The following is a 144,179-nucleotide window of genomic DNA, read 5'->3' as shown; positions in this document are numbered from 1 at the left end:
CTATAATTGTTGTAAACTACAGCGGTTCAATGTTTTCTAGGAATAGACTAACCTAGTTTATTCAGCTAGCTAACTAGGTGCAGTATTATTCCGTGAAAAACGTCCGGGCACCTCGTCATAAGACGCCACAGCCAGCTAGCATGCCGGTCTCCAGCAGCAGGGTTTAGCGCCAATACTCAGCCACAACAACCACCAGTGTATCAACACACAAGCAGATCGTTTGTGTCCGTGTCTAACGTTGTGGGTTAGTCCCGACAGCTTGAGCGAGTCCGTCGTCAACTTATTCATCCAGTTAGTTAGCTAGAATAGTTAGCAAACTAGCTAGCCATTGCTTTCAGACAAAGAAGAACCCCTCCTTTCACGGCACGAACACACAGAGAGAGCCAAACTAACGTTAACTAGTCACCCATGTCCCGAATTCCTTGAGCGACTCGGGCTATCAATATGTAAAAAACAAAACACAAGTGTAGGTTATGACTTACCCCTAGCAGCTACTGTTAGCTAGCCAAGTGCAAAGCTAGCCACTGAATTGACTCAGCCAGTTCGCGTCTGTTCGCTCGGTCGTTCCAGCTAGTGTTTACAAGTAGCTATCCAGGTTGCAACAAGCTTGCTAATTTTCAAGCACAGTAGCCACTTGCTACCTAACGTTAACGGTTCAGACAATGAGGTTAGAAAACAGCTAAATGGTAGGCAGTTATTGTATGTAACTATTGTAGGCAGCCAGCTGTTGCCTTGTCTGTGTGTTTTGGGTCATCGTCATGCTGGAATACCCATCCACGACCCATTTTCAATGCCCTGGCTGAGGGAAGGAGGTTCTCACCCAAGATTTGACGGTACATGGCCCCGTCCATCGTCCCTTTGATGCGGTGAAGTTGTCCTGTCCCCTTAGCAGAAAAACACCCCCAAAGCATAATGTTTCCACCTCCATGTTTGACGGTGGGGATGTTGTTCTTGGGGTCATAGGCAGCATTCCTCCTCCTCCAAACACGGCGAGTTGAGTTGATGCCAAAGAGCTCCATTTTGGTCTCATCTGACCACAACACTTTCACCCAGTTCTCCTCTGAATCATTCAGATGTTCATTGGCAAACTTCAGACGGGCATGTATATGTGCTTTCTTGAGCAGGGGGAGCTTGCGGGCGCTGCAGGATTTCAGTCGTTCACGGCGTAGTGTGTTACCAATTGTTTTCTTGGTGACTATGGTCCCAGCTGCCTTGAGATCATTGACAAGTTCCTCCCGTGTAGTTCTGGGCTGATTCCTCACCGTTCTCATGATCATTGCAACTCCACAAGGTGAGATCTTGCATGGAGCCCCAGGCCGAGGGAGATTGACAGTTATTTTGTGTTTCTTCCATTTGCGAATAATCGCACCAACTGTTGTCACCTTCTCACCAAGCTGCTTGGCGATGGTCTTGTAGCCCATTCCAGCCTTGTTTAGGTCTACAATCTTGTCCCTGACATCCTTGGAGAGCTCTTTGGTCTTGGCCATGGTGGAGAGTTTGGAATCTGATTGATTGATTGCTTCTGTGGACAGGTGTCTTTTATACAGGTAACAAGTTGAGATTAGGAGCACTCCCTTTAAGAGTGTGCTCCTAACCTCAGCTCGTTACCTGTATAAAAGACACCTGGGAGCCAGAAATCTTTCTGATTGAGAGGGGGTCAAATACTTATTTCCCTCATTAAAATGCAAATCAATTTATAACATTTTTGACATGCGTTTTTCTGGATTTTTTTGATGTTATTCTGTCTCTCACTGTTCAAATTATTCTGTCTCTCACTGTGGTCCTCTGTAGCTCAGCTGGTAGAGCACGGCGCTTGTAACGCCAAGGTAGTGGGTTCGATCCCCGGGACCACCCATACACAAAAATGTATGCACGCACGACTGTAAGTCGCTTTGGATAAAAGTGTCTGCTAAATGGCATATTATTATTATTATTAAATAAACCTACCATTAATTATAGACTGATAATTTCTTTGTCAGTGGGCAAACGTACAAAATCAGCAGGGGATCAAATACTTTTTTTCCCTCACTGTATTACGCTCTAATAAAAATGGAAAAAGCAGTATCCGATTACATATAACCCACTATCCACACAGTGATTTGGATCATTTGTTTTGTTTTGGATCGTAGAGACAGTATGAATGAACACCTCATCTAGACGATAACTCAGACATGGCAGACATTGCTTCCTGTAGCCCAGCTCTGAGGTAGGCCGAAGGCCGGCGGATGACGATATTGAGTCGTTTCATCTCTGAGGCAGACTGCAGTGGTAGCATAGCAGGAGGTATTCTGGCCGGGCCAAGCACATCAGACAGCTGGCTCGGGATGTCAAGAGGCTGAGTTCTCAGGGGGCGCAGTGGTGTGCTCTCACTCTGACTGGCCCTTCGTTCTTCTGTAACCGTATGTGTGCTGAAGGCTACTAGCATGTCGCCGGTATTGCAGTAGCATCACACTCAACAACACTTTAAATAGCACTCTCAGTCTTAGCATTTCTTTTACAGTACCATCACATTCAACAACAGGTTTCAAATGGTCTCAACATGCATCCTTGCTGTTGGGAGGAGCTACTCTTGTTAACCTTCCAGTTCTTTTGTTGTTGCACCAGACCAAATAAAAAAACATAGTCGTTTTACTAGGTCATTGTATATTTTTCTGTTTAATACTGTACATCTTAAATATCTGTTATACATAATTTCAAAGTACATCTATTGGTAACCTCTAGTTACCTTACAACAACAACAAAAAATGCATGTAACACAAATATATAAATATATATTTTCACTCATCATGTACATCATAGAAAATGCATAAAATTGTAGTCCTATGATTTATATAATTTTCTTGCAGTCTATGTTCTTACACAATAATTATGTTTTACACAATTTTCTTAAATCAAATGTTTAAAATGTGTCCTCCAAAAGTTTCTTAAAAAAATACACAAAAAGGAAACCAACAAAAAAACAGAAGAAACAACATAGCCTGTTGCTATGCTACGTCATCAAAGAGCGAAACACTACCAGAGAGGGTAGAAACCTACTATCTCTGATTATACTGCACATTCTTTCTAATCATCGCAGCTTCATCACAACGTGAGAAATACTGTACGTGGGAGAACCTATTCAACTGAATGAGACAAGCCCTTCATGATTGACAGCAGCAGATCCTCCCTAGGTATATTGACTGAAGAGTACTAGCAGACTTCTATGCCGCTTCAGGACGTCTTCAGTACATTTATTCAACCAGCCATACTTCCACTGAACCAACAGTCTCTTTATACACCAGATAGACAATCACGTATCCATTCTAGTGTATTGTAGATCAGGTTTATTAATTGGGCCATATTCCCAGTATCAAATCTGTTAGCTCTACTATCAGGTCTCTCTTGCAAAAGAGATTCTCATCTGAATGAGACAATAATAAATGTTAGATAAAAAATCCATAATTCTTACAATTTAAAGACAACCCCTCCTATCAGGATTTGTTCTTCAGGGTGGGTACGAAAGTATTTTTAGTCTTTGTGGCAGGTTGAGTTGGCTTGGGTTTATGGGCCACAGCCTTTTTAGGCTTTGGCTGTAAAGACTTGAGTCCAAGGATCTCACAGTACTTGTTGCACAGATGCAAGGCTTTGAACTGATCGATGAATGACGTGGCACAGTTTCCCTTGAACCCCTTGTATCTAGAAAACAGAAAACAGAGACATTGCATGTGGTTAGTGAGACACAGTGTACAATACACACTAGAGAATACAGTTCTTATATCATTTGATTTAAACCATCAGGTTTTGTATTGTATTTATTTTTCAATACTCACCCTTTCTTACATGTGGCTATTCCAACATCTGTCAATCTCATGCCAACTCCTGGAATGAAACGAGATAAATCAGATATCAATCAATCAGTCATTCAAGTTATTTATAAAGCTCTTTTTAATAGCAGCAGTTGTCACAAGTGCTTATACAGTAGATATATTATTAATATTTCCATCTCCTACTTTCTTTGAACTGCTGTGAATACAGTAGCTAGGCTGGACCTCGGCGCTCACTGTGCAGATGCAGTGACCTACCTTGCATGTCAGTGACGAGCAGGTTACCCTCAGTCTTGTGGTAGACCCAGTGCTGGAAGGCACAGCACTTCTGTCCTGCCTCTGAGTCTCTCCTCTTTAGGTTGATCTCCTTCCCGTCCCGGACAGAGTACTTGACGAAGTCCCCCATCAGCTCCTCTTCCAGGGTGGCATACGGGACGTCGTTGGACGGACGGTGGACCAGGTATATGGGAATAATCCTGGAAGGGGGGAGGGGGGAGGGGGGGGGGGATTAGAAGAGGAATAACAGGAAGAATCAAGACGGTTAACGTTGCTGTATTGCATATTTCACTGGGGGGAAAAAAAGGATGTCATGTTTTTGCTTGAACAGAGAGATTGGAACACAAGGTGAGCTGGAGTGAAGTTTAGGGGTTAAGTTGGGTGGGACACCAGGACACAACGGTAGGAGAAGAGATGGCATCTAGGATTTGACACTGGGATTTGCAGGCTGATGATGTGACAGCGATGACGTCATACTCACTCTGGAACCTCTCCGAAGGCTTCCTGTGTCTGGGCCACGGCTGTCCAGGCCTTGATGTACTCTCTGGCTGTGTTCTGAACATGGCACTCCTGGAATCACACAATACACACACGTGTTAGATCTGAGCATTTCTGCTGATGGTTACAACCGGGTTCAGGAAGTGACTGAATTGAAATTAAATTGACCCCAACCCTGGGTCACAGTATTACACAATGCCAAATAGTGAGAGTAACTGTTTTTCTAACCCTAAATGTACCCCGACCCTAACCTTAACTCTAACCCTGAGTCTGGTGATATCAAGGTAAATTAACCCTCACCTCCACGGCTAGGTTATAGTTCTTCTGAACCAGTTCCTCATTGTTCTTGGTCCCGTAGCTGATAGCGTTGTGTACCTTGAGCACACAGTGGTGGCCCTGGGTGAAGACAGTCACCATACCGGCCTTGAGCCTGGTCCGGAAGGCCCTCCGGTGCATACCCTCTCCGAAGTGTTCCTTCTCTGTCACCAGGCTGGCTGGCTGGTTCTTATCAAAGTACTGTTCTGACAGGAAGTCATCTTTGAACAGCAGACGGGAACATTTCACATCCTCCTCTTCACCTACTAGCTCAGTGGAAGCAGCTGAGGTAGAGAGAGGAACACAGTCATTTAGAAAGCACCTTTAACATAGCATAACATATTTAGATGCTTACACACTGAATGACCTCTGAACTTACCTAACACCTTGTCTCAGAAGTATACTGTATATCAAACTGAAATTCAACATTAGATCGCTGCTCACCTGTGGTGTTTTTCTGGGGATTAGCCAGGATGACAATCTCACTCAGCACTTTGAAAGAGACAGACAGAAACAGTGAGGGCTATTAACTTCCAAATGATATTTGTATATTGCTGTTTTTATTGTGAGAGCCCTGTTGAGTAAGATTTCCAATCTATTCATTGCACATGGCAAATAAAACCTGAAATTTGAAACTTGGATGTGAGTGTGACGTATTACATGTCTTACCCTCGTAGGTGAGGAGGTAGTCTAAGGTGTCTTACCCTCGTAGGTGAGGAGGTAGTCTAAGGTGTCTTACCCTCATAGGTGAGGAGGTAGTCTAAGGTGTCTTACCCTCATAGGTGAGGAGGTAGTCTAAGGTGTCTTACCCTCGTAGGTGAGGAGGTAGTTTAAGGTGTCTTACCCTCGTAGATGAGGAGGTAGTCTAATGTGTCTTACCCTCCTAGGTGAGGAGGTGTTCTAAGGTGTCTTACCCTCATAGGTGAGGAGCTGGTCTAAGGTGTCTTACCCTCGTAGGTGAGGAGGTAGTCTAAGGTGTCTTACCCTCGTAGGTGAGGAGGTAGTCTAAGGTGTCTTACCATCGTAGGTGAGGAGGTAGTTTAAGGTGTCTTACCCTCGTAGGTGAGGAGGTAGTCTAAGGTGTCTTACCCTCATAGGTGAGAAGGTAGTTTAAGGTGTCTTACCCGCTTAGGTGAGGAGGTAGTCTAATGTGTCTTACCCTCGTAGGGGAGGTGGTAGTCTAAGGTGTCTTACACTCGTAGGTGAGGAGGTAGTCTAAGGTGTCTTACCCTCGTAGGTGAGGAGGTAGTCTAAGGTGTCTTACCCTCGTAGGTGAGAAGGTAGTCTAAGGTGTCTTACCCTCGTAGGTGAGGAGGTAGTCTAAGGTGTCTTACCCTCATAGGTGAGAAGGTAGTTTAAGGTGTCTTACCCACTTAGGTGAGGAGGTAGTCTAATGTGTCTTACCCTCGTAGGGGAGGTGGTAGTCTAAGGTGTCTTACACTCGTAGGTGAGGAGGTAGTCTAAGGTGTCTTACCCTCATAGGTGAGGAGGTAGTCTAAGGTGTCTTACCCTCATAGGTGAGGAGGTAGTCTAAGGTGTCTTACCCTCGTAGGTGAGGAGGTAGTTTAAGGTGTCTTACCCTCGTAGATGAGGAGGTAGTCTAATGTGTCTTACCCTCCTAGGTGAGGAGGTGTTCTAAGGTGTCTTACCCTCATAGGTGAGGAGCTGGTCTAAGGTGTCTTACCCTCGTAGGTGAGGAGGTAGTCTAAGGTGTCTTACCCTCGTAGGTGAGGAGGTAGTCTAAGGTGTCTTACCATCGTAGGTGAGGAGGTAGTTTAAGGTGTCTTACCCTCGTAGGTGAGGAGGTAGTCTAAGGTGTCTTACCCTCATAGGTGAGAAGGTAGTTTAAGGTGTCTTACCCGCTTAGGTGAGGAGGTAGTCTAATGTGTCTTACCCTCGTAGGGGAGGTGGTAGTCTAAGGTGTCTTACACTCGTAGGTGAGGAGGTAGTCTAAGGTGTCTTACCCTCGTAGGTGAGGAGGTAGTCTAAGGTGTCTTACCCTCGTAGGTGAGAAGGTAGTCTAAGGTGTCTTACCCTCGTAGGTGAGGAGGTAGTCTAAGGTGTCTTACCCTCATAGGTGAGAAGGTAGTTTAAGGTGTCTTACCCACTTAGGTGAGGAGGTAGTCTAATGTGTCTTACCCTCGTAGGGGAGGTGGTAGTCTAAGGTGTCTTACACTCGTAGGTGAGGAGGTAGTCTAAGGTGTCTTACCCTCGTAGGTGAGGAGGTAGTCTAAGGTGTCTTACCCTCATAGGTGAGAAGGTAGTCTAAGGTGTCTTACCCTCGTAGGTGAGAAGGTAGTTTAAGGTGTCTTACCTGCGTAGGGGAGGTGGTAGTCTAAGGTGTCTTACCCTCGTAGGTGAGGAGGTAGTCTAAGGTGTCTTACCCTCATAGGTGAGAAGGTAGTCTAAGGTGTCTTACCCTCGTAGGTGAGAAGGTAGTTTAAGGTGTCTTACCTGCGTAGGGGAGGTGGTAGTCTAAGGTGTCTTACACTCGTAGGTGAGGAGGTAGTCTAAGGTGTCTTACCCTCGTAGGTGAGGAGGTAGTCTAAGGTGTCTTACCCGCTTAGGTGAGGAGGTAGTCTAAGGTGTCTTACCCTCGTAGGTGAGAAGGTAGTTTAAGGTGTCTTACCTGCGTAGGTGAGGAGGTAGTCTAGGATGACAGAGCCATGGGAACAGAGGAGACTACATCGGTACTTCCCCAGATCTTTATTGGAGGCGTTGGTGATGGTGAGGGACACTCTGCTCTCATCTCCAGCACTACACAGAGAAGAGAGGAGAGATTAAACCTTTAATCATTATTCTGAATTAACATAATCTATTTCTACTTAGGCTTGTTCTCTGTTCCAGTGTTTCCCATACAGGGGTACCTGGCCTATCCACAGGGGGTACTTGAGAAGACTCATGAGACCATAGGCTTACTGGTCAAATGTACATGAGGGGGTACTTCAGGGGTACTCCGGGCAGAGCAAAATATACTTGGTAGTACATGAACCGAAAAAGGTTGGGAAGCAATGCTCTATTCAACAACCCTGATGAAGGCAGTTTGCTGTCAAAATGAAGATTCATTAATGAATAATGAAAATATTATAGCATTATATTATTATATTACTATATTGAGAGCGATAAGAGTGTGACTGGAGGCTACATTTCTTTTATTTCTCTGTTAAAAACACCTGCCTCAACATACACCTGCCTCAACATACACCTGCCTCAACATACATCTGCCTCAACATACACCTGCCTCAACATACACCTGCCTCAACCTACACCTGCCTCAACCTACACCTGCCTCAACATACACCTGCCTCAACATACACCTGCCTCAACATACAACTGCCTCAACATACACCTGCCTCAACATACACCTGCCTCAACATACACCTGCCTCAACATACACCTGCCTCAACATACACCTGCTTCACCATACACCTGCCTCAACATACACCTGCCTCAACATACACCTGACTCAACATACACCTGCCTCAACATACACCTGCCTCAACATACACCTGCCTCAACATACACCTGCCTCAACCTACACCTGCCTCAACATACACCTGCCTCAATATACACCTGCCTCAACATACACCTGCCTCAATCTACACCTTCCTCAACATACACCTGCCTCAACATACACCTGCCCCAACATACACCTGCCTCAACATACACCTGCTTCACCATACACCTGCCTCAACATACACCTGCCTCAACATACACTTGCCTCAACATACACCTGCCTCAACATACACCTGCCTCAACATACACCTGCCTCAACATACACCTGCCTCAACATACACCTGCTTCACCATACACCTGCCTCAACATACACCTGCCTCAACATACACCTGCCTCAACATACACCTGCTTCACCATACACCTGCTTCAACATACACCTGCCTCAACATACATCTGACTCAACATACACCTGCCTCAACATACACCTGCCTCAACATACATCTGCCTCAACATACACCTTCCTCAACATACACCTGCTTCACCATACACCTGCCTCAACATACACCTGCCTCAACATACACCGCCTCAACATACACCTGCCTCAACATACACCTGCTTCAACATACACCTGACTCAACATACATCTGACTCAACATACACCTGCCTCAACATACACCTGCCTCAACATACACTAGCCTCAACATACACCTGCCTCAATATACATCTGTCTCAACATACATCTGCCTCAACATACACCTGCCTCAACATACATCTGCCTCAACATACACCTGCCTCAACATACACCTGCCTCAACATACACCTGCCTCAACATACACCTGCCTCAACATACATCTGACTCAACATACACCTGCCTCAACATACACCTGCCTCAACATACACAAGCCTCAACATACACCTGCCTCAATATACATCTGTCTCAACATACATCTGCCTCAACATACACCTGCCTCAACATACACCTTCCTCAACATACACTACCGGTCAAAAGTTTTAGAACACCTACTCATTCAAGGGTTTTTCTTTATTTGTACTATTATCTACATTGTAGAATAATAGTGAAGACATCAAAACTATGAAATAACACATATGGAATCATGTAGTAACCAAAAAAGTGTTAAACAAATCATCTGCCTCAACATAAACCTGCCTCAACATACACCTGCCTCAACATACACCTGCCTCAACATACACCTGCCTCAACATACACCTGCTTCAACATACACCTGCCTCGACATACACCTGCCTCAACATACACCTGCCTCAACATACATGTGACTCAACTGACTCATTATATACCTAACTCAACATACATCTGACTCAACTGACTCAACATACACCTGCCTCAACATACATGTGACTCAACTGACTCAACATACACCTGGCTCAACATACATGTGACTCAACTGACTCAACATACACCTGCCTCAACATACATCTGACTCAACATACACCTGCCTCAACATACATGTGACTCAACTGACTCAACATACACCTGCCTCAACATACATGTGACTCAACTGACTCAACATACACCTGCCTCAACATATATGTGACTCAACTGACTCAACATACACCTGCCTCAACATACATCTGACTCAACTGACTCAACATACACCTGCCTCAACATACATGTGACTCAACTGACTCAACATACACCTGCCTCAATATACATCTGACTCAACTGACTCAACATACACCTGCCTCAACATTCATCTGCCTCAACATACACCTGCCTCAACATACATCTGCCTCAACATACACCTGCCTCAACATACATCTGACTCAACATACACCTGCCTCAACATACATGTGACTCACTTTCACTGTTTTGAAAATGTTCAACAATGTTATTCTTAAAGGATGTATTATGTAAGTAGAGACGGATACTCTTACACAATAATCGTGACTGGCCGTATTCCAACTAAGTGGAGATTTATGGAAGAATAACAACGATATAGCATCTGATGCACAGTTGAATCATAGCGTTATATAAAAACGTGACCTTCTTCCCACTCATGGCTGAATCATCATCACACATTGATGGGTTAATATCTGCCAAATATATTCCTACGGTAACTGACACAGAGAGAGAGCCCCACCAAGTGGTAAAATACATATCTTTCAAATAGTGTAGTGTTTCCCTCAGCTGTGATCATTACTACAGTAGCACACAAATTCAACTGGGCCAACTAATCATCAACCCTTTGATTAGTTGGATCAGGTGTAGCTAGTTGGATCAGGTGTAGCTAGTTGGATCAGGTGTAGCTAGTACAGTGAATTGGGAAAGTATTCAGACCCCTTCCCCACATTTTGTTACGTTACAGCCTTATTCTAAAATTGATTAATTAAATAAAAATCTTCATCAATTTACACACAATACCCCATAATGACAAAGTGAAAACAGGTTTTTAGAAATCTTTGCAAATGTATCATAAATGAAAAACAGAAATACCTTATTTACATAAGTATTCAGACCCTTTGCTGTGAGACTCTAAATTGAGCTCAGGTACATCCTGTTTCCATTAATCATCCTTGAGATGTTTCTACAACTTGATTGGAGTCCACCTGTGGTAAATTCAATTGATTGGACATGATTTGGAAAGGCACACACCTGTCTATATAAGGTCCCACAGTTGACAGTGCATGTCAGAGCAAAAACCAAGCCATGAGGTCAAAGGAATTGTCAGATGAGCTCAGAGACAGGATTGTGTCGAGGCACAGATCTGGGGAAGGGTACCAAAACATTTCTGCAGCATTGAAGGTCCCCAAGAACACAGTGGCCTCCATCATTCTTAAATGGAATAAGTTTGGAACCACCAAGACTCTTCCTCGAGCTGGCCGCCTCGCCAAACTGAGCAATCGGGGGAGAAGGGCCTTGGTCAGGGTGGTGACCAAGAACCCGATGGTCACTCTGACAGAGCTCCAGAGTTCCTCTGTGGAGATGGGAGACGGTAAAAGGCACATGACAGTCCACTTGGAGTTTGCCAAAAGGAACCTAAAGGACTCTCAGACCATAAGAAACAAGATTCTCAGGTCTGATGAAACCAAGATTGAAATCTTTGGCCTGAATGCCAAGCGTCACGTCTGGAGGAAACCTGGCACCATCCCTACGGTGAAGCATGGTGGTGGCAGAATCATGCTGTGGGGATGTTTTTCAGTGGCAGGGACTGGGAGACTAGTCAGGATCGAGGGAAAGATGAATGGAGCAAAGTACAGAGATCCTTGATGAAAACCTGCTCCAGAGTGCTCAGGACCTCAGAATGGGGCGAAGGTTCACCTTCCAACAGGACAACGACCCTAAGCACACAGCCAAGACAACGCAGGAGGGGCTTCGGGACAAGTCTCTGAATGTCCTTGAGTGGCCCAGCCACATTTACATTTTAGTCATTTAGCAAACACTCTTATCCAGAGCAACTTACAGTTAGTGAGTGGTCCTCTGTAGCTCAGCTGGTAGAGCACGGCGCTTGTAACGCCAAGGTAGTGGGTTCGATCCCCGGGACCACCCATACACAAAAATGTAAGCACGCATGACTGTAAGTCGCTTTGGATAAAAGCGTCTGCTAAATGGCATATTATTATTTTTATTATTTTTACATATTTTTTTAACATTTTCATACTGGCCCCCCGTGGGAATCGAACCCACAACCCTGAGGTTGCAAACTGAGCTACATCCCTGCCGGCCATTCCTTCCCCTACCCTGGACGACACTGGGCCAATTGTGCGCCGCCCCATGGATCTACCAGTCGCAGCCGGCTACGACAGAGCCTGGATTCGAACCAGGATCTCTAATGGCTTTACACCACTGCGCCACTAGGGAGGTGTATACAGGTGTGCCAAGCTTGTAGCGTCATACCCAAGAAGACTCGAGGCTGTAATCGCTGCCAAAGGCGCTTCAACAAAGTACTGAGTATGTATGCATGTAAATGTGATATTTCCGTCTTTTTTTAAATATACATTTGCAAAAATGTCTAAAAAACTGTTTTGCTTTGTCATTATGGGTTATTGTGTGTAGATTGATGAGGGGGGAAAAAACGATTTAATCCATTTTAGAATAAGGCTGTAATGTAACAAAAAAGTCAAGGGGTCTGAATACTTTACGAATGCACTGTAAGTACTGAAATAGATCAAATAAATGGAATGTCTGGGAGTACTCTAGAAGATATTTGAGAAACACTGAAATATGGTAACAGGTTAGGGTAACTAGCTCTCCCATAGGAATATTTAAGGGCATGGATAGTATAATATACTGTCAAATCAAATCAGGACTTCTACCTTCTCTTGATCTCAGCCAGCACTGCCCCCTCTCTGGTCCAGGTGACGGTGTAGTCAGTAAAGACAGCCGTGAACTGACACCCTAGACTGAGGCTCTGAGGATCGTCACTGACAGGCACTGCCTGGATCCGCTGCACCACTCTGGGCACTGAAACAAAATACACACATATGTCTAAGAATTACACAGAAAATTGATATTATCGTTTATAATCATTTTGGAGTAGTTATCATAACACTAGACATGGGCTCAAATTGTTTTCTTGTTTTCTTTTAAATAGTTAAGCTTCAAAATCGAACCAATGGAATAGTTTCAAGTGCAAATCCTGCCCACTCCAAGTAGGCTCAATCAAACGCTCAAAGTATTTGAAAGAAAACAAATACCATTTGAACCCATGTCTGTGTAATAGTATACTGCAGTGCATTCCCACCTTCTTTTGGTGCATGATGTGTTCTCTGTTTCAGTACTTCGCTGTAGGCCTTCCTACGAGTCGTCTCAACAGCAGCCTTGGTTTCGTGCTTACCAAACTTGTCCTCAGACAGACGGCGTCGCTTGATGACATCATCATTGGGCTGCTGGCCAATGGAGGTGGTAGACTGGAGCAACTTGGATGAAGGGTCACTCACTGTGGCGCCTTGGCTGATGACAGAAGCATCAACCAGAGATTTCACACCAGGTTGTTTCTGAGCGCTATCAGAATGAACACTGTCCTTCTTACAAGACAGAGCTGCTGTAGTCTTATCTTTGGTTTTCCCAGCCTTGGGTCCAAATTTGGCATCGAAGATGTCTATTTTCCCCTTGGCAGTGATCTTCTGTTTAGCCCTGTTCTCCACCTCAACCAGAGGCTCCACCCCTTCGCTCTTCACTGTTGCATTCTGGGAGTGTTTCCCAGAGTGTTTCTTCTTCTTCCCATGGGCGTGGCCTTTGGTGTTAACATTCTCTGTTATGACAATAGTCTCCATGACAGTCACAGATCCATTGTCGCCATCGTCGCATGGTGTTAGGGGGTCACATTTGATGTTAGATCCGAGCGGTAGGTTCTCCTGTGTTCTGAAGGTTGGTGGGGCCAGATGGTGAACCCCAGCTGGCTTGTCTTTCTTGGAGTGTGTTCTGGTTTTATGAGGCATCTTGGAGCCCTTCTTTAGGTCTGCTGTAACATAGTGGTTGGGTTCTTTATTTCTGTCTGACTGTATTTGTTTCAACAAGGACGTTCTGGAGTCTAGAGGGTTATCCTGGTCTAGAGTAACGTATGCAACACGTTCCTTCTCTGAGATCATCAAATGATCACCGGTCACAATGATACAGTTGGAGAGTTCTTTACCGAGGGAGCTGACCTCATGTGGGACTGTGATGTTTTTATTTCTGTCAAGAGACCAAGATGCTGTTGATTCCTCACTTGACGAAGACGATGCTGGAAAGTGTCTGTTCAGATTCCGACCAGAGCAAATGGTCAACTTTCCAACCTTGTCCTCTGATGTTGTGTCTCCAGAACTTATATCCCTCTTTGTTCTCGTCAACAACAGTTTTTCTTCTTTGTTTACCACAGGTGTCTTCTTATCAATGTTCCTTCGGAAACAGGCGGGCAAAACGGGCAGTCGGGGCACATTAGATTGTATAAACGCACAACTCTGACCCTTCTGCTCATTGAGTAGTGCGCTCTTAGGACCGGCTTGGATGGTGTCCCCTTCCAAAGAGCTGTTCATCCGGCAAAAGAGAGATCGGCCCACGCTGAGACTCAGAGGTGCTAAAGGCATAACAGGCATTAAAAACGGTGGATTCCCCCACTGTGGCGTCTTCCCCTCTATCTCTTGGAGGTCCTGCCTGTCCGTGTTGGGGGACACGTGTATGTCCGCCTTAGTGTCCCGGGACGGTGTGTCTCTGTGTGCCGGCACGTGTGTGTTCCTGTTAGAGTCTGTGATGCATTGAAACTCCTTTGTTGACTGTTGATGTCTCTCGTCACCACACACATATTCCACCTGATGTGCCTTGCTACTGGAAGGGTAACCGGAGACGCTCACCGACCCATAACTTCTCTCTTCACCTTCCCCCTCAATGAACAAGCCGCCCAGCTGAGAGACACTGTCGTCTGTCACATTCCGCACTGCATTTCTAAGGTGCTGCATGGGGAGAAATAAACAAAGTTTCAAATGGTTCAATAGTCACCGGAGGTGTAGGCTCGGCAAATGGTCCAGGAACACAAGGAAAGCACAAAGGACAACGCCCAAAGACTAGTCAGCCCCTCCCCCTCTGAGGGGACAACATGTATCTCTCTGTTACAGTATCCAGAGGACTGACTGTTGAATGAGTGATAGAATAATGATTTAGTATCCATGTTTGGTATCTTTCTGAAACTTGTTCTCTGAGGGTAACTCTGATGCTATCTATATGGATGTATGATCTCTGTGGTAACATCTGTCTTATTTACATAGGTCTCATCCCCCACACAAGCTCTTAGATGATGTAACATCCTGTGGAGACTGGGCCTTGGTGGTCAGGTTACACTGTAAACTTGTTATCGTTTGATTGGTCAGTGGTGATTGGTTTTGGGTTGAAAGGTCACACCTTCAGATGTTATAAATGGAATTAAATACCTTTCGTTCTCTCTCTTATCCTGTATCCAGTCCATGGAGGAAGGTTGTATGATCAATTCTCATTTCCTAGGCTTCTAGACCTCTGGCCTAGTAAGCATTGCTTTGTTTATGCTTTGTCTTGTAAATTAACCTCAGGATCTATATGCTTAGAATAATTCCTTGTAATGCTTGTTATTGCTTTGTAACTTAAGCTTTATGCCTTGTATGTGAATCCATTCATTTTACAAAGTTATTAAAAACACTTGTATTTAGAATTCCATTCTCAGACATTTCTTCATAGCCTACTACTGTTACTCAACCATAGTATCTTGCATATTACTATTTATCTTTAGGGACTCAGATAAACATAAACATTTTAATAGGCTAATTGCTTAGTTTTATTACGAATCGCATGCAATGTATATATAATATGCTGTATATATACAGTGGGGAAAAAAAGTATTTAGTCAGCCACCAATTGTGCAAGTTCTCCCACTTAAAAAGATGAGAAAGGCCTGTAATTTTCATCATAGGTACACGTCAACTATGACAGACAAATTGAGAATTTTATTTCCAGAAAATCACATTGTAGGATTTTTTATGAATTTATTTGCAAATTATGGTGGAAAATAAGTATTTGGTCACCTACAAACAAGCAAGATTTCTGGCTCTCACAGACCTGTAACTTCTTCTTTAAGAGGCTCCTCTGTCCTCCACTCGTTACCTGTATTAATGGCACCTGTTTGAACTTGTTATCAGTATAAAAGACACCTGTCCACAGCCTCAAACAGTCACACTCCAAACTCCACTATGGCCAAGACCAAAGAGCTGTCAAAGGACACCAGAAACAAAATTGTAGACCTGCACCAGGCTGGGAAGACTGAATCTGCAATAGGTAAGCAGATTGGTTTGAAGAAATCAACTGTGGGAGCAATTATTAGGAAATGGAAGACTTACAAGACCACTGATAATCTCCCTCGATCTGGGGCTCCACGCAAGATCTCACCCTGTGGGGTCAAAATGATCACAAGAACGGTGAGCAAAAATCCCAGAACCACACGGGGGGACCTAGTGAATGACCTGCAGAGAGCTGGGACCAAAGTAACAAAGCCTACCATCAGTAACACACTACGCCGCCAGGGACTCAAATCCTGCAGTGCCAGACGTGTCCCCCTGCTTAAGCCAGTACATGTCCAGGCCCGTCTGAAGTTTGCTAGAGTGCAATTGGATGATCCAGAAGAGGATTGGGAGAATGTCATATGGTCAGATGAAACCAAAATAGAACTTTTTGGTAAAAACTCAACTCGTCGTGTTTGGAGGACAAAAAATGCTGAGTTGCATCCAAAGAACACCATACCTACTGTGAAGCATGGGGGTGGAAACATCATGCTTTGGGGCTGTTTTTCTGCAAAGGGACCAGGACGACTGATCCTTGTAAAGGAAAGAATGAATGGGGCCATGTATCGTGAGATTTTGAGTGAAAACCTCCTTCCATCAGCAAGGGCATTGAAGATGAAACGTGGCTGGGTCTTTCAGCATGACAATGATCCCAAACACACCGCCCGGGCAACGAAGGAGTGGCTTCGTAAGAAGCATTTCAAGGTCCTGGAGTGGCCTAGCCAGTCTCCAGATCTCAACCCCATAGAACATCTTTGGAGGGAGTTGAAAGTCCGTGTTGCCCAGTGACAGCCCCAAAACATCACTGCTCTAGAGGAGATCTGCATGGAGGAATGGGCCAAAATACCAGCAACAGTGTGTGAAAACCTTGTGAAGACTTACAGAAAACGTTTGACCTGTGTCATTGCCAACAAAGGGTATATAACAAAGTATTGAGAAGCGTATGTTATTGACCAAATACTTATTTTCCACCATAATTTGCAAATAAATTCATTATAAATCCTACAATGTGATTTTCTGGATTTTTTTTTCTCATTTTGTCTGTCATAGTTGACGTGTACCTATGATGAAAATTACAGGCCTCTCTCATCTTGCACAATTGGTGGCTGACTAAATAATTTTTTCCCCACTGTATATATAGTTAGTAGCAGGTTAGTTAATAAAGAAGGGTAAACATTGTTAACTCCCCTTTCCAGAAGACACCTATCTAAATCATACTTATTTCTCATATATTTGTTATCATAGATTCTCGTAAACATATCTTTCTATCTAAAACTTCCATTATGTCGGTCAGAGTCCACTGCCTTAAATATAACCTACTGTAAATGTGGGAGTGGTCTGGTCTATAGACTGTTAAATATAACCTACTGTAAATGTGGGAGTGGTCTGGTCTATAGACTGTTATAGGCAGTGCTCTACTAACTGCGCAGCTCAAAATGTTTAAGCCAATAAAAGTGTCCCTTTATCCTCCCAGGCCTTTAACCCAGTGAGTGAGCTTTGTTAGACTGCTCTGAAGGTGTGTGTGTGTGTGTGTGTGTGTGTGTGTGTGAGAGAGAGAGAGAGAGAGAGAGAGAGAGAGAGAGAGAGAGAGAGAGAGAGAGAGAGAGAGAGAGAGAGAGAGAGAGAGAGAGAGAGAGAGAGAGAGAGAGAGAGAGAGAGAGAGAGAGAGAGAGAGAGAGAGAGAGAGAGAGAGAGAGAGAGAGAGAGAGAGAGAGAGAGAGGGAGAGAGTCTTGTTACACTCCTTAGCTGTGCTTCCATCTCACCCCCTCAACCCAACACTCCTGTGATGCGTGCTATTATCATCAAACACCCACTATAATTAGAGATGCCATTTCTGTTCTGTCTATCTGAGGTTTTTCTAGGCCTCTCGTTTCCTCAGACCACTCCACAGGGCCAGGCCCAGCTGTCAGTCTCAGAGCAAGGCTCCTGGAGCAAGGCTCCTAGAGGTAGGCTCCCAGAGATCCCAGAGCTAGGCTCATAGAGCTAGGCTCCCAAAGCTAGCCTCCCAGAGCTAGCCCAGAGATAGGCTCCCAGAGCTAGGCTCTCAGAGCTAGCCCAGAGATAGGCTCCCAGAGATAGCCCAGAGCTAGGCTCCCAGAGATAGCCCAGAGCTAGGCTCCCAGAGATAGCCCAGAGCTAGGCTCCCAGAGATAGCCCGGAGCTAGGCTCTCATAGATAGTCCAGAGCTAGCCCAGAGCTAGGCTCCCAGAGATAGCCCAGAGCTAGGCTCCCAGAGATAGCCCAGAGCTAGGCTCCCAGATGAGAAATCAAGGAACAGATACTACATAACAACCTCTCCACATCTGACTCAGTCAGGGTGATAGAACCAACATACTGCAGTGACCAGGATGGCTAGGCTGTTTCAGATCACCCTCAGTCCTCAGTCGGACTACGTGCCACTGGCTACAGAATAGTGTTTTGCCCTACAGAATAGTGCTTTGCCCTACAGAATAGTGCTCTGCCCTTCAGAATAGTGCTCTGCCCTACAGAAGAGTTTCCTATACTCTGCTCTCTCTCTCTCTCAGTGCTGGGGTGGCTGTGAAGGTATGGAATCCTGAAAGTTGTGATGATGTTTCAGGTTGCAGTGTAATTGATGTTGTGGACTATTAATAGTATATGATAAAGGTGAGTGTCGCCTCAGGGTTAGTTTCTGACAGACAGAAAGACATAACTCTAGTGAAAGTGTTTGTGTGTGGCAGTACATGCTGCTGTTGCGTGCTTAGGTTAGTAAGTCTAAAAACGTACTTTCCCCGTCTCGAAAAAGAAAATCATTTCACAGAAATAACCAAAGATTTTGTTAAGTGTCAACATGCACCACCATGCAATTGTAAACAAACAAATCCACGTCTGTTGATCAACCACTACAATATCTAAATCAAATAACATAATAAACTTGAAATCTTACCTCTGACTTTTGCAGGGAGGTATTTTGGCTCTCAAATCTGCCAACACTGTCGTCATGTAAATAACTGTCTCTCTTATGGCTAATATCAATGTCTGTCTCCATGTCCAACACATCTCTCCCCACAGGAGCAGCATTTGTGGCCAAGTAACCCGAGGCGGCTGAGGAAAAGGACATGGGCGGAGGAGCCAGCACCGCCTCAGTCGTATTGAACTCCAGCCCGTAGAGTTTGGTGGTGGGAGAGGCCAGTGTGTCAGACGATGAACCCAGGGTTGAGTGGCTATCTGTGGGATAGGCAGAGCAGTCATCCTCGGTGATCACCAGGTCTCCTCCAGGCTCCTGATCTCCCTGCCCTGTTGATGATATCCACTCGCTGTGGGACTCTGTCTGGGTGTCTTCCCCTTCCCTGTCCTGGAGGCTACCCACTACCGGCAGCTCTTCTGGTCCAGTGAGGATGGGGCTCTCTGGGCTGGCTCGGGGCTCCACTGACTGGTGTTGGATGGCCATGGGTGTCTGTGGATATGCTTGTGCCTGTCCCTGTTGCTGTGTGAGTGCAGCGGTTCCTGTAAAGTCTTCAGGCCGCAGTCCTCCTCCAGTGACTATGACAGCCCAGTCGGAGAATGCGCTGTACCAGCTGTCAGTGGACACAGACCTATCAAAAGGTGGCACAGACAACCACTGGTCCGAGTCACAGCCTCCCTGACCAATAGCAGCGTCTGTTCCCAGTAGGAAACCCGACTCCTTTGTGTTGTCCGGACATTCCGTGACACTGCTGCCTCTGATAGGATAAAGGCCCCACTCGTCCCCACCCAAAATAGCCCCTTCCTCCCCCTCCCCGTCCTCAGCTGCCAGGCCCTGGTACTGGCACGCGTCCAGCCACAACTCCTTAGGACTGTCATTGTTTTCCTCTGAGGGCTTTAAACTAGCTCCCTCTGTCCCATCGTGTGTCACACTAGTGATGCTATCACATAAGACCCAATAAGCATCGACAGGTGGTGGTGTCTCATCACGGTGGCCTGGTGCTAGCCCCTCTGACCGGGCCACGTCCTCTTTCTCTGTCCTAACCTGGTGGTGGTGGTGTAGGAGTCCTGTCACCGGATCCTGGGTGACTAGTATTAAGACGTGTGTGTCACAGCGACGGTCAGTCACATTGTCCTCCGCTGTGTCACTTTTATGGGTAATCTGTCGCGTCTCCTGGATTAGGTTAAGTGTGTCAGGGTCGGTGACGCTGGCCTGGGTATTTGAGTGAAGAGGTATAGGTTCCATAGGGCCAACACTGATACCAATACCAACACCATGTATCCTTTTATGACTGGGGCAGGGGCGATGGGGGGCCACTGGCCCCTGGGGGGGGTGGATTAAGACAAGTGTGTCAGGGTCAGTGATGCTGTTCTCTGTCTGGATATTTGGCTTAGGGGATATGGGCTCCATGGAGCCGGAACCTTCCATCCCTCTTGGGCTTGGGCTGGGACCTGGGCAGCAGTGGGGCTCTGGGCCCTGGGAGGTGGGTGCAGGTTTGGGCTGGGTGTCTGGGAGGGGTGGTATGGCCTCCGTAGAACAGAGCCTGTACATCCGTCTGCGGCTAAGGCTGGGGCAGGCTGGTGTCAGGGTGTCTGGCTCTAAGAGGGGTGGTATATCTTCCTCCATTATGCTAATGTATGGGACGTGTGTCGGGCTCACAGTCAACAGGGAATTTCCTATTGGACTAACTGTTAAGAGGTTGGTTTCTCCCGTGGGAGAACCGGGTTCAGATCCCGTCCGCGACACCAACACATTCCATCCCTCTGGGGTTGTGGCAGTTGGAGGCCCCTGAGAGGTGGGTGCAGGCTGGGGTCGAGGCTGGCCACTACACAGGTCTGTGGACAGGAGCTGGTTGTGGTGACACCAGCCTTGTCATATAGATGTTGTCCACCCAGAGCTAGTAACTACAACTTTTCTGTTCGGCTGTTCCTTCATCCATTCTACAGTACTGTCACCCACTCTGAATGGGTTGGTTCAGGAAGATCTGTGGAGTATAATATGTATCTTATTACACAAAATAATACTACAACTTAAGTCTCTTAGGACCAATCCTAATCTCTTACAGCTTGAAAACAAATGATCAGTGGAGAAGATAAGCAATAGAGATCAACAAGATTCAGCAGATATAATATTTGACTAAAATATTTCAAACCTAATCATTTCACTTGGAGCTGATACAGTATACTGGGGGCCGCCAGTTGGGGAACCCTGGCCTACATGGACCTCATAGTATGTGGTCAAGTTCTTGACTGGTCACAAACATCCTTAGCTCCTCCCCCTCCCTCTGATTTATCTGGACATAGGCCCAATAACCCCACTATCTCCCTCTAGCTGTCTCCCTCTAGCTGTTTCCATCTAGCTATCTCCCTCTAGCTTTCTCCCTTTAGCTGTCTCCCTCTAGCTGTCTCCCTCTAGCTTTCTCCCTTTAGCTGTCTCCCTCTAGCTGTCTCCGTCTAGCTGTCTCCCTTTAGCTTTCTCCCTCTAGCTTTCTCCCTTTAGCTTTCTCCCTCTAGCTTTCTCCTTCTAGCTGTCTCCCTCTAGCTTTCTCCCTCGAGCTGTCTCCGTCTAGCTATCTCCCTATAACTATCTCCCTCTAGCTATCTCCCTCTAGCTGTCGATAAACCCAATATCTCCCTCTATCTATCTCCCTCTAGCTGTCAATAAACATAATGTCTCCCTCTAGCTGTCAGTAAACCCATTATCTCCCTCTAGTTAGGTCCCTCTAGCTGTCAATGAACCCACTCTCTCCATCTAGCTGTTAATAAACCCACTTTCTCCCTCTAGCTGTCAAGAAACCCACTATCTCCTTTTCGCTATCTCCCTCTAGCTGTCAATAAACCCACTCTCTCCATCTAGCTGTTAATAAACCCACTTTCTCCCTCTAGCTGTCAAGAAACCCACTATCTCCCTTTCGCTATCTCCCTCTAGCTGTCAATAAACCCACTCTCTCCATCTAGCTGTTAATAAACCCACTTTCTCCCTCTAGCTGTCAAGAAACCCACTATCTCCCTTTCGCTATCTCCCTCTAGCTGTCAATAAACCCACTATCTCCCATTAGCTGTCAATAAACCACTATCTCCCTCTAGCTGTCAATAAACCCACTATCTCCCTCTAGCAGTCAATAGACCCACTGTCTCCCTATAGCTGTCAATAAACTCACTACCTCCCTCTAGCTGTCAATAAACCCCCTATCTCCTCTAGCTAACTTCCGCAAGCCGTCAATAAATCCACTATCTCCCTCTAGCTATCTCCCTCTAGCTGTCAATAAACCCACTATCTCCCTCTAGATAAATCCCTCTAGCTGTCTCCCTCTAGTCATCTCCCTGTATCTATCTCCCTCTAGCTGTCAGTAAACCCACTATCTCCCTCTAGCTGTCAGTAAACCCATTATCTCCCTCTAGTTATGTCCCTCTATTTGTCAATAAATCCACTGACTCCCTCTAGCTGTCAATAAACCCTCTATCTCCCTCTAGCTGTCAGTAAACAGATTATCTCCCTCTAGTTACAGTGAGGGAAAAAAGTATTTGATCCCCTGCTGATTTTGTACGTTTGCCCACTGACAAAGAAATGATCAGTCTATAATTTTAATGGTAGATTTATTTGAACAGTGAGAGACAGAATAACAACAACAAAATCCAGAAAAAACGCATGTCAAAAATGTTATAAATGGATTTGCATTTTAATGAGGGAAATAAGTATTTGACCCCTCTGCAAAACATGACTTAGTACTTGGTGGCAAAACCCTTGTTGGCAATCACAGAGGTCAGACATTTCTTTTAGTTGGCCACCAGGTTTGCACACATCTCAGGAGGGATTTTGTCCCACTCATCTTTGCAGATCTTCTCCAAGTCATTAAGGTTTCGAGGCTGATGTTTGGCAACTCGAACCTTCAGCTCCCTTCACAGATGTTCTATGGGATTAAGGTCTGGAGACTGGTTAGGCCACTCCAGGACCTTAATGTGCTTCTTCTTGAGCCACTCCTTTGTTGCCTTGGCCGTGTGTTTTGGGTCATTGTCATGCTGGAATACCCATCCACGACCCATTTTCAATGCCCTGGCTGAGGGAAGGAGTTTCCCACCCAAGATTTGACGGTACATGGCCCCTTCCATCGTCCCTTTGATGCGGTGAAGTTGTCCTGTCCCCTTAGCAGAAAAACACCCCCAAAGCATAATGTGTCCACCTCCATGTTTGAAGGTGGGGATGGTGTTCTTGGGGTCATAGGCAGCATTCCTCCTCCTCCAAACATGGCGAGTTGAGTTGATGCCAAAGAGCTCCATTTTGGTCTCATCTGACCACAACACTTTCACCCAGTTCTCCTCTGAATCATTCAGATGTTCATTGGCAAACTTCAGACGGGCATGAATATGTGCTTTCTTGAGCAGGGGGACCTTGCTTTCTTGGTGACTATGGTCGCAGCTGCCTTGAGATCATTGACAAGATCCTCCTGTGTAGTTCTGGGCTGATTACGCTCCGTACTCATGATCATTGCAACTCCACAAGGTGAGATCTTGCATGGAGCCCCAGGCCGAGGGAGATTAACAGTTATTTTGTGTTTCTTCCATTTGCGAATAATCGCACCAACTGTTGTCACCTTCTCACCAAGCTGCTTGGCGATGGTCTTGTAGCCCATTCCAGTCTTGTGTAGGTCTACAATCTTGTCCCTGACATCCTTGGAGAGCTCTTTGGTCTTGGCCATGGTGGAGAGTTTGGAATCTGATTGATTGATTGCTTCTGTGGACAGGTGTCTTTTATACAGGTAACAAGCTGAGATTAGGAGCACTCCCTTTAAGAGTGTGCTCCTAATCTCAGCTCGTTACCTGTATAAAAGACACCTGGGAGCCAGAAATCTTTCTGATTGAGAGGGGGTCAAATACTTATTTCCCTCATTAAAATCCAAATCAATTTATAACATTTTTGACATGCTTTTTTCTGGATTTTGTTGTTGTTATTCTGTCTCTCACTGTTCAAATAAACCTACCATTAAAATTATAGACTGATCATTTCTTTGTCAGTGGGCAAACGTACAAAATCAGCAGGAGATCAAATACTTTTTTCCCTCACTGTATGTCCCTCTAGCTGTCAATAAACCCACTGTCTCCCTCAAGCTATCTCCCCTAGCTGTCAATAAACCCACTCTCTCCCTCTAGCTAACTTCTGTTAGCGTCAATAAATCGACTATATCCCTCTAGCTATCTCACTCTAGCTATCTCCCTCTAGCTGTCTCCCTCTAGTCATCTCCCTGTATCTATCTCCCTATAGCTGTCAATAAACCCACTATCTTCATCTACCTGTCAATAAACCCACTATCTCCCTCTTGCTGTCAGTAAACCCATTATCTCCCTCTAGTTATGTCCTTGTATTTGTCAATAAATCCACTGACTCCCTCTAGCTGTCAATAAATCCACAGTCTCCCTCAAGCTATCTCCCTCTAGCTGTCAATAAACCATATATCATCATCTAGCTGTCAATAAACCCACTATCTCCCTCTAGCTGTCAGTAAATATATTTTCTCCCTCTAGTTATGTCCCTCTAGCTGTCAATAAACCCACTGTCTCCCTCAAGCTATCTCACTCTAGCTGTCAATAAACCCTCTATCTCCCTTTAGCTAACTCCTGTTAGCCGTCAATAAATCAACTATATCCCTCTAGCTATCTCCCTCTAGGTGTCAATAAACCCACTATCTCCCTCTAGCTAACTGCCTCTAGCTATCTCCCTCTAGCTGTCTCCCTCATGTTATCTCCCTGTATCTATCTCCCTCTAGCTGTCAATAAACCCACTTCTCCCTCTAGCTGTCAATAAACTCACTATCTCCCTCTAGATGTCAACAAACCCACTCTCTCCCTTTAGCTGTCAATAAATCCACTGTCTCCCTCAAGCTACCTCCCTCTAGCTGTCAATAAACCCACTATCTCCCTGTAGCTGTCAATAACCCACTATCTCCCTCTAGCTGTCAATAAATCCACTATCTCTCATTAGCTGTCAATAAACCAATATCTTCCTCTAGCTATCTCCCTCTAGCTGTCAATAAACCCACTGTCTCACTCTAGCAGTCAATAAAACCACTGTCTCCCTCAAGCTATCTCCCTCTAGCTGTCAATAAAGCAACTTGCTCCCTCTAGCTGTCAATTCACCCACTATCTCCCTCTTGTTATCTCCCTATAGCTGTCAATAAACCCTCTATCTCCCTCTAGCTGTCAATAAACCCACTGTCTCGCTATAGCTGTCAAAAAATACAATTTCTCCCTCTAGCTATAGCTGTCAATAAACCCAATATCTCCCTCTAGCTGTCAATAAATCCACTGTCTCCCTCTAGCAGTCAATAAAACCACTGTCTCCCTCAAGCTATCTCCCTCTAGCTGTCAATAAACCCTCTATCTCCCTCTAGCTGTCAATAAACCCACTATCTCCATCTAGCTAACTCCCGCTAAACGTCAATAAATCAACTATATCCCTCTAGCTACCTCCCTCTAGCTGTCAATAAACCCACTATCTCCCTCTAGATAACTCCCTCTAGCTGTCTCCCTCTAGTCATCTCCCTGTATCTATCTCCTATAGCTGTCAATAAACATACTGTCTCCCCCGAGCTGTCAATAAACCCACTGTCTCCCTATAGCTGTCAAAAAACTCACTATCTCCGTCTAGCTTTCAATAAACTCACTGTCTCCCTCTAGCTGTCAATAAACCCACTATCTCCATCTAGCTGTCAATAAAGCAACTTGCTCCCTCTAGCTGTCAATAAACCCACTATCTCCCTCTAGCTGTCAATTCACCCACTATCTCCCTCTTGTTATCTCCCTATAGCTGTCAATAAACCCACTATCTCCCTCTAGCAGTCAATAAACCCACTGTCTCACTCTAGCTGTCAATAAACCCACTGGCTCGCTATAGCTGTCAATAAACCCACTGTCTCTGGCCTGCTAGCTCCCCTACCTCTACGGAAGCACAGTTCCCGCTCAGCCTAGTCAAAGCTATTCGCTGCTCTGGCACCCCAATGGTGGAACAAGCTCCCCCACGACGCCAGGACAGCGGAGTTACTGACCACCTTCCGGAGACACTTGAAACCCTACCTCTTTAAGGAATACCTGGAATAGTATAACAGTAATCCTTCTACCCCCCCCCCCCCTCCACAACCCCTCATAAAAAAAAAGAAGAAAAAATAAAAGGGGGTGGTTGTCCCACTGGCTATTCTAAGTTGAATGCACCAATTTGTAAATCGCTCTGGATAAGAGCATCTGCTAAATGACTTAAATGTTAATGTTAAAATGTTAATGTTAAATGTCTCCCTATAACTGTCAATAAACCCACTGTCTCCCTCTAGCTATCTCCCTCTAGCTGTCAATAAACCCAATATCTCCCTCTAGCTAACTCCCGCTAAACGTCAATAAATCCACAATATCCCTCTAGCTACCTCCCTCTAGCTGTCTCCCTCTAGTCATCTCCCTGTATCTATCTCCCTCTAGCTGTCAATAAACCCACTGTCTCCCTCTAGCTGTCAATAAACCCACTGTCTCCCTATAGCTGTCAAAAAACTCACTATCTCACTCTAGCTGTCAATAAACCCACTGTTTGTTTGTTTGTTTGTGTCATTTAGCAGACGCTCTTATCCAGAGCGACTTACAGGAGCAATTAGGGTTAAGTGCCTTGCTTAAGGGCACATCGACAGATTTTTCACCTAGTCAGCTCGGGGATTAGAACCAGCAACCTTTCGGTTACTGGCACAACGCTCTTACCCACTAAGCTGCCTGCCACTGTCTCCCTCTAGCTGTCAATAAAACCCACTATCTCCCTTTAGCTGTCATAAAGCTCACTATCTACCTCTAGCTAGTTCCCTCTTGCTGTCTCCCTCTAGCGGTCAATAAACCCACTCTCCCTCAAGCTATCTCCCATTTGCTATCTCCATCTCTCTGTCAATAAACCCACTATCTTCCTCTAGCTATCTCCCCCTAGCTGTCAATAAACCCACTATCTCCCTCTAGCTGTCAATAAACCCACTATCTCCCTCTAGCTAACTCCCAGTAAACGTCAATAAATCCACTATATCCTCTAGCTATCTCCCTCTAGCTGTCAAGAAACCCACTATCTCCCTCTAGCTAACTCCCTATAGCTATCTCCCTCTAGCTGTCTCCCTCTAGTCATATCCCTGTATATACTGTATCTGTCTCAAGCTGTCAATAAACCCACTGTCTCCCTCTAGCTGTCAATAAACTCACTGTCTCCCTATAGCTGTCAATAAACTCACTATCTCCCTCTAGCTGTCAATAAACCCAATATCTCCCATTTGCTGTCAACAAACCACTATCTCCCTCTAGCTATCTCCATCTAGCTCTCAAAAAGCCCACTATCTACCTTTAGTTATCTCCCTCTAGCTATCTCCCTCTAGCTGCCTCCCTCTAGCTGTCGATAAACCCACTACCTACCTCTAACTATCTTCTTCTATCTGTCAATAAACCTACTATCTCCCTCTACCTGTCAATAAACCCACTATCTCCATCTAGCTTTCAATAAACCCACTTTCTCCCTCTAGCTGTCAATAAACCCACTATCTCCCTCTAGCTATCTCCCTCTAGCTGTAAATAAACCCACTTTTCCCCTCTAGCTGTCAATAAACCCACTATCTCCCTCTAGCTATCTCCTTCCAGCTGTCAATAAACCCACTATCTCCCTCTAGCTGTCAATAAACCCACTGTCTCCCTCTAGCAGTCAATAAATCCACTGTCTCCCTCTAGCTAACTCCCACTAGCTGTCAATAAATCCACTATCTCCCTCTAGCTACCTCCCTCTAGCTAACAATAAACACACTATCTCCCTATAGCTAACTCCCTCTAGCTATCTCCCTCTAGCTTTCTACCTCTAGTCATCTCCCTGTATATATCTCCCTCTAGCTGTCAATAAACCCACTGTCTCCCTTTAGCTGTCAATAAACCCACTTTCTCCCTATAGCTGTCAATAAACCCACTATCTTCCTCTAGCTGTCAATAAACACACTGTCTCCCTCTAGCTAGCTCCCTCTAGCTGTCAATAAAACCCACTATCTCCCTTTAGCTGTCAAAAAACCACTATATCCCTCTAGCTATCTCCATCTAGCTGTCAAAAAGCCCACTATCTACCTCTAGCTAGCTCCCTCTAGCTGTCGAAAAACCAACTATCTCCCCCTAGCTATCTCCCTCTAGCTGTCAATAAACATACTGTCCCCCTCTAGCTGTCAATAAACCCACTATCTCCCTCTAGCTATCGCGCTCTTGCTGTCTCCCTCTAATCACCCTCTTGCTGTCTCCCTCTAGCGGTCAATAAACCCACTCTCCCTCAAGCTATCTCCCATTTGCTATTTCCCTGTAGCTATCTCAGTCTAGCTATCTCCCTTTAGCTTTTAATGAACCACATATCTCCTCTAGCTATCTCCCTATAGTTGTCAAAAAACCCACTATCTCCCTCTAGATATCTCCCTTTAGCTATTTCCCTGTAGCTATCTCAGTCTAGCTATCTCCCTCTAGCTGTCAATAAACGTACTATCTCCCTCTAGCTGACTCCCTCTAGCTATCACCCTCTAGCTATCAATAAATCCACTATCTCCCTTTAGCTGTCAATAAACCCACGATCTCCCTCTAGCTAACTCCCTCTATCTGTCTCCCTCTAGCTATCTCCCTGTAGCTATCTCCCTCTAGCTGTCATTAACCCTACTGTTTCCCTCTAGCTGTCAATAACCCACTGTCTCCCTCTAGCTGTCAATAAACCCACTATCTCCCTCTAGCTGTCAATAAACCCACTATCTCCCTATAGCTGTCAATAAACCTACCGTCTCCCTCTAGCTGTCAATAAATCCACTGTCTCCATCTAGCTATCTTCCTTTAGCTGTCAATAAACCCACTATCTCCCTCTAGCTGTGAAGACACTTATAAATTAATAATCTGCTACTCTCCTCTGAAAACATATTTTCTGTCTGCCTGTTGTACTGGATTTTTAGATGACGAATCAGGATTAAAATAAAATCCTTAGTTGTGTTGTCTCTGGTATTGTTGACGATGGCTAAACGGACCTGGGGTGTAATCATTTGTCTAGCCCAAACGGAACGAGAGTTTCTATTGGAGTTTCTATTAAAATACTTTGGGTGTTTGCTTCAGCCTTCCCGGAGTGCCATGTAGACGGGGTTTGCAGTTTTTTAAAAACTTTCTATTGGTCCCATTGCAACAGACAAGCTCAATCAAGCACAGATAAAGTATGTTGACAGTGATATTAGTACTGGAAGGGAGATGGCCCCTCTCTGTCCACCTTACCCTACCCTGCTCTGCAATGCACTGAGCTAAGCTGTCCAGCTGGGTAGGTGTCTGGTGGCAGGGACTGTGGAAAAATACCAGTTCACCCATGTGCTGCATTGGTGTCATTCCAGTTGAGATGAAGGGCACCTTAGCCTGGACCTTAGCACGGTTGTTTACCAAGATATATCCACAGCTATTGACTAACATAACACTTTCCATGATATTCTAAAATAAGATATTCCAATCCTTCCAAACTAATCCCACCTGGCACTATTCAAGCTTTGATAAGATGTAAACAGAGATAAATGATTCAAAATAGCATTGATTAAGCCTTCATTATGCATTGAATCAATGATCAAATCAAATGTTATTTGTCACATGCTTCGTAAACAACAGGTGTTACAGGAGGGGGTCGCAGTTCCGGAGCGACCCACTAGGTGTCATCCTCCGACAACCTTAGGCACCTCCTCACTCACAGTCTGGACTAATTATTATCCTATTGGTGTCACCTGTGTCTACCTGTTCACCTGTGTATTTATGCCCTCACTTCCCTGTGTTCCCTTGCTCTGTTTTCTCTGCTAGTTTCTCGATGCCAAACAGTACTAATCAGTGTCTGATCGCGAGACGTATGTACAGGTACTTGAAAAGTGTTCTCCCTATTTCATTGTTGTTTTCAGTCGTAGGTAGTATTTTGTATGTTTGCTGTCAGCCTGTTTTTGGAGACCAATTTTCTCCTCCTTTATTTTATCGTGACATTTTGTATCCTGGTTTTGGGACCACCAGTAAAGATCCTTGTTTCACCATCTCTGCCTACTGCCTGCTGTCTATCCTGCACCGCACCTGGGTCACACCTCACACCAACCTTTACAAACAGGTGTTGACTAACAGTGAAATGCTTATTTACCGGCCCTATCCAACAATACAGAGAGAAGAAAAATATAAGAAATAGAAAAATAATAGCACAAGGAATAAATACACAATGAGTAATGATACCATGGCTATATACACAGGTTACAAGTACCGAGTTGATGTGCAGGGGTACGAGGTAATTGAGGTAGATATGTACATACAGGTAGGGATAAAGTGACTAGGCAACAGGATAGATAATAAACAGTAACAGCAGCGTATGTGATGAGTCAAAAGAGTTAGTGCAAAAAGGGTCAATGCAGATAGTCCGGGGAGCTATTGGTTAACTATTTAACTAACTGTTTAGCAGTCTTATGGCTTGGGGGTAGAAGCTGTTCAGGGTCCTGTTGGTTCCAGACTTGGTGCATTGGTACCGCTTGCCTTGTGGTAGCAGAGAGAACAGTCTATGACTTAGGTGGCTGAAGTCTTTGACAATTCTTAGGGCCTTCCTCTGACACTGCCTGGTATAGAGGTCCTGGATGGCAGCGAGCTCAGCCCCAGTGATGTACTGGGCCGTACGCAATACCCTCTGTAGCGCCTTGTGGTCGCGTTAATACTCTAAGGAGTTCTGACAGCAAGTTCCAACATTATTGTAAAAAAGGCTGTCCTGCTCCTCTCCTCTATACCTGACTTCCCCCTCACAGTCCCTTCAGTTTCCCTTAAGTCCCGTTAGTTTTCCTGCTCAACCTACCTAAGTTATCCCTCACCCATTGTAGCCCTGCCATTCCCAACCAATCAGAGTGCTTGGAAATGCGCGTCTGGACACTGCACCCGCCCACTCAGGTCAGGAGTGTTATCGCCGTCCGAAGGGAGAAGAAGCATGTTTCTGAGGACTTGTTATTGTCAACAGTAACACGAATGTCTGAATGTTGTGCGTGCATCGTAATGTAAGTTGCAGGGGGGGTTTATTGGGGTTTTTACATGCTGTGTAATAATGGGTAATTACCACTAATGACTTACTGTTACTTTGATAGCTTTCAGACATACGTTCTACTGTACGGCTGTCAAATCAAATCAAATCACATCACATTTTATTTGTCACACACGTGTTTAGTAGTTGTTATTGCGGGTGTAGGTAGCTTAGTGGGTAAGAGCGTTGTGCCAGTAACCGAAAGGTCGCTGGTTCTAATCCCCGAGCCGATCTTGGTAAAAAATCTGTTGATGTGCCCTTAAGCAAGGCACTTAACCCTAATTGCTCCTGTAAGTCGCTCTGGATAAGAGCGTCTGCTAAATGACTAAAAATGTAAAAATGTGTAGCGAAATGCTTGTGCTTATAGCTCCGAAAGTGCAGTAATATCTAACAATTTCACAACATATATCCAATACACACAAATCTAGTAAGGAATGGAATTAAGGAATATATATGGACAAGCAATGACAGAGCGGCATGGATGAAGATACAGTAGAATATTATAGAATAGAATACAGTATATACATATGAGATGAGTAATGCAAGATATGTAAACATTATTAAAGTGACTAGTGTTCCATTTCTTAAAGTGGCCAGTGATTTCAATAGGCAGCAGCAGCCTCTAATGTGCTAGTGATGGCTATTTAACAGTCTGATGGCCTTGAGATAGAAGCTGTTTTTCATTCTCTCTGTCCCAGCTTTGATGCACCTGTACTGACCTCGCCTTCTGGATGATAGCGGGGTGAACAGGCAGTGAACAGGCAGGTGGTTGATATCCTTGATGATCTTTTTGGCCTTCCTGTGACATCTGGTGCTGTAGGTGTCTTGGAGAGCGGGTAGTTTGCCCCTGGTAATGCGTTCGGCAGACCGCACCACCCTCTGGAGAGCCCTGCAGTTGCGGGCGGTGCAGTTGCCGTACCAGGCGGTGATACAGCCCGACAGGATGCTCTCAATTGTGCATCTGTAAAAGTTTGTGAGGGTTTTAGGTGCCAAGCCAAATGTCTTCAGCCTCCTGAGGTTGAAGAGGCTCTGTTGCGCCTTCTTCACCACACTGTCTGCGTGGGTGGACCATTTCAGTTTGTCAGTGATGTGTACGCCCAGGAACTTGAAGCTTTCCACCTTCTCCACTGCGGTCCCTTCGATGTGGAAAGGGGGTTGCACCCTATGCTGTTTCCTGAAGTCCACGATCATCTCCTTTGTTTTGTTGACGTTGAGTGAGAGGTTATTTTCCTGGCACCACACTCCCAGAGCCCTCACCTCCTCCCTGTAGGCGGTCTCGTCATTGTTGGTAATCAAGCCTACTACTGTTGTTACGTGGCTGTTACTATTCCTTAACGTTAGAGTTGCCAATACTGCTTCACCTATTGTTTATTGTATGTAGTATTATTCCGTACTGCCATAAGTACTATTGCATTGGTTGCACAAGTACTTTTGCAGAAGTGGTTTAATTGTTGTATTGGTGAACATAGCTACCACAGCGTTTTCCATAGTGGCCTTTATTAGGGTGTTTTATTGCGCTGCCGTGGGCAAGCTTCTAGAGTCATCCCAGACAGTTCTTGGAGCTTGCTCATGCGCAGAGTAATTTATGACCCTGTGGCGCCATGGCAGATCTGATAAGGACTCAGCCTAGCAGACTCTTACACAAGGCAGGAGAGAGAGGGTGCCATAAATCTTGACCCTTTGTTAATTCAAGTAATTAGTTTCTCTTTCTCTCCAAGAGGTGAATGTTTAAGTTTATGTTGATATCGATGCTGTGTTTAAAGCCCTTTATAGACGTGTTATAAGTATAATGCCATTAGCCATGTATTAATGTACATATATGTATTTTGTATAGTTATAACCCTTAACTAATACTGTTTACATGTGTGCATATCTTTGTCTTATAGAACCACAACAATAACATTCCAAGTCATTCGGATTACCAAAACCATATAAACATCCTCAAATGGAAGCAGCTGTGTCTGTGTGTGTGGTGGTGACTATCAAGAGTACAGTGATGGGCCTCATCATCATGTTCTAACCGGACAGCACTATAGAGGGCAGAACCAAACCAATCAGTTATAAGTATATAGCGGGTGAGGGCATTCACAGCCGACTGCTCAGACGGGTGAGGGCATACCAGCCAACCGCTTTTACGTGGTCATTCTAGCCGGATTTAGTGACTAACAGTTTTTTTTACATGATCCGTAATTTCTCCGGATTTAGCGACCAATAGTTTTTACAATTATAACTGATTTAAATCTATGACATAACAAAGTGAGGCAATTCTGATTGGTTGTGTAAAATTCCAAAAAAAAACAGATTATCCTTTAGAAAGGGATGCTGATGTGATCTGTAGAACAAGATCAGACTTCAGAGAGCTAAAGATGAAAGCTAGGCATGTCTTCAAGCTAATATCCTTCAGGATGTGTCCAAGACTCTGACCAACAGACACAAACAAACACATGACTAGTGCTAAGGGCCAGCTGGAGTCTACATCTAGTTGGTATCTGACCCTCTGGAGTGTGTGTATCAGTGGCGGCTGCTGAGGGGAGAACGGCTCATAATAGTGTCCGGAATGGAGTCAATGGAATGGTATCAAACACACGTTTTGGGGGGGTTTTCATGTGGTTGATACCATTCCACTTACTCCATTCCGGCCATTATTATGAGCTGTACTCCCCTCAGGAGCCTCCACTGGTGTTTATGTGTGTGTGTGTGTGTGTGTGTGTGTGTGTGTGTGTGTGTGTGTGTGTGTGTGTGTGTGTGTGTGGCTGATGTGTGATTAGTCAGAGTCTGGTCTATTCTGGCATAAAGAAACAGTAAAGCTGTCATCATGTAGCTGTAGTGAACCATTGCATCATCATCCATCAGATCACTGTTTTGATTCCAGCTCTACTGTCCACACCAAGCTAGATAGATAGTGTTCCATGTCCTCATTTCAAATAAGAGTTCTTCGAATAAGAGTTGGTTCTTAATTGACTTACCTGTATGATCAAACGTTTCCCCCCCCAAAAAAAATTTGATACAATTCTGCCGTGTTGATGTCTAAATACATTTCGATCTACAATTGAATCCCAAAGTAATTAAATGTATAATGAAAATGTAGGTCCTGTGTGATATTAATAGGATACCCAGTATCCATGATTTAATCACTAAATAAACATACAAGCTACATCTCAATCCTTTTCAACTCATAATATGACGTCATAGAACAAGCTGTTAATCTACATGTATTAAGATGTTTAAGTTAAGTTGTTTAGTTCACAATATGAGAAAATATTACTGAAGAAAACTACAAACGCAACATGTAAAGTGCAGGTCCCATGTTCAATGATCTGAAATAAAAGATCCAATACATTTTCCATATGCACAAAAACCTTTTTTTCTCAAATTTGGTGCACAGGAGTATTTCTGTCTGTAATCAAGCCCTTGTGTGGGGAAAAACTCATTCTGATTGGCTGGGTCTGGCTCCCCAGTGGGTTGGCCTGGCTCCCGAGTGGATGGGCCCTCCCAGGCACACCCATGGCTGAGCCCCTGCCCTGTCATGTGAAATCCATAGATTAGGGCCTAACAAATGTATTTAAATTGACTGATTTCCTTATATGAACTGTAACTCAGCAAAATCGTTGAACTTGTTGCGTGTTGCGTTTATATTTTTGTTCAGTATACATACAGTAGACTACAACAGGTAAGTCAGTAGACTACAACAGGTAAGTCAGTAGACTACAACAGGTAAGTCAGTAGACTACAACAGGTAAGTCAGTAGACTACAACAGGTAAGTCAGTAGACTACAACAGGTAAGTCAGTAGCCCAGGTAAGTCAAGTAAGTCAACACCGTCCCCAAAAGCCTAATGAATACAGACAAAACATAATAAAAACCGCACTTTACGATTCCCAACAACAACCTCATAATTGTTGACATCTCAATCAAACTCCAAAAGATCTGGCCTCTCTACACGTACAGTGCCATGCAAAAGTATTCATATTTTGTTGCATTACAACCTGTAATTTAAATGGATTTTTATTTGGATTTCATGTATTGGACATACACAAAATAGTCCAAATTGGTGAAGTGAAATGAAAAAAATTACTTGTTTCAAAAAATTCAAAAAAATAAATAATGGAAAAGTGTTGTGTGCATATGTATTCACCCCCTTTGCTATGAAGCCCCTAAATAAGATCTGGTGCAACCAATTACCTTCAGAAGTCACATAATTAGTTAAATAAAGTCCACCTGTGTGCAATCTAAGTGTCACATGATCTGTCACATGATCTCAGTATATATACACCTGTTCTGAAAGGTCCCAGAGTCTGCAACACCACTAAGCAAGGGGCACCACCAAGCAAGCGGCACCATGAAGACCAAGGAGCTCTCCAAACAGGTCAGGGACAAAGTTGTGGAGAAGTACAGATCAGGGTTGTTGTTTTTTTTTAAATATCTGAAACTTTGAACATCCCACGGAGCACCATTAAATCCATTATTAAAAAATGGAAAGAATATGTTACCACAACAAACCTGCCAAGAGAGGGCCGCACACCAAAACTCACAGACCAGGCAAGGAGGGCATTAATCAAGGAGGCAACAAATATTTTGCATCTTCAAAATGGTAGGCATGTTGTGTAAATCAAATGATATAAACCCCCCCCAAAATCAATTTTAATTCCAGGTTGTAAGGCAACAAAATAGGAAAAATGCCAAGGGGGGTGAATACTTTCGCAAGCCACTGTATAGAAAACCTTGCAATTCCACACACATCAACACAAGGAGAACGTTCCCACTGGGCACAGACATCAGTTCAACGTCTAATTTTTATTTACATTTGGTTGAGTTGTCAACTAACGTGAATTCAACATGAAATCAACAAACAAATTCACCCTGTCATTAGATTTAGGTTAAAAGTTGGATTTAAAAAATATGAAATACTCTTACGTTGATGACTTTTAGAAAATCCAATCAGTTTTCCACGTTGATTCAACGTCATCATATCGCATTTTTGGGTGGAAATTACGTGGAAGCAATGTTGATTCAACTGTTTTTTTCCCAGTTGGTTAGCACTTCCCTGAATAGTTGTCTACCCTTGGGATATTCTCAGCATGCTTTTACATACCTTATTTTCTTCCGTATAGCTGATTATACAGAGGCTAGATGTAGGAGACGGTAACATGCTCAAGTCAAAGCCGAAACTTCAGGGGCTCTGGGGCTATTTTTAAAGCTTGTCACCCCAGTACAGAGTCAGTTACCTGATAGCTGGGACATGTGCAGATCCTGAACACTTAACACCCCACATCTATATTAATGTCTTAAAAAGGCTACATAGGGGCACCATATGCCCTATATAGTGCACTACTTTTAGTGCACTATAAAGGGAATAGGGTGCCATTTGAGACGAGACCTATATTTACGCCTTCTGCAGTTTCACTGAGTATCATCGTGTTGGCTAATTTAGCTTACAAACATCCAGAACGGACCGTCTGAGACGTCTGTTTTCTTTTCATCAGTTATTACAGTATTACGTGAGTCTGTCAATCTGTTTTTAAATTGATCAAAGTCACTGATCAGTGAGCTGAGTGGTCTAAAGCCGTATGTCATGGCCCGACACGATCTCATCAATCCAGCTTGAGACAGCCTGCAGGGCCAGTGGGCCAACATGATCTCATGAATCCAGCTTGAGACAGCCTGCAGGGCCAGTGGGCCAACACGATCTCACGAATCCAGCTAGAGACCAGCCTGCAGGGCCAGTGGCCCAACATGATCTCACGAATCCAGCTAGAGACCAGCCTGCAGGGCCAGTGGCCCAACATGATCTCACGAATCCAGCTAGAGACCAGCCTGCAGGGCCAGTGGCCCAACATGATCTCACGAATCCAGCTAGAGACCAGCCTGCAGGGCCAGTGGGCCACAGTGTCGTCAGCAGGGTGAGAATATCTAAACGGCTCTCTATGTTACAGTAACAGTCTGTCACAAGAGACTAGGAGGAATCTGACAGGCTCTCTATGTTACAGTAACAGTCTGTCACAAGAGACTAGGAGGAATCTGACAGGCTCTCTATGTTAACAGTCTGTCACAAGAGACTAGGAGGAATCTGAAAGGCTCTCTTGGGGAGCATGGTGGTAACAACATTATAGCCTGTTACAACATTATAGACCTGCTGAGAGTTGAAGGAAGGGCCGCAGACTGACAACAGAAGCCCACAGCATAGAAATAGAACATCATTCTATGTCATATTCTATTTCTATGGCCCGCAGAGCCAACGCCAGCTCAGTCCCACAGCCCCACGTGAGTTAGTAATGTGAGGTGTTCATTACTACCAGGTGGCCTTTTTCTGGCGAGGGGGACTGACATACTTCCGTTTCTCAGTTCGAGGAACACATTGGCACGGAACAGCATGGAAAGAGTTTTCCCCTCCGCTCTGAATGGATTTATCGACCTGTTACTACCTTGGTGGTGGAAGTCAAAGTTATGATCTCATCAACTCAATTTATTATTTTGACGGCTGCAGTGAGGGATGAAACTTCGACCTGAATGCTAGTCTGATGAAGCAAGTTAAATGACACGTTGTTTGCTTAGTTAGCTAGCTATATACATGCCAAATGGATAGGCTACCCTCATGTATCTGAAATTACATGATCAATTGATAAACTTACTGATCATGAAAAGCATGCTTGCTGTATAGTCTCGCGTTGCTATACCTCCAAAATCACTTCGTTGTCACGCCTCCCTCCCGTTTTAGGGAAGCCTGGTTCGCGACGAGGCTACTTGCTGTATAACTAATGATAGCGCTAAATGTGGAATCATGGGAAATGTGTAGTTCTGACTATGCTCTTCAAGAGTTGATGATATTAAAACCAAATAGCTATAACATTTATTTAACAATCCCTTGAAAACTGCACATGTTTGTCAATGGTTTAGTGGAGCTTGGGGTCTCCTTGCCAAATTGAACGCTCTGCACCGTATTGTGACGGTTTATCAGAGGAAGAGGTGAAGCTGGGCCAAGAATCTGTGTTCTCCAGCAGATGGCATTTTTTCATTTATTTCGCTCACCAAGCAATGAGTTTGTGTCAATGAAAAAGTGTAGAATTTCTACAACAAAAAATTTAATGGCTTATTTGCTACGTGAGGCTTATTTGATCGAATATACGTTTTGTAATGTTTAAGTTGTTATTAGTGTACTGATAGAAGTAGGTCATGTGACATCCTGGCAACTTTGAGAAAAAACACTTCATATCGGAGTTGTCTAGAGATGACTGTGCATTTTCATGTCATGAGGCTAGTAGCATAGCATCTCTCTCCATTGAATACAGGCGGTTGAGGTCAGCAACCCTCATCAAATATTCAAATAAGTATAAAAATAACAAGATTTATCCCATTGTGGGCTGTTAGAATAATCAGGGTCAGGTTTCATCTGAAAGCCCTGTGGGCTGTTAGAATAATCAGGGTCAGGTTTCATCTGACTAACGCCGGTTACATGAGGGCAGTAGGAAGGTACAAGATAGGCCCCTAAATGGCGGGTAATCCAACAAAGAAGAGGAGTAGACGATCAGTATGTTGCAATAAACTTTTGTGAACTAGGTTGCGTTGTGGACAGAAGCTGATGTGTCTCTAGAAATAGAGGTGGGGACAAGTGAATGTCACATGACAGGTAAATAACTATATACGAAACAAATCTACAACATTATCACGTCAGTGTATAGAGGCAACATAAAAAAAAGAAAGGCACCGTGAAAAATAACGCACAGGAATGTATACAAAAGACATGCGTAAAGAGATACTGCATGCTAAAACACTGTATGCACTGGTGCCTGAAATACATTGTATTTAAAAAAAAAACACTCACTTTGGCGATCATCAAAAACTCGGAAGAACAAGGAAATACACAAAAGGCTATATACTGGTCAGTCTAGGAAGAACTATGTAAACTAGAGAAAACAGTTTAGCTCTAGTTGTTCGTTTAATCCGTGGGGGGCGACAATGTCTAGGAGGTGGATCCATTTAGCCTCTTTTTGTAGTAAGAAACGGTCAAAATCACCCCCTCTATCGTTCCTCTGCATTTTCTCTACAGCCCACAACTTTAGTTAATTGACTGTGTGTTGGTGCTGAATAATGTGGGCTGCTATAGGGTAGTTATTTTCCTTGCGTCTATTGGAGCTTTTGTGTTCTATGATCCGTGTTCTCAGTGCGCGTGTGGTCTTCCCGATGTATCCTTTGGAGCGCGGTCACTGGATAGCATAGATGACTCCTTCGGACGCGCGAGTAGTCAGGCTCTTCCAGGTGATGGGTTTGTTGGTTTTAGGATGGACATTGTTTCAGTTATTGTGATTGTGCGCAACAGGAACAGTGTGCGCACGGGTAATGGCCTATAGGGAGTGGGAGGCCATCGACAGTGTTTTATGTGGGTGCGTGAGTTTTGTTAATAGAGTGCACCAGTTTGTCTCTGAGATTGATTTTTCCTTCTGAGAGCCACTGGGGGTTTATCAGTAAAATGGTCATGTAGTTGCATAACGCGCCAATGTCTGTTTAGGACTCTATTTTCTATATATGGTGGAGAGACTTGCCATGGTTTTTGATGAGGTCAAGAAAATGGACTAGGTCAGTGCTGAAGTCCATAGTGAAACTAAGGTTTGTGTTCCATTATTATTTTTTGTAACCTTTATTTAACTAGGCAAGTCAGTTAAGAACAAATTCTTATTTAACAATGACGGCCTACCTTATTGAGGAGAGCAAAAAAGTAATGGAGCTCTTGTTCACAACCTGTCCACAGCATTAGTATGTTGTCAATGTGCCTGTACCAACCTATGACATTGGGTAGGAAACGGTTGACTTGGGGATCAAACACACTGTTGGTTTCTAACCGAAGCTCCCACATACAAACTGGCAACATTAGGGGCATAGCGGCTACCATCTCAACTAGAAGTCCTCTTACGCACCAGGAATCTGTGTTCTCTTTTGGTGATTTCACCTTTGTAAAGGCCCTCGGTGACAGTTATGTAAATGCCAGCTGAAAATAATATAATAATAATATGCCGTTTAGCAGACGCTTTTATCCAAAGCGACTTACAGTCATGTGTGCATACATTTTTACGTATGGGTGGTCCCGGGGATCGAACCCACTACCCTGGCGTTACAAGCGCCATGCTCTACCAGCTGAGCTACCAGTGGCCTGGCCTTTTGCTCCAAGTGAGAGCAGGTCCGCCGGAGCCATGGCCCAGTGAGACATGGATGCCGGGCCCACGTAGATGGAAACAGAAAAGTCTGAGCCCTTTGGGTAAAACACTGGGGTAAATCTCTGATGGAAACTCACCACAAGTATCTTACTAAATTCCCTGTTCCATTCTGCTTCCCTCTCCCAAATTATCTCCAGCTCTCCCATACTCCCAAACTCTCTTCCCTTCTTTCTTTTTCCCTGTTTCATTCCTCCCAGGCCGTACCCTCAGGGCTGGCATCCCATCAGACTGTGGCATCTCCTTATCACTGCCACACCTCAAGGTCAAGTGGACCAACCACCGCCAGACTCTCAGGCCAGCGCAACATCACCCACTCGCGCCTCAGGGCCTCCAGCTTCAGCAATCTATTCCCTTTCATAAACACCTCTCTAACCTTTTAGGCCCTATTTCAAAGAAGGTCATAAATTACTTTTTTAGTGTGAGAAGTCACTAGCAGGTCTCATGCTTAGTGTGGGATTCATGTTCAATTTTTTGATGTTACGTTCTCTTCCAAGACCAACAACAATGGTTACATCATCACCCAGACACAGACACACAGAGGACAGTTTTATAACCTGGGCATAATAATTGATGCGTCGCCATGGGTCGTCCATTGTCTTTGAAACAGCAACAGGTGTGGAGTGGTGGGTGCCGTGGTAAACTCAGAAACTCAACACGGCAGTAAATTATCCATTTAATGAGGACCGAATGAGACCGGGGAGTGACGGAGCTCCTTTCTTCCTGCATCTGTGAATGGATGAGCCTGTTACTGGGGTAGATTTATGTAGAAGGTCTCCCTCCCTCCCTCCCTCACTCTCCCTGCACCCTAGAACACATACACAGTTATACTGTGTAGGTAAAAAGGAACAAGAGGTCAGCAGAGGTCACTACTTCTTCTGAACTCCTCTTTAAAATGTTAAGTGCTGTAACCGACGGCGATGGCCTCACAACTGTTCTTCACTTGGAACTTCACTCGCTGACATTTTCATGGAGACAGACAAGAAAATGTCTGTTTCTAACTGGACAACAATGATGTTCCTAACTGGACAACAGCCATAACATACTCTATGAATGGAGTTGCCCTTTGAATAGAGCTTTCAAGTGATAAGGTTAAAGGTCATCAGTCTATTGTATATTATATGCTAATAATGTTGTTGTTCCATCCAGATATATTACTATTCCAGTCTCATTTGGATGCAGAAATGATCGCTCTCCGAACAACAACAGCAGGGCACAATGTCAGGACATCAAGTGGTTTGTATTCAGTGAGTGAACATGGTCTTCAGAGCAGTACATGTGTTGCCCTTTTCGCCATATCAATAGACAAAGTGGCTGATAAGGCATATGTGGCAGGGGCTCCTAACGATCATGGATTACAAAAAGAAAGCCAGCCGCATCACATCACCAACGCCACCCTACCGGACGAGCTAAACACCTTTTTTTTCTCAAGATTCGAGCACAATGACCCTGAGCTGCCGAAGGAGAGCCCCTGATGACAACGTGGGCTACACACTCACAGTCTCCACTGAAGACGTATGTAAGTCATTCAAACGTGTTAACCCTCGCAAGGCTGCCGGCCCAGACAGTATCTCTAGCCATGCCCTCAGAGCATGTGCAGACCAGCTGGCTGTTGTGTTCACTGACATGTTCAATCTCTCCCTGGAAAGGGAAAGTAACTGAACTGAATACCTACCAACCAGTAGCACTCACTTCCGTCATCATGAAGTGCTTCGAGAGGCTAGTCAAAGACCACATCACCTTCTCCCTCCCCAACACACTCGACCCTCTCCAATTTACCTACCGCCCTGACAGATCCACGGATGATGCAATCGCCATTGCACTGCACACTGCACTTACCCACCTGGACAAAAGGAATGCATATTTGAGGATGCTGTTCATCGACTACAGCTCGGCCTTCAATACCATAGTGCCCTATAAGCTCATTACAAAGCTCAGGGCCCTGTGTCTGAACTCCTCCCTATGTAACTGGGTCCTGGACTTCCTGAAGGGCCGACCCCAGGTGGTGAAGGTAGGCAACATGACCTCGACACTGATTCTCAACACGGGGGCCACACAAGGGTGCGTCCTCAGTCCCCTCCGGTATACCTACGACTGTGTGGCGTCGCACAGTTCCAACTCCATCATCATGTTCGCTGATGACACGACAGTAGTAGGCCTGGTTACCAACAACGACGAGATGGCCGACAGGGAGTAGAAAGGCACTCTGATGGTGTGGTGCCAGGTAAACAACCTCTCCCCTCAACGTCAGCAAAACAAAGGAGGTGATTGTGGACTTCAGGAGGAACCAGGCTGGACACGCCCCCATCCTCATGGTCAATAACTTCCAATTCCTCGGCGTACACATCTCAGAGAAGCTGAAATGGTCTAACCACATGGACACCGTAGTAAAGAAGGCACGACAGTGACTCTTCAACCTCAGGATGCTGAAGAAATCCGTCCTGTCGCCGAGGGCCCTCAGTGTTCTACAGGAGCACCATCGAGAGCATACTGTCGGGCTGCATCACAGCCTGGTACGGCAACTGCACCGCCGTGTTCTACAGGAGCCCCATCGAGAGCATACTGTCGGACTGCATCACAGCCTGGTACGGCAACTGCACCGCCGCGGACCGCAAGCCTCTTCAGAGGGTGATACGTGCAGCCGAACGCACCATTGGGTGCACACTGCCTGCCCTACAGGACACCTACAACACCAGGTGTCACAGGAAGGCCAAGAAGATCATCAGGGACCCCAGCCACCCAAGCCATGCCCTGTTCTCCCGCTTCAATCACTCAGAAGCTGGGCAGTACAGGAGCATCATGGCAAAAACTAACAGACTGGCCAATAGTTTCTACCCTCAGACCTTCAGGCTGCTGAATAGCCACCACTAGTCAGCTATCCCCCCCCCCCCCCCTCCCACAAACCTCAACCTTACCCGCTACTCCCCCTATGGACACCCCCCCATGGACTTTTACTCAACGACATTAATCAATGTTGCAGTAGTTAATTTGTATATTATAACTTTTTTGTTTTTATTTCACTCAGTGATCATGTGCTACTCCCCCTATGGTCATTCCACCCCACCCCCCCCAGTCTTTACTCTGCCTCCACCCCTATGGTCATTCCACCCCACCCCCCCAGTCTTTACTCTGCCTCCACCCCTATGGTCATTCCACCCCACCCCCCCCAGTCTTTACTCTGCCTCCACCCCTATGGTCATTCCACCCCACCCCCCCCAGTCTTTACTCTACCTCCACCCCTATGGTCATTCCACCCCACCCCCCCCCAGTCTTTACTCTGCCTCCACCCCTATGGTCATTCCACCCCACCCCCCCAGTCTTTACTCTGCCTCCACCCCTATGGTCATTCCACCCCCCCCCCCCCCCCCCAGTCTTTACTCTGCCTCCACCCCTATGGTCATTCCACCCCACCCCCCCAGTCTTTACTCTGCCTCCACCCCTATGGTCATTCCACCCCACCCCCCCAGTCTTTACTCTGCCTCCACCCCTATGGTCATTCCACCCCACCCCCCCAGTCTTTACTCTGCCTCCACCCCTATGGTCATTCCACCCCACCCCCCCAGTCTTTACTCTGCCTCCACCCCTATGGTCATTCCACCCCCCCCCCCCCCCCCCAGTCTTTACTCTGCCTCCACCCCTATGGTCATTCCACCCCACCCCCCCAGTCTTTACTCTGCCTCCACCCCTATGGTCATTCCACCCCACCCCCCCAGTCTTTACTCTGCCTCCACCCCTATGGTCATTCCACCCCACCCCCCCAGTCTTTACTCTGCCTCCACCCCTATGGTCATTCCACCCCACCCCCCCAGTCTTTACTCTGCCTCCACCCCTATGGTCATTCCACCCCACCCCCCCCAGTCTTTACTCTGCCTCCACCCCTATGGTCATTCCACCCCCCCCCCCAGTCTTTACTCTGCCTCCACCCCTATGGTCATTCCACCCCACCCCCCCAGTCTTTACTCTGCCTCCACCCCTATGGTCATTCCACCCCACCCCCCCAGTCTTTACTCTGCCTCCACCCCTATGGTCATTCCACCCCCCCCCCCCCCAGTCTTTACTCTGCCTCCACCCCTATGGTCATTCCAACCCCCCTCCCCAGTCTTTACTCTTCCTCCACCCCTATGGTCATTCCACCCCACCCCCCCAGTCTTTACTCTGCCTCCACCCCTATGGTCATTCCACCCCACCCCTCAGTCTTTACTCTGCCTCCACCCCAATGGTCATTCCACCCCACCCCCACAGTCTTTACTCTGCCTCCACCCCTATGGTCATTCCACCCCACCCCCCCCAGTCTTTACTCTGCCTCCACCCCTATGGTCATTCCACCCCACCCCCCCCAGTCTTTACTCTACCTCCACCCCTATGGTCATTCCACCCCACCCCCCCCAGTCTTTACTCTGCCTCCACCCCTATGGTCATTCCACCCCACCCCCCCCAGTCTTTACTCTGCCTCCACCCCTATGGTCATTCCACCCCCCCCCCCCCCAGTCTTTACTCTGCCTCCACCCCTATGGTCATTCCACCCCACCCCCCCAGTCTTTACTCTGCCTCCACCCCTATGGTCATTCCACCCCACCCCCCCAGTCTTTACTCTGCCTCCACCCCTATGGTCATTCCACCCCACCCCCCCAGTCTTTACTCTGCCTCCACCCCTATGGTCATTCCACCCCACACCCCCAGTCTTTACTCTGCCTCCACCCCTATGGTCATTCCACCCCACCCCCCCCAGTCTTTACTCTGCCTCCACCCCTATGGTCATTCCACCCCACCCCCCCCAGTCTTTACTCTGCCTCCACCCCTATGGTCATTCCACCCCACCCCCCCAGTCTTTACTCTGCCTCCACCCCTATGGTCATTCCACCCCACCCCCCCAGTCTTTACTCTGCCTCCACCCCTATGGTCATTCCACCCCACCCCCCCAGTCTTTACTATGCCTCCACCCCTATGGTCATTCCACCCCCCCCCCCAGTCTTTACTCTGCCTCCACCCCTATGGTCATTCCACCCCACCCCCCCAGTCTTTACTCTGCCTCCACCCCTATGGTCATTCCACCCCACCCCCCCAGTCTTTACTCTGCCTCCACCCCTATGGTCATTCCACCCCACCCCCCCAGTCTTTACTCTGCCTCCACCCCTATGGTCATTCCACCCCCCCCCCCCCCCCCAGTCTTTACTCTGCCTCCACCCCTATGGTCATTCCACCCCACCCCCCCAGTCTTTACTCTGCCTCCGCCCCTATGGTCATTCCACCCCACCCCCCCAGTCTTTACTCTGCCTCCACCCCTATGGTCATTCCACCCCACCCCCCCAGTCTTTACTCTGCCTCCACCCCTATGGTCATTCCACCCCACCCCCCCCAGTCTTTACTCTGCCTCCACCCCTATGGTCATTCCACCCCCCCCCCCCCCAGTCTTTACTCTGCCTCCACCCCTATGGTCATTCCACCCCACCCCCCCAGTCTTTACTCTGCCTCCACCCCTATGGTCATTCCACCCCACCCCCCCAGTCTTTACTCTGCCTCCACCCCTATGGTCATTCCACCCCCCCCCCCAGTCTTTACTCTGCCTCCACCCCTATGGTCATTCCAACCCCCCTCCCCAGTCTTTACTCTTCCTCCACCCCTATGGTCATTCCACCCCACCCCCCCAGTCTTTACTCTGCCTCCACCCCTATGGTCATTCCACCCCACCCCTCAGTCTTTACTCTGCCTCCACCCCAATGGTCATTCCACCCCACCCCCACAGTCTTTACTCTGCCTCCACCCCTATGGTCATTCCACCCCACCCCCCCCAGTCTTTACTCTGCCTCCACCCCTATGGTCATTCCACCCCACCCCCCCCAGTCTTTACTCTACCTCCACCCCTATGGTCATTCCACCCCCCCCCCCCCAGTCTTTACTCTGCCTCCACCCCTATGGTCATTCCACCCCACCCCCCCCAGTCTTTACTCTGCCTCCACCCCTATGGTCATTCCACCCCCCCCCCCCCAGTCTTTACTCTGCCTCCACCCCTATGGTCATTCCACCCCACCCCCCCAGTCTTTACTCTGCCTCCACCCCTATGGTCATTCCACCCCACCCCCCCAGTCTTTACTCTGCCTCCACCCCTATGGTCATTCCACCCCACCCCCCCAGTCTTTACTCTGCCTCCACCCCTATGGTCATTCCACCCCACCCCCCCAGTCTTTACTCTGCCTCCACCCCTATGGTCATTCCACCCCACCCCCCCCAGTCTTTACTCTGCCTCCACCCCTATGGTCATTCCACCCCACCCCCCCCAGTCTTTACTCTGCCTCCACCCCTATGGTCATTCCACCCCACCCCCCCAGTCTTTACTCTGCCTCCACCCCTATGGTCATTCCACCCCACCCCCCCAGTCTTTACTCTGCCTCCACCCCTATGGTCATTCCACCCCACCCCCCCAGTCTTTACTCTGCCTCCACCCCTATGGTCATTCCACCCCCCCCCCCAGTCTTTACTCTGCCTCCACCCCTATGGTCATTCCAACCCCCCTCCCCAGTCTTTACTCTTCCTCCACCCCTATGGTCATTCCACCCCACCCCCCCAGTCTTTACTCTGCCTCCACCCCTATGGTCATTCCACCCCACCCCTCAGTGTTTACTCTGCCTCCACCCCAATGGTCATTCCACCCCACCCCCACAGTCTTTACTCTGCCTCCACCCCTATGGTCATTCCACCCCCCCCCCAGTCTTTACTCTGCCTCCACCCCTATGGTCATTCCAACCCCCCTCCCCAGTCTTTACTCTTCCTCCACCCCTATGGTCATTCCACCCCACCCCCCCAGTCTTTACTCTGCCTCCACCCCTATGGTCATTCCACCCCACCCCTCAGTGTTTACTCTGCCTCCACCCCAATGGTCATTCCACCCCACCCCCCCAGTCTTTACTCTGCCTCCACCCCTATGGTCATTCCACCCCACCCCCCCAGTCTTTACTCTGCCTCCACCCCTATGGTCATTCCACCCCCCCCCCCCCCCCCAGTCTTTACTCTGCCTCCACCCCAATGGACATGTATTTATTCATCACTGCCACTGTTCTTATTATGTATACAGTGCTATTTCTATTGTTATTTTTGTTTTCTTTATTTAGTCATGTTTTTTATTTATTTATCTTTTATTTTATTTATTTATTTTATTTATTTTATTTATTTTATTTATTTTATTTTTGGGGGGTAGATCAGCTTTAATATTGCAGATAGATTGTAACTTCCATCAATGTAATTGTCTGCATCACTTCCAATCCCCCATTTGTTTTGTTTTTCTCGCAAAAAAAATTATACATACATACACATACATATATACATACTTATAAATACATATACATATATATATACATATCCTTTAAAAAAATATATTTCCCTTTATTACTTTCCAACCCCACCACCCCTTCCCTAATTGTAGTAAACTAGGGAACAACAATGCTTAGGCCTCTACTTCCAGCTTATACATACTATATACATTTTATGGACACAGTCAATTTTACAATAATTCCATTTTGTTTGTTTTTACTCCTGAACTTCCTCTACCCTCAACCTCTCTGATCATTTTCATGATGTCCATCCAGTTTGCTTCTATATGCCATATCTTTCTAACTGTGCTCTTTCACAAAAGCTCTCAACCTATAACCTATATACTTATTATGGACACCGTATGCTTTACAATAGTTAACTTGTTGTTATTAGTTGTTCTTAGTTGTTATTAGTCCCATCCTTCAGCTCCATTCAACACCTCCCATCTATCTCTTAACACCATCCATATTAGATTTCTATTTGCCATATATTTTTCAACTGTACTGTGATGTTTCACAAAAGTTCTGAATCCTTCTATTCTCATTGTTTCTACATATTGTAAATTGAAAATAAACATTTTTGCTAAAAGTATTATTATATTATTGATCGATTGACTATGACTTTTCAGATCACTCAGTAGTGCTGTCTGCAGGGTTAGCTCCAGGTAAATATTGCAATCCTTCAGCCATTCTTGGACATGTGTCCAAAAACAAGCTACAAATGGACAGTACCAAAACAAATGATGTAATGATTCTGTGTCTTCGCAGCAAAATCTGCAGAGCTGGAAAGATTGTATCCCCCATGTAAATAACATTCTATTGGAAGCAAGAATTTTGTATAATACTTTAAATTGAAAAATTCTAAGTTTTGAATCCGGCGTTGTTTTGCGTAGCAGTTCATAAACACTATGCCATGGAATCGGTATGTCAAAAATCTCTTCCCAACTATTTTGCAATCTATATGGGACGGCTGTCAATCGTTTGGTCCTTAAATGAAACGGGTATACTTTTTTATTTATCACAATTTTCTTTAACCAATTATGTTCTTTAATGCAAAGCTGACAGACAAGTTCCTTACTTTTTCCCCTCTTCCACTTTCCTTTTCCATTTTTGCGGTAAGGCTGCAATTATTTGGTTGTAATTTTGGGTAGAGCAGACATTTCCATATGTTTTTGTTAGCTGCATGTGCGACATAACTCCACGAGTCCTACCTATTGTCACGGTTTCGGCCGAGGCTGCTCCTCCACCTTGTTCGGGCAGGTTTCGGCGGTCGTCGTCCCCGGAGTACTAGCTGCCACCGATCTATGTTTCATGTTCGTTTGGTTTTGTCTGGATGTTGTACACCTGTGTCTAGTTAGTCCTCATTAGTGTCCTATTTAGTTCTCGTTGTGTGTGTATGGTGTTGTGTGTGATTGCTCCTCTGTTTGGTGTTCGGAGCTACGTATTCTTCCCTCCGTGTTTGGAGAGGTTTTCGCACATGTTTGTGCGCCCTTTTGTTTGACGCCTGTGTGCGCCTTTGTTTCGCCTCCGGGCTTAGTGTTCTCGTGTACTACGTGAATAACTCACTAAAGTCTTTTGGACTTAGCTTCTGCGTCCTGCGCTTGATTCCTGCACCACACCCACCTTCAGCACCCCATGACACCTATGATATAATTTACGAAGATTATACCTTTTTAAAACATTTTTTACACTTGATCTTTCTTGAATAAGTTTCTCCATTTCTTTTAGTTTTTCCGCTAATTTATTCTGAGCCTCTATGTTACAGTTTTTATTGCTATCTATCTGTTCTGTTAGACCTTCTATTTCCTTTGTTAGTGTGGACTCTTTTGACCTAAATTGCTTTTGTTTTCGAGATGAGTACTGAATTGAATGGCCTCTAAAGGCACATTTAAAAGTGTCCTATACAATAAGGGGATTTGCTGCACCTATGTTATGTCAGAAAAAATCAGTTAAAAATTCCTCTGTCCTAGTTAAAAACAAGTTATCATCCAATAGGCTTTGATTACATTTCCAATATCCTCACCCACGTGGAAATTCAGGAAGAGTAATGTATATGCCAATTATATGATGGTCCGACCGCATTCTGTCCCCTATCAACACTTTTTAAACTTTTGGTACCAACGAGAATGACATAAGAAAGAAGTCAAGACGACTAGCTTGATTGAGTCTCCGCCATGTATATCTCACTAGATCAGGATATTTAAGCCTCCATATATCTACTAGTTCTAATGTACCATTACTTTCATGATTTCCTTAAGAGCATGAGGGTGATAGTTTATAGTGTGATTTCCTTTACGGTCCATTGAGCTATTTTAAAAAGTATTATAATCTCCCACCATAATAAGTCTTGTATTGCTTGCAGGGTTGATAATTTATTATATATATTGTCAAAGAAGTGTGGATCATCATTATTTGGTCCGTAAAGGTTAATGAGCCATATCTGTTTATGGTCCAATAACATATTTAAAATCATCCATCTACCTTGCGGATCTGTTTGGACAATTTGCACATTCGGATCGAAATGAACTGTTCATTAATATCATCACCCCTTGAGTTTCTTTGCCCATGGGAGAAGTATATTTGTTTTTTATTACATTTTCAATTATTTTATTTCACTCGAAGCCTAAGATTTTCACTGTACCCTGCAATCACACCTGCAGCCCTGTACATGTGACTATTAAACCCTCTGAATCTGGTGCTCTAGCGGGTGTGAAGTACTGTCCAGTCGAACCCCTCAGCCTCTTCCGGGTCCCTCGGACCACGGTACACAGAGCTCAGGACATCCCGTGAGTTAAACAAACCCTCCTACTTTTGGGATGTACTTCACTGAGTCACCAAATACCAGTTTATCACATGCAAGTCTTTCATTATTCCTGAGTCTTTTAATGCTTCCTGTCTACAGGAGGGAGGAGGCTGTATGTGTTCCTGTCTACAGGAGGGAGGAGGCTGTATGTGTTCCTGTGTCTACAGGAGGGAGGAGGCTGTATGTGTTCCTGTCTACAGGAGGGAGGAGGCTGTATGTGTTCCGGTCTACAGGAGGGAGGAGGCTGTATGTGTTCCTGTCTCCAGGAGGGAGGAGGCTGTATGTGTTCCTGTCTACAGGAGGGAGGAGGCTGTATGTGTTCCTGTCTACAGGAGGGAGGAGGCTGTATGTGTTCCTGTCTACAGGAGGGAGGAGGCTGTATGTGTTCCTGTCTACAGGAGGGAGGAGGCTGTATGTGTTCCTGTCTACAGGAGGGAGGAGGCTGTATGTGTTCCTGTCTACAGGAGGGAGGAGGCTGTATGTGTTCCGGTCTACAGGAGGGAGGAGGCTGTATGTGTTCCTGTCTACAGGAGGGAGGAGGCTGTATGTGACACTCAGCTTTCTGGCTTTCTAGAAGGCCATTAAAGATCTCTTTGAGGAATATTCAGTTGATGAGCAGCTGCAGGGGGGGTGTGGTTGAATGAAAACAAACAGGAGGTCAGAGGTCAGATCAGTGCAGAGAGAAAGCATGGACGTATCTTCAGTCTTCTCCACTGTTCATGCACCTTGGTTGCATCAGAGGGCTGCATTCAGACTGTGAACGTGACATACTGCACTGTGTTGTATGCTATGGTGGTTGCAATTAATGCTACAATGCTCTTCAGGATCATGTTCTTGTTAGAGGCTATATCTGTGGAGTATACTGTAGCTGTGCTTTAGACCCACGAAAGACCCAGAAAACACACAACCATCACACAATGTTGTCTCAATGTTGTGGGCCTCAACATGTCATGGCTACTTTGTAACACCACTTTGACAGCCCTGTAAGTGCAATAGCCCATGGCAGATCATTTGTTGTTGTTGAGCTCCTACACTGTGAACGATATCCTCCTTCAGTCCCAGCCTCAATCTTATCATCTCTAGGAGTCGGTGTCAGAGACATGCGGAGGGTTGGTGTCAGCTTTCCAAAGGCAGTTATATTTAAAACGTGTTGTTGCAGCTAAGACTCAGTGCCCGGACGGCCCTTCCCTCCCACCACCATCCTGCTAGCCTGCTAGCCTGTTGTGACTCCTAGGGCAGGCCAGGTGGATAATGGTGTTACACACGAAAGGCAGCTCAGCTCTTCACTCCTGACTGACTTCCTGGTACACGGACGTCAGTCAGATGCACACAGGGGGTATTTTCCCTTTGCCACCGCGCCAGAGTTCAGATGTGTGGCGTAACTCTGGAATCGGAGCATCATAGGGTTTACAGTAACATAGTGTCTTGTGACAGACTATTACAGTTTTTTCCAACTGCTTACACACGTTTTCAAAACGATGTCTCCTTTTTTCAAAACTCTACACACAATTCCCAAAACTGCACACACAAAATGCAAAATGCCTCACATCTCCTTCAAAATGTAACACTGCATTCAAAATGCCATAAACACATGTCAGAATGAAGCATTTGCATTAAATGGCATACACTTCTTTCATAATAGTACATTTTTGGATATACCATGTAAACACTGTTGTTCTAAATCTAAAGCTCTTTGGTCTTTCATAGGCTTATATCTACATTTCAATACAATGTTCTACAGTGAAAGTAATCTACTGAGAGGGGTAACAAGTACACTGTAAACACCAATGCAATGTAGAAACAGAAAATATTTATTAGGCCAAACATTACTGTTGTATACAGTAGCATACAACAAAACCATAAACATATGTAAACCAAAAGTATATTCTTTAGAATACAGTAAAGAACACAATTGTGTGTGTGGGGTCCCGGGGGGGCAGTCCAGGAATTGGTAGGGGGGGCAGTCACCAGTGCTAAGCTACGCTTCATCTCTTCTCCGGGCTGGGTCTGGCCACAATACTTCGTCCACATCACAAGATACGTTTTCTCTTGCCAAACATCGAGGGAAGTATCTCCTAGCATGGCGTATCCAACCTTGGACAGAGGCAACCTCTATGTCCCCACATGCGTCCTCCATTGCCTGGAGAAGCGGCATGCGGGCATAGGGTTGGCGATCATACACTTTCCAGCGCCAGGCTGAGAAGAATTCCTCTATGGGATTTAGAAAAGGTGAATATGGGGGTAGGTACAAAACTACAAATTGTGGATGGGTGGCAAACCAGTTTTGGACCAGAACAGCCCGGTGAAAACTAACATTGTCCCATATAACCACAAATCTAGCAGGCTCCTGATCTGGATCAGGGACAAGCATTGTGTAAATTGCATCCAGAAAAGTGAGCATATGGCCGGTGTTGTACGGACCCAGTATGGCATTGTGATGGAGGACCCCGTTTTTCGCAGATTCTTGACTCTGTCAGAGTTTCTCTCAAATGGCACCTTGTAAAGTTGTTTCATCGTCACTTGGTGCCGTTGGAGGATGTGTTGTATGGTCGACAGGCTTACAGCATTGATGTTGTTAAATATGGTGTCATTATTCAAGATATGTTCTCTTATCTCTCAAATCCTAATTGCATTGTTGGCCAAAACCATATTTATAATTGCAGTCTCCTGTACATCTGTAAACAAGCTTCCTCGTCCTCCATGATGTCTTTGCCTTTCCACTCTGTACAAAATTCAAACACAGTATGTGTTCAGCATAGGAAGTGTAAACAATGTACACAAAAATGTAGTACAGCATGATAACCAACCTCATTCATTCAATGCAGTGCAGTAAATGGATGGCTTAGAGTTACAAATGTTTATGCAATACTATGCAGTCATACGTATTTTACAGTACATTACTTTAATGCTAAAATAGTCATTAGATAGTTGCATACCTGTTCTCATTTCTGAAGGTTCGAATTATGGACGCCACTGTAAATCGACTCAAGTGGGCTGGACTCTCAGTCCAGCCTCTCTCATGGTCAAACCGTGGTTGATCACATGATCAACAAGTGTTGCCCTAATCTCATCAGAGATGGCTCTCCTTCCTTCTCTTCTTTGCCCTCGTCCTCTTCTTCCTCTTCCTCTTCCTCTTCCTCTTCCTCCTCCTCTTCCTCCTCCTCTTCCAACTATTCGTCTTTGAATTTGTCCTCGTTGTTGTCCCCTGCCTCTCCCTCCTACTCCTCTTGCTCTCTGTCCATTGTTGGCATCCATTGTTCAAAACAGTCCTATACTACAGTAAAGCAGTGATTGGTTAGTGATCAGTTAAGCAATTAGTGTTTGAACATGTGAGGAGAGTGTGTTTGACCTGGTGAATAAGTGTAGCATTTTGATTGGTTGTGTTTGGAAAAGGAAAGCAAGTCACTTCCTGTTAGATTTTTGTGTTTTAGGTAGAGAATTGTGTGTAGTGTTTTGAAAAAAGTGTTTTATGCAATTGACAACTGAGTCAAAGGCTGAGAAATAGCTTATGGTTTTGGAGATTTTGTGTGTAGTTTTGCACTTTGAGTGAGAGGTTTCAAAAATCGTGTGACATGAAAAGATTTTGTGTGTAAGCAGTTGGAAAAAACTGTAACCTCATAATCCCACTGAATATAAATAAATGCACTCAAATGAATCTTAGAACCACTGTCAAACCGTCCAAGGAAACGTTTAAGAACTATAGAAGCAGACAGGACAGATGCCAGGCTGCCAATGTCATTTGGAAAGTATTCTTAACTGACTAACCTTGTTAAATAATGGTTAAATAAACACATACACTTCTCTTTACCTGAGGGTAACAAGCTAATAGGAGCCATACACCAGTACCTCACATATGTTGGTGAAACCATAATATGGAGAGGAAGTACAAAACCAACGACGCTAGACGGAGAGGAATTTGCTTAAGCAAAAGGCAGTTTATTAAACACAGAGATAGCTGGTACTGCTCAAGCTACATGCATGGGATCCTGCTAATTAACATGCATGGACCTAATCATATGCCACGCTAATAGTGTCAGCTGAGAAGGATAAAAAACAGAGTTTACAGCATTACTTTATACAATCTAACATAAAGGAAGGGGTCCTTCTTCTAGTCCCTTGATTGGTTCCCGAGGCGTAGAAGGCGGGTCTGCTCTGTCCAGAGCAGAAGCCCCATTGGTGCACGGCAGAGTCCTCTGCCCTTGGCACCCGACCAGTAGAAAGAAGTGGAGTTGGTGTGTGCGTCCACAAAGAAATGTCTGTGTGTGTCAAAGAACTCGTGAGGCATGAGAATGAGTGTGTGTATGTCTCAAGGGAAACTCGTGGGGAGCAACAGTGATTGTGGCCTGTGGCGTGGGTGTTGTCCTTGACAAGATATGGTCCTCTGTCCATTGTTCTTGCATAGGAACAGCATTGATTGAAAACAAGCTCCTAACACAAAATGGGTCATGCACAACATTTTAGTCAGACCAAGCTATAACATTTTATATTTACTACGACACATACCAACAGACAGAATTTCCAGAATATTACTCCCTGCAATAAGTCACCATATTGATGCACATAGTGACTGGCAGTGGCTGGCTTTCTGTGACGGGTAGGAGGGGATCTTAAATGTGACACCACGAAGCACTAACGCCCATTTCCCAGCAAGTAGCCTAAAATGTTAGACATCAATTCCCCAATTATAGAGCATCAGTCGTAAGTCTAGCGCTAGAAGAGCTCTGCCTTGCATGCTCGCGTCATGATGACCTACTGAGTATCTACTGATGGAAGACCCTGATTAGTCACTCTCTCTCTTTTGGAATGTGAGTACTCAGTCTGTTTGACCTGACGAAGATCCGTTTCAGATCGAAACGTTGTCAATAAAGCTGTGATTTGGGAGCATAAACAGTGTGCGGGCCTTCCTGTTCTTTACAGGTATGATTTATTAGGCCAGCACATCCAGTTTTTTAAGGATGTGCGTATGACCACTAACTTTTCACTCGCTCTCTTTACCACTCTCTCTCTCTTTGCCATTCTCTAGTGGTCGGGATAATCACATACATACTCAGGTAGCCTACTGACTCACGGGCTTTATATAGTCGCCTGTCATTCCTCACACTGACCACTAGAGGACCCCATTCTTCACCTTAACATGTCTTGGTCCTCAGTGGAACTACATGTACAGTAGGTTAGGTCATTCAGGGCAGGTGGGGCTCACTGTTTAGCTAAAAAATAAATAATATACATATAAATAATAAATACCTGTCACATGTCCGTTCGCAAACAATGTAAAATTTTTTATATAATTGAGTTAATAAAGCCACAGACAAACATGGTCTCTTTTTTGCTTTCTTGAGTAAGGCAGCTCCATAATGCATGTGTTTCAGCCTAGCTCAGTGCTTTCTGTGGTGGTGGGGCAGCCAGGAGAAAATACGGAGCGTAGGGGTTGGTAATGTTCTCTAGTTGCGCCGTGATTGGCTCAGTGTTCTGTCACTCATGGGGACACTACATCACCGCAAAATCTACGGGGAGAGCTCGAAAATACAAGCCCCTTGGGTGCTGCCGTAGAGTTACATTAGAAGTGCCCATCCAAGAAGGCTCAAGGTCCTTGGCCACAGCTAAAATGACGTCAAATCACGTTATATCTACAGTAGCTTTGATTGGACTGATCATGCCAATATCACACTTTCAACATCTTAGCTAGCAAGCTAGACAAGCAGTCATCATCATGAATCACGTCAACAATTTACTGGCAAATCCTTTTCAATCCTTGTCATATGAAGATAAATTATAGATAAAACGTATCAGTGCTCATCGGCCATTGGACATAAATATTACACAACAAGATGGAAAACGCAAATTCAACAATGAGTGGTTTGGAAGGAATCAGTGGCTAACTGCAAGCATTGCAAATCAATTACTAGCCTGCTATTCAGTGGAGTGGGTGTGTGGTCCCAAGTCTGGGTTTAAGGGTCTCTTTTCCAAGCTTAAAAGGATAAACATTCAACACCACGGGCCAGAAAAGGTTGAATACATTGGCCATGCTGTCAATCCAGCATGACTTCTGCCATGTTCAAAACAACTGGAAACTCAGAACTGGGAAATCTCAGACTTCAGTGAGTTCAAAACAACTGGGAACTCTGAAAATAACAAGCTCCGACTGGGAAAATACGTTTTGAACGGTCATCCAACTCGGAATTTCCAAGTCGGGAACTCTGGCCTCTTTCTAGAGCTCTGACCTGAAAATCACTGACGTCATGATTCGACATTGTTTTTTTTTCGAGTTCCCAGTTGTCTTGAAAGCACCATAAATCCAGAGAATGGCAGACTTTGATGACAAAGTTTGATGACACGCTACGTTCCTGTTCAAGTGAGCACAACAAGGTGAGTCCAAAAATGTATTGTATGCTGCTGTATAAATGATGTAATATGCCAGGGAGATATGTATACTGTAGCTAAGAAAGTAATACTAACTGTATGTTGTGTAGTAAGCTGTTAATAGCCCATGTGCCTCACCCTAAAAATTTGGTTCCTTTCCCCCTCATAACTTAGCCTACTGTTCTGACTTGGTGGTGCACATGTAGCCTATAGCCTGTTTTAGAGAAATGTCATCATCGAATATTGTAAGAGCTTTCATTGTCTGCTTATATGCCCCCTTTATTTATCCAACGGTTCTGACTTGGTGTACAGGGAGAACACTGTAAGAACGGCCCATGTTCTGAATTCTGTTGCTGTACATTTCAAAAGTGCTGAACAAATAGTTATATTGACTACGTCCGTCCTAGCTCGCTCATTAATGTCTTAATCGAAATTACGGATTGCCTCTCATCCGCTCGTCGTCCCCTTATGCCATAGTTTGTACATCTCAATTGTCAGTAGAAACCACATTTGTATAAGCAAGTCAGCCATATCAGCTATGTTTTTTAAAAAGGCAGTAAATGAGGCTGAATGAACTGTTTCGCTGCCAGACAAGGCTCTGCTGATAGCCAGGTGTAGCAGTGGTAAGGATTCACTCCATGGTGCTGAAAAGAAAGCTCTGCTGTTGGGACAGCTTTATGGCGGCCCTGACAGTTTGTGGGCACCGTTTGTCACCGTTATAGTGCAATTAATGTATTATTTTGTGTTGTGTTGTGTAGTGTAGTGGCTTTGCTGGCATGCATCCAAACATTTTTGGGGGAGTTTGCCCCACCAAGATTTACATGCTAAAATCACCACTGACTGTGAGTGCCACTGACGTTAACCTTTCAAAAAGTTAAATTATGAAATTGGATGGAGATAATTATACACTAATTGTACTTAAGAATCTGACCTCTTCAATCAGGAGAAATTAGTCCTAAGTGTGAAAAGTATTAATTTGTGTCAGCAATCGGTTGATTACAGTGACATAAGTTAGATTTTGGGGTCATGCAGACAGTGGTAAAGGCCATGGTGTATGAGAGACCCACAAACAATTCTCTATTAACCCACTCCTGTGATATACTGCTTGGCTTTACAAGTAACATCGTACCCTAATACTACAGTCAGCGTAAAACATTCGAACCATAGAAATAGGATTACATTCTAACATACCACTCTTTTCAGACTCTGTGTTTCAGTTTTATACGTGACAAATTATACAATGGTTTACACCTCACATCTTACAGTGAATACAGTCATCTTTATAAATCAGCCCATACATCATTCCTTTAATTTATGGCCATACTGTTCACAGCTATCCAATCCTTTCAGATCTACAGGCGTGCCTAGGCAGGGGGGACTAGGGGTCATGTCCTAGGGAGGGGGGTCATGTCCTAGGGAGGGGGGTCTAGGGGTCATGTCCTAGGGAGGGGGGTCTAGGGGTCATGTCCTAGGGAGGGGGGTCATGTCCTAGGGAGGGGGGTCTAGGGGTCATGTCCTAGGGAGGGGGGTCTAGGTGTCATGTCCTAGGGAGGGGGGTCTAGGGGTCATGTCCTAGGGAGGGGGGTCATGTCCTAGGGAGGGGGGTCTAGGGGTCATGTCCTAGGGAGGGGGTCTAGGTGTCATGTCCTAGGGAGGGGGGTCTAGGGGTCATGTCCTAGGGAGGGGGGTCATGTCCTAGGCAGGGGGGTCTAGGGGTCATGTCCTAGGGAGGGGGGTCTAGGGGTCATGTCCTAGGGAGGGGGGTCTAGGGGTCATGTCCTAGGGAGGACGGTCTGGGGGGTCATGTCCTAGGGAGGGGGGTCTAGGGGTCATGTCCTAGGGAGGGGGGTCATGTCCTAGGCAGGGGGGTCTAGGGGTCATGTCCTAGGGAGGGGGTCTAGGTGTCATGTCCTAGGGAGGGGGGTCTAGGGGTCATGTCCTAGGGAGGGGTTATAGGGGTCATGTCCTAGGGAGGGGGGTCTAGGGGTCATGTCCTAGGGAGGGGGGTCATGTCCTAGGGAGGGGGGTCTAGGGGTCATGTCCTAGGGAGGGGGGTCTAGGGGTCATGTCCTAGGGAGGGGTTATAGGGGTCATGTCCTAGGGAGGGGGGTCTAGGGGTCATGTCCTAGGGAGGGGGGTCATGTCCTAGGGAGGGGGGTCTAGGGGTCATGTCCTAGGGAGGGGGGTCTAGGGGTCATGTCCTAGGGAGGGGGGTCATGTCCTAGGCAGGGGGGTCTAGGGGTCATGTCCTAGGGAGGGGGGTCTAGGGGTCATGTCCTAGGGAGGGGGGTCTAGGGGTCATGTCCTAGGGAGGGGGGTCATGTCCTAGGGAGGGGGGTCTAGGGGTCATGTCCTAGGGAGGGGGGTCTAGGGGTCATGTCCTAGGGAGGGGGGTCATGTCCTAGGCAGGGGGGTCTAGGGGTCATGTCCTAGGGAGGGGGGTCTAGGGGTCATGTCCTAGGGAGGGGGGTCATGTCCTAGGGAGGGGGGTCTAGGGGTCATGTCCTAGGGAGGGGGGTCTAGGGGTCATGTCCTAGGGAGGACGGTCTAGGGGGTCATGTCCTAGGGAGGACAGTCTAGGGGGTCATGTCCTAGGGAGGACGGTCTAGGGGGTCATGTCCTAGGGAGGACGGTCTAGGGGGTCATGTCCTAGGGAGGACGGTCTGGGGGGTCATGTCCTTAAGCCTTACTGCCCCTGAGGAAGAGGTAGGGCTTCTCCACCAACACGGTCAGCACATAGCCAATCACCACCGTCAGAATCATGTGACCCAGGAACAGATAGAACTGAGGAGGTGAAGAAAACAAAGGAAAACAACACATCATTCCCAGGAAGATTCATCTCCTTCAAATCAAATCAAATCAAATGTTATTTGTCACATACACGTGTTTAGCAGATGTTATAGCGGGTGTAGCGAAATGCTTGTGCTTCTAGCTCCGACAGTGCAGTAATATCTAACAAGTAATATCTAACAATTTCAAGCATAATATTATATTTTGGGCATGATAACAACCATAGAAGTTGGCTATGCAGCAGCCACTTATCTGGGACTAGGTTACTACTGTGTGAAATACTCACAAAGTTCATGTCTGTGTAGTGTATAGGAGTCTCCTGCTTGCCGTTGTACAGTATAATAAGAATAGGATGGATCAGGTAACAGGCAAAGCTGATGTTGGACAGAGGAACCCACATATTTAGTGACAGGAGGTTATCAATGAATCCTGGAGAGAGAGAGAGGGACAGAATATATTATGCGAGAGACCGTCAGAGACACAGGGCAGTTACTGAAGACAGGGCAGTTACTGAAGACTGGGCAGTTACTGAAGACTGGGCAGTTACTGAAGACTGGGCAGTTACTGAAGACAGGGCAGTTACTGAAGACAGGGCAGTTACTGAAGACTGGGCAGTTACTGAAGACAGGGCAGTTACTGAAGACTGGGCAGTTACTGAAGACTGGGCAGTTACTGAAGACAGGGCAGTTACTGAAGACTGGGCAGTTACTGAAGACTGGGCAGTTACTGAAGACTGGGCAGTTACTGAAGACTGGGCAGTTACTGAAGACTGGGCAGTTACTGAATACTGGGCAGTTACTGAAGACAGGGCAGTTACTGAAGACTGGGCAGTTACTGAATACTGGGCAGTTACTGAAGACTGGGCAGTTACTGAATACTGGGCAGTTACTGAAGACAGGGCAGTTACTGAAGACTGGGCAGTTACTGAAGACAGGGCAGTTACTGAAGACAGGGCAGTTACTGAAGACAGGGCAGTTACTGAAGACTGGGCAGTTACTGAAGACTGGGCAGTTACTGAAGACTGGGCAGTTACTGAAGACAGGGCAGTTACTGAAGACAGGGCAGTTACTGAAGACTGGGCAGTTACTGAAGACAGGGCAGTTACTGAAGACTGGGCAGTTACTGAAGACTGGGCAGTTACTGAAGACAGGGCAGTTACTGAAGACTGGGCAGTTACTGAAGACTGGGCAGTTACTGAAGACTGGGCAGTTACTGAAGACTGGGCAGTTACTGAAGACTGGGCAGTTACTGAATACTGGGCAGTTACTGAAGACAGGGCAGTTACTGAAGACTGGGCAGTTACTGAATACTGGGCAGTTACTGAAGACTGGGCAGTTACTGAATACTGGGCAGTTACTGAAGACAGGGCAGTTACTGAAGACTGGGCAGTTACTGAAGACAGGGCAGTTACTGAAGACAGGGCAGTTACTGAAGACTGGGCAGTTACTGAAGACTGGGCAGTTACTGAAGACTGGGAAGTTACTGAAGACAGGGCAGTTACTGAAGACTGGGCAGTTACTGAAGACTGGGTTTGTTTTAGGGCCATTGATTTTTCCTGACCACATGAGGAAAAACGTTGATCCTTTGCTCAAATATGTAACTAAGACTCTAATATAGCAAATGACTAGGGCCCAGATTTTTACCGGTCAGATCAAATGGTCATCAAAGACTCCTAGCCCTAGGTCTATTCAGTAGAGTATGTATGTGTCTTGTGCTAGGTGAAGGTGTCAGTGCTCAGGTCTCACCTCCGTATCCCTCCTCACAGGCCAGTATGATCCAAGCCACGGCCAGGGCCCAGAGGGAGCGATGGATCCCCTGGTAGAGGGCGTGAGGAGCAGACGGCTGGGGTGGGACATCCCGGAGGACATAGGCCAGTCCTACCAACACTGCCATGACTGACAGGCAGCAGAACCAACCTACTGCAGCCTGCCACTGAGTTTGTTACACATACACAGCAGAGGAGAGGGATACATTATTGAAACAAAACAGAAATGTAGTGTTAAGAAACACAGGTAGGTAAACCTTTATGCAAAGAAAACAAAACGCTTATATAGCGTTAAAAAGTGGGTAAACCCTGTTCACAAAATTGTAAAGGTAGGTCAACTGAGTTCACTGAGTGTAAAGCAGGCAAAGGTTATTCAGTTGTTTCATGTTATTACCTGATGTTTTAAAAGGTGGCCTTTCTTAGTCGTCATGCTTATCCCTGCCAGGATCCCAATCAGGTAGGGCCCGTATCTGGTGTACGGTTTATTGTAGTAATACTGGAAGTAGCGTTCATATTTTCTGGACCATATACAACATAAACAACAACGGTAATGTTGGAATGGAGCAGAATACATTATACTGGACATTTTGGGTGATTCATATCTGTAACAGTTGATCTGGTTTGAGTTAATATATTTTTACATTTTCTTATAAATCATGTGTTAATGATTTCTGTAGGTCATTATAATAGGTCAATGAAGGCTTCATTATGTCTTTATAATTTGGTTAAAGTGTTACCAGTTGAACTTACAGTGTGGTAGTCTGGGTAACTTACAGTGTGGTAGTCTGGGTAACTTACAGTGTGGTAGGCTGGGTAACTTACAGTGTGGTAGGCTGGGTAATTTACAGTGTGGTAGACTGGGTAACTTACAGTGTGGTAGGCTGGTGAACTGGGAGGTGCAGGAGGGCAGTGAGTAAAGCACTGGTCAGGCTGGACAGAAACAGCAGAGCTGAAGCCACGCCAACCAGAACACCTTTGTTCCTGAAAGACAAGAGCGAGAAGGGCATTTGTGACTATTAATTTATTGAGAAAGATATATTATAATAGCCATTTTGCAGTGTGAATGACTTACAGTCTATAGAGGTAGATGAGCAGGGGGGTTGTTGCATAGAACTGGAAATCCAGGGACAGATACCAGGTCCATGGAGCACACTGTGGAGACAGATGACCTCTACATTATCTCAGTCATAACCAACAGTCATAGATAATGACAGATGACCTCTACATTATCTCAGTCATAACCAACAGTCATAGATAATGACAGATGACCTCTACATTATCTCAGTCATAACCAACAGTCATAGATAATGACAGATGACCTCTACATTATCTCAGTCATAACCAACAGTCATAGATAATGACAGATGACCTCTACATTATCTCAGTCATAACCAACAGCCATAGATAATGTCAGATGACCTCTACATTATCTCAGTCATAACCAACAGCCATAGATAATGACAGATGACCTCTACATTATCTCAGTCATAACCAACAGTCATAGATAATGACAGATGACCTCTACATTATCTCAGTCATAACCAACAGCCATAGATAATGACAGATGACCTCTACATTATCTCAGTCATAACCAACAGCCATAGATAATGTCAGATGACCTCTACATTATCTCAGTCATAACCAACAGTCATAGATAATGACAGATGACCTCTACATTATCTCAGTCATAACCAACAGCCATAGATAATGACAGATGACCTCTACATTATCTCAGTCATAACCAACAGTCATAGATAATGACAGATGACCTCTACATTATCTGTCATAACCAACAGTCATAGATAATGACAGATGACCTCTACATTATCTCAGTTATAACCAACAGTCATATTTTATATTTTTACGTTTTGCTGTCTGTCTGTGTGTGTTTGTCCTGTCTGAAGCACCCTGTCAGCCCTGAACGAATTGCCCCTCAGGGATGAATAAAGTTGTATTGTAGTGTAGTGGCTACTACCAGTCCAAACATGTCAGTGTAGTACTACTACCGCTAAGGAAAGGACAGTTACAGGTTATCTAAAAGGCTCACTATGTCAATGATGGTGAAGAGGTTGTTGACCAGTAGTAAGCTAGGGTTAGGGGTAAGGTTAGCTGTAGGTTTAGGGTTAGGGTAGTGGTTAGGGTCAGGGGTTAGGGTTATTCTCACTATGTCGGTGATGGTCAATAGGTTGTTGACCAGTAGCAGGTTGGACCACCAGTACTTTTTACAGTTGCTGATCTCGTCCTCGGCGATGAACCAGAATGCACCTCTCTGGACCACAGAGAAGAGGCCGATAGCGAGACACACGATGAAGAGGTGCAGCGGCTGAACTCTGGGAGGGAGGGACAATAACAGATCAATAATGATCAGTAAAGAAAAGCACGGTTCTAGAAACAGATCCAGGTCACCCTTACACTTAGCTCTGAGCGTCTCTCCTGGTTAAATAACGGTTGAGGAGTGATGGATCTACCTTTTAAACCTCTTGAAGAGGAAGTTGGCCACCAGACCTGGACTCAGTTTGTCCTCCGCTCTCTGGATGGACCCCAGCAGGGACTTTGCACTCAGAAGACCCCTGGGACACAGACCAGACAGGTGCAGAGATCAGTGATTACTTCAAGGAAGATGAGGAAGGAATGATGCAAGGATGCAGTACACTCTTAGAAAAAAGGGTTCCAAAAGGGTTCTTCGGCTGTCCCCATAGGAGAACCCTTTTTGGTTCCAGGTAGAACCCTTTTGAGTTCCATGTAGAACCCTCTTTAGAAACGGTTCTACATGGAACCCAAAAGGGTTCTACCTGGAACCAAAAGGGTTCTACCTGCAACCAAAAAGGGTTATCCTATGGGGACAGCCGAAGAACCCTTTAAGGTTCTAGATAGCGCCTTTTTTTCTAAGAGTGTAGTTGAACTGGGCCGTGTTCTCACCCTAGGAGCAGAAAGGTATCCACAGCCAGATAGACAGGTCCACTGAAGGCAAACACATGCAGAGGGTTTTTCTCCACTGTCTCTTTCCATCTCTTTTCATTATCTGTAATCAGTGAATTGTATATCTGTATCTGTAAATAGCTGATATTAATATCCAATTCATACATCAAGTATTTTAGATAGATAGGATAGTATACCGTAAAACTTCAATTAAACGCTGAGTCTCAAATAGACGCCTGTCCCTTTTGATAGCTGGGCATCGGCACACATTTCAGCAAATAAACGCCTGTTTCAAATAAATGGCAGGTCTAAATTAATTGTTTATGAGGTTACCATGGACACCACTCTGATATTCCCGCATTTTCCGGGTGTCCTGCAAGATGATCCGGGTGAAAGCAAAGTAGATCTACTGTACACCACTGGGAGTGACAGTGGGGCCTCTGACTTCGCTGCTAGTAAAGGCTGGCTTGACAAATTCCTCAAGCGCAATGGGTTTTCCTCGAGCACAATGGGTTTTCCTCGAGCACAATGGGTTTTCCTCGAGCGCAATGGGTTTTCCTCGAGCGCAATGGGTTTTCCTCGAAGCGCAATGGGTTTTCCTCGAGCACAATGGGTTTTCCTCGAGCACAATGGGTTTTCCTCGAAGCGCAATGGGTTTTCCTCGAGCGCAATGGGTTTTCCTCGAGCGCAATGGGTTTTCCTCGAGCGCAATGGGTTTTCCTCGAGCGCAATGGGTTTTCCTCGAGCGCAATGGGTTTTCCTCGAAGCGCAATGGGTTTTCCTCGAGCGCAATGGGTTTTCCTCGAAGCGCAATGGGTTTTCCTCGAGCGCAATGGGTTTTCCTCGAGCACAATGGGTTTTCCTCGAGCACAATGGGTTTTCCTCGAGCGCAATGGGTTTTCCTCGAGCGCAATGGGTTTTCCTCGAAGCGCAATGGGTTTTCCTCGAGCACAATGGGTTTTCCTCGAGCACAATGGGTTTTCCTCGAAGCGCAATGGGTTTTCCTCGAGCGCAATGGGTTTTCCTCGAGCGCATGGGTTTTCCTCGAGCGCAATGGGTTTTCCTCGAGCGCAATGGGTTTTCCTCGAGCGCAATGGGTTTTCCTCGAGCGCAATGGGTTTTCCACGATGGGCTCAAATTGAAGCCTGTCTCTAATAAGCACCTGTTGTGTTCAGTGATTGAAGCAAATAAACGCTGGGCTATTAATTTAAAGTTTTACGGTAGATAGCGTTGTAACAAGCCTTGCCTAGGTAGGCCTGTAACAATCCACCCCAAAAGGGTTAACCCTTATTGGAGCAGTGGTTGGCAGGTCTGCCTACAAGCTGTGAGTCCTGGGTTTGAGACCCGCAAGGGGCGTTACACTGTCGCGGTTTTCAATAATTGCTTCATTGGCGCAAGAATTGCTACAGAGAGTGAGTATTTCCTCTGAGACATACCTAGGTTGTTCCAGGCGCTGAGCTGGACGGTGTGTCCACAGACGATCCATAGGAGGCTAAGGATGCGGATCCCATTCAGGGAGGAGTAGCCTCCACCTGGGCTGGTTGTAGAAAGGACCTCCTGGCTGCAGGCCTGGAAAGAGAAGGCCTGGAGCCACGAGTACATACAACCTGCAGGCAGACAGCAGAAGTGTGGGTTAGTTAGGAAGGACAAATCATTCCAGTGTACACTTTTTGTTGATGTATGCAATGAACCTTTTTTTTACCTGCAATTACTATTTTTCACCTGCAATTACACTTTTTTTTAACCTGCAATGACACTTTTTCACCTGCAATGACACTTTTTCACCTGCAATAAATCATTTTTTCACCTGCAATGACATTTTTTCACCTGCAATAAAACATTTTGTTCACCTGCAATTAAATTTTTTCACCTGCAATGACACTTTTTCACCTGCAATAAAACTTTTTTTCACCTCCAACAAAACTGAGTATAAAGTTCAGTATTAATAAATATGAAAAATATATCCCAGACAAAACATCAGGTAGTCCAGTGGTTTTGTAGATTTGTGGTGTAGTCTATTATAAAGCATGTTGTACATACTCTTCTTGCTGCCCTCGTCCTCCTCTTCCTCTTCCTCCTCTGTGTATTGCTCCATCTGGCTGTCCAGTTGTCCAGAGCAGCTGTTGTCACTACCTCCACCACTGGGGGTGCCGTTGGACATCAGGGTCCCGTAGAGGTTTGGGTCCCTGGTTTTCAGAGAAGAAGACTCCACTCCAGGGCTGACCTCTCTGTTTCTCTGCCACCTCACTATGGCCACGAACAGGGTCGCAGTCAAGGGGACGGCCACTAGCACACAACACACAAACCTGATGGACAGATGAGGACAGAGTCAGACAAACCTGATGGACAGATGAGGACAGAGTCAGACAAACCTGACGTACAGATGGGGACAGAGTCAGACATCCCAAATCACTTTCTTGGACTTCTGGATTTGAGTTTTTGGACTATCTGGGGGCATGTCCTAGATCACTTTTTTTGGCCCGTTTATTTTAGACGATTACAGCAGGTGAATGTTAGTTAGATACTTAGAATGAAATCCTTTTTGTAAGTATCTCATCTACGCAGATTCGATAGGGTTGGGGTTAGGGTTAGAGTTATGACTTACAGGCAGGTGACAACAGACAGGTCTGGAGCACCAGTATGAGTTAGACACCGGGGTCAGTGGCAGGGTTAGGGGTCAGGGGTCAGGGGTTAGGTTGAACTGTACTCACAGGCAGGTGACAACAGACAGGTCTGGAGCACCAGTACGGGACAGACAGCGGGTCATGAACAGGCCCTGAGTGGACTGGGCCAGTAGAGATGAGGGTACTGGAGGGATCAGGGAGGTCCTGGCCTGCTGGAAGGTCTCTGGGGACACAGACACAACGTGTACACGTCACAATAACAATGAGGCATAAAAATGCTTATAACTGTTCATAAATGCTTTATGGATAATTATAAATGTTATTCATGCTATTGTAAGTAATGCTTAATGCAGACAAAGCTACTGACCGTAAACAACTAGTGTCTGCACCTCCTCTTCCACACAGGAATCAGGAACACATATTCCAACAAAGTACTGGATTGGGTCCTGTGTCAGAGCAACATTATGGTACTGTAATTCATTTATCTGAATACTGTAGTTAGAATAGAATAGAATACAATACAATACAATAACATATAATAGAACAGAACACTACAATAGAGAGTTGTAGTTGTGTGGCTATATATAAAAAAAAAAAGGTTTATTTCCTCACTTGTTTCAGGAAGACCTGGCAGTACTGTCCAGTAAAGGAGGGTCCCTGGACAGACAGACACTCCTGGAGAGACCCAGGCCTGTTCACATTGCCCCCCGCCACATCACTACCCATCTTCCCAAAGGCATCATACACTACATGTACACAAACATACACATACAAATGAGCGATTGCTACACCAAGCGATGAGATATCTTAGAACACGGAGAAAACATTTGAAATGTTGCTTCAAACTAATGCAGTCACGTCTCTGACAATAAATGTTGTCAGAGAAATAATGAACTATTAATTCAATTAACATTAAAATAGGTTTTGCCTAAAATATTTGTTGTAAGTAACCAGACCATGAGAAAAGGATCAAATAAAGCCTTTTTGCTAAACTGTAAATAGTCAGTCCTTTCTTTCTTCAATCACATCTCAACAATAAGAAAACCTTTTATTTTTCAAATAGAGGTCAAGTACTCACTTAAAGCAGCATATTCACTGGGCAGGTCCTTGTTTAGCTCTGAGAGAAAAGTCCTGGTGTCCTGGGTGCATTTCTCAGAGACATTCATGGAATATACTGCTACAGCACACACCGTTAAGCAGTGGACCATACATCTAGCCCCCCACAGTAGCACCATCTTGGGGAGGATAGCATCCTTCCTTTTCGTGACTAGGACCTTTAAATAATGTTAAGCGTTACATGGTCACAGTGGAAGTGATGATGACTTCCGGTTAGGTAATATGTAGCTTGACCAATCAGTGTGGTAATTGGTGGCTTCACACATGGAAGTGAGCGACCAGTCTCCTGGCACACTAAACCAGCTGTCAGTGGCTTTTGGTCCAACTGATACATGTAATGGTCTTTCATCACAATTATCATTCATTCAAACATTTATTCATAAAGCAATCACGGACTTCTCTCATAATATTTACTGATTAGTGAGGCCATACGGGCTTGTATTCAATCGTTATGGTGTCACTAAATTGTTAATCTAATCTAATTGCAATTCAAATCCCATGAAGAACAATTATACATTTTGGACAGGAAATTAGTTAATCATGTGTGTTGAAGGTCAAATGTGACTCATAACATGGATGTAATTGGCAGTTAAGACGTCCGTTAAACTGCTTGCTTGACGTCAACACATGTATCACTGTGTGTCCTAATGACAGCCTTGGACGGGACTAACATACATCATACAGCACTGAAGGAGAGAGAGAGGAGAGAAAGAGAGAGCAGGGAAGAGGAGGGGGAGACTGAAGCAGGGAAGAGGAGGGGGAGACTGTAGCAGGGAAGAGGAGGGGGAGACTGAAGCAGGGAAGAGGAGGGAGAGACTGAAGCAGGGAAGAGGAGGGGGAGACTGAAGCAGGGAAGAGGAGGGGGAGACTGTAGCAGGGAAGAGGAAGGAGAGACTGAAGCAGGGAAGAGGAGGGGGAGACTGTAGCAGGGAAGAGGAAGGAGAGACTGAAGCAGGGAAGAGGAGGAAGAGACTGTAGCAGGGAAGAGGAGGGGGAGACTGTAGCAGGGAAGAGGAAGGAGAGACTGTAGCAGGGAAGGTGAAGCAGGAAAGAGGAGGGGGAGACTGAAGCAGGGAAGAGGAGGGGGAGACTGAAGCAGGGAAGAGGAGGGGGAGACCGTAGCAGTGAAGAGGAAGGATATACTGTAGCAGGGAAGAGGAGGAAGAGACTGAAGCAGGGAAGAGGAGGGGGAGACTGAAGCAGGGAAGAGGAGGGGGAGACTGTAGCAGGGAAGAGGAGGGAGAGACTGTAGCAGGGAAGAGGAGGGGGAGACCGTAGCAGTGAAGAGGAAGGATATACTGTAGCAGGGAAGAGGAGGAAGAGACTGAAGCAGGGAAGAGGAGGGGGAGACTGAAGCAGGGAAGAGGAGGGAGAGACTGTAGCAGGGAAGAGGAGGGGGAGACTGTAGCAGGGAAGAGGAGGGGGAGACCGTAGCAGTGAAGAGGAAGGATATACTGTAGCAGGGAAGAGGAGGAAGAGACTGTAGCAGGGAAGAGGAGGGAGAGACTGTAGCAGGGAAGAGGAGGGGGAGACCGTAGCAGTGAAGAGGAAGGATATACTGTAGCAGGGAAGAGGAGGAAGAGACTGAAGCAGGGAAGAGGAGGGGGAGACTGAAGCAGGGAAGAGGAGGGGGAGACTGTAGCAGGGAAGAGGAAGGAGAGACTGAAGCAGGGAAGAGGAGGGGGAGACTGTAGCAGGGAAGAGGAAGGAGAGACTGAAGCAGGGAAGAGGAGGAAGAGACTGTAGCAGGGAAGAGGAGGGGGAGACTGTAGCAGGGAAGAGGAAGGAGAGACTGTAGCAGGGAAGGTGAAGCAGGAAAGAGGAGGGGGAGACTGAAGCAGGGAAGAGGAGGGGGAGACTGAAGCAGGGAAGAGGAGGGGGAGACTGTAGCAGGGAAGAGGAAGGAGAGACTGTAGCAGGGAAGGTGAAGGAGAGACTGTAGCAGGGAAGAGGAGGGGGAGACCGTAGCAGGGAAGAGGAGGGAGAGACTGTAGCAGGGAAGAGGAGGGGGAGACCGTAGCAGTGAAGAGGAAGGATATACTGTAGCAGGGAAGAGGAGGGAGAGACCGTAGCAGCGAAGACGAGACTCAGTCAGTGGTACTAATTGCTTAAACAGCCATCCTCTCCTCCCCTTCATCTGCACTGACTGGAAAAGACTTGACGGGTAAAATACTATATGGTGGAAGGAAACTCATCATTATATCATATAGTGTATTATCTCAGCATTAGATGGCAGTAGAGAGAGCCATTGTAATGCATTTCCCTAGGAGGGGCTGATGTCTGATCATGTGCAGTAGACATCAGGTCACACATCAGGGGCAGAGTTCATAATTTATTATTGACATCAAGAACCGCTCCTACAGAAACATCAGACATCTCTAGCGAACAAGCAGCAAGACACATTCTAAAAAACAAATAAGAACCATTGACAGCTTCTCTCATGCACGTGTTGCTCTACACAAATAGATTCATATTTCATTTTCATAGTATAAAAAAGTTACTTCCAAAAACAACGTGTCCTTTTATGAAAACATGACAAGAAAAAAAAAGAAAAAGAAAACATGGGAATAAAATGTTTTATCACGATTGTTTTCTTGTACAATTCATTTTCTCTTTTCAAATGTAAAACACATCTTGAAATGTAAAGACACTGAAATGAGGAAATGGTTTTCAATTCCAGTCTCACATTCACATTGACATTCTTTAATGCGAAGGCAAGTATTTTTCTATTTTATTGGTTTGTTTACACTCTGAACTCTGATCAGAGAAATGGCACTTTACAACCTTCCAAATGGCACACTTGGTGCTCAGGATATCCAGAATCATAACTATTAGCCAGTGTAATCTTGTTCATTTGGCCAAATGAAAAGGCTGACATACAGTATGGTCAATTAAAAGGCAGAAGGCTATATACTGTATCTGTGTATGCATGCAAAGAAAGACAAGTTGCTATCACCATAACTCAATTATCATCAAAACTGAGCTGCCAGAGAATAAGGAAATTAAAAAGACAAACATTCCGAGACATTCTGAAACAAAATGTCTCCGGCCTCTTTAAACAAAGAAAAGCACGAATTGGCCCATAGACTGATGAAATAGAGGTGTGAAATAGACAGGCTACTGTCGTGCAGTCTGTTCTGGAGTCTGGACTGATTGTCCTGACAATATGAGCAGAGTTAGGGTCAAATCCATTCTATTCAGTCAATTGAGTCAATTCTAGAATTGACTGAATTGACAGAATTGAAACAGAATTGACCCAACCCCTGTGAGGATGACAAAGTCATGCTGATATAAAGTGTTTCTTTATAAGCTGAGTCCAGATTGGTTTGTACTGCATAGGCAATAACCATAGGAGTTGACAGGACAAACAGATCTGGGACCAGGCTAGTTTCTTCAGACATTCCATGGATATTAGCAGAAGTTATAAAACGGAACACTGCCAATAGTTGAGGATTAATCTCCCATAACATAAACATTTATACAGTATCTAACACTTTCCCATACTAGTGAGAAGACAACAATTCCAAACCTTTTTAAAATAAACATTTTCCTACAAAAGATCTATCCAACATCCATAGAAACATCTATATCGTAAAGTGTACAAAATGTTATCTCATAGATTGATTTAAATACACATACATTTACTTTAAATATATTACATATTTTAAAACACATTAGAAATGTGTGTATATATATTGTGTATATACTATATATTTCATATATGTGGGTAGAGGAGTCAATGGAGAATGTCTTATTCGTACTCTAGCATTTACAATGCAACATTTTGAGGCAAATTTGGTCAGAGACAACATTCTGGTAGATGCCACTATGCTTCAACAACAGTGTCCCGACTAGGCTTCTCCTTCTCTATTTCTCTGTTGCATTCAGTCTCTTAGACTTGATAAAGGCCATGCCGTGTGTCCTCATGTGTGTGTTCAAACTCCCCTCCGTCTCAAACATCTTGCCACACACTTTACATTTGGTCTCAGGCGTCCCGTCGTCCAGGCCGTCCCCCGAGCCGGAACCCAACTGGTTCTCTCTTTGGTTCTCATCGGCTGCAGCGGTTCCGTTACGTCTGGCTAGCTCCCGCGGCTCCTTCTGCTTGTGGATGATGAAAAGATGTCGGGCCAGGGAGCGGGGAGAAGTGTAGCACAGACCACACTCCCTGCACTGGAAGGAGGATCCATCCGACTTGTGCTGTGGAATGTGGTCGTGGAAGGTGACCAGGTCCTCGGTGCTGAAGCTGCACACGGCACACTTGTGGACCTTGAAAACGTTGACCTTCAGCTTCTTCAGGGGCTGGGCGGGTGTAGAGCCCCTGGAGCGAGGACCGGGAGGCCCCTCGTCATCCTGCTGCTTCCTCTTGGGGCTGAGAGCCTGCAGGGGGCAAAATAGGAACATGAGGTATGCTGCATGTACAGGTTTGCATTCAATCCAACACAGATAAACCACCTTTGTATTGCCATTACTTTTAGAGGCAAATTCCCTCATGTTCGCAGAGATCTCGTTTGTTTTAAAATGTTAGCTCAAACACAAATCACCTTTAAAAATCAATAGCAGTGCACAAGCCATTAATCTGCGTTTCTTTGAATCCTGGTCACAGTATCAGGGAGTAGAATAGCACAAACTATGGATCGTGGGTGCAGCTCATTGGTCAGTTACTGTACCTTGTCAGGAGGGCTGTCCTCTGTGTGTGCTGGGTCTGGTGCCGTCTTCCCCTCAGCATCTTTAATACCACCATGCATCAACTGGATGTGTTTGTCCAGCATCACACGCTTAGTAAACGTACGGTTGGGGTCTGGACAGTGACTGTGGAGTCATATAAAGAGAGAGAGAGAGTTCTAAGAGAAGAGGCCGTGAACATTTAACCTATAAAATGCTGACATGTCATCACAGGAATGTGTTGCCCTATTGAATCTGTGTAGACTGAATAGTTGTGCATCCGCATGCACAGTACCAGTAAAAAGTTTGGACACACCTACTCATTCTGTCACGGTTCAGACAGACGACCAGAGGACCACAATTGCGTCACACCAGAAAGTTTATTAAACTTAAGGGAAAAGGGAAGTAGGGAGTGAATGAAGGCTCCAGGGGTAACAGGGATCCCGTCCAATGCGCTGGGTCTGTGCCCCCCCCAGTGGCAGCGATGCGTCCTATGAAGCCGGTGGTGGGTGGTCCAGAAGTCCTGGGGGGGGGAGACACAGACACAACAGGGCGGAATGAAACCAGGCAGCAGTACAGTTCAAGGGAAATCCAAAATACGTAGTAGCAAGGCAGAAGGCTGGTCAGAGTTACCGGGATTGAAGAGTAGTCAGGAGTCGTAATGGCAGAAGCAGGTCTGGATCTCCTGAGGCAGAAGAGTATCCAAAAAAACAGGCAGGTCCGGGGTCACAAAACCAGGGTGAGCCAGAAGCGCGAGCAAACAGGTTCCGGGTGTGAGCTTTGCAGACGATCTGACACCGGAGAGCTGAAAGACAGGGCCTTAAATACTGGGAGAGGTAGTGGGTAATGCAGCGCAGCTGGCAGAGTAATTAGAGCAGAGCAGGGACAGGTGGAGCTAGTTAGGCTGAGTAGAGAGAGTGGTGAGCAGAGTGGAAGAAAATTAAGGTGGTAACCCGGTGGAGTGAGAGGCCCATGACAGAACCCCCCCCCCAAGGGACGGCCCCAGAAGTCCCAAGAGCAACACCACGCCGGGCGGGAGGAGGGGAGCCGGAGGAGGGCTAGAACTCCTCCGAACGGTCCGAGTGAACGTCCTCATCCTCGGAGGAAGCCGGAGGGCCGTGGTCGGGAGATGGGACAGGTCCCGAGACAGGATCAGGCACAGGACAGGAAGCCGAGCGGGCCGGACGGTTAGGGACCCCTCTGGGGCGGCCCCTACGGATTGCAGGTTGATCAGGATGCCGTTGGTGGAAAGCGGTGATGAGAGTCCTATCCACAATCCGACTAGCTGGCACCCAGGTCCTCTCCTCAGGTCCATAGCCCTCCCAGTCAATGAGGTACTGGAGACCCCTACCCCTCCGTCTGGACCGAAGCAGGCGGCGGACGGTGTAAACCAGACCACCATCGACGAGCCGTGGAGGAGGAGGACCAGGCGCAGCAGGGACCAGCGGACTCTCATGGATGGGCTTAATCTTAGACACATGGAAGGTGGGGTGCACCCTCAGGGAATTAGGCAGTTGGAGCCGGACAGCAGTTGGGCTAATCACTCTTATGATAGGGAATGGGCCAATGAACCGAGGTGCCAGCTTCTGCGACTCCACCCTGAGTGGCAGGTTCTTCGATGACAACCACACCCTTTGACCAACATGGTAGGTGGGAGCAGGAATTCTCCGACGGTTGGCCCCGGTAGTGTAGCTGGCAACGGATCTGAGGAGTGTGGCTCGGGCTTGTGACCAGGTGCGGCGACATCGACGGGCAAAAGCAAGTGCAGATGGGCAAGTAACCTCCTCTTCCTGGCTGGCAAATAGAGGAGGCTGGTATCCATAAACACATTGGAAAGGGGACATACCGATGGCAGAGCAGGTCAGAGAATTGTGTGCGTACTCCACCCATGTCAATTGCTGCGACCAGGAGTGGGGGTTGCGTGAAGTCATGCATCGCAGTGCCTTCTCGAGCTCCTGATTAGCCCGCTCTGACTGCCCATTGGATTGGGGATGGAATCCGGAAGTCAGACTGACTGTGGCTCCCAGCAGGTGACAGAACTCCTTCCAAAAAGCGGAGGAGAATTGTGGACCACGGTCAGAAACTACATCCTTTGGCAGTCCGTGGATCCGAAAGACGTGTTCCAGGACCACCTGGGCGGTCTCCTTGGCGGTTGGGAGCTTGGGGAGGGGAATGAAGTGTGCCATCTTGCTGAAACGGTCAACGATGGTGAGAATGACGGTCATGCCACTTGAAGGGGGCAGCCCCGTGACAAAGTCAAGGGCGATGTGAGACCAGGGACGTCTGGGCACAGGCAGGGGCTGCAGCAATCCGGCTGGGGGCTGGCAGGACGACTTGTGTTGGTTGCAGATGGGGCAGGCTTGGACGAATTCCCGTACATCCTTCCTCAGAGAGGGCCACCAGAACCTCTGGGCGAGCAGGTTGTAAGTGCGGGTGGAGCCAGGGTGACAAGCTAGGCGGGAGTCATGTCCCCACTGAACGACCTGGGACCTCAGGTCTTCGGGGACAAAAAGGCGGTCAGCTGGGCAAGTGCTGGGACCTGGCTGGTTACGGAGAGCCTCCAGCACCTGTTCCTCAACAGCCCAGGTCAGAGCTGCAACGATGCAGGGACTTGGCAGAATCGACACAGGGTCCTTGGAGGGGGTGTCATCCTTCTGGAATTGACGGGAGAGGGCGTCTGGCTTGGTGTTGCGTGATCCAGGCCGGTATGACAGAGTGAAATTAAACCTGGTGAAGAACAGGGCCCAGCGGGACTGCCTGGAGTTCAACCGTTTGGCCGTGCGGATGTACTCCAAGTTCTTATGATCGGTCCAAACGAGAAATGGAATGGTGGACCCCTCCAGCCAGTGACGCCACTCCTCCAAGGCAAGCTTCACAGCCAGCAGCTCACGGTTCCCTATGTCGTAATTGCACTCAGAGGGGGACAACCGACGTGAGAAAAAGGCACAGGGATGGAGCTTCCTATCCTCCGCAGCCCACTGAGAAATCACAGCACCAACTCCCACATCCGAGGCGTCCACCTCCACAATGAATTGCCGGTCCACATCAGGCATCTGGAGGATGGGAGCGGAGGTGAACCTCACCTTGAGGGTACTGAAGGCTTTGTCGGCTGCTGGGGTCCAGGTGAAGGGTTGCTTGGTGCTGGTTAGAGCAGTGAGAGGGGCAGCAACGGTACTGTAGTTCCGGATAAACTTCCTATAGAAGTTAGCAAACCCCAGAAACTGTTGCAGCTTCTTTCTGTTCTCCGGAACAGGCCATGAAGTGACTGCTGATACTTTGGCAGGATCCATTTGGATACTTCCCTCTGCCACTATGTACCCCAGGAAGGCCACTGTCTTGACGTGAAACTCACATTTCTCTGCCTTGGCGTAGAGGGAATTCTCCAGAAGACGATGAAGGACTTGCTGGACATGGCGGGTGTGTTCAGACAGGTTTCTGGAGTAGATTAAGATGTCATCCAGGTAAACGAAGACAAACTTGTTTAACATGTCCCGCAGTACATCATTCACTAGAGCCTGGAACACAGCAGGAGCATTGGTGAGGCCAAAAGGCATAACCAGATACTCGTAGTGGCCTGTTGGTGTATTGAATGCGGTTTTCCATTCATCTCCCTCCCGGATCCGCACTAGGTGGTAAGCGTTTCTGAGATCCAACTTGGTAAAAACAGTGGCTCCCTGGAGCAACTCAAAAGCAGAGGTGAGCAGAGGCAGAGGGTAACGGTTTTTCACTGTGATGTCGTTGAGTCCCCTGTAGTCGATGCAGGGGCGAAGAGATCCGTCCTTCTTCCCCACAAAGAAGAAACCAGCACCAGCAGGAGATGAAGATGAACGGATTAATCCTGCGGACAGAGAGCCATTGATGTAGTCCTCCATGGACTTTCTTTCAGGAGCAGACAACGAATAAAGACGACCCTTTGGAGGAGCTGTTCCAGGGAGGAGGTCGATGGCACAGTCGTACGGTCGGTGAGGGGGCAGAGATGTGGCTCTTGCTTTGTTAAACACCTCTCTGAGACCATGGTAGCATTCTGGGACATTGGAGAGGTCAGGAGCGGAGTTAGTAGGTACTGGCCGAGGGGGTAGTGCGGCAGCAAGCAGGCAGGTTCGGTGGCAGTCCTCTCCCCACTCCCTGATCACCCCGGTCACCCAGTCGAGCTGAGGGTTGTGCCGGCGGAGCCATGGGTAACCCAGGATGAGGGGTTGGCCTGGAGAGGGGAGCAGGTGAAACTGGATAGTTTCTTGATGGTTTCCGGACAGACCCATCGAGACCGGGGCCGTGACATGAGTGACCGATCCGAGTAAGTGTCCGTCCAGTGCCCGGGCAGGAATAGGAGGTGTCAAACGGAGGTTCTCCAGTCCCAGTTGGCGTGCCAGCTTGATGTCCATTATGTTGGCTTCGGCGCCAGAATCCACCAGAGCAGCCAGGGTGTGAGTTGAGTCAGAGAGGCGGAGGTGAACTTGCAGCAGGGGTTTGCGGTCGGAGGACTGGATGGTCATTGAACTCAACCGGACTCCCCCTATGCCCGGTGAGCTTCGGCCCTTTAAAGGGCAGGTTACCACACGATGTCCATCACCTCCACAATAGAGGCAGAGGTTTGAGGTGAAGCGGCGCTGGCGCTCTGCAGGAGTGAGGGAGGCTCGCCCAATCTCCATAGGCTCAGACTGATCAAGCTGACCTGGGTGAGTGGCAGTAGATGACAGGAGCCCAGTCGGATCTCTCCGAATGCCGGTAGTAGGTGGACCTTGGCGCCCCCTCTCACGACGACGGGTCTGTATCCTTCTGTCGATCCTGACAGTCAGTGCGATGGCTTCATCAAGAGTGGAAGGCAGTTCATGGGAGACCAACTCGTCCTTGATATAGTCAGCCAAACTATGGAAGAACGCGTCCACCAACGATGGTGTGTTCCAAGAACTTCGTCTAGCCAGGGTTCGGAAGTCGATGGAATGGTCTGCGACTGTACGTCTGCCTTGTCGAATACTGAACAGTTCACGAGACGCCTCTGCGGTGGGTGAATCCAGGTCAAACACCTTCAGCATCTCCTCAGCAAACAGGTCGAAGGTTGCACATGCGGGGGTTTGACGTTCGAACTCTGCTGTTCCCCAGAGTCGAGCTCGGCCCGTCAGGTGAGTGATGGCATACCCAACTTTAGCCCCCTCCGTGGCGAAGGTCCTTGGCTGCAAGGAGAACTGAAGTCGGCAGCTAGTCAGGAATGGCCGGACCTGGGTTGAATCGCCGTTGAACCGCTCGGGGTCTCCAATCTTGGGTTCCGGAGCAGCGGCTGCAATGACCGGGGCAGGTAACTCGGGGGCTGGGCTGGTGGGCAGACTGGCTGGGGTAAGGTTGGTGAGGAGTTGAATGATCATGGCGAGTTGTTGTTGCTGCTGCTGGAACTGCTGCTCATGCTCATCGGTTTCCATGTCGGGGAAAGTGTGCGCTGAGTCCATAATGGTCAGATCGTACTGTCACGGTTCAGACAGACGACCAGAGGACCACAATTGCGTCACACCAGAAAGTTTATTAAACTTAAGGGAAAAGGGAAGTAGGGAGTGAATGAAGGCTCCAGGGGTAACAGGGATCCCGTCCAATGCGCTGGGTCTGTGCCCCCCCCAGTGGCAGCGATGCGTCCTATGAAGCCGGTGGTGGGTGGTCCAGAAGTCCTGGGGGGGGGAGACACAGACACAACAGGGCGGAATGAAACCAGGCAGCAGTACAGTTCAAGGGAAATCCAAAATACGTAGTAGCAAGGCAGAAGGCTGGTCAGAGTTACCGGGATTGAAGAGTAGTCAGGAGTCGTAATGGCAGAAGCAGGTCTGGATCTCCTGAGGCAGAAGAGTATCCAAAAAAACAGGCAGGTCCGGGGTCACAAAACCAGGGTGAGCCAGAAGCGCGAGCAAACAGGTTCCGGGTGTGAGCTTTGCAGACGATCTGACACCGGAGAGCTGAAAGACAGGGCCTTAAATACTGGGAGAGGTAGTGGGTAATGCAGCGCAGCTGGCAGAGTAATTAGAGCAGAGCAGGGACAGGTGGAGCTAGTTAGGCTGAGTAGAGAGAGTGGTGAGCAGAGTGGAAGAAAATTAAGGTGGTAACCCGGTGGAGTGAGAGGCCCATGACACATTCAAGGGTTTTTCTTTATTTTTTACTATTTTCTACATTGTAGAATAATAGTGAAGACATCGAAACTATGAAATAACACATATGGAATCATGTAGTAACCAAAAAAGTGTTAAACAAATCAAAATATATTTTAGATTTTAGTTTCTTCAAAGTAGCCACCCTTTGCCTTGATGACAGCTTTGCACACTCTTGGCATTCTCTCAACCAGCTTCACCTGGAATGCTTTTCCAACAGTCTTGAAGGAGTTCCCACATATGCTGAGCACTTGTTGGCTGCTTATCCTTCACTCTGCAGTCCAACTCATCCCAAACCATCTCAATTGGGTTGAGGTCGGGTGATTGTGGAGGCCAGGTCATCTGATGCAGCACTCCATCACTCTCCTTCTTGGTCAAATAGCACTTACACAGCCTGGAGGTGTGTTGGGTCATTGTTTTATTGAAAAACAAATGATAGTCCCATTAAGCCCAAACCAGATGGGATGGCGTATCACTGCAGAATGCTGTGGTAGCCATGCTGGTTAAGTGTGCCTTGAATTCTAAATAAATCACAGACAGTGTCACCAGCAAAGCACCCCCACACCATCACACCTCTTCCTCCATGCTTCACGGTGGGAACCACACATGCAGAGATCATCCGTTCACCTACTCTGCGTCTCACAAAGACACAGAGGTTGGAACAAAAAATCTCAAATTTGGACTCATCAGACCAAAGGACAGATTTGCACCGGTCTAATGTCCATTGCTCGTGTTTCTTGGCCCAAGCAAGTCTCTTCTTATTATTGGTGTCCTTTAGTAGTGGTTTCTTTGCAGCAATTCGACCATGAAGGCAGATGTGTTGTAGGTAACAACACATCTGCCACACTGATCCTCAACACGGGGGCCCCTCAGAGGTGCGTGCTCAGTCCCCTCCTGTACTCTCTGTTCACCCATGACTGCATGGCCAGGCACGACTCCAACACCATCATTAAGTTTGCCGACGACACAACAGTGGTAGGCCTGATCACCGACAACGATGAGACAGCCTATAGGGAGGAGGTCAGAGATCTGGCCGTGTGGTGCCAGGACAACAACCTCTCCCTCAACGTGACCAAGACAAAGGAGATGATTGTGGACTACAGGAAAAAAAAGAGGACTGAGCACGCCCCCATTCTCATCGACGGGGCTGTAGTGGAACAGGTTGAGAGCTTCAAGTTCCTTGGTGTCCACATCACCAACGAACTATCATGGTCCAAACACACCAAGACAGTCGTGAAGAGGGCACGACAAAGCCTATTCCCCCTCAGGAGACTAAAAAGATTTGGCATGGGTCCTCAGATCCTCAAAAAATTCTACAGCTGCACCATCGAGAGCATCCTGACTGGTTGCATCACCGCCTGGTATGGCAACTGCTTGGCCTCTGACCGCAAGGCACTACAGAGGGTAGTGCGTACGGCCCAGTACATCACTGGGGCAAAGCTCCCTGCCATCCAGGACCTCTATACCAGGCGGTGTCAGAGGAAGGCCCTCAAAATTGTCAAAGACTCCAGTCACCCTAGTCATAGACTGTTCTCTCTGCTACCGCACGGCAAGCGGTACCGGAGTGCCAAGTCTAGGTCCAAAAGACTTCTCAACAGCTTCTACCCCCAAGCCATAAGACTCCTGAACAGCTAATCATGGCTACCCGGACTATTTGGCACTGCCCCCCCACCCCATCCTTTTTACGCTGCTGCTACTCTGTTAAGTATTTATGCATAGTCACTTTAACTCTACCCACATGTACATATTACCTCAACTACCTCAACTAGCCGGTGCCCCCGCACATTGACTATGCAACGGTACCCCCCTGTATATATAGCCTCCCTACTGTCACTTTATTTTATTGTATATATAGCCTCCCTACTGTCACTTTATTTTACTTCTGCTCTTTTTTTCTCAACACTTTTTTGTTGTTGTTTTATTCTTACTTTTTTGTTTAAAATAAATGCACTGTTGGTTAAGGGCTGTAAGTAAGCATTCACTGTAATGTCTGCACCTGTTGTATTCGGCGCATGTGACCAATAAAATTTGATTTGATTTGATTTGATTTGATTCAAGCAGTCTCCTCTGAACAGTTGATGTTGAGGTGTGTCTGTTATTTTAACTCTGTGAAGCATTTATTTGGGCTGCAATTTCTGAGGCTGGTAACTGTAATTAACTTATCTTCTGCAGCAGAGGTAACTCTGGGTCTTCCTTTCCTGTGGCGGTCCTCATGAGAGCCAGTTTCATCATAGCGGTTGATGGTTTTTGCGACTGCAAAGTTCTTGAAATGTTCCAGATTGACTGACCTTCATATCTTAAAGTAATGATGGACTGTCTTTTCTCTTTGCTTATTTGAGCATAATATGGACTTGGTCTTTTAACAAATAGGGCTATCTTCTGTATACCCTCCCCTACCTTGTCACAACACAACTGACTGGCTCAAACGCATTAAGAAGGAAAGAAATTCCACAAATTAACTTTTAACAAGGCAGACCTGTTAATTGAAATGCATTCCAGGTGACTACCTCATGAAGCTGGTTGAGAGAATGCCAAGAGTGTACAAAGCTGTCATCAAGGCAAAGGGTGGCTACTTTGAAGAATCTCAAATATAAAATATATTTTCATTTGTTTAACACTTTTTTGGTTACTACATGATTCCATATGTGTTATTTCATAGTTTTGATGTCTTCACTATTATTCTACAATGTAGAAAATAGTAAAAATAAATAAAAACCCTTGAATGAGTAGGTGTGTCCAAACTTTTGACTGGTACTGTATGTTAAATTCATATGTTCTAGTAACAAACGACAAAATAACCGAACCCAAAAATCTACCTCCCAAAAATGTCATCCAATCCCGCATTACTCACAGGCAGGAGTAGACCTTGCGCAGCCCCTTGTGCTTGATCCTGTTGTGTCGACACAAGCTGTGGGAGGAGCTGAACGACTTGTCACACTGTCGGCACGGGTGCTTCTTCAGTTGCTGCATCCACAGAGAACAAATATAACATTTAACAGTTATGTTTTTATTACTGTCACCACATAGTTTAGACCTTTCCAATCCTCAGATCTACACATGGACAACGGGGTACTGGCTAGGGGTTGAGTTCACATGGACAACGGGGTACTGGCTAGGGCTTGAGTTCACATGTACAACGGGGTACTGGCTAGGGGTTGAGTTGGGATTCCAACTAGGACTCTACTGTACCTTGCCATGCTCCTGTCTGACGTGGGCTACGAACACCTCTCTCTGGATGAAGACACGGTCACAGTCTCCACATGTCCAGCCTGGGGCAGGTGGCCTCTGGGGGGCTGAGGTAGGGGTGATCTTGGCCTTTTTCAGGGGGTTAGAGGGGGCATTCTTGTCTACCCTGTCCAGACCGTTGTTGGTGCTGTTGGTGTTGGGGCTGGAGCTGAGGGGCAGGTTGATACCCAGGTTGGGGGGACCCTCGATGGTCTTTAGGGTCCCATGCATCGTCTACACAGGGATGACAACCAGGATGACAAACAGGATGACAACCAGGATGACAACCAGGATGACAGACAGGATGACAGACAGGATGACAACCAGGATGACAACCAGGATGACAGACAGGATGACAACCAGGATGACAAACAGGATGATGAACAGGATGACAACCAGGATGACAGACAGGATGACAACCAGGATGACAGACAGGATGACAACCAGGATGACAACCAGGATGACAGACAGGATGACAACCAGGATGACAACCAGCTCCGGTTCACTAACAGGCAGATTAACTACAGTTGAAGTCGGAAGTTTACATACACCTTAGCCAAATACATTTAAACTCAGTTTTTCACAATTCCTGATATTTAATCCTAGTACAAATTCCCTGTCTTAGGTCAGTTAGGATCACCACTTTATTTTAGGAATGTGAAATGTCAGAATAATAGTAGAGAGAATTATTTATTTCAGCTTTTATTTATTTCATCACATTCCCAGTGGGTCAGAGGTGTACATACACTCAATTAGTATTTGGTAGCATTGCCTTTAAATTGTTTAACTTGGGTCAAACGTTTTGGGTAGCCTTCCACAAGCTTCCCACAATAAGTTGGGTGAATTTTGGCCCATTCGTCCTGACAGAGCTGGTGTAACTGAGTCAGGTTTGTAGGCCTCCTTGCTCGCACACGCTTTTTCAGTTCTGCCCACACATTTTCTATAGGATTGAAATCAGGGCTTTGTGATGGCCACTCCAATACCTTGACTTTGTTGTCCTTAAGCCATTTTGCCACAACTTTGGAAGTATGCTTGGGGTCATTGTCCATTTGGAAGACCCATTTGCAACCAAGCTTTAACTTCCTGACTGATGTCCACATAATTTTCCTTCCTCATGATGCCATCTATTTTGTGAAGTGCACCAGTCCCTCCTGCAGCAAAGCACCCCCACAGCATGATGCTGCCACCCCCGATATTCACGGTTGGGATGGTGTTCTTCGGCTTGCAAGCAACCCCCTTTTTCCTCCAAACATAACGATGGTCATTATGGGCAAACAGTTATATTTTTGTTTAATCAGACCAGAGGACATTTCTCCAAAAAGTACGATATTTGTCCCCATGTGCAGTTGCAAACAGTAGTCTGGCTTTTTTATGGCGGTTTTGGAGCAGTGGCTTCTTCCTTGCTGAGCGGCCTTTCAGGTTATGTCGATATAGGACTCGTTTTACTGTGGATATAGATACTTTTGTACCCGTTTCCTCCAGCATCTTCACAAGGTCCTTTGCTGTTGTTCTGGGATTGATTTGCACTTTTCGCACCAAAGTACGTTCATCTCTAGGAGACAGAACGCATCTCCTTCCTGAGCAGTATGACAGCTGCGTGGTCCCATGGTGTTTATACTTGCGTACTATTGTTTGTACAGATGAACGTGGTACCTTCAGGCGTTTGGAAATTGCTCCCAAGAATGAACCAGAATGTGGAGGTCTACAATATTTTTTCTGTGGTCTTGGCTGATTTCTTTTGATATTCCCATGATGTCAAGCAAAGAGGCACTGAGTTTGAAGGTAGGCCTTGAAATACATCCACAGGTACATCTCCAATTGACTCAAATTATGTCAATTAGCCTATCAGAAGCTTCTAAAGCCATGACATCATTTTCTGGAATTTTCCAAGCTGTTTAAAGGCACAGTCAACTTAGTGTATGTAAACTTTTGACCCACTGGAATTGTGATACAGTGAATTATAAGTGAAATAATCTGTCTGTAAACAATTGTTGGAAAAACTACTTGTGTCATGCACAAAGTAGATGTCCTAACAGACTTGCCAAAACTATAGTTTGTTAACAAAAAATATGTGGAGTGGTTGAAAAACGAGTTTTAATGACTCCAACCTAAGTGTATGTAAACTTCCGACTTCAACTGTATTCATACAGTCATGGACTGCACAAGGACAATTATAATTTACATTTACGTCATTTAGCAAACGCTCTTATCCAGAGCGACTTACAGTTAATGAGTGCATACATTTTTTTTTAAATATATTTTTTATTGGCCCCCCGTGGGAATCGAACCCATAACCCTGGCGTTGCAAACGCCATGCTCTACCAACTGAGCTACATCCCTGCCGGCCATTCCCTCCCCTACCCTGGGCCAATTGTGCGCTGCCCCATGGGTCTCCCGGTCGCGGCCGGCTACAACAGAGCCTGGATTCGAACCAGGATCTCTAGTGGCACAGCTAGCACTGCGATGCAGTGCCTTAGAACACTGCGCCACTCAGGATAATAATATAATAATAATATGCCATTTAGCAGACGCTATTATCCAAAGCGACTTACAGTCAGTCATGTGCGCATACATTACTTATAATTAATAAATTGTTGATTAAGATTATAAACAGTTATATTTCAAGTACTTGTCATTACATTGTAGTAGATTTAAATAATTTGCTGAAAAACAGAAGTGCCTGTTAATATAATAAGCTTCCGACTGGAGGGTTTTATAAGTAATTTTCCCACTTGAGAAGATTATTATATTTCCCTCTGTACAGTACCTTGATGTGGTCCAACATGAGCTGTTTCTGGGCATAGTGCATGGAGCAGTCTGGGCATTTGAAGACAGACACCTTCTGGTTGGCTATGTGTTGGTCGAAGTGTGACTGGAGCAGCGTCTGCTGGGTGAACACCGTATCACACATGGAACACTTGTAGATCAACCTGGAAGACAACACAAAGACAACGCTTTAACAACATTTTCACTTTGAGAGACATGTTGCTTGATAGAACGAACGAGTTCATTAAATCCTGTGTACAGAAAAAAGGAATAAAATGAATGTTATCTAAAAACGAATGCGTTGTATACGACACGACAGCACCTATTCATGTCCACTAATAGACTTAATAATGTTAATGTCCATAATAGGAGTTCATTATTTATTTAAAACACAATCCGTCAGTTCAAAAGGTGTATCACTTGCCCTGGTAGCGCTGTCTGTATGAGGGACCACCTGCCACCTGCTCCTGAACAGGTTAATTCATTAGTGTGTGTGTGTTCATTAGAGTGTGTTGATGGACAGACAGGTGTTAGTAGAAGGTCAGGGTATTGGAAAACACTCAGTCAAAGCTACTGTGTCTAATAACATCAACACAAACCCATTCAACATGGAGAATGAAGACGGTTCTGACAGGAACATGATTTGGACATGGATATCGGATAACTTTCCCTCATTAAAGCTGTATTTTCTTTTTAAATTTGTGGTAAAGAACTGAGGATGTTTGTGTCACCTTTCCAATCAGTGATAGAATAGCATAGAACAGAACAGAACAACTAGAATGGAATCTATTTAATAGAATATACTAAGGTCTTCAACATAGAATGAAAACATTCTAGGATAATATTACGTTTTGATAAAAGAAGTTGATGATGTATACTAGAATACAGTGCCTTGCAAAACTATTCATCCCCCTTGGCTTTTTTCCTATTTTGTTACATTACAACCTGTAATTTAAATGGATTGTTATTTGGATTTCATGTAATGGACATACACAAAATAGTCCAAATTGGTGAAGTGGAATGGAAAAAATTACTTGTTTCAAAAAATTCGAACAAATAAATCACGGAAAAGTGGTGCGTGCATATGTATTCACCACCTTTGCTATGAAGCCCCTAAATAAGATCTGGTGCAACCAATTACCTTCAGAAGTCATATAATTAGTTAAATAAAGTCCACCTGTGTGCAATCTAAGTGTCACATGATCTGTCACATGATCTCAGTATATATACACCTGTTCTGAAAGGCCCCAGAGTCTGCAACACCACTAAGCAAGGGGCACCACCGAAGCAAGCGGCACCATGAAGATCAAGGAGCTCTCCAAACAGGTCAGGGACGAAGTTGTGGAGAAGTACAGATCAGGGTTGGGTTATAAAAAAATATCCAAAACCTTGAACATCCCACGGAGCACCATTAAATCCATTATTTAAAAATGGAAAGAATATGTTACCACAACAAACCTGCCAAGAGAGGGCTGCCCACCAAAACTCACGGACCAGGCAAGGAGGGCATTAATCAGAGAGGCAACAAAGAGACCAAAGATAACCCTGAAGGAGCTGCAAAGCTCCACAGCGGAGATTGGAGTATCTGTCTATAGGACCACTTTAAGCCGTACACTCCACAGAGCTGGGCTTTACGGAAGAGTGGCCAGAAAAAAAGCCATTGCTTAAAGAAAAAATAAGAAACACGTTTGGTGTTCGCCAAAAGGCATGTGGGAGACTCCCCAAACACATGGAAGAAGGTACTCTGGTCAGATGAGACTAAAATTGAGCCTTTTGGCCATCAAGGAAAACGCTATGTCTGGCGCAAACCCAACACCTCTCATCACCCCGAGAACACCATGAAGCATGGAGGTGGCAGCATCATGCTGTGGGGATGTTTTTCCATCGGCAGGGACTGGGAAACTGGTCAGAATTGAAGGAATGATGGATGGTGCTAAATACAGGGAAATTCTTGAGGGAAACCTGTTTCAGTCTTCCAGAGATTTGAGACTGGGACGGAGGTTCACCTTCCAGCAGGACAATGACCCGAAGCATACTGCTAAAGCAACACTTGAGTGGTTTAAGGGGAAACATTTAAATGTCTTGGAATGGCCTAGTCAAAGCCCAGACCTCAATCCAATTGAGACTTAAAGATTGCTGTACACCAGCAGAACCCATCCAACTTGAAGGAGCTGGAGCAGTTTTGCCTTGAAGAATGGGAAAAAATCCCAGTGGCTAGATGTGCCAAGCTTATAGAGACATACTCCAAGAGACTTGCAGCTGTAATTGCTGCAAAAGGTGGCTCTACAAAGTATTGACTTTGGGGGGGGGGGGGGGGGGGAGGTTGGTTGAATAGTTATGCACGCTCAAGTTCAGTTTGTTTCACAAGAAAAAATATTTTGCATCTTCAAAGTGTTAGGCATGTTGTGTAAATCAAATGATACAACCCCCCCCCAAAAAAATCAATTTTAATTCCAGGTTGTAAGGCAACAAAATATGCCAAGGGGGGTGAATACTTTCGCAAGCCACCCCACATGAATAATGGGTTATGAGAATCTGAAGAGACTTACTTGGGCTCTCCTATCTTGACCCCAGGGTGCTGTGTGTGTGCGTGGGAGTGTGTGCCAAGGGCAGACTTGAAGGCCATGGGGCAGATTGGACACTTGTAGAAGATCTCACAGTGAGAGCTCTGGATGTGAGTCTTCAGAGCGGCCACGTCAGCGTAGATGACGTTACAGTGCACACAGCTGGAGAGAGAGAGAGGGGAAGAAAAAAGAGAGACCTTTTAACTCAACATTTTGGATGATTTTGATACTCAAGGCAAGTTACAAATCAACTGACATTGTAATTACTGTGATTAGCAATGGCTATGAGAGAGCTGTAAGTGGCACCTTGATAGGTGAAATACATTATTTTCAGTGTGGAGACTTAAACGTGACATTATCAAACACAGCGGGGCAATTCAACAACAACATAATTCAAATCTGTCATGGTAACCACTGCAGTATCGGCTCTTCCCAGTGTGCACCCTCCACATTGGGAGGAGCCGATGTTGGCAGTCTTGGCAGCTTATCATTTCGTTGCTGTTGATTTCTGTAGGCAGAAAGTCGCCCTTCTGTATGATGTCATATTGCTACGTCTACCTGAGTGAGTGGACCTTTTAACCAAAAGTCATCTGATTGCTTATGAAGAAAATCTCTAGAGAAGAAGAGGAACCATGGTAACAAGCTATACAGAAGTGTTTCCTGTTCAGGCAGGAAGTGATGTCAGACTGACCGGTAGCCCACCCTGCGGGTGTAGTGCAGACAGTTCCTGGTCACATGGGACTGGAAGTGGATTGAACGGCAGATTGATCCACACTCAGGGCAGATGTAGGGAGACTTGTGCTGGTGGATTCGTTGGTGCGACGCGAAGCTACACGCGTTAGGTAGCAGCATTTGGCAGATGGTGCAGGTTTTCTATAGACGTAAAAAGAGACGAAATACACTAAACAAAATGGTATTATAATTCTCTAGAGGAATGCAATCATTGAGAGTTGGCGCAATATGGAGTTAAATTAACAAAACATTTGTCAATTTACAGCATTAGCTAGGGTTATAAAAGGATCATATACTGAAAAAACATAATGCCATTAAAGATGGCATCTGCAGTAGGGGGAAACAGCGCCAGTGGCCACCCCACCACCGTTGTTATTGTTGTTGTTGCTGAGCTGAGGAGCGTCGTGCAGCATGGTGAAAAACAATGCACTGCATATTGTGCTCTTCTGTCACGCGTGCAATGATGTCAGAGGGGGGGAAAACAGCGTTCTTTATTCGCAGTAACTTCTTTGTTGTAATATCGCAAATGGATGTGATTGTTTTACCATAAAGGATTCCAGCTTTAAAGGTAGAGAAAATGTATATATTAATATAAAGGAAAAGTCTGAGTGACTCACGGAAATACAAATAGACAAGGGAAGTGTTAAAAGAGTATGAAAACACTCACACAACACCCGCTTATACACACAGTAACCACACACACCTGTCCGCTGGACTCTGGCGCCTGCTGATAGTGCATTGCTAGAGAGTTCTCATCCTGGAACATCTCACTGCACTCTAAACACTTCAGGCTGGTTCTGCAGAGCCGGGACACATCCTCATCCAGGGGCATGGCAGCAACCGGAGGGGCGTTGGAGGGGGCACAGATCACCGCTGCCTGGGCCTGGGTCCCTGCACCCTTCCCTAGGTAGTGGCCGGTTGAGCTGTGGGTAGATCCAGCGGCGGTGGTGGAGGATAGCGGAGGTGATGTAGTGATCATCTGGTCTGTAGGGATGGGCTTGAGGATGAGGTGGGAACACTGCATAACCACCCCTTTGAGGAGAAGAGAAGAGAAGAGAAGAGAAGAGAAGAGAAGAGAAGAGAAGAGAAGAGAAGAGAAGAGAAGAGAAGAGAAGAGAAGAGAAGAGAAGAGAAGAGAAGAGAAGAGAAGAGAAGAGAAGAGAAGAGAAGAGAAGAGAAGAGAAGAGAAGAGAAGAGAAGAGAAGAGAAGAGAAGAGAAGAGAAGAGAAGAGAAGAGAAGAGAAGGTTTTTCACAATTTAGAAGCTTTTCAGAGTATCAATGGCAGCGAATGCTTTACACATTTCATGTATGAAGAAAACACACCTTTGTCCTTGTGTCCGCGGGCGTGGGAGAGCAGACTGCACTTGTTGTAGAAGACCAGGTTCTTGGCACAGTGGTTGCAGGTGACCTCGATACGGACGCTGCGGCGGTCGTAATGCTGGCTCAGGCTTCTCTCCAGGGCAAACGAGTCACCGCACTCCAGGCACCTGTAAATAATAATATAAATGACTATACATTAATATAAAACATATATATATATATTATATACACTGCATTTGAAGAAGCCCAAGGATCACGTATAACAAAAAATAGGAGAAATTTTTTTTAAAGATAAAACAATTAAAATGCTACTTAGCTAGCTAGCATTTTACCTGTAGCCGCGGGAGGGCAGGGGGATACAGGCCGCCGAGGGGGGGCTGAGGTTGGGGACATAGACTGGGACAGGGTTGATGCTGCTCAGGACCTTATTGAAGGCCTCCACTACAGAACTCTGGGAGCTGGCTAACACCTGGACTCTAGAGACACCTTTCTTCTGGGCCTGGGCAGCCAGCAGGGCCTGTTGACTCTGGGGCTTGGAGCTGGACAGCACCTGGTGATACAAAATCTAAGAAGTTACTGAATGAATGTCAGGGATTTATTGTTGTTATTAATCTATTTAGTTATTTATTGGAATGATTCCTCATGTTTACTTCATTATACTGTATGACGTTATATATTTTGTTTTCTATAATGCGTTAGCATAGAAGATTACTCCTGATGTACAAATGGGTTTCTTAATAAACCAAAACCTGGTGGAGCTCAGACACAGAGGTGGTCTTGGTCTGGGGGAGCAGGTTGAGGTTGGTGAGGTGGACGGTCTTTGGCACGGTGAGTTTGGCGTTGGCCAGGCTGGATGTGGGCACCATGACGGTCTGCTGTTGTTGATGGATGGCGTCGGCAGCTTTGAGGATGGCGCTGCTGGCACTCTGCACCGACACGGCGGGGATCACCGTGGCTTTGACCATGGTGTTGTTGGCCAGCTTTAGGTTAATGACCTGAGTGGGGAGAGGAGAGGAGAGGAGAGAAGATGGGAAATACAATTGTATTTGTCATATGTAGACGAACAGTGAAATGCTTACTTATGGGTCCTTTTCCAACAATGCAGTGTTAAAGATAAAGATATAACATTTATTTTAAAAAATGAAATAGTGACACAAGGAATAAACACACAGTGAATAACGAATAACAATAACATAAAGGTACATATAGGTAGAGGTAAAGTGACTAGGCAACAGGATATATGGACAGTCTAGATAATAGACAGTAGCAGCAGCATCTGTGGTGAGTGTGAAAGTGTGTGTGTGTGTGTGTGTGTGTGTGTGTGTGTGTGTGTGTGTGTGTGTGTGTGTGTATGTGTGTGTGTGTGTGTGTGTGTGTGGCGTCAGTATGCATGTGTGCGCGTGTTATGTGTGTGTGTGTGGGCGTATGTAGTGTGTGTGTATGTGTGTGTGTTGGGGTGTCAGTGTAAGTATGTGTAAGTCTGTAGGTAGAGTCCAGTGTGTGTGCATAGAGTCAGTGCAAGAAAGTCAAATCAAATCAAATCAAATCAAATTTTATTGGTCACATGCGCCGAATACAACAGGTGCAGACATTACAGTGAAATGCTTACTTACAGCCCTTAACCAACAGTGCATTTATTTTAAACAAAAAAAGTAAGAATAAAACAACAACAAAAAAAGTGTTGAGAAAAAAAGAGCAGAAGTAAAAATAAAGTGACAGTAGGGAGACTATATATACAATAGAATAAAGTGACAGTAGGGAGGCTATATATACAGGTAGTCCGCCTAGCCATTTGATTAGCTATTTAGCAGTCTTGTTTAGCAGTCTTATGGCTTGGGGGTAGAAGCTGTTCAGGGTCCTGTTGGTTCCAGACTTGGTGCACTGGTACCGCTTGCCGTTTGGTAGCAGAGAGAACAGTCTATGGCTTGGGGGTAGAAGCTGTTCAGGGTCCTGTTGGTTCCAGACTTGGTGCACTGGTACCGCTTGGTAGCAGAGAGAACAGTCTATGGCTTGGGTGGCTGACAATTCTCTGGGCCTTCCTCTGACACCGCCTGGTATAGAGGTCCTGGATAGCAGGGAGCTCGGCCCCAGTGATGTACTGGGCCGTACTCACCACCCTCAGTTGCCGTACCAAGCGGTGATGCACCCAGTCAAGATGCTCTCAATGGTGCAGCTGTATATCTTTTTGAGGATCTGAGGGCCCATGCCAAATCTTTTCAGCCTCCTGAGGGGGAAGAGGCGTTGTCGTGCCCTCTTCACAACTGTGTGGGTCTATGTGGAATAGTGAAGCGCGGGTGGACTCATAACCCACAGTCCCCGCGGTTATAGCCGTGTTTAGGAAGCCTTTAGTTATTATGCCACCAGCCTCTTGAATAGCCTGCCAGAGAACCTGAAAACTGTGGACATATTTAAAAGAGATCTTAAAACACATATTTTTAGCTTTGCTTTTTAGTCGTTCAGTTTATGTAATTATTTTGTTTTTTTTATCTTGTGTTTTTATTATTATTGAATATTAAAAACACAATCTAGTTGCAGTGAAGCCATGCAACATTTACATTACGTTCAGTCATCTAACAGACTTCCATCCAGAGCGACACACAGAAGCAACCAGGGTCAAATCAAATTGTATTTGTCACATGCGCCGAATACAACAGGTGTAGACTTTACAGTGAAAATGCTTACTTACAAGCCATTAATCAACAATGCAGTTTTAAGAAAGAATACCCCCCCAAAAATTTTTTACAAAAAAATACAATATAGAATATTACGAAATAAAAGTAACAAATCATTAAAGAGCAGCAGTAAAAATAACAATAGCGAGGCTATATACAGGGGGAACCGGTACCGAGTCAATGTGCGGGGGCACCGGTTAGTTGAGATAATATGTACAGTTGAAGTCGGAAGTTTACATACACCTTAGCCAAATACATTTAAACTCAGTTTTTCACAATTCCTGACATTTAATCCTAGTACAAATTCCCTGTCTTAGGTCAGTTAGGATCACCACTTTATTTTAGGAATGTGAAATGTCAGAATAATAGTAGAGAGAATTATTTATTTCAGCTTTTATTTCTTTCATCACATTCCCAGTGGGTCAGAAGTGTACATACACTCAATTAGTACTTGGTAGCATTGCCTTTAAATTGTTTAACTTGGGTCAAACGTTTTGGGTAGCCTTCCACAAGCTTCCCACAATAAGTTGGGTGAATTTTGGCCCATTCGTCCTGACAGAGCTGGTGTAACTGAGTCAGGTTTGTAGGCCTCCTTGCTCGCACACACTTTTTCAGTTCTGCCCACACATTTTCTATAGGATTGAGGTCATGGCTTTGTGATGGCCACTCCAATACCTTGACTTTGTTGTCCTTAAGCCATTTTGCCACAACTTTGGAAGTATGCTTGGGGTCATTGTCCATTTGGAAGACCCATTTGCGACCAAGCTTTAACTTCCTAACTGATGTCTTGAGATGTTGCTTCAATATATCCACATAATTTTCCTTCCTCATGATGCCATCTATTTTGTGAAGTGCACCAGTCCCTCCAGCAGGAAAGCACCCCCACAGCATGATGCTGCCACCCCCGATATTCACGGTTGGGATGGTGTTCTTCGGCTTGCAAGCAACCCCCTTTATCCTCCAAACATAACGATGGTCATTATGGGCAAACAGTTATATTTTTGTTTAATCAGACCAGAAGACTTTTTTATGGCGGTTTTGGAGCAGTGGCTTCTTCCTTGCTGAGCGGCCTTTCAGGTTATGTCGATATAGGACTCGTTTTACTGTGGATATAGATACTTTTGTACCTGTTTCCTCCAGCATCTTCACAAGGTCCTTTGCTGTTGTTCTGGGATTGATTTGCACTTTTCGCACCAAAGTACGTTCATCTCTAGGGGACAGAACGCGTCTCCTTCCTGAGCGGTATGACGGCTGCGTGGTCCCATGGTGTTTATACTTGCGTACTATTGTTTGTACAGATGAACGTGGTACCTTCAGGCGTTTGGAAATTGCTCCCAAGAATGAACCAGAATGTGGAGGTCTACAATATTTTTTCTGTGGTCTTGGCTGATTTCTTTTGATTTTCCCATGATGTCAAGCAAAGAGGCACTGAGGGTAGGCCTTGAAATACATCCACAGGTACACCTTCAATTGACTCAAATTATGTCAATTAGCCTATCAGAAGCTTCTAAAGCCATGACATCGTTTTCTGGAATTTTCCAAGCTGTTTAAAGGCACCGTCAACTTAGTGTATGTAAACTTCTGACCCACTGGAATTGTGATACAGTGAATTATAAGTGAAATAATCTGTCTGTAAACAATTGTTGGAAAAATTACTTGTGTCATGCACAAAGTAGATGTCCTAACCGACTTGCCAAAACTATAGTTTGTTAACAAGAAATATGTGGAGTGGTTGAAAAACTAGTTTTAATGACCTAAGTGTATGCAAACTTCCGATTTCAACTGTACGTGTAGGTAGAGTTATTAAAGTGACTAAGCATAGATAATAAACAGAATAGCAGCAGTGTAAGGGGGGGGGGGGGGTAGCCATTTGATTAAATGTTCAGGAGTCTTATGGCAGGAAGCTTGGCCCCAGTGATGTACTGGGCCGTACGCACTACCCTCTGTAGTGCCTTGCGGTCGGAGGCCGAGCAGTTTCCATACCAGGCAGTGATGCAACCATTCAGGATGCTCTTGATGGTGCAGCTGTAGAACCTTTTGAGGATCTGAGGACCAATGCCAAATATTTTCAGTCTCCTTAGGGGGAATAGGTTTTGTCGTGCCCTCTTCATGACTGTTAGTTCGTTGGTGATGTGGACACCAAGAAACTTGAAGCTCTCAACCTGCTCCACTAACAGCCCCGTCAATGAGAATGGGGGCGTGCTCGGTCCATTTATTTTTCCTGTAGTCCACAATAATCTCCTTTGTCTTGATGTGGTCCTCTGTAGCTCAGCTGGTAGAGCACGGCGCTTGTAATGCCAAGGTAGTGGGTTCGATCCCCGGGACCACCCACACACAAAAAAAAATGTATGCACGCATGACTGTAAGTCGCTTTGGATAAAAGCGTCTGCTAAATGGCATATTATTATTGATCACGTTGATGGAGAGGTTGTTATCCTGGCACCACACGGCCAGGTCTCTGACCTCCTATAGGCTGTCTCGTCGTTGTCGGTGATCAGGCCTACCACTGTTGTGTCATCGGCAAACTTAATGATGGTGTTGGAGTCGTGCCTCCCGAGTGGCGCAGTGGTCTAAGGCACTGCATTGCAGTGCTAGCTGTGCCACTAGAGATCCTGGTTCGAATCCAGGCTCTGTCGTAGCCGGCCGCGACCGGGAGACCCATGGGGCGGCGCACAATTGGCCCAGTGTCGTCCAGGGTATGGGAGGGAATGGCCGGCAGGGATGTAGCTCAGTTGGTAGAGCATGGCGTTTGCAACGCCAGGGTTGTGGGTTTGATTCCCACGGGGGGCCAGTATGAAAAAAATTACAAAAAATAATAATAATGTATGCACTCACTAACTGTAAGTCGCTCTGGATAAGAGCGTCTGCTAAATGACTAAAATGTAATGGAAAAATGTGCCTGGCCATGCAGTCATGAGTGAACAGGGAGTACAGGAGGGGACTGAGCACGCATCCCTGAGGAGCCCCCGTGTTGAGGATCAGCGTGGAGGATGTGTTGTTACCTACCCTTACCACCTGGGGGCGGCCCGTCAGGAAGTCCAGGATCTAGTTGCAGAGGGAGGTGTTTAGTCCTAGGGTCCTTAGCTTAGTGATGACCTTTGAGGGCACTATGGTGTTGAACGCTGAGCTGTAGTCAATGAATAGCATTTTCACATAGGTGTTCCTTTTGTCCAGGTGTGAAAGGGCAGTGTGGCGCGCAATAGAGTTTGCATCATCTGTGGATCTGTTCGGGCAGTATGCAAATTGGAGTGGGTCTAGGGTTTCTGGGATAATGGTGTTGATGTGAGCCATGACCAGCCTTTCAAAGCACTTCATCGCTACAGACGTGAGTGCTATGGGTCGTAGTCATTTAGGCAGGTTACCTTTGCTTTCTTGGGCGCATGGACTATGCTGGTCTGCTTGAAACATGTTGGTATTACAGACTCAGATAGGGAGCGGTTGAAAATGTCAGTGAAGACACTTGCCAGTTGGTCAGCGCATGCTCGGAGTACACGTCCTGGTAATCCGTCTAGCCCTGCGGCCTTGTGAATGTTAACCTGCTTAAAAGGTCTTACTCACATCGGCGACGGAGAGCGTGATCACACAGTCGTCCGGAACAGCTGATGCTCTCATGCATGTTTCAGTGTTACTTGCCTCGAAGCAAGTTATTTAGCTCGTCTGGTAGGCTCGTGTCACTGGGCAGCTCGCAGTTGTGATTCCCTTTGTAGTCTGTATTAGTTTACAAGCCCTGCCACATCTGTTGAGCGTCGGAGCCGGTGTAGTACGATTCGATCTTAGTCCTGTATTGACGCTTTGCCTGTTTGATGGTTTGTCGGAGGGCATAGCGGGATTTCTTATAAGTTTCCGGGTTAGAGTCCCGCTCCTTGAAAGCGGCAGCTCTACCCTTTAGCTCAGTGCGGATGTTGCCTGTAATCCATGGCTTCTGGTTGGGGCATGTACGTACAGTCACTGTGGGGACGACGTCATCGATGCGCTTATTGATGAAGCCAGTGACTGATGTGTTGTACTCCTCAATGCCATCGGAAGAATCCCAGACCATATTCCAGTCTGTGCTAGCAAAACAGTCCTGTAGCTTAGCATCTGCTTCATCTGACCACTTTTTTGTTGACCGAGTCACTGGTGCTTCCTGCTTTAGTTTTTGCTTGTAAGCAGGAATCAGGAGGATAGAATTATGGTCAGATTTGCCAAATGGAGGGCAAGGGAGAGCTTTGTATGCGTCTCTGTGTGTGAAGTAAAGGTGGTCTAGAGTTTTTTCCCCTCTGGTTGCACATTTAACATGCTGGTAGAAATGAGGTAAAATGGATGTAAGTTTCCCTGCATTAAAGTCCCCGGTCACTAGGAGTGCCGCCTCTGGATAAGCGATTTCCTGTTTGCTTATGGCCGCATATAGTTCATTGAATGCGGTCTTAGTGCCAGCATCGGTTTGTGGTGGTAACCTGAGGAGCGTTGGGGTGAGGTTGTGTTCCTCTAAGCGGGGAGGTAAGCTTGGCTTCTTCTTTATATGTGTCGAGTAAAGCTTAAACCATGCATTTAGATTGTAGGTAGGTATTGTAGGTAGTTATTGTAGGTAAGTATGGTAGTGTATTCGGCTGAGCCCGGTGAATCACGAGGCTAGCTAGCTAACCCACTACCTGGACCATTAAAGCTAGCTAGCTAGCGGGTCGCAACACCGCAGCCACTGCTAACTGGCCAACTATACCAGCTAGCAGTACTGTAGCAACTAAATACATTTCAACGGAACGATTTGATTAATGTAAAGTTAGCTAGCAACATAGTTGTCTTGGTATCAAAGACAAAGGTGTAGAATAGAGAAACTATCGAGGTTAGCTAGCCAGCTACATTTTCAAATAGTCAACACCGCAGCCACTGCTAGCTAGCCAACATTACCAGCTTGCAGTACTGTATCATTTTAGTCAATGAGAATTTTGCAACGTAAGCTTCACTTTCTGAACAATCGAGATGTGTAGTCCACTTGTGTAGCTAGCCTGACTGACTTTGTGCTAGCTAGCCAACGTTTAATTACTCCTGCGTTATGAAAGGAACGAGACACGGACATGAATGATCCATTGGTAGTTTGTTGTAACCAAGTATTGGTGCTAAACCGTGTGTTATTGGGTGCTAGCATGCTAGTTAGCTATGGCGTCATAGGATACGGTGCCCTGGGCGGTTTTCACAGAAGAATACTGTACCAAGTTAGCTAGCTGAATAAACTAAGTTAGTCTATTCCTGGAAACATTGAACTACTGTAGATTACAGCAATTATAATTTCTAAAGTGGAATGTTGGAAGAGTTGTATTTGAGTGTTTCAGTGAAAGGTTAGTGAGGGAGGCCTCGCTACCCCAGATGTTTAGTTAATTTCATTCCGATCTCCTTTGCATTAGTGTAGCCTTTTCTGTAGCCTGTCAACTATGTGTCTGTCTATCCCTGTTCTCTCCTCTGCACAGGCCATACAAACGCCTCACACCGCGTGGCTGCTGCCTCTCTAACCTGGTGGTCCCTGCACGCACGACCCACGTGGAGTTCCAGGTCTCCGGCAGCCTCTGGAACTGCCGTTCTGCGGCCAACAAGGCAGAGTTCATCTCAGCCTATGCTACCCTCCAGTCCCTCGACTTCTTGGCGCTGACGGAAACATGGATTACCACTGAAAACACTGCTACTCCTGCTGCTCTCTCCTCGTCTGACCATGTGTTCTCACATAACCCGAGAGCATCTGGTCAGCGGGGCGGTGGCACAGGAATCCTCATCCCTCCCAAGTGGACATTCTCTCTTTCTCCCCTGACCCATCTGTCTATCTCCTCATTTGAATTCCATGCTGTCACAGTCACTAGCCCATTCAAGCTTAACATCCTTATCATTTATCGCCCTCCAGGTTCCCTTGGAGAGTTCATCAATGAGCTTGACGCCTTGATAAGTTCCTTTCCTGAGGATGGCTCACCCTTCACAGTTCTGGGTGACTTTAACCTCCCTACGTCTACCTTTGACTAATTTCTCTCTGCCTCCTTCTTTCCACTCCTCTCCTCTTTTGACCTAACCCTCTCACCGTCTCCCCCTACTCACAAGGCAGGCAATACGCTTGACCTCATCTTTACTAGATGCTGTTCTTCTACTAATCTCACTGCAACTCCCCTCCAAGTCTCCGACCACTACTTTGTATCCTTTTCTCTCTCGCTCTCCTCCAACACTACTCACTCTGCCCATACTCAGATGGTAATGCGCCGTCGCGACCTTCGCTCTCTCTCTCTCTCCCGCTACTCTCTCCTCTTCCATCCTATCATCTCTTCCCTCTGCTCAATCCTTCTCCCTCCAATCTCCTGATTCTGCCTCCTCAACCCTCCTCTCCTCCCTTTCTGCATCTTTTGACTCTCTATGTCCCCTATCCTCCCAGCCGGCTCGGTCCTCCACTCCTGCTCCGTGGCTTGACGACTCATTGCGAGCTCACAGAACAGGACTCCGGGCAGCCGAGCGGAAATGGAGGAAAACTAGACTCCTTGCCGACCTGTCATCTTTTCACTCCCTCCTCTCTACATTTTCTTCCTCTGTTTCTGCTGCTAAAGCCACTTTCTACCACTCTAAATTTCAAGCCTCTGCCTCTAACCCTAGGAAGCTCTTTGCCACCTTCTCCTCCCTGCTGAATCCTCCTCCTCCTCCCCCTCCCTCCTCCCTCTCTGTGGATGACTTCGTCAACCATTTTGAAAAGAAGGTTGATGACATCCGATCCTCATTTATTAAGTCAAATGACACCGCTGGTCCTGCTCACAATGCCCTACCCTATGCTTTGACTTCTTTCTCCCCTCTCTCTCCAGATGAAATCTTGCGACTTGTGACGGCCGGCCGCCCAACAACCTGCCCGCTTGACCCTATCCCCTCCTCTCTTCTCCAGACCATTTCCGGAGACCTTCTCCCTTACCTCACCTCACTCATCAACTCATCCTTGACCACTGGCTATGTCCCTTCTGTCTTCAAGAGAGCGAGAGTTGCAGCCCTTCTCAACAAACCTACATTCGATCCCTCCGATGTCAACAACTACAGACCAGTATCCCTGCTTTCTTTTCTCTTCAAAACTCTTGAGCGTGCCGTCTTTAGCCAACTCTCTTGCTATCTCTCTCTCAGAATGACCTTCTTGATCCAAACCAGTCAGGTTTCAAGACTGGTCATTCAACTGAGACTGCTCTTCTCTGTGTCACGGAGGCTCTCCGCACTGCTAAAGCTAACTCTCTCTCCTCTGCTCTCATCCTTCTAGACCTATCTGCTGCCTTTGATACTGTGAACCATCAGATCCTCCTTTCCACCCTCTCCGAGTTGGGCATCTCCGGCGCGGCTCACTCTTGGATTGCGTCCTACCTCACAGGTCGCTCCTACCAGGTGGCGTGGCGAGAATCTGTCTCCGCACCACGTGTTCTCACCACTGGTGTCCCCCAGGGCTCAGTTCTAGGCCCTCTCCTATTCTCTCTATACACCAAGTCACTTGGCTCTGTCATATCCTCACATGGTCTCTCCTATCATTGCTACGCAGACGACACACAATTAATCTTCTCCTTTCCCCCTTCTGATAACCAGGTGGCGAATCGCATCTCTGCATGTCTGGCAGACATATCAGTGTGGATGACGGATCACCACCTCAAGCTGAACCTCGGCAAGACGGAGCTGCTCTTCCTCCCGGGGAAGGACTGCCCGCTCCATGATCTCGCCATCACGGTTGACAACTCCGTTGTGTCCTCCTCCCAGAGTGCAAAGAACCTTGGCGTGACCCTGGACAACACCCTGTCGTTCTCCGCTAACATCAAAGCGGTGACTCGATCCTGTAGGTTCATGCTCTACAACATTCGCAGAGTACAACCCTACCTTACACAGGAAGCGGCACAGGTCCTAATCCAGGCACTTGTCATCTTCCGTCTGGATTACTGCAACTCGCTGTTGGGTGGGCTCCCTGCCTGTGCCATTAAACCCCTACAACTCATCCAGAACGCTGCAGCCCGTCTGGTGTTCAACCTTCCCAAGTTCTCTCACGTCACCCCGCTCCTCCGCACACTCCACTGGCTTCCAGTTGAAGCCCGCATCTGCTACAAGACCATGGTGCTTGCCTACGGAGCTGTGAGGGGAACGGCACCGCCGTACCTTCAGGCTCTGATCAGTCCCTACACCCAAACGAGGGCATTGCGTTCATCCACCTCTGGCCTGCTGGCCCCCCTACTTCTGCGGAAGCACAGTTCCCGCTTAGCCCAGTCAAAACTGTTCGCTTGCTCTGGCACCCCAATGGTGGAACAATCTCCCTCACGACGCCAGGACAGCGGAGTCACTCACCACCTACCGGAGACACTTGAAACCCCACCTCTTTAAGGAATACCTGGGATAGGATAAAAGTAATCCTTCTACCCTCCCCCTACCCCCCCCCCCCCCCAAAAAAAAAAAGAATAATAATCATAATATATATATATATATATATATATATATATATATATATATATATATATATATATATATATATATATTGTAAAGTGGTTGTCCCACTGGCTATCATAAGGTGAATGCACCAATTTGTAAGTCTCTCTGGATAAGAGCGTCTGCTAAATGACGAAAATGTAAATGTAAATGTAAAATGTAATTAGACAGCTACGAAGAATATAGATGAAAACTCTCTTGGTAGATAGTGTGGTCTACAGCTTTTCATGAGATACTCTACCTCAGGCGAGCAAAACCTTGAGACTTCCTTAGATATCGTGTACCAGCTGTTGTTTACGAATATACATTGACCGCCACCCCTTGTCTTACCAGAGGCTGCTGTTCTATCCTGTCGATACAGTGTATAACCAGCCAGCTGTATGTTATTCATGTCTTCGTTCAGCCACGACTCTATGAAACATAAGATATTACAGTTTTTAATGTCCCGTTTGTAGGATATACGTGCTTGTAGTTTGTCCACTTTATTATCAAGCGATTGTAAGTTGGCCAATAGTATCGATGGCAAAGGCAGATTAGCCACTCGTCACCGGCTCCTTACCAAGCACCCCGATCTCCTTCCGTGATATCTCCTTTTCTTTCTACTGCGAATGACGGGGATGAGGGCCCTGTCAGATGACTGGAGCAAATCCCTCTCGTCCGACTCATTAAAGAAAAATTATTAGTCCAAGGTGAGTAATCGCTGTTCTGATGTCCAGAAGCTCTTTTCGGTCATAAGAGACGGTAGCAGCAACATTATGTACAAAATAAGTTACAAACAATGCGAAAGAACACACAAAATAGCACGGTTGGTTAAGAGTCCATAAAATGGCAGCCATCCCCTCCGGCGTGCTCAAGGGCACGTCGACAGATCTCCCACAAGGTCAATAACGGGGACCCGAACCAGTGACCTATCAGCCATCGGCCCAAGCTCCCCAACCGCCAGGCCACCAGCCCTCCAAGATCCCCCCCACAGTTCCCGAGAGCTGCCCCTCAACCATCCGAGACTCCCACCCCCCCCACCTCAATAAAATAAAACAATTCCACCCCCCCCCCCAAGTTGGTTGTAATCTTGGATTGAGCAGACCTTCCCATACAATTCTGATAACTCTATGAAAGACTTAACTGTACCATTCCAATTTACAATATCATTTAAAAACAAAATACCCTTTTCAAACATATTTCCCATAAATACAGGTATTTTGTCAACCAGCACATTTGAGCTCAGCCATAATATTTGTTGTAATATTTGTTCTATCTTTTCAGGGGGGTGAAATTGCAATTCTTGTTTGAAAATGAGAGACACTTTGAAAAAGGTTTCATTTTCAATTAATCGAAAATGAGACATGGCAATCTGCACAAAGGCAAAAAGGCCATTTTCAAATGGATGATGGGTGAGCTTCTCTTAGTAATCTACTTGAGAACCATTTAGGGTTCATGTAAAACTTTTGTATAAGTGAAGCTTATATGTAGTCAATGAGCAGCATTCTTACATAGGTATTCCTTTTGTCCAGGTGGGTGAGGGCAGTGTCGAGTGCAATAGAAATTGCGTAATCTCTGGATCTGTTGGGGCGGTATGCAAATTGCCGTGGGTCCAGGGTGTCTGGGATGATGGTGTTGATGTGAGCCATGAAAGGCCTTAGAGACCATATTTGTATTATATATATATTTTGTTTGAGAAACAGACACCTCACAGGTGCTCAACTGGTAGCTTCATTAAATAAACACCCGCAAAACACCAGTCTCAATGTCAACATTGAAAAGGCGACTCCGGGATGCTGACCTTCTAGGCAGAGTTGCAAAGAAAAAGCCGTATCTCAGACTGGCCAATACAAATAAAAGATTGTATGCACTCACTAACTGTAAGTCGCTCTGGATAAGAGCGTCTGCTAAATGACTAACATGTAAATGTAAAATGATAAACTTGGATTAGCAAACACAACATGCCATTGGAACACAGGACTGATGGTTGCTGATAATTGGCCTCTGTACGCCTATGTAGATATTCCATTAAAAAAATCAGCAGTTTCCAGCTACAATAGCCATTTACAACATTAACAATGTCTACACTGTATTTCTGATCAATTTGATGTTATTTCAATGGACAAAAAAATTGCTTTTCTTTCGAAAACAAGGACATTTATAAGTGACCCCAAACTTTTGAACGGTAGTGTGTGTGTGTGTATATATACATATATATACATACACACACAGTACCAGTCGAAAGTGTGGACACACCTACTCATTCAAGGGTTTCTCTTTATTTTGTTACTATTTTCTACATTGTAGAATAATAGTGAAGACATCAAAACTATGAAATAACACATATGGAGTCATGTAGTAACCACAAAAGTGTTAAACAAATCAAATGCTATTTTAGATGTTAGATTCTTCAAAGTAGCCACCCTTTGCCTAGATGACAGCTTTGCACACTCTTGGCATTATCTCAACCAGCTTCATGAGGTAGTCACCTGGAATGCATTTCAATTAACAGGTGTGCCTTGTTAAAAGTTAATTTGCGGAATTTCTTTCCTTCTCAATGCGTTTGAGCCAATCAGTTGTGTTGTGACAAGGTAGGGGGGTATACAGAAGATAGCCCTATTTGGTAAAAGACCAAGTCCATATTATGGTAAGAACAGCTCAAATAAGCAAAGAGAAACGACAGTCCATCATTACTTTAAGACATGAAGGTCAATCAATACAGAAAATATTATTCAAGTGCAGTGACACGGTCTGTGATTTATTTAAAATTCAAGGCACACTTAACCAGCATGGCTACCACAGCATTCTGCAGCGATACGCCATCCCATCTGGTTTGGGCTTTGTGGGACTATCATTTGTTTTTCAACAAGACAATGACCCAACACACCTCCAGGCTGTGTAAGGGCTATTTTACCAAGAAGGAGAGTGATGGAGTGCTGCATCAGATGACCTGGCCTCCACAATCCCCCGACCTCAACCCAATTGAGATGGTTTGGGATGAGTCGGACAGCAGAGTGAAGGAAAAGCAGCCAACAAGTGCTAAGCATATGTGGGAACTCCTTCAAGACTGTTGGAAAAGCATTCCAGGTGAAGCTGGTTGAGAGAATGCCAAGAGTGTGCAAAGCTGTCATCAAGGCAAAGGGTGGCTATTTGAAGAATCTCAAACATAAAATATATTTTGATTTGTTTAACACTTTTGGTTACTACATGATTCCATACGTGTTATTTCATAGTTTTGATGTCTTCACTATTATTCTACAGTGTAGAAAATAGTAAAAATAAAGAAAAACCCTTGAATGAGTAGGTGTGTCCAAACTTTTTACTGGTACTGTATAAGTGAATATTTTGCTCCCCTAAAATGGGGGGACTATGTATAAAAAGTGTTATAATTTTCTAAACTGTTCACCCGATATGTCTGCAGTTTAACCTCATAGTCATTGTTTGATTTCAAATCCAAAGTGCTGGAGTACAGAAGCAAAGCAAAACAAAACAAAATGAGTCACTGTCCCAATACTTACAGAGGGCACTGTATAAAGAAAAAGGTTAGTTACCTGGGTACCCGCCGTCTTGACTGCCGACACGGGGAGGAAAGCAGTAGCCACAGGTTTGATGGTCATCTGCTTGTTGCTCTCCATGGCAATGCCTGGGCCTCCTCCTGGGGTGGTGGTGGGCAGGGAAGAGGTCCGCGTCGAGGTCGGGGAGGAGAACACAGAGGAGGACGTTGGGGAGGACAGGAAGGAGGAGACCATGATGGAAGACCCTTTCTTCAGGCGTCCAGCGTCTGACTCTACCTGGGCTGACGGAAGCACTCTGGTGACGGTGCGTTTGATCTGGCCAGAGGAGGTCTTGATGGTTTTGATCCGGACCTTGGGGATGACGGGTGTGGAGGGGGAGGAGGAGGGGGAACCAGAGCCTCTAATGCTGTCCTCGCTGGTGGTCGGGCTGCTGGGGCTCTCTGGCTGTTTGGACTGCAGCCTCCTGGCCACCTAGGATAGGATAGAATAGGATAGGATCAACTTTATTGTCCCCGGGCGGAAATTTGTCTGGGACTAATCTGTCGTGGACAGACTGCGTGACAGAAATGGTACTGTAATCGTTAATCGAGCATCTGACCCCTCCTAGAGGTTCGTCTTAGACACATAGTACTGATATATTCAAGTAGAGAGTACAGTATACTATACATTTACACACTTGACATATACACAATCCATACCTCCAGAGCGGAGGTTGACTCCTGGTCTGGGGACTTCTCTGGGACCAGGACCCTGGGGCTTTCCCTCTCCTTGGCCTCCTTGGGGGCTTCCCTCTGGGTGTGGATGGTGGGGATGGTGGTGAATGAGTCTCTCTGGGTGGTAGGGGGAGACTCAGAGACCACAGAGTTAGTGGTGTCTGATACTGTGGCTTTCTTAGCACTGAGAGCTGCTATAGCAGCGATGCAGGAGGAAAGTTTGGCTGACGAATTGGCTTGCTTGGCCTGGGAGAGACTGGTGGACACAGACTGGACACAGGGCTCCCCAGCCTCCCTCCCTGAGCCCTCCTGGGGCCTAGGGGCCGTTGTCTCTTTGGCTTTCTCTTCTTCAAGTTTCCTTGATTTAGAGGAGTCGTAAAGGTTCAGACTAACAGTGACCAAAGTGTTGTTGTTTTTATCAAGTTTTGATTTCTCACAGTCTCCCTTGGACTTGGTCCCAGGTTTGGCTGTGCTATGAGAGTCTGCCAGTACGGCTTTTGTGGTCAGTTGCTCCTCTCTCTTGGCAGGTGGTTCTGTCAGAGGGTTTGTCCTAAAACATGGCAGGGCGCTCTGCTTGACCCTGTCCAGAGAGTCATCAACTTCAATCTTATCGTCATCGTCAAACTCCTCAGCGCTGGAAATGGGACTGAATTGGTTGAAAGTAGAGTGGGAGACGAAGTTGGAGCTGATAGCCAATCCATGATGAGCCTCCACATCTCTCAGAGTCTTATCGGCTCTGTTGTTCTTACTGTGCCGGTCGTTAGGTGACATTGACAGGTACCCGTTATGAAGTCCATTGTGGTTCACCATGGTGGTGGGCTCAGCCTGGACCTCCTTCTCTGGTCGTATGTGTTCTTCACCGCCGGCGTCCATTTTGTGGACATTCTTGACGATGACGCTGACGCCCACGTCTGGACCTCCAGAGGGGGTGTGTGCCTCGTCCTCGTGGGGGACGCTGGGGTGTTTGAGCTGGCCATCATGGGGGTCCTCGTGGGGGACACTGGGGTGTTTGAGCTGGCCATCGTGGGTGTCCTCGTGGCCTGACTCTATGGCTGTCTTCGGGTCCACCATGTCTGGGATGTCAAAGGCTGCCAGGAGGTCGTCAAAGTCTGGGGTCTTCATATCGGCCATGTTCTTGATGTGATGATGCAAGAACCTGGAAGAGACATAATGAAAAAATACAACTAGTTAGCTAGTACACAAATTAATACACAAACTCATTCAATCAGAACAATTTTGTCAACACACAAAAGAAGGGTGAGGAGATGATTAAGCCTCCAGATTCCACCCATAATGCCATTGGAGAGCACATGGAGTGCTATTGCACCTATTGTAAACAGTCATGACAAGCATTCATGGTTCTGATTAGGTGGGATACAGCTACGACCGGAAGTGACTTTTTCATATAAGTTTAGGATAATTAATGTATCAGGTTAGGATAATTAATGTATCAGGTTAGGAGACCTAATGTATCAGGTTAGGAGACATAATGTATCAGGTTAGGATAATTAATGTATCAGGTTAGGATACCTAATGTATCAGGTTAATAATTAATGAATCAGGTAAGGAGAATGAATGTATCAGGTTAGGATAATTAATGTATCAGGTTAGGATAATTAATGTATCAGGTTAGGATAATTAATGTATCAGGTTAGGAGACCTAATGTATCAGGTTAGGAGACCTAATGTATCAGATTAGGATAATTAATGTATTAGGTTAGAATAATTAATCTATCAGGTTAGGATAATTAATGTATCAGGTTAGGAGACCTAATGTATCAGATTAGGATAATTAATGTATCAGGATAGGATAATTAATGTATCAGGTTAGGAGACCTAATGTATCAGATTAGGATAATTAATGTATCAGGTTAGGAGACCTAATGTATCAGGTTAGGATAATTAATGTATCAGGTTAGGATAATTAATGTATCAGGTTAGGAGTATTAATGTATCAGGTTAGGAGTATTAATGTATCAGGTTAGGAGACCTAATGTATCAGATTAGGATAATTAATGTATCAGATTAGGATAATGAATGTATCAGGTTAGGCTAATGAATGTATCAGGTTAGGAGACCTAATGTATCAGGTTAGGATAATTAATGCATCAGGTTAGGAGACCTAATGTATCAGGTTAGGAGACCTAATGTATCAGGTCAGGATAATTAATGTATGAGGTTAGGAGACCTAATGTATCAGATTAGGATAATTAATGTATCAGGCTATGAGTATTAATGTATCAGGTTAGGAGTATTAATGTATCAGGCTAGGAGTATTAATGTATCAGGTTAGGAGAACTAATGTATCAGATTAGGATAATTAATGTATCAGGTTAGAATAATTAATATATCAGGTTAGGAGACCTAATGTTTCAGATTACGATAATTAATGTATCAGGTTAGGATAATTAATGTATCAGGTTAGAATAATTCATGTATCAGGTTAGGATACCTAATGTATCAGATTAGGATAATTAATGTATCAGGTTAGGAGAATGAATGTATCAGGTTAGGATAATTAATGTATCAGGTTAGGATACCTAATGTATCAGGTTAGGAGTATTAATGTATCAGGTTAGGAGACTTAATGTATCAGGTTAGGAGAATTACTGTATCAGGTTAGGATACCTAATGTATCAGGTTAGGAGTATTAATGTATCAGGTTAGGATAATTAATGTATCCGGTTAGGAGACCTAATGTATCAGATTATGATAATTAATGTATTAGGTTAGGAGACCTAATGTATCAGATTAGGATAATTCATGTATCAGGTTAAGATAATTAATGTATCAGGTTAGGATACCTAGTGTATCAGATTAGGATAATTAATGAATCAGGTTAGAATAATTAATGTATCAGGTTAGGAGACCTAATGTATCAGATTAGAATAATTAATGTATCAGGTTAGGAGACCTAATGTATCAGATTAGGATAATTAATGTATCAGGTTAGAATAATGAATGTATCAGGTTAGGAAACCTAATGTATCAGATTAGGATAATTAATGTATCAGGTTAGGATAACTAATGTATCAGGTTAGGAGACCTAATGTATCAGGTTAGGATAATTAATGTATCAGGTTAGGAGACCTAAAGTATCAGGTTAGAATAATTAATGTATCAGGTTAGGATAATTAATGTATCAGGTTAGGAGTATTAATGTATCAGGTTAGGAGACCTAATGTATCAGATTAGGATAATTAATGTATCAGGTTAGAATAATTAATGTATCAGTTTAGGAGACCTAATGTTTCAGATTAGGATAATTAATGTATCAGGTTAGGATAATTAATGTATCAGGTTAGAATAATTAATGTATCAGGTTAGGAGACCTAATGTATCAGGTTAGGAGTATTAATGTATCAGGTTAGGATAATTAATGTATCAGGTTAGGATAATTAATGTATCAGGTTAGGATAGCTAATGTATCAGGTTAGGAGACCTAATGTATCAGATTAGGATAATTAATGTATCAGGTTAGGATAATTAATGTACAGTGGGGAGAACAAGTATTTGATACACTGCCGATTTTGCAGGTTTTCCTACTTACAAAGCATGTAGAGGTCTGTAATTTTTATCATAGGTACACTTCAACTATGAGAGACGGAATCTAAAACAAAAATCCTGAAAATCACATTGTATGATTTTTAAGTAATTAATTTGCATTTTATTGCATGACATAAGTATTTGATACATCAGAAAAGCAGAACTTAATATTTGGTACAGAAACCTTTGTTTGCAATTACAGAGATCATACGTTTCCTGTAGGTCTTGACCAGGTTTGCACACACTGCAGCAGGGATTTTGGCCCACTCCTCCATACAGACCTTCTCCAGATCCTTCAGGTTTCGGGGCTGTCGCTGGGCAATATGGACTTTCAGCTCCCTCCAAAGATTTTCTATTGGGTTCAGGTCTGGAGACTGGCTAGGCCACTCCAGGACCTTGAGATGCTTCTTACGGAGCCACTCCTTAGTTGCCCTGGCTGTGTGTTTCGGGTCGTTGTCATGCTGGAAGACCCAGCCACGACCCATCTTCAATGCTCTTACTGAGGGAAGGAGGTTGTTGGCCAAGATCTTGCGATACATGGCCCCATCCATCCTCTCCTCAATACGGTGCAGTCATCCTGTCCCCTTTGCAGAAAAGCATCCCCAAAGAATTATGTTTCCACCTCCATGCTTCACGGTTGGGATGGTGTTCTTGGGGATGTACTCATCCTTCTTCTTCCTCCAAACACGGCGAGTGGAGTTTAGACCAAAAAGCTCAATTTTTGTCTCATCAGACCACATGACCTTCTCCCATTCCTCCTCTGGATCATCCAGATGGTCATTGGCAAACTTCAGACGGGCCTGGACATGCGCTGGCTTGAGCAGGGGGACCTTGCGTGTGCTGCAGGATTTTAATCCATGACGGCGTAGTGTGTTACTAATGGTTTTCTTTGAGACTGTGGTCCCAGCTCTCTTCAGGTCATTGACCAGGTCCTGCCGTGTAGTTCTGGGCTGATCCCTCACCTTCCTCGTGATCATTGATGCCCCACAAGGTGAGATCTTGCATGGAGACCCAGACAGAGGGTGATTGACCGTCATCTTGAACTTCTTCCATTTTCTAATAATTGCGCCAACAGTTGCTGCCTTCTCACCAAGCTGCTTGCCTATTGTCCTGTAGCCCATCCCAGCCTTGTGCAGGTCTACAATTTTATCCCTGATGTCCTTACACAGCTCTCTGGTCTTGGCCATTGTGGAGAGGTTGGAGTCTGTTTGATTGAGTGTGTGGACAGGTGTCTTTTATACAGGTAACGAGTTCAAACAGGTGCAGTTAATACAGGTAATGAGTGGAGAACAGGAGGGCTTCTTAAAGAAAAACGAACAGGTCTGTGAGAGACGGAATTCTTACTGGTTGGTAGGTGATAAAATACTTATGTCATGCAATAAAATGCAAATTAATTACTTAAAAATCATACAACAGTTGAAGTGTACCTATGATAAAAATTACAGACCTATAAATATTTTGTAAGTAGGAAAACCTGCAAAATCGGCAGTGTATAAAATACTTGTTCTCCCCACTGTATCAGGTTAGGAGACCTAATGTATCAGGTTAGGATAATTCATGTATCAGGTTAGAATAATTAATGTATCAGGTTAGGAGACCTAATGTATCAGATTAGGATAATTAATGTATCAGGTTAGGAGACCTAATGTATCAGATTAGGATAATTAATGTATCAGGTTATGAGACCTAATGTATCAGGTTAGGATACCTAATGTATCAGATTATGATAATTAATGTATCAGGTTAGGAGACCTAATGTATCAGATTAGGATAATTATGTATCAGGTTAGAAAAATTAATGTATCAGGTTAGGGGACCTAATGTATCAGATTAGGATAATTAATGTATCAGGTAAAGAGACCTAATGTATCAGATTATGATAATTAATGTATCAGGTTAGGATAATTAATGTATCAGGTTAGGATACCTAATGTATCAGATTATGATAATTAATGTATCAGGTTAGGATAATTAATGTATCAGGTTAGGATAATGAATGTATCTGGTTAGGAGACCTAATGTATCAGGTTAGGATAATACATGTATCAGGTTAGGAGACCTAATGTATCAGATTAGGATAAATAATGTATCAGGTTAGGAGTATTAATGTATCAGGTTAGGATAATGAATGTATCTGGTTAGGAGACCTAATGTATCAGGTTAGGATAATACATGTATCAGGTTAGGAGACCTAATGTATCAGATTAGGATAATTAATGTATCAGGTTAGGAGTATTAATGTATCAGGTTAGGAGACCTAATGTATCAGGTTAGGATAATTAATGTATCAGGTTAGGAGACCTAATGTATCAGATTAGGATAATTAATGTATCAGGTTAGGATAATTAATGTATCAGGTTAGGATAATTAATGTATCAGGTTAGGATAATTAATCAGGTTAGGATAATTAATGTATCAGGTTAGAAGTATTAATGTATCAGGTTAGGATAATTAATGTATCAGGTTAGGATAATTAATGTATCAGGTTATGAGACCAAATGTATCAGGTTAGGAGACCTAATGTATCAGATTGTGATAATTAATGTATCATGTTAGAATAATTAATGTATCAGATTAGGAGACCTAATGTATCAGATTAAGATAATTAATGTATCAGGTTAGGATAAGTAATGTATCAGGTTAGGATACCTAATGTATCAGATTAGGATAATTAATGTATCAGGTTAGGAGACCTAATGTATCAGGTTAGGAGAATTAATGTATCAGGTTAGGAGAATTAATGTATCAGGTTAGGATAATTAATGTATCAGATTAGGATAATTAATGTATCAGGTTAGGATAATTAATGTATCAGGTTAGGATAATTAATCAGGTTAGGATAATTAATGTATCAGGTTAGGATAATTAATGTATCAGATTAGGATAATTAATGTATCAGGTTAGGATAATTAATGTATCAGGTTAGGAGACCTAATGCATCAGGTTAGGATAATCAATGTATCAGGTTAGGATAATTAATGTATCAGGTTAGGATAATTAATGTATCAGTATAGGATGTATTCATGTATCAGGTTAAGGTTAGGAAAGGGGTTAGGGTTAGCTAAAATGCTCTCCTAACATGGGCTCCCGAGTGGCGCAGTGGTGTAAGGCACTGCATCTCAGTACTTGAGGCGTCACTACAGACCACCTGGTTCGATTCCAGGCGTGATTGGGCGTCCCATAGGGCGGCGCATAATTGACCTAGCGTAGTCCGGGTTTGGCCGGTGTAGGCCGTCATTGTATATAAGAATTTGTTCTTAACTGACTTGCCTAGTCAAAGAAAGATAATAAATACAAATTCCCTGGTTAATTTGGTTGGCTAATAATGCACATACTCTGAATCAGTAATGCGTCTTGAGACCACATGGAGTGCTATTGTATCAATTTTAAACAGAGTCATGACAAGCATTCAGCACACCTATTATTCAGACATGGCACATTCTTCACATACAAATCCGTGGAGAAGGACTGCTCCCTCTCATTGAAGGCACAGAAGTTCAAGGCCAACCGCGGTACTGCAGGCATTGTTAGCGTGTACATAAAAATAAAAAAATAAAGACAATCACGGTCCCAATAATTGCTTCTAATACACCACATGCATGTCCTTGAACCGATTATTTAAAAATCGCACACAGAAGTTAGAAAAAAGAGGAAGCGGCGAAGCGAGAGAGATAACTGGGCCCAAAACCTCCAGCAGGTGGCGTTTTCTTTTTATTTCGGTCACCTAGCAACTTTTTGTATGGAGGTCAACGAGAGAGTGTATAATTTGGTTAACAAAAAATGTAATGGCTAATTTTCTACCTGTGGCTTATTTGATCGAATAGAAGTTTCGTAATGATTAGGTTGTGTACTGATGTAAGTAGGAGAAAAACACTTTATATTGGAGTTGTGCCTGGTCGTCACTAGTTAGCACAGCCACAAAGTCATAAACCCCGCCTATTTCTACAATTTATCTTCTTAAAAATTTGATTTTAAACCTAACCCTAACCACACTGTTAACCATATGCCTAACCTTAAATTAAGACCAAAATGCACATGTTTGTGTTCATGAATCTTTACGATATAGCCAAATTTGACTTTGTGGATTTGGTAACTAGTGGAAACAGTTGTGCCTGTTGTTCACATACGCTCTCATTGGCTAGAATAGTCCCACCTGATCTTGCCTCCTTCCGACTGCCTTCCATTTTTTAAGACATTTATTTTAATTGTTAGAGCGGCAACTTGAGTTTCTTGTCAATATAATGGATAATCTGTGGTTATAAGGATAATTGAGTTGCTAATGGTAGGCTGCAGTACCCCTGTCGGCCTTGAACTTGAGATACTCAATGAGAGGGGGCAGCACTGAGCTAGCCTGCAACGCCACTTCCTGGACTAGCTCAAACTGCGCATTTTTTGTTTCTAGGAAGGCAGCGCAATTCCGAGATTTTTTTCACAAATTGGTATTTTGTGGGCGGCAGATAGCCTAGCGGTTAAGAGCGTTGGGCCAGTAACCGAAAGGTCGCTGGTTCGAATCCCCGAGCCGGCAAGGTGGGAAAATCTGATGTTCTGCCATTGAGCAAGGCAGTTAACCCCAACAACTATGACGTGGACGTCGATTAACGTAGCCACCCGCACCTCTCTGACACAGAGGGGTTGGGTTAAATGCGGAAGGCACATTTCGGTTGAATGCATTCAGTTGTACAACTGACTAGCGATTCCTGTTTGCCACATCTTCAATTTAAGCCTAGAAGAGGATGTGTGTCCTCAGGCCTGGAGGGAGGCAAAAGTCATTCTGCTGACCACTGCCCAAGAATAGCAAAGCACCCTTTAAATGGTTCAAACAGCCGAGCAATCAGCCTGTTACCAGTGCTTAGGAAAAAATCGTGTTTGACCATGGTATTTTACAGAAAACTAATTAACAACAGACTTTCAGCATGCTTATAGGGAAGGGCACTCAACACTGACACAAATGACTGATGATTGGCTGATAATAAGAAGATTGTGGGAGCTGTTTTGTTACATTTCAGTGCAGCCTTTGATATCATTGATCATAACCTATTGGTGAAAAAATGTAGGTGTTATGGATTTACATCCTCTGCCTTATCATGGATTGAGAGTTAACCATCTAATAGAACACAGAGGGTTTATTGAGAGTTACCTGTCTAATAGAACACAGAGGGTTTTCTTTAATGGAAGCCTCTCTAATGCAAATTTGGCAGCCGGCTCGGGCCATTATTGTTTTCTGTTTTTATTAATGACCTTCCACTGACCTTGAATAACGCCTGTATGTCTATTTAAGCTGACGACTCAACCGTATACACGTCAGCTACAACAGTAAAATAAATAACTGACACTCTTAACATAGAGCTCCAGTCAGTTTTAGAATGGGTAACTAGCAATAGGCTGGTGCTAAATATAAAAATAACTAAAAGCATCGTTTTTGGGACAAATCACTTGCTCAACCCTAAACCTAATCTGGATCTATACTGAATAATGTGGCTATTGAGCAAGTTGAGGAGACTAAACTGCTGGGTGTAACCCTAGATAGCAAGCCATCGTGGTCAAAACAGATAGATAAGGCGTTGATCTGCTTTCTTGACATCTAAATCAACCAGGCCCTAGTCTTTCTACAGCCCCTAGTTTTGTCACATCTGGACTCCTGCACAGTTGTGTGGTCAGGTGCGGCAAAGGCAAAGGAGGACATAGGAAAATTGTAGTTGGTCCAGAACAGGGCAGCACGTATTGCACTTAGATGTACACGGAGCGTGAATGCCAATGACATGCATGTCAATATCTCCTGGCTCAAAGTTGAGGAGAGATTGACTGCATCACTATTGGTCTTTGTGTGAGGTGTTAATGGATTAAAGGTACCGGTACTGTCTGTTAAAGCAGTTGGCACACAGTTCGGACACTCATCGGTATCCCACAAGACATGCAGCCAGAGGTCTCTTCATAGTCCCCAGGTCCAGAACAGAGGCTGGGATATGCACAGTATTAAATAGAGAGATGAGTACAGTGCCTTCAGAAAGTATTCACACCCCTTGACTTTTTAAAATTGATTTAATTGTCATTTTTTGTCAACGTGGAAGAAAAATTCTAACATTTGTAAAAAATAAATAAATATGAAACACGGTTTTCCTCAAGGATTTTTCCTGTGCTTAGCTCCATTCCGTTTCTTTTTCATCCTAAAAAACTCCCCAGTCTTTAATGATTACATGCATACCCATAACATGATGCAGCCACCACTATGCTTGAAAATATGGAGAGTGGTACTCAGTAATGTGTTCATGTATTTGCCCCAAACATAACACTTTGTATTCAGGACAAAAAGTGAATTGGTTTGCAAATTTTTTTGCAGTATTACTTTAGTGCCTTATTGCAAACAGGATGCATGTTTTGGAATGATTGTATTCTGTATAGGCTTCCTTCTTTTCACTCTGTCAATTAGGTTAGTGTTGTGGAGTAACTACAATGTTGTTGATCCATCTTCAGTTTTCTCCCATCACAGCTATTAAACTTTGTAACTGTTTTAAAGTCACCAAATTTCAAAAAACATAATTGCACTTTGACATTATGAGGAATCTCAATTTAATCAATTTTCAATTCAGGCTGTAACACAGCAAAATGTGGAAAAAGTCAAGGGGTGTGAATACTTTCTGAAGGCCTACTGTACATGGAACTCTCTGTCACCCCAAGTAACTCAAGCTAGCAATAAAACCAGAATAAAAAACCAGATAAAAGAGCACCTGTGAAGAGACTAACATTTGTATATATTTTGTATTATATTACACATTGCATTATGTAGTGTTATGTATACTATGTATTTTATGCATTTTGTTTTGTTTCCTGTTTGGACCTCAGGAAGAGTAATTGGGGATCCTCATAAAATATCAGAATTGGGCAGCCCATGAGACACCATCTTAAACCGACTTCATTTGGCTTCAATGCGCTATTGAGCCGTCACATAGGAATGAATTGTGTCATGTGATCGATGGCTTTGTCCATTCATGTTTACAAATTCAAAACAATTTTTACATTATTATTTTTTTTGGTACAATTTAGTCATTTAGCAGATGCTCTTATCCAGAGCAACTTACAGTTAGTGAGTGCATACATTTTTTTTCATACTGGCCCCCCGTGGGAAACGAAGCCACAACCCTGGCGTTGCAAGCGCCATGCTCTACCAACTGAGCTACATGGGACACATCCTGTTGTAGAAAATCTCCCTCTAATGTGTAAGTAGGAACACTTTCTACTCCAATCCCCCTCTAAATTGCCCAATCCAGTTTATTTTTATTTTTAACCTCTCCTCTGGGCCCCCCAGCCGTTCCATGCATTTTAACTATTCCACAGCTAGCATACCTTATTTAACTCATCAACTAATCATCAAGCCCTTGAATAGGTGAATCAGGTGAGCTAGTTCAGGGCTAGAACAAAATTGTGAAACGTCTGGGGGTCCCTGAGGAGAGGTTTGAGAACCACTGCCTTAATCAAGCCCACCTAGGGAGGAACAAAGGGAAGCAGAAGTAGGTCGCCTAGCAACTAGGTCCACTCAAGACCCAGGACATTCAATCTGGCCACTTAGAAAAACTAATTTCCTACTGCAATCACTTCATCCATGGAATTAGGCTAAATCACAGTAGCTAATGCCCATTTGAATTTAACAAAATGCAGTGGACCCTCATAAAACTAGCATCCAAATCAAACTCTGTGAATACTCATCAGTTGGAAAAACCGGCCTACATTTTTGTTGATGTTCATTCAAATTAATCATAGCCATTTTTCTCGTCTGTCAGATCACTTTAGCCCAAGGTCACTAGGTGTTTACAGAGAATGAATGAGATATCTCCAGTGATGATGCTGGTTTGTTTGTGAAGGAAACATATGAGAGAAGTATACAGTAGCATGCCTCCTCAGCACTAGATGAGCTAGCTTATCATTTTGACCTACTTTATGAATGGGATGGAGAAAGATAATGCCTGTCCTCTAAATAGCAAATAAATAGCCAAATTGCTTCATGTACATTAGCCTGTATCTGAAGTATTATAAATATCTTTATTTCAAACAACCCAAGGACAGTTCGGAGGTGGATGTACTGTATGTATGTACAATGCTTCTGAAACAAGTAGTAATTGTAGTGTTGTTGTACTGAAATGAAATGTATGTTTGTAATTTTCATAAGAGGAATCCTCATAGGAGATGTGATGGGTGAAGACAAAGGGCTACAGATATCATATGGGGCGTCTCTGCTCTGCCTCTGCAGTCTGCACATAGCATGTAGCCAGGGAGGGCTACCAGCATGCTTGCTGCCTCCTCATTAAAATGGATGACAGATCAGTCTGCACACTGCACTGCACTGCAGCCCCGGCCACATCCATTTCACCTAGTAACATCTGCACTCCCCAGTCTCCCTCCCTGCTAAACCACCAGTGAAATGGCCTCCTCTCCTCCGCTGCAGACAATGAGATCACCAGGCAGTAGTGAACAGAACAAGAAAATTAGAGAACGAGAGAGACAGAAACAGATTTGGAGATTGAAGAAAAAGGGCAAAAGAGAGAAAGGGAAAATGGCTGCTGCCGAGCCGAGCTGAGCTGAGCCGAGCCGAGCTGAGGAAAAGCTGCAGCAGAGATAAAGGAATCGCAGGGCCTAGTGCAGAATACGGTCAATAAAAGCAAAGCTGTCTGACATAGAAAAATTAATATTTAATGGAGAGATGAAGAATACTGTACTGTATACATATTACATATTGACGCCCAGTTATATTAACCCCAGTTTAATGTACATGCTTTCCTCACCACCACCAGTTTCAAGTGCACATACAGTTCAGCTACCTACAGAGTGACTCACAATAAGAAACACACCAGTATAAATAATCATGAAACAGTCCTCACCCTGTGATCTGTAGCCAGCCTGTCCCCAGCCAGCCACTACTGTAGTCACAAAACCACCTTCCTTCCTTCCTTCCTGCTACCACAGTCAGGCACAACAAGACAAACCAACAACCACCCCCCTTTTCCTGTAGAAAAAAAATCCACTTTCCAAAGCAGGCAGGGCCCAAAAAGAGGCAGGGAGATGGAGGTGGTGTGATCCCGATCAGTCATCCATTTCCTCCTGTCCTCTACCAGCACCAGCACCAGCTGACTGACCCTGTGCTGTGAGACAGGCCTCCAAAGCTGCAGTCTCATCTCCTCTCCCGTGCCTGAGCACTGCTCTCTCTGCCTCTGCCTTCAGCGAGGTGGCCAGCCCTGCCTGCCCCACAGCCCATACCCCACAGCCCACAGCCTATATCCCACAGCCCATACCCCACAGCCCACAGCCCATACCCCACAGCCTATACCCCACAGCCCACAGCCTATACCCCACAGCCCACAGCCTATACCCCACAGCCCACAGCCTATACCCCACAGCCTATACCCCACAGCCCATACCCCACAGCCTATTCCCCACAGCCTATACCCCACAGCCCACACCCCACAGTCTATACCCCACAGCCTATACCCCACAGTCTATACCCCACACCCCACAGCCCACAGCCTATACCCCACAGCCCATACCCCACAGCCTATTCCCCACAGCCCACAGCCTATACCCCACAGCCCACAGCCTATACCCCACAGCCTATACCCCACAGCCCACAGCCTATACCCCACAGCCTATTCCCCACAGCCCACAGCCTATACCCCACAGCCCACAGCCTATACCCCACAGCCTATACCCCACAGCCTATACCCCACAGCCCACAGCCTATATCCCACAGCCCGAACACTGAGCCGGGTGTAGTGTACCACCACCATACTGCTGGGGAGGGATAGTGCCTTCCTGCAACTTCCTCTGCTAGGCTACAGCTTCCTAGTTTGGCTGCCATTAAGCAGCCAGGGCAGCTATTTCTCCCCCTGTAGCACAGAGCCGGCATTGTTCCTCAGCCCTCTGTCTACTGGCTCAAACCTGTTTCAGCCGGTTCCGGTCACCACACATAAAGCCTGCTCTGCTGCAGTACAGCCACACAGAGACACAGCTAGTGCCCACTTCTCAGGCTGATCACAGAGCACTGATACTGCACCATCTTGACCTAAAATACAGCATCTGGATGTGGTGAAAAGATAACAGACGCTTAGAGGTAATAGTTCTCTGGACTTAAAACACAAGGTTTAAAGAGATCCTTGTCCAAAACAAATCTGGAATCCAGGTCATTACCCCAGCAACAAAAACAGCTAGGCCTCGAGTCGATAGCACAAACCCTAACATCCTCCTCTGTGTTGTGCAATGGGACAGAACACACACGCAGTTAGAAATCGAACTCTGTTATAGATACAAAGCAAGAGGGCAGGAAAAGGACACAGCTCACAAGCAGACAATAATACAGCCTGAATCCGGATGACTTATTACGTGAGTAATGACGGGCAGATTCCTGGGCTGGGATGAGGACGTGCCACAACTCTGAGTGAAAATGGAGAGGGAGGAGTATGAAGCAGCCATGATGGAGTAGTAGTAGTAAAACACGGTCTATACGTGGCCTACTTCTCTGCATGAGCCCAGTGTTTTAGTACAGCCCTCTGCTGAGCTGGTGAGGGTCTCTCCCCCTGTCCTCCTCTCCTCTCTATTCCATGCCCACGGTTCCCTAATCTCTGTCCTAGAGAGGCTGATCTCTGTCAATTGAATCAGCTGCTCTGCTTTGTCATGATAATCCCTGCAGCCCCAGGCAACTGAGCATCCCGTCCGTCTGTCTTTCTGCGATAAATGACAAGGAAAACAAAGGCCCATCGTGACATACAGGCACAATACATGCAGACAATACACACACAAATGCTGGGGAGGAAAAGGAGATTGTGCCATACCCTCGTGATCCCCTGACTCTGATTTTCCACTAAGAGAGGAGAAATCTTCCCGTTGAGGCCTGCTTCATGCACACAGAGTCAATCCAGACTAGCAGCCCCCATCCTACCAGGCAGCCCCTTAGAAACAGTGCTGAGCCTCTGCTCTGTTGCTGTAGTAGGTCAGCCAGTCCAGGCTGCTCCCTCCAGACGAAGCTGAGTGCTGCATGGAAAAAGGGGGCAGTGTTCGACAGGCTAATCAGGCCTTTTGTCTATGTATGTGCAGGGTAAGGGGGTGAGGGGACTCTCCAGGCGTCTCTGAGCTACGTAAGGGACCAGCAGCTGGTGCAGGAAGGAGGAGAGGAGAGAGGGGGGGGGGGGGGGGGGGGGGGGGAGAGGAAAATATGGAAATATGAGAAGAGAGGGCAGAAAAAAGGATACCAAGAAATCTCCTAAGTCTCTCTTGACCAATGACAAATGTAGGCTAAATATTGACTTGAAGAAAATAGGGCCTAGTCTGGTCTGTGCAGTCTGCACATTGTAGAGATATTGTCATCAATTGACACTGATAGGCTGCTTCCTCAAATATTTAACAAAGGCCCACTTTGTACATGGTACTGCATAATGCAATTATTTAACACCATGTTCTTTCTAAGTAATTACAATGATAAATAGCAGACTATCGGCTAACTACTTTCAAAAGACAGTACATTATTGTTTATCTTATATCAGATCCTCACAAGGCCCGGGCCTGTACCTGTTAAGTCATCAACCCAAACCCCAGATTCAGACAATTCATCAACCAACACGTGAACAATAGATTATTACCTACCTGGGTAGTGGGTATGGTGACAGACTAGCACATAGCTGTCTCTCTGCAGAATGATTTTATATGACAGCAGCTCACTCTCAGACAATGAAGTCATGGACAGCCCTTCTGTAATAGGTTCAGCACCTTTCCATCAGCAACATTTCAAAATGTAAAGGCATCAGACTGCATTTTATCTAAGAGGGGGATATAACTGCCCTGCTCCAGACTGTTGTTTCCAGATGTTGAACATGTATGTTCATTATGAAGAAAGGCCTATAAAATAGACCCCTGCTCACTGCGCTCCGGTGAAGTCTATTCTTTTCTGAGCAGAGCAGAGGTTGCTGCTCAGTGCTGCCCACCCCCCAAGATTGCCATTGTCACGTGATGAGAAATATTGCCTTGACGCTTGATCATAACGATATCTCAAGTCAGCAGATCAGCCATATCTTACCTATTATAATGTAGACAAATCAATATGGGAACGTTACGTATGCAAGGTCGTAGGTATCAGACGTTTATTTTACGGATACTTTGTTTTGACAAGATGTGAGGACGTTGAAATCAAACACAGTTTTCTCACACCCAGAATGCATTTCGCGGTAGTTCAAACGTGAGCAGTTTTGTGTAAAAAATAAATAATGCTTTCTTCGGAGAAATATTGATCGTCGTGTCATTACTGATACATTTAAAGGAACATTCGTCATGTGTCTCGTTTTTTAAAATCTGATATATTTGATACAAGTTAATTGCGTTAGCTAACTAGCTAGTTTCTTCTAGAGCTCCACTATCTATCATCAGCAAAATCCTTGCAAAGAAATCATACAGTCAGTGTAGCTAGGTACTGAATTTCTTACTATACTTACCCGCAGCCTCCGTGATTAAAACTGTCATACATTATTAGGAATGCTGGCTTTGTGTAACTGCAGTTGGAACGTAAATACTCGAAAGTATTTTGTTTGAATCTTTGGCCACATTTATCGTTGGATAGAGCTGTAGACTTGAGTGACAGTTGATGATGGCTGTCTGTGTCAGTCATTCATGTCATGTTTCAGAACGTTCAGAATATACAATACCAGTCAAAGGTTTGGACACACCTAGTCATTTAAGGGTTTTTCTTTTTAAAATGTTTACATTGTAGAATAATAGTGAAGATATCAAAACTATGTCTGCTAAATGTCATATTATATTTTTACATTATAAAACTATGAAATAACACATGGAATCATGTAGGAACCAAAAAAGTGTTAAACAAATCAAAATATATGTTATATTTGAGATTCTTCAAAGTAGCCACCCTTTGCCTTGATGACAGCTTTGCACACACTTGGCATTCTCTCAACCAGCTTCATGAGGAAGTCACCTGGAATGCATTTAAATTAACAGGTGTGCCTTGTTAAAAGTTAATTTGTGGAATTTCTTTCCTTCTTAATGCGTTTGAGCCAATCAGTTGTGTTGTGAGAAGGGGGGGGTATACAGAAGATAGCCCTATTTGGTAAAAGACCAAGTCCATATTATGGCAAGAACAGCTCAAATAAGCAAAGAGAAATGACAGTCCATCATTACTTTAAGACATGAAGGTCAGTCAATCCGGAAAATTTCAAGAACTTTGAAAGTTTCTTCAAGTGCAGTCGCAAAAACCATCAAGCGCTATGATGAAACTGGCTCTCATGAGGACCGCCACAGGAATGGAAGACCCAGAGTTACCTCTGCTGCAGAGGATAGTTTCATTAGAGTTACCAGCCTCAGAAATTGCAGCCCAAATAAATGCTTAACAGAGTTCAAGTAACAGACACATCTCAACATCAACTGTTCAGAGGGGACTGTGTGAATCAGGCCTTCATGGTCGAATTGCTGCAAAGAAACCACTACTAAAGGACACCAAAAAGAAGAAGAGACCTGCTTGGGCCAAGAAACACGAGAAATGGACATTAGACCGGTGGAAATTAGTCCTTTGGTCTGGAGTTCAAATTTGAGATTTATGGTTAAAACAGCTGTGTCTTTGTGAGACGCATGTGGGTGAACGGATGATCTCCGCATGTGTAGTTCACACCGTAAAGCATGGAGGAGGACGTGTTATGGTGTGGGGGTGCTTTGCTGGTGACACTGTCTGTGATTTATTTAGAATTCAAGGCACACTTAACCAGCATGGCTACCACAGCATTCTGCAGCGATACGCCATCCCATCTGGTTTGGGCTTAGTGGGACTATCATTTGTTTTTCAACCGGACAATGACCCAACACACCTCCAGGCTGTGTAAGGGCTATTTGACCAAGAAGGAGAGTGATGGAGTACTGCATCAGATGACCTGGCCTCCACAATCCCCCGACCTCAACCCAATTGAGATGGTTTTGGATGAGTCGGACGGCAGAGTGAAGGAAAAGCAGCCAACAAGTGCTCAGTATATGTGGGAACTCCTTCAATACTGTTGGAAAAGCATTCCAGGTGAAGCTGGTTGAGAGAATGCCAAGAGTGTGCAAAGCTGTCATCAAGGCAAAGGGTGGCTATTTGAAGAATCTCAAATATAACATATATTTTGATTTGTTTAACACTTTGTTGGTTACTACATGATTCCATATGTGTTATTTCATAGTTTTGATGTCTTCACTATTATTCTACAATGTAAACAAACAAACAAAAACTTGAATGAGTAGGTGTGTCCAAACATTTGACTGGTACTGTATATCAACTCAGCACACCATCATCAATGTTACAATTGTTCATATTTTCAGCCTGGCAATTAATTTTAGCATGAGCTTTTTTTCAGAGTTATGCAGCAGCATCATAATCCATAATTTAATTCAATAGGTCTAGATTTCTTTTTACATCATTTGTGCTGCACCTTCGGACTTGATAGATCAATCAATCAATCACATGTATTTATAAAGCCCTTTTTACATCAGTAGATGTCACAAAGTGCTATACAGAAACCCAGCCTGAAACCCCAAACAGCAAGCAATGCAGATGTAGAAGCACTTACATTAACATTTTAGTCATTTAACAGACACTCTTATCCAGAGCGACTTACAGTTAGTGAGTGCATACATTTTTTATTTATTTTTTCATACTGGCCCCCCGTAGAAGCATTTCAATGGTGTTTTTTATTATAGGAATAAGGAATAAAAAAATTGTTTTGGCAAAAGGCTTTAATTATCTCTGTTCTTATGTGACACCTTAACCGGAGGTCTTTCCTTGACGGCCTACTACACCGTATCAATTTGTCAAAACAATATGGCTTTCCTATGATATCATGTGACCTTTTCATCATATTTCCCTCAGGTCTTTTTATTGTTGTTATGGTTATTGTTGTTCATATTGGTCTTCATTTTGAGGAAATGCACAGTTTATTTATATTCACATAACAAAATGTATTCCCTTTTTTTTTTGGGACTACTGGTATGTAGGCTACATGGATGTAAAAAAAAAAAAAAGCAATACCTTTGTTTGAATATAACACTTGTCTTGCTTCATTCAAGGTCTTACACATGTATCAATATAATTATTTAATGCCCAAGGTAGCTATCATTTTTTTCATTATTTCAACAAGTGTGAGTTCATTTCAGGTAGTTGAATGGAAGGACACCTCATATTTTCATATTTTACTCATCCCACCAGTCAGCGATGTGACAGTCAACAGAGGCTTCATAATAGCCAGTTTGGCCACAAGAGCACATTATTGCTTTTAATTAACACTTGATGCCACTTATATTACCCTTATTTCCGGTTAAAACTCCACTGTGGACATGTTGTATCAAAAAGAGGATGAATGAAATGTGGGGCTTTTTTTTTTGTAATGTTTGCAAATGTCAAGTAATTTTAGTTCTTCTCACAATGTACCTGGAATCCTGTAATATGACTCCCGTCTAGCCTGCCTCAAGAGATTGGAAATGTGAAGATACGGTATCTCTGACTCAATAAAAATGCTAAATTCAACCTCAAAAGTGTGTTGAAATGAATATCCCTAAATTCACTCAACACTGCCATCTAGTGTTCATGATGTCCGTACAGACTACTAGAACGCCACAGGCTTCTAGAACGCCACTTATCTCATATATTTTTTGAACGCACTGAAGTCGGAAGTCGGAGATATCCAAGTTTCCAGTTGTTTTGAACGTGGCATAAAATACTGATGACGTAAAAAGTCATAATTCAAATGACAGCTAATAATTACGTGTGACCTGAGTTGACTGATGCCTATTGCATGAGTAGATGAGCTGGTCTCTCTCTGTCTTAGTTTCTATGTGATCATTATCTTATCATTATTCAGACTGTTGAATGGCTGACAGCTGCAGAAGTGTTCATGCAGCTGTCAGTATCTGGTCACAAACATCTGACTGTATTGTTAGACATATTTTCTAATAAATATTCAATATGACTCATATTTCTACTTTTCTATATTATATTCTAAGGACATTGTGAACAGAGAATAAAGACAAAACATTAGCTAGAACATCTCTGGAAACAGTTGCTACATAGTCTAAAACAGCAACGACAATATGTGAAAAATGGCAAAAGACTCCAGCCACCCTGGTCATAGACTGTTCTCTCTGCTACCGCACGGCAAGCGGTACCGGAGTGCAAAGGCTAGGTCCAAAAGGCTTCTTAACAGGCTTCTACCCCCAAGCCATAAAACATACAAATGGCTACCCGCACTATTTGCATTGACACACCTGCTGCTACTCGCTGTTTATTATCTACACATATTCACTTTACCCCTACCTACCTACATGCACATATTACCTCAATTACCTCGACTAACCTGTACCCCGCACATTGACTCGGTACCAGTACCCCCTGTATATAGCCTCGTTATTGTTATTTTATTGTTGCGCTTTTATTTGTATAAAAAAAAACATATTTAGTTTATTTAGTAAATATTTTCTTAACTCAAATTTTTCTTAAAACCGCATTGTTGGTTGAGGGCTTGTAAGGAAGCATTTCACGGTGAGGTCCACCTACACCTGTTGTATTCAGCGCATGTGACAAATAACATTTGATTTGATGATTTGTTGTGATATGCTCAGATCTGACTAACTCGTGGTCTTCTAATGACAGAGCCTTTATAGTGATCTAAAATACACCAAACTAAAATATAAACACAACACGTAAAGTGTTGGTCCCATGTTTCATGAGCTGAAATAAAAGATCCCAGAAATGTTCAATATGCACAAAAAGCTATTTTTCTCTAAAATGTTCGGCACAAATTTGTTTACATCCCTGTTAGTGAGCATTTCTCCTTTTGAAAAGATAATCCATCCACCTGACAGGTGTGGCATATCAAGAAGCTGATTATTCAGCATGATCATTACACAGGACAATAAAAGGCCACTCTAAAATGTGCAGTTTTGTCACACAACACAATGCCACAGATGTCTCAAGTTTTGAAGGAGCGTGCAATTGGCATGCTGACTGCAGGAATGTCCACCAGAGCTGTTGCCAGAGAATTGAATGTTAATTTCTCTACCATAAGCCGACTCCAACGTCATTTTAGAGAATTTGGCAGTATGTTTAACTGGCCTCACAACCGCTGACCATGTGTAACCACGCCAGCCCAGGACCTCCACATCTACGGGATCGTCTGAGACCAGCCACCCGGATAGCTGACGAAACTGAGGAGTATTTCTGTCTGTAATAAAGCCCTTTTGTGGGGAAAAACTCATTCTGATTGGCTGGACCTGGCTCCCCAGTGGGTGAGCCTATGCCCTCCCAGGCCCACCCATGGCTGCGCCCCTGCCCAGTTATGTGAAATCCATAGATTAGGGCATAATGAATTTACTTCAATTGACAGATTTCTTTATATGAACTGTAACTCAGTCAAATCGTTGAAATTGCTGCATGTTGCATTTAGATTTTTGTTCAGTATAGTTCCATTGGAGCCTGACTTTGTCCTATGGTCCAAACTGATTCAAAACATTTAGAGCCTTTATAGTGACCTAAAATAGTTCCATTGGAGCCTGACTTTGTCCTATGGTCCAAACTGATTCAAAACATTTAGAGCCTTTATAGTGACCTAAAATAGTTCCATTGGAGCCTGACTTTGTCCTATGGCCCAAACTGACTCATAATGTTTCTACTTATAGGTTATTCTCTTGATGTCATCCAATGAGGATGAGCTGAGTACCAGGCCGACTCACCAACTTCCTGCGGGGCTTTCCTGAGACGTGACAATGCCCCCAGGCACCACTCAACCTTATCAGACCAAATGTTATCTGTATGTACCTTCAAAAGTCCCGGCGGGTGGACAACGGATCTGTCAACACTAATCCTCTATTCCTTTTCCTCCGCAAGGATCTGTATGTCAATACAGGATATGAATGTCACCATTCGAATATGAACGTTTCACAAGGATGTGTACTTACAGTAATAGACTCGTTTAATTGAATGAAATAACATGCCCATGTTTTTGTACATGTTGTTGATCTTTCCTATTCACTGTTGCAGATTCCATAATATAATTTCTGCATGGTAACCAACCAATGGTTGTGTGGGTCATTCATTCATCATTGTGTCCAAATTAATGAACACAAGTCACACCACTCTTTGTTTGTTAGCCTGGGTCCTACAGTACTATTCCTGGCACCTGTTTGTTAGCCTGGGTCCTGCAGTACTATTCCTGGCACCTGTTTGTTAGCCTGGGTCCTGCAGTACTATTCCTGGCACCTGTTTGTTAGCCTGGGTCCTGCAGTACTATTCCTGGCACCTGTTGTCAGCTGTGTTCCTACCAGTCTCCAATTAAACCTTCTTTCAGCTGTGTTCCTACCAGTCTCCAATTAAACTTTATTTTAGCTGTGTTCCTACCAGTCTCCAATTAAACCTTCTTTCAGCTGTGTTCCTACCAGTCTCCAATTAAACCTTCTTTCAGCTGTGTTCCTTACCGGTCTCCAATAAAAAAAAACATATTTCAGCTGTGTTCCTTAATGGGCTCAAATGTGGCCAGTTCTTTTATTCAAAACCCATTGTAACACTAGGACAGAAGTTAGCGTGTCACCGGATAGGTGCGGCTGGTGTTATTCACATCCAGTAGAATAGAACTGCAATTACTAAATAGCCAGCTATGTGTGTAAAGTTTAGTTTGTTTCTAATGTGGGTGTTGAAATGTATTCTATACTACTCTAATGTATTCCATTCAATTTGATTCTACTCTACTGCACTCTACTGAAGGGAGACACCATCAGTTGCACAACTGAATGCATTCAACTGAAATGTGTGTTCTGCATTTAACCCAACCCCTCTGAATCAGAGAGTTGCAGGGGCTGCTTTAATCGACATCATCGGCACCTGGTGAGCAGTTGTTAGGGGTTAACTGCCTTGCTCAAGGGCAGAACAGCAGATTTTCCCACCTTGTTGGCTCTGGGATTTGAACCACAGACCTTACAGTTACTGACCCAATGCTCTTAACCGCTAGGCTACCTAATGTATTCAAATTGATTTGATTATTCTCTACTCTAGGCCTACTCTACTCTACTCTACTGTACTCTATTTTAATGTATTCCATTTTATTTTATTATATTCTACTCTAGACCTACTCTACTCTGCTCTGCTCTACTCTTCTCCGCTCCACTCCACTCCTCTGCTCCGCTCCACTCCACTCCACACCTCTGCGCTCCACTCCGCTCCACTCCACTCCACTACTCTGCTCCGCTCCACTCCACTCCTTTGCTCCACTCCTCTGCTCCGCTCCACTCCTCTGCTCCGCTCCACTCCACTCCTCTGCTCTGCTCCGCTCCACTCCACTCCTCTGCTCCGCTCCACTCCTCTGCTCCGCTCCACTCCTCTGCTCCGCTCCGCTCCTCTGCTCCGCTCCACTCCGCTCCACTCCTCTGCTCCGCTCCACTCCACTCCTCTGCTCCGCTCCACTCCTCTGCTCCGCTCCACTCCTCTGCTCTGCTCCACTCCTCTGCTCCGCTCCTCTGCTCCGCTCCACTCCACTCCACTCCTCTGCTCCGCTCCACTCCTCTGCTCCACTCCACTCCTCTGCTCCGCTCCACTCCACTCCTCTGCTCCGCTCCACTCCACTCCTCTGCTCTGCTCCACTCCTCTGCTCCGCTCCTCTGCTCCGCTCCACTCCACTCCACTCCTCTGCTCCGCTCCACTCCTCTGCTCCACTCCACTCCTCTGCTCCGCTCCACTCCACTCCTCTGCTCCGCTCCACTCCACTCCTCTGCTCTGCTCCGCTCCACTCCACTCCTCTGCTCCGCTCCGCTCTTCTGCTCTGCTCCGCTCCTCTGCTCCGCTCCGCTCTACTCCTCTGCTCCGCTCCGCTCCACTCCACTCCTCTGCTCCACTCCACTCCTCCGCTCTGCTCCGCTCTACTCCACTCCTCTGCTCCGCTCCACTCCTCTGCTCCGCTCCACTCCTCCGCTCTGCTCCGCTCCACTCCACTCCTCTGCTCCGCTCCGCTCCACTCCTCTGCTCCGCTCCACTCCTCTGCTCCGCTCCACTCCACTCCACTCCACTACTCTGCTCCGCTCCACTCCACTCCACTCCTCTGCTCCGCTCCACTCCACTCCACTCCTCTGCTCCACTCCATTCCGCTCCGCTCCACTCCACTACTCTTCTCCGCTCCACTCCACTCCTCTGCTCTGCTCCACTCCTCTGCACTCCTCCGCTCCGCTCCGCTCCGCTCCGCTCCGCTCCGCTCCACTCCGCTCCACTCCGCTCCACTCCTCTGCTCCACTCCATTCCACTCCACTCCACTCCACTCCACTACTCTGCTCCGCTCCGCTCTGCTCTAGGCCTACTATACTCTATCTAATCTACTCCACTTTGTTTTATTCTATTCTAACCTGCTATAAGGGGAAGCAATTAACTGCCTCTTATTAATAACAGTATGTCCCAAATGGCACCCTATTCGCTACATAGTGCACGAGGCCTGTATAGGGGCGGCAGGTAGTTTAGTGGTTAAGCGTGTTGTGCCAGTAACCGGAAGGTCGCTGGTTCTAATCCCCGAGCCCACTAGGTGAAGAATCTGAGAGCGTCTGCTAAATGACTAAAATGTAAATAGGGAATCTATAAGAAATAGGTTGCAATTTGGAATATCATAGGCTATACAGGCTCTGCAAAGTGGAAAAAACAACCCGTTAATGAAATGACGTGCGAATGCAATCTCTACACACACAATATCCAGCCGTGTTTCGTAATGGCAGGTTATCACAATTTGTCACTTGAACATTTTCATTTAACATCATGGGTGTATTTTTTTTAAAGGATCGCTGACGTATAACACTCGGGAGAGGCATTTAACGTTCAACGTCACCTACTTCAGAGCTTTCGCCCCTATGGAGTCACTCCGGTATAACTTCGCAAACACATCAAGACAACAAACTTGAATGGTCGGTCGCGGTATGATATAAATGAACTGATTATGGAAGACCACCATTAGTTTATGAATTTTTAAACTGGACGGATATACAGACTTATTATAAAGCTTGCTCCTCTCTCTGCGATATCATGGGCGACCTGTGCCATGCATGGACCTACAGACCTTCCTTATCGATTGTTATTATTATGGTATCAATTTCATGTATGGTGCATTGTTCAGAGAATGCTGGAGCCATTGGAAAAGTGTACCCACGAGGGAATCACTGGGCAGTAGGTAAGATACCTATTATTGTTGCTATTTATATAACAGAATAATACATTATTATTGATAATAAAATTACAAATTGTTATTATTATTATGATCTACTTCGTTTTTTGAGATTGTGCTGGATATATGAAAAATTTGTTTAGAGATAAAACATTTTTTAAAAGATGGAAACCTTCACTGCACATACCATGCCTAATGGTGTAACACTTTTATGATTAAATTGTTGAACTGATGTAAAAAAATAAAAAATAAAAATAAGGACTTAATGTGGACAGCCGACTGTTGCTTATGTTTTGTATAATCACCTTTTTCTAAAGTTGGTTACCCAGAAAGATTAGTATGCTATTTGGTGGGCAAATTACATTTCCTGTGAAAAGTTTAAGTGAAATGTTCCTGGGTGTTTGAGAAAGCTCAGAGCAAACAACGAGATTGTGAAGCAGGACATTGGTTGTTCAAATAACAACCCAGCGCTGAATGGTCTTACTCTCTCTCCAACCCGGAAGTGGACTCAACAGAACACTAACTTCAATATTCAATCTTCCTCAATGTTCATCCATACATTCCTTATGTACAAACCTTTTTTTTTTTAGGTCACTTAATGGGGAAGAAAAGCCTTGACAGTCTCTCTGGATCAGAGGAGAGCAGCAACAGGGACAGTGAATATGTATATATACCTTCTCCAGAGGAAGACAAGCTGCTGGATAGATATGTGCAGCCGTCCAAGCTGGTGAAAGGCTTCATCAGGGCTCTGGGGGGACTGGAGAACCAGAGACAGACCCAGACCCAGAGACAGGGACAGGAACAGGTTTTCTCTCGGATGGGGGTTCTCAAGACCACAAAGTGGGAAGAGACAGACAGACACCGATACCTCAAACAGGTTAGTAATGGTAAGAGGTTAGTGTCAATTAGGTGAATGCTGTTACTCCAGTCTTTCCCTTTATAGTATCTATGTACTCATCGCATCACAGTTACCATTCAACAAGCCAGCTCTATGTACTCATCGCATCACAGTTACCATTCGACAAGCCAGCTCTATGTACTCATCGCATCACAGTTACCATTCAACAAGCCAGCTCTATGTAGTCATCGCATCACAGTTACCATTCAACAAGCCAGCTCTATGTACTCATCGCATCACAGTTACCATTCAACAAGCCAGCTCTATGTACTCATCGCATCACAGTTACCATTCAACAAGCCAGCTCTATGTACTCATCGCATCACAGTTACCATTCAACAAGACAGCTCTATGTACTCATCGCATCACAGTTACCATTCAACAAGCCAGCTCTATGTACTCATCGCATCACAGTTACCATTCAACAAGCCAGCTCTATGTACTCATCGCATCACAGTTACCATTCAACAAGCCAGCTCTATGTACTCGTCGCATCACAGTTACCATTCAACAAGCCAGCTACTGCTCTCCTCATTTCCAGTTGGCTATTTATCAGAATATAAATGTTTGACTTCATTCTTAACTTAATGTTTGAGTTCAGTAGTAACAACATGTTTATGAAGTATGATTATTTAAAACCGGTAATTATATTTTATTGCAGGTTTACTTGGTTCAGATATGAGTACTAAATTGTTGTTTTCCTGCATTTCCTCTCCGTAGCTGACAGACCTCATTCGACTGGCTTACAACATGAAGGAAAACACCGTCTTCAACTGAAGACCGCTCTTGACTGCAGCTCTCTTATGATGAACGACACTACACGCCTCAGAGACTCAGTTCGAATCATTGCATCCAGCACACCTGTTCACAATGTTTTGAAAACATATAGCCTATATTAGAGTTTACTTTATATGATATATAATAACATAATTATCATAATAATTACATGACATCATCTACTATTTATTGTATGCTACTCAAAATATCCCCCCCCCCCCCCCCCCCCCCATCAACAACAATGTGTAAAGAACATAGAATAAATCTGAAATGGTTGTGATAACTGCATTGTGGATATCTGGGTATTCCTTTACATAAACATACGGGGGGGGGGGGGGGGGGGGGGGATCATTTAGCTATTTGATTTTGAATTTTAGGACCCCTTTAGGTATCCAAAACAAATAGAATTAAAAATAATAATAATAATAATATTGAATTTGGCTTTTACTACTATAGCCCATAGAAACACATTGAATAACACATTCATAAGTGGCAAAAAACACAGTCAAAAAATAAATAATAAGGAATAAGGTTTTGAAGTGTCTGCCTTATATCGAGGAGATATAAGTAGGCTCAGGAAATATATATTTTTGCTTTTTACACATAATGAACCACTTTTTTGGGTGGGCAGAAAACCACCTCCATACTTCCATTTTTTTTAAAAATTGTTTTACCTGTACCGGTTACCTTCAGATGAGTCCAGTGACATAGGTTCAGTCAAACCGTTCGGAAGCTACAGACGTTTTCATGAGAATACCGATTTTCGGGATGTCTCATGGTCTGACGAACACCGCTCTAGCTCTGTCACCTTTCACCCCAGATGTGGAAGTGCGACATCGGCGGATGTGCTGATTGAGATGCATCCAATGCAACCCCCCCCCCCCCCCCCCAGATATCTCCAGCTTAAACTGACGGATTTAGATGTGGATAAAAAAAATATATATATACAGTGGGGAAAAAAAGTATTTAGTCAGCCACCAATTGTGCAAGTTCTCCCACTTAAAAAGATGAGAGAGGCCTGTAATTTTCATCATAGGTACACGTCAACTATGACAGACAAATTGAGAAAAAAAAATCCAGAAAATCACATTGTAGGATTTTTTATGAATTTATTTGCAAATTATGGTGGAAAATAAGTATTTGGTCACCTACAAACAAGCAAGATTTCTGGCTCTCACAGACCTGTAACTTCTTCTTTAAGAGGCTCCTCTGTCCTCCACTCGTTAACTGTATTTATGGCACCTGTTTGAACTTGTTATCAGTATAAAAGACACCTGTCCACAACCTCAAACAGTCACACTCCAAACTCCACTATGGCCAAGACCAAAGAGCTGTCAAAGGACACCAGAAACAAAATTCTAGACCTGCACCAGGCTGGGAAGACTGAATCTGCAATAGGTAAGCAGCTTGGTTTGAAGAAATCAACTGTGGGAGCAATTATTAGGAAATGGAAGACATACAAGACCACTGATAATCTCCCTAGATCTGGGGCTCCACGCAAGATCTCACCCTGTGGGGTCAAAATGATCACAAGAACGGTGAGCAAAAATCCCAGAACCACACGGGGGGACCTAGTGAATGACCTGCAGAGAGCTGGGACCAAAGTAACAAAGCCTACCATCAGTAAGACACTAAGCGGCCAGGGACTCAAATCCTGCAGTGCCAGACGTGTCCCCCTGCTTAAGCCAGTACATGTCCAGGCCCGTCTGAAGTTTGCTAGAGTGCATTTGGATGATCCAGAAGAGGATTGGGAGAATGTCATATGGTCAGATGAAACCAAAATATAACTTTTTGGTAAAAACTCAACTCGTCGTGTTTGGAGGACAAAGAATGCTGAGTTGCATCCAAAGAACACCATACCTACTGTGAAGCATGGGGGTGGAAACATCATGCTTTGGGGCTGTTTTTCTGCAAAGGGACCAGGACGACTGATCCGTGTAAAGGAAAGAATGAATGGGGCCATGTATCGTGAGATTTTGAGTGAAAACCTCCTTCCACCAGCAAGGGCATTGAAGATGAAACGTGGCTGGGTCTTTCAGCATGACAATGATTCCAAACACACCGCCCGGGCAACGAAGGAGGGGCTTCGTAAGAAGCATTTCAAGGTCCTGGAGTGGCCTAGCCAGTCTCCAGATCTCAACCCCATAGAAAATCTTTGGAGGGAGTTGAAAGTCCGTGTTGCCCAGCGACAGCCCCAAAACATCACTGCTCAAGAGGAGATCTGCATGGAGGAATGGGCCAAAATACCAGTAACAGTGTGTGAAAACCTTGTGAAGACTTACAGAAAACGTTTGACCTGTGTCATTGCCAACAAAGGGTATATAACAAAGTATTGAGTAACTTTTGTTATTGACCAAATACTTATTTTCCACCATAATTTGCAAATAAATTCATAAAAAATCCTACAATGTGATTTTCTGGATTTTTTTTCCTCAATTTGTCTGTCATAGTTGACGTGTACCTATGATGAAAATTACAGGCCTCTCTCATATTTTTAAGTGGGAGAACTTGCACAATTGGTGGCTGACTAAATACTTTTTTTCCCCACTGTATGTTGGTTAGATTGATGCACTGGTGCTTCAATCGACTCTAGGAGGTGTATACAGTATGTACTTCATTTTCATCTGACAACGGGTGAATAAGTGCAGAGGCAACATATTCACCACAAGATGGCAGACAAGCGTCTCATCAGAGCCCCATTCCACTTTCTAATAAACACATTTCTAATGATATCATCTTTTTTGTTTTTTTTTACAACATTTTAATCTATCTATCCATAATTTAAATCGGACAACAAATATGCATCCTTACATTTCTCTGAACGACCTGAGGTACTTGACGTTTAAAATATAAGCTTCAGTACAATTAAGTTATTTCTTAAAACTATTCAATTGCTGTTAGACGTTTTCGGCAACAATTTCGCAATCACTACAATTAGGCTATAATTTGGCAAAGGACATAATACTGGCTTGTATCGTTCAGTGAGCCAGCAATACATAAATCTAATGACAAGCTGATCTTTGTGAGGCATAACGTGCAGACAGACAGTAATTACATCCCAAATGGCCCCCTATTCCCTATATGGTGCACTACTTTTTGACCAGGGCCCCAATGGGAAAGTAGTGCACTATATGGAAAATAGGGTGCCATTTGGGACACATAAAGGGTGTAAGGAAGGACTCATGCCTTTCTACTCAGCTGTCCCCTGACAACAATGGCCTCAATTATCTGCTCCAGACTTTCTTTGCAATGAGAAATGTTAATTGGAACAATTTCATTTGGTTAAGCGCATCCTGTTGGCACAAACCAGGCTGGTTCACCACTCTGTTTTCTCCCCTCATTTGTCACAGATAATAGTAGATAATAGTAGATAATAGATAGTAGATAGTAAATAATAGTAGATATTAGTAGATAGTAGTACAGTCGTGGTCAAAAGTATTGGTCTTTACAAAGTTCGCTGCTTCAGTGTTATGAGATGTTTTTGTCAGATGTTACTATGGTATACTGAAGTATAATTACAAGCATTCCATAAGTGTCAAAGGCTTTTATTGACAATTACATAAAGTTTATGCAAAGAGTCAATATTTGCAGTGTTGACCCTTCTTTTTCAAGACCTCTGCTCCACCCTGGCATGCTATCAATTAACTTCTGGGCCACAATTCTTGGAATTTGTCAGAATTTGTGGGTTTTTGTTTGTCCACCTGCCTCGTGAGGATTGACCACAAGTTCTTAATGGGATTAAGGTCTGGGGAGTTTCCTGGCCATGGACCCAAAATGTCGATGTTTTGTTCCCAGAGCCACTTAGTTATCACTTTTGCCTTATGGCAAGGTGGTCCATCATGCTGGGAAAGGCATTGGTCGTCACCAAACTGTTCTTGGATGGTTGGGAGAAGTTGCTCTCGGAGGATGTGTTGGTACCATTCTTTATTCATGGCTGTGTTCTTAGGCAAAATTGTGAGTGAGCCCACACCCTTGGCTGAGAAGCAACCCCACACATGAATGGTCTCAGGATGCTTTGCTGTTGGCATGACACAGGACTGATGGTAGCGCTCACCTTGTCTTCTCCGGACAAGGTGTTTTCCGGATGTCCCAAACAATCGGAAAGGGGATTCATCAGAGAAAATGACTTTACCCCAGTCCTCAGCAGTCCAATCCCTGTACCTTTTGCAGAATATCAGTCTGTCCCTGATGTTTTTCCTGGAGAGAAGTGGCTTCTTTGCTGCCCTTCTTGACACCAGGCCATCCTCCAAAAGTCGTCGCCTCACTGTGCGTGCAGATGCACTCACACCTGCCTGCTGCCATTCCTGAGCAAGCTCTGCACTGGTGGTGCCCTGATCCCGCAGCTGAATCAACTTTAGGAGATGGTCCTGGCGCTTGCTGGACTTTCTTGGGCGCCCTGACACCTTCTTCACAACAATTGAACCTCTCTCCTTGAAGTTCTTGATGATCTGATAAATGGTTGATTTACGTGCAATCTTACTAGCAACAATATCCTTACCTGTGAAGCCCTTGTTGTGCAAAGTAATGATGACGGCACGTGTTTCCTTGCAGATAACCATGGTTAACAGAGAAAGAACAATGATTTCAAGCACCACCCTCCTTTTAAAGCTTCCAGTCTGTTATTCTAACTCAATCAGCATGACAGAGTGATCTCCAGCCGTGTCCTCGTCAACACTCTCACCTGTGTTAACGAGAGAATCACTGACATGATGGCAGCTGGTCCTTTTGTGGCAGGGCTGAAATGCAGTGGAAATGTTTTTTGGGGATTAAGTTCATTTTCATGGCAATTAATTGCAATTCATCTGATCACTCTTCATAACATTCTGGAGTATATGCAAATTGCCATCATAAAAACTGAGGCAGCAGACTTTGTTAAAATTAGTATTTGTGTCATTCTCAAAACTTTTGACCACGACTGTAGATAGCAGTAGATAGTAGATCATTGTAAATAATAGATAATAGTAGATAATAGTAGATAATAGATAATAGTAGATAGTAGTAGATAGTAGATCATTGTAGATAGTAGATAATAGTAGATAATAGTAGATAGTAGATAGTAGTAGGTAGTAGTAGATAATATTAGATAATAGTAGATAATAGTAGATAGTAGACAATAGTAGATAGTATATAATAGTAAATAGTAGATAATATTATATAGTAGATAATAGTAAATAGTAATAGATAATAGTAGATAGTATATAGTAGGAGATAATAGTAGATAATAGTGGATACTATTAGATAGTAGAAAAGAATAGATAGCAGTAGAGCATAGTAGAGAATAGTAGATAATTGAAATATTAGTAGATAGTAGACAATAGTATAGTAGATAATAGTAGAAAATAGTAGATAGTAGAAGTTAGTAGATAGTAGTAGATAATAGTAGATAGTAGTAGATAATAGTAGATAGTAGTAGATAATAGTAGATAGTAGATAATAGTAGATACTAGTAGATAATAGTAGATAGTAGATAATAGTAGATAGTGGATAATAGTAGGAAGAGTGCGGAAGCGATAACGTTTACTGTGCTGAATCTTAGTAGTGAATTCTAATTTCTACTTACACTTTGTAATGCAATAAAATGTGGAAAAATACTTTCCCCACATTTTATTGCATTACAAAGTGGAATTAAAATTGATTTAATTGTACTTTTTTGTAAACGATCTACACAAAATACTCTCTGTAATGCCAAAGTGGAAGAAAAATTCTATCATTTATCAAAAGAAAAATAATAACACTAATATATCTTGATTAAATAAGTATTCAACCCCCTGAGTCAATACATGCTAGAATGCCCTTTGGCAGCGATTACAGCTGTGAGTCTTTTTGGGTAAGTCTCTAAGAGCTTTTACACCTGGATTGTATATTATTTGCCCGTCATTCTTTTTTCAATTCTTCAAGCTCTGTCCAGTTTGTGGTTGATCATTGCTAGACAGACATTTTCAAGTCTTGCCATAGATTTTCAAGCCAATTTAAGTCAAAACTGTAACTAGGCCACTCAGGAACATTCAGTCTCTTCTTGCTAAGCAACTCCAGTGTAGAGTTGGCCATGTTTTTTAGGTTATTGTTCTGCTGAAAGGTGAATTCGTCTTCCAGTGTCTGTTGGAAAGCAGACTGAACAAGGTTTCCCTCTAGGATTTTGCCTATGCTTAGCTCTATTCCGTTTATTTGTATCCAAAAAAACTCCTTTGTCCTTGCCGATGACAAGCATACCAATAACATGATGCAGTCACCACCATGCTTGAAAATATGGAGAGTGGTACTCAGTAATGTGTTGTATTGGATTTGCCCCAAACATAACACTTTGTATTGAGGACAAAAAGTTAATTGCTTTGCCACATTTTTTGCAGTATTACTTTAGTGCCTTGTTACAAACAGAATGCATGTTTTGGAATATTCCTTCCTTCTTTTCACTTTGTCATTTAGGTTAGTAACTACAATGTTGTTGATCCATCCTCAGTTTTCTCCTATCACAGCCATTAAACTCTGTAACTGCTTTAAAATTGCAATTGGCATCATGGTGAAATCCCTGGGCAGTTTCCTTCCTCTCCGGCAACTGAGTTAGGAAGGATGCCTGTATCTTTGTAGTGACTGGATGCATTGATCCATAGCCTAATTAATAACTTCCCCATGCTCAAAGGGATATTCAGTGTTTTTTTCTCTCTTTTTACCCATTTACCAATCGGTGCCCTTCTTTGCGAGGCATTGGAAAACCTCCCTGGTCTTTGTGGTTGAATATGTGCTTGAAATTCACTACTCGACTAAGGGGCTTTACAGATAATTGTATGTGTGGTGTACAGAGATGGGGTAGTCATTAAAAATCATGTTAACCACTATTATTGCACAGAGAGTGAATCCATGCAACTTATTATGTGAGTTGTTAAGCACATTTTTTACTCCTGAACGTATTTAGGCTTGCCATAACAAAGGGGTTGTATACCTATTGAATCAAGACATTTCAGCTTTTCATTTTTAATTAATTTCTAAACAAAAACAAATCCACTTTGACATTATGGGATATTGTGTGTAGATTAGTGACACTAAATCTCAGGCTGTAATGCAACAAAAAAAGTCAAGGGGGTTGAATACTTTCCGAAGGTACTGTAAGTAGAATTTTCACTTGTTCATGCATTGATGTAAAAGGGAAACTAAAAGTATACATTTGACTCAAGTGGAAGTTGCCTCTTAAGGAACTGACTGGGTGAGTTTCAGTTGTGTTGGCTGCCATTTAAGACTCATATTACTTTATTGGCCAATTGCACACAAGGTACAACCGAAATGTGACTTCTGCTTTTAACCCAACCCCTCCGAAAGACACACATACACAGGTGTTTTTGGAGAAGTGAAGGGGGCTGCCACTCTGGGCACCTGTTGTTGTGGGGGGTTAAGTGCCTTGCTCAAGGGCACAATAGCAAGGCGATGGTATCTAGGATTTGATACCATCAATCCTCTGGTTGCCAGCTCACTTCCCACCCTTCATAAGACTAATGTCCACTAGAGGGAACCAGACACCTCATTCACGTGTTCTGCTCTGCTCTGTGATTTGTGATTTCAATTTGAACTATAGAACCACTTGTTTTCTGAAAAATGAAAGTATTGAGTAAAAGCAATCCTCTTGGAAAAGACAGGAGTTATATTGTAAAAAAAATATATATATATATATATGTCTGTCTTTTTCTCTCCAAATTACCTGTTGACTGAACATTAAGCATGCTGAGTCATCCAACTAAGATCCCATAAATAATGCCAATTGTGCATGGTGAAACTATCACAAATGATTTGTATACAACAACACAATAAATGTAATATGTGTCTAATAGGACATATGGTATTAGGCTATTCAGGCTTGACAGTTAATGAAAGAAGGATGAATGTGCATATTGTCGGCCTGGGGGTGGATGTAACTATACAGGTTTATTTCCATAATATCCTTCATGTACAGAGAGAAACTAATTACAGCAAACAGACATTTGTTCATCTACATTTCTACATTTGCAAAGTCAGCGGCACAAAAGGGAAAAATACTGAATGAAAGGTATCTAAACAAGGGCTGGTAAACAACAATACATACATTGATCCTGGGATGTGATTGTCTGAACAGAATAACAGAAGATAATTATTAAAATAGGGATGGAAATGATGACATAGAAACCAGGTTGAGGGCAACACAGACAAACATTTCACATTTCCACTTTCTCCTCAATGGCATCCTTCATTATTCATTAAAAGTAGACCATATGGATCCAAGCGTAACACTGACAGGTAAAGTTCATTATAAAAGGTGAATATCTGAAATTAGACATGGTTGTTCCTCCTCCAATACTGAGAATTCACAACAACAAAAACACTGACTGGGACAATGATGTAAACCAATGAAGAAGAAACAATAGTTTGCATCATCTGGTGGAGAGGAGTCCTCCAGCACAGTGGACTTCCATGTCCATAGACTAGAGCAGAAGCACTACACGCAGTAGTAGTCTTTACAGGGTTCGTATGACCCCAGTCAGAGGGATGCAGACAGCATACATCCATCCTCACCATGTCTTCCCAATAGACTGAACATGCTCCTTAGCCTTCATCCTCAGAGATGCAATACTAGAATTACGAGGATCCGTCTCTTCCATAACTAACTTCTCCATGTACCCAGCCACGGTGCACTGGTATGGGGGCGGAGGAAGAGGACGCGTAGAACCAATGTGAGGCAGGTTATGGTGTCCGAAACTGGGGGAGTTGAGGAAGGGTGGAGGGGAATAGCTGGAGGCTCCTGGGAGGCCCTGAGAGGAGCTGGTAATGAAGCCGGGTAGGGACTGCAGGGGGGTGGTGGTGATGGCAGTGCTGAGCCATGGCTCCAGCTGCAGTCCAGAGCACAAGGACTGGGCAGGGGAGCGGCTGAAGGACAGGAGAGAGGAGGTGTCCTGGAGCTTAATGGAGCTCACCTCCAGCTTCTCCTGGCGACGCCACTTGGCCCGACGGTTCTGGAACCACACCTGAGATGGAATCATCACAACATTATGATTAGACATTCTAGAATCATCACAACATTCTGATTAGACATTCTGGATCATTACAATATTCAAAATTAGATCTTCTAGAACTCACACATTCTGATCAGTCATTCTGGAACTACACAACATTCTGATTAGACATTCTGAAATGCAATATTATGAGAACAGCGGAAAGGATGATTACATGCTAAAACAGGATTTCAGGGCCATTTTGAACAAATCATGACAATATTGAAATAGTCTACATTTAACGCTATCAATGATAAAACAGCTGAAGGTAAGATGAAAGAAATCAGACAATCAGTGAGCTTATCTGCTGAGATTGACCCCTTTGCCAAAACATGTCAACTTCCCAAAAACTTTCCTGTGTCAAATCAAATAAACTAAATTGCCTAATTCTCCAAAAATGAAGTACAACTTTGGTAGGCTATTTGAGAAATAATGTATTTGCATTTAATACTATATCTATAATGGGAAAACATATTGAATATTATTGTTGACTGTCCTCCTTGGTGTAATAAAATAGTTATTGTCATGTTATTAATACATATTGGACATTTTATAGATTTAAAAAAGCACGTTCATAATCAAAATAATAAAGAAAATGTTAAAATGGAATTGCTTGATATGACTAACTGAAAATATTAACAAATATAGGCCTAATATATATATATATATATATATATATATATATATATATATATATATTTGAGAGAATGTTTGCTGGCTACATGTTCTAAATAAATTGAGAATTAGTGATGATAGTAAAATGCTTAGGAGAAAATCTACATAGTGTAATTTTGCCTATTTTAAAAAGTATATAGGTCCTAAACTAAATGAGAAGTTTTAAGATAAATTAACTCCTTTTTACACATTTCAACGACATATATGAGACCAATTGAATACATTTTGAATAGATAACATCCTATGTGATGCTAATTTCAAATACAAACGCTTTAAACGTTTAAACTAACAATTAACGGTCTATCATCATCAAATATCCTACGGTTAACATCCAAGTAGCCTATACTTACTAATATGTGACAATTGACTAAGTACATTCCTTACAAGTTAATAAACTGCAGCGGGACTTTGAATTTAGGAATTATGCCTATTACTGACATTATTGTTGTGTCTAGGCCTAAATGTAAAAAGCTGACTATTCAAGTCCAGACAATTCATGCTTCTTTCACGAGCCACGCATTCCACAAAATATTATTTGAGAATCATAAATTATTAAATGTCCCACAAATAAGAGAAAGGTATTTTGGAATAGTTGAACTTCTGTTGAGCCCCTTAATAAAATATAACTTTCTGTTTTCTTTTAAAAACAGAATCGAACATCATTACCACAGCAAAGAGTCTGTGAAGTTTGCTCATATCTATATTACCTGCACTCGAACCTCCGGAAGATTCACTTTCATTGCGAGCTCCTCTCTGCTGTAGACGTCCGGATAGTGCGACTTTTCGAACGCTCTCTCCAGCTCATGCAGCTGAAAGGTTGTGAACGTGGTCCTGTTGCGCCGGTGCTTTTTCTTTGGGTTGTCATCATCGGACAGTTTATCCTCCCCGTCAGGTAAATCAGGACTAACAGAGGCCCCCGAACTGCTGCAGCAGACACCTGAAAAACACATTATAGGCTAGATCAATTTATGAACTTCTGAAATTGTATTTGCCTTTATGTGTGACTTTTTACTCTGATTCAAAAGTCTACTGACAGATATTTATAAACATGGAATAAGTAGCCTACTGTTGTGAAAAATAACATTTAGAATCAATCAAGATTTAACCATTTTAAATCACCTTTTTAACAAGGCTTCTAGCTTGAAACATATTGCAGTGTCACTTACTGTCAAAACTTTCCGTGTTGTGTTCTTTCTTCAGGGATGACATAATTCCGTTCCCTCTCAGCTCGGCGAGTTTCCCTGATGATCCATTGTAGGAGACAGATTGATTAAATATGTTTTCGTCTTTAAATCCCAATATTGCTTCAATACTGTGAACCCTCGCTGCTGCGGTGTTATGATTATTACCGGGGCTCCGGACGAAACATGCAGAAGGTGACAGGCGCTCTTCCATGACTTCAGGAGTTGAACCAAGAAGCCACATTTGATGTAAAAAAAAAAAAATCTCAAACTAAATTGAAAAGACACTGATAAACAAATGTAGGCTAAACTCCCGATAAATATATTTTTAATACAACGTTTTAAGTCTTCAGAATGAATAGCTAAATGTTTTAATAGAATGAAACAGTAAATGTTAAAAAGAATGAAACAACAATTCCGGTTGTTTTGTTGAAATAAAAATCTAAAATCTAATTTAAAAAAATCAGTGTTAGTAAGCATCCGTCGCATCTGAGTAGTAGAATAGCACCTGTTACTCAAATAGCTGACACTCCAGTAGTGGTCTTGTCTTATAGAGGAGGCTGTGTCTTCTGGCGTTTATAAAGTAGTCCTTATGGTAAGACCCCCTTCCCTCCGCCCATGTGACAGCCCCCACCTCCCCACCAAGACACGTAAAAAAGGGGGTTGTCATGTTCGATTTGCCCCAACCCTTGGTTTAGGGGTAACTACATTGTCCCCATTGAACCAATGCTGAGCTAGGCCACTAACCCCTCCCCAAGACAAGTCTTCTGCCCTGCCTGTCAGTCAGTCACTGTTGGTTTATAAACCGCCTTACATAAATCTTAAAACCATATCTCCAGATGTCATGGGCTGAGTCCCAAATTTGCACCCTTTTCCCTATTCCCTATACAGTGCACTACTTTTGACCATGGGGGGCCAAAGGGCTCTGTTAAAAAAGTAAAGCACTATGTAGGGAATAGGGTGCTATTTGGGATGCTACCATGCTCACGATGGCCTGTAAAAGGAGCAGGTTGGGTAAGAGATTACGGCTTAAGGTAGTCAGAGAACAAAATCATAATTACAAGATGTTCAGTCAAGACACAGATTACAAGATGTCCGATTAATGTTTGACTGGTGTCTTAATCAAAGGGTGAACACATTATTATCAAAACAAGTGACCAAATCACACATTTAGGAGATAATGATATTATTACAAAAGAGACACATGTCAAGTGCTCTTTTGTTTAATGAATAGGCCCAGGACCTACATATAAAATAGTTTAAATAGTTAAATAGTTATTGAAAGGCCTATTGGCATATTACAAGCTTTCTCAGAGAGGACGTCTACACGTCCACCTCCCAATATTTTAATTTTCAATAAAATAAATGTCTTCATTTTCTTGACTTGAAAATAGGCTTACTTGTTTTGTGACATTTTTTATTTATCTAAATACATACATAAATAAATAAGAAATAAATACATGCATTTGCTCAATTGTCCAGTTATTACATTGAATTAACGCTTCTTTAAATTTTTTAAAAATATTAAATTAGTTGATAAACCTGTCAACCAAAACACATAACAATATAATATGTGATTAGTAACAGCTAAAAGTGTCATCCATGTCAGGCTACAGCCAGTTATCTTGATAATTTGACATATTTCAAGTTGGGTTGAATGTGTTGAATGAGTTGAGTGGTCTGTTGTAGCCTATTATCTGTGAACAAGAAAACTACTACGGTTTCTGCTCCATTAACTAACCACTTGAGATGTCATAGTTCACACCATAATTACATCTTCAGGCCTATACAGTACATAACCTTATTATGTGAGAGGTTAACCATACAGACCTTAGTTTAGCCCAGTGGCCCAGTGGGTCTGCCATTGAGGTGCAAATAAAATGTCTTAACTTCCTCAATATTGCGGGGGATATGTGTAATTAACACTAAACAAAGATTGACAGCAGTTTGGTAATCCCTGGCCCACACGCTGCTTAAGGGGATTAGTTTTTTTTTTTTTTTTTACTCTAAAGAGGTAAAACCCTTAAAACTATTTAGCTTTTCCTAATTGCAGAAGGTGACATTATCCTCTGTTTGCCAAAGAGGCGATCATTGGTCCAGTAGGTAGTGGATCTAGTATGCTAAGAACTAGCAGTCACGACGTAGCTTGTCATTAACAACACAGGGCTTGTAACTTAAATCTATCTGTTAGTTACAATTAGGGGATGC

At 44.6% G+C, this 144,179-nt stretch overlaps 5 protein-coding genes across 5 annotated transcripts; 1 reads left to right on the top strand and 4 right to left on the bottom strand.

The window, feature by feature from the left end:
* Window positions 1-2,440: 2,440 nt before the first annotated feature.
* On the bottom strand, window positions 2,441-15,506 carry alpk2 (alpha-kinase 2). The gene is made up of 8 exons (XM_084169847.1): window positions 13,023-15,506; window positions 12,642-12,817; window positions 7,512-7,649; window positions 4,878-5,214; window positions 4,561-4,649; window positions 4,062-4,279; window positions 3,810-3,858; window positions 2,441-3,675 (listed from the first exon to the last, which is right to left on the bottom strand). Exons 1-8 carry the CDS (start codon window positions 14,760-14,762, stop codon window positions 3,471-3,473), a joined length of 2,952 nt encoding a protein of 983 aa, XP_084025973.1. The 5' UTR covers window positions 14,763-15,506; the 3' UTR covers window positions 2,441-3,470.
* Window positions 15,507-59,447: 43,941 nt separating this feature from the next.
* Window positions 59,448-68,032, bottom strand: oacyl (O-acyltransferase like; the record flags this gene model as incomplete). The annotated part of the gene is made up of 15 exons (XM_084169846.1): window positions 59,448-59,552; window positions 59,845-59,987; window positions 61,304-61,490; window positions 61,718-61,841; window positions 62,194-62,304; window positions 62,396-62,475; window positions 63,488-63,653; window positions 63,792-63,893; window positions 64,243-64,345; window positions 65,679-65,849; window positions 66,283-66,548; window positions 66,954-67,089; window positions 67,234-67,312; window positions 67,479-67,612; window positions 67,945-68,032. The coding sequence occupies 15 exons, from the start codon at window positions 68,030-68,032 to the stop codon at window positions 59,448-59,450; spliced, it is 1,995 nt and encodes a 664-aa protein (XP_084025972.1).
* Window positions 68,033-70,301: 2,269 nt separating this feature from the next.
* znf532 (zinc finger protein 532) lies at window positions 70,302-120,145 on the bottom strand. The gene is made up of 15 exons (XM_084169928.1): window positions 119,864-120,145; window positions 119,056-119,373; window positions 104,681-105,851; window positions 104,019-104,453; window positions 90,127-90,372; window positions 89,710-89,927; window positions 89,381-89,544; window positions 88,760-89,088; window positions 88,016-88,197; window positions 87,310-87,486; window positions 84,762-84,924; window positions 81,959-82,228; window positions 81,621-81,733; window positions 72,650-72,791; window positions 70,302-72,359 (listed from the first exon to the last, which is right to left on the bottom strand). The coding sequence occupies exons 3-15, from the start codon at window positions 105,824-105,826 to the stop codon at window positions 71,850-71,852; spliced, it is 4,095 nt and encodes a 1,364-aa protein (XP_084026054.1). The 5' UTR covers window positions 105,827-105,851; window positions 119,056-119,373; window positions 119,864-120,145; the 3' UTR covers window positions 70,302-71,849.
* Window positions 120,146-129,122: 8,977 nt separating this feature from the next.
* Window positions 129,123-131,392, top strand: grp (gastrin-releasing peptide). Its single transcript, XM_084169933.1, has 3 exons — window positions 129,123-129,435; window positions 130,020-130,306; window positions 131,048-131,392. Exons 1-3 carry the CDS (start codon window positions 129,291-129,293, stop codon window positions 131,102-131,104), a joined length of 489 nt encoding a protein of 162 aa, XP_084026059.1. The 5' UTR covers window positions 129,123-129,290; the 3' UTR covers window positions 131,105-131,392.
* An 8,243-nt stretch (window positions 131,393-139,635) lies between these two features.
* rx3 (retinal homeobox gene 3) lies at window positions 139,636-142,215 on the bottom strand (the record flags this gene model as incomplete). The annotated part of the gene is made up of 3 exons (XM_084169932.1): window positions 139,636-140,088; window positions 141,498-141,727; window positions 141,957-142,215. The coding sequence occupies 3 exons, from the start codon at window positions 142,213-142,215 to the stop codon at window positions 139,636-139,638; spliced, it is 942 nt and encodes a 313-aa protein (XP_084026058.1).
* Between the last annotated feature and the right edge of the window lie 1,964 nt (window positions 142,216-144,179).

Source organism: Coregonus lavaretus (assembly GCF_964263955.1).
Source record: "Coregonus lavaretus genome assembly, chromosome: 10".
Lineage (NCBI taxonomy): Eukaryota > Metazoa > Chordata > Actinopteri > Salmoniformes > Salmonidae > Coregonus > Coregonus lavaretus.
The sequence above is the reverse complement of the archived record's forward strand: the minus strand, read 5'-3'. Positions and strand labels throughout refer to the sequence as shown.

What these genes read in the sequence shown, in the direction of transcription:
- alpk2 (XM_084169847.1), bottom strand. Translation starts at nt 14,762, where the DNA reads ATGCAGCACCTTAGAAATGCAGTGCGGAATGTGACAGACGACAGTGTC. An exon ending in GCCTTCGGAGAGGTTCCAGA is followed by an intron (nt 4,280 to 4,560) that starts GTGAGTATGACG and finishes CCCCCCTTCCAG; the next exon opens with GATTATTCCCATATACCTGG. An exon ending in ATAGCCACATGTAAGAAAGG is followed by an intron (nt 3,676 to 3,809) that starts GTGAGTATTGAA and finishes TCTGTTTTCTAG; the next exon opens with ATACAAGGGGTTCAAGGGAA.
- znf532 (XM_084169928.1), bottom strand. Translation starts at nt 105,826, where the DNA reads ATGGCCGATATGAAGACCCCAGACTTTGACGACCTCCTGGCAGCCTTT. An exon ending in ACCCGCAGGGTGGGCTACCG is followed by an intron (nt 87,487 to 88,015) that starts GTCAGTCTGACA and finishes CTCTCTCTCCAG; the next exon opens with CTGTGTGCACTGTAACGTCA. An exon ending in GTCAAGATAGGAGAGCCCAA is followed by an intron (nt 84,925 to 87,309) that starts GTAAGTCTCTTC and finishes GTTGTCTTCCAG; the next exon opens with GTTGATCTACAAGTGTTCCA.
- grp (XM_084169933.1), top strand. Translation starts at nt 129,291, where the DNA reads ATGGGCGACCTGTGCCATGCATGGACCTACAGACCTTCCTTATCGATT. An exon ending in AGGGAATCACTGGGCAGTAG is followed by an intron (nt 129,436 to 130,019) that starts GTAAGATACCTA and finishes TTTTTTTTTTAG; the next exon opens with GTCACTTAATGGGGAAGAAA. An exon ending in GACACCGATACCTCAAACAG is followed by an intron (nt 130,307 to 131,047) that starts GTTAGTAATGGT and finishes TCCTCTCCGTAG; the next exon opens with CTGACAGACCTCATTCGACT.